At 49.2% G+C, this 118,510-nt stretch overlaps 5 protein-coding genes and 1 long non-coding RNA gene across 11 annotated transcripts; 2 read left to right on the forward strand and 4 right to left on the reverse strand.

Moving 5' to 3' along the window:
- Window positions 1–9,573: 9,573 nt before the first annotated feature.
- LOC149871011 (uncharacterized) lies at window positions 9,574–13,198 on the reverse strand. Its single transcript, XR_016440173.1, has 3 exons — window positions 11,470–13,198; window positions 10,381–10,747; window positions 9,574–10,262 (listed from the first exon to the last, which is right to left on the reverse strand). It is a non-coding gene; the product is annotated as an uncharacterized LOC149871011 (long non-coding RNA).
- Window positions 13,199–13,230: 32 nt separating this feature from the next.
- GSR (glutathione-disulfide reductase) lies at window positions 13,231–60,958 on the forward strand. Of its 5 annotated transcripts, XM_090032001.1 has the most exons (14): window positions 13,239–13,522; window positions 15,130–15,156; window positions 16,462–16,550; window positions 18,022–18,091; window positions 19,226–19,373; window positions 29,814–29,868; window positions 31,587–31,686; window positions 36,527–36,613; window positions 39,252–39,413; window positions 40,756–40,867; window positions 43,731–43,862; window positions 56,533–56,666; window positions 59,338–59,493; window positions 60,482–60,615. In XM_090032001.1, the coding sequence occupies exons 1-13, from the start codon at window positions 13,367–13,369 to the stop codon at window positions 59,443–59,445; spliced, it is 1,380 nt and encodes a 459-aa protein (XP_089888127.1). In that variant the 5' UTR covers window positions 13,239–13,366; the 3' UTR covers window positions 59,446–59,493; window positions 60,482–60,615. The 5 variants fall into 5 exon arrangements, 3 of the variants coding, with proteins under 3 accessions (XP_089888128.1, XP_089888127.1, XP_089888126.1); XR_016440172.1 differs by lacking the exon at window positions 60,482–60,615 and having other exon boundaries at window positions 13,236–13,522; window positions 56,507–56,666; window positions 59,338–59,475; XR_016440171.1 differs by lacking the exon at window positions 59,338–59,493 and having other exon boundaries at window positions 13,238–13,522; window positions 56,507–56,666; window positions 60,482–60,619.
- A 10,349-nt stretch (window positions 60,959–71,307) lies between these two features.
- Window positions 71,308–72,411, reverse strand: LOC149871013 (vitelline membrane outer layer protein 1 homolog). Its single transcript, XM_090034540.1, has 3 exons — window positions 72,226–72,411; window positions 71,857–71,972; window positions 71,308–71,614 (listed from the first exon to the last, which is right to left on the reverse strand). The coding sequence occupies exons 1-3, from the start codon at window positions 72,409–72,411 to the stop codon at window positions 71,308–71,310; spliced, it is 609 nt and encodes a 202-aa protein (XP_089890666.1).
- A 16,556-nt stretch (window positions 72,412–88,967) lies between these two features.
- NUDT8 (nudix hydrolase 8) lies at window positions 88,968–92,317 on the forward strand. Of its 2 annotated transcripts, none has more exons than XM_090032006.1 (5): window positions 88,968–89,077; window positions 89,222–89,511; window positions 89,663–89,795; window positions 90,028–90,105; window positions 91,420–92,317. In XM_090032006.1, exons 2-5 carry the CDS (start codon window positions 89,228–89,230, stop codon window positions 91,639–91,641), a joined length of 717 nt encoding a protein of 238 aa, XP_089888132.1. In that variant the 5' UTR covers window positions 88,968–89,077; window positions 89,222–89,227; the 3' UTR covers window positions 91,642–92,317. The 2 variants fall into 2 exon arrangements, with proteins under 2 accessions (XP_089888132.1, XP_089888131.1); XM_090032005.1 differs by having other exon boundaries at window positions 88,979–89,072.
- A 3,410-nt stretch (window positions 92,318–95,727) lies between these two features.
- NDUFV1 (NADH:ubiquinone oxidoreductase core subunit V1) lies at window positions 95,728–99,038 on the reverse strand. The gene is made up of 10 exons (XM_090032004.1): window positions 98,880–99,038; window positions 98,711–98,793; window positions 98,455–98,625; window positions 97,887–98,070; window positions 97,588–97,777; window positions 96,980–97,192; window positions 96,638–96,804; window positions 96,477–96,558; window positions 96,247–96,392; window positions 95,728–96,067 (listed from the first exon to the last, which is right to left on the reverse strand). The coding sequence occupies exons 1-10, from the start codon at window positions 98,958–98,960 to the stop codon at window positions 95,987–95,989; spliced, it is 1,398 nt and encodes a 465-aa protein (XP_089888130.1). The 5' UTR covers window positions 98,961–99,038; the 3' UTR covers window positions 95,728–95,986.
- A 1,508-nt stretch (window positions 99,039–100,546) lies between these two features.
- On the reverse strand, window positions 100,547–104,376 carry GSTP1 (glutathione S-transferase pi 1). The gene is made up of 7 exons (XM_090034803.1): window positions 104,311–104,376; window positions 104,076–104,114; window positions 102,674–102,780; window positions 102,169–102,256; window positions 101,827–101,930; window positions 101,420–101,527; window positions 100,547–101,280 (listed from the first exon to the last, which is right to left on the reverse strand). Coding segments are annotated over exons 1-7 (636 nt in total). The 5' UTR covers window positions 104,312–104,376; the 3' UTR covers window positions 100,547–101,091.
- Between the last annotated feature and the right edge of the window lie 14,134 nt (window positions 104,377–118,510).

Here is a 118,510-nt window from a genome sequence, read left to right on the forward strand (position 1 = left end):
GCCAGCTCCTGGATCCCCACCCCCCAGCCCTCCTGACTAGGTCTCAAAAGACTGGGAGTGGACACTGGCAGCAGCATCCATTCATTCCTTTAGAGATTAGAAACAAGGAGCTTATTGCCCGGATTGCTCAAAAACCTCGAGAGGAGACAGAACAAGTCTAAAGGTTTTTTGAGTTTCATAGTTTCTAGGGTCGGAAGGGACCTGAGTAGATCATCTAGTCTGACCCACTGCCATGGCAGGAAAGAGTACTGGGGTCAAACGACCTCAGCAAGGTGTACATCTAACCTCCTCTTAAAGACCCCCAGGGTAGGAGCCAGCACCACTTCTCTTGGAAGTTGGTTCCAGATCTTAGCCGCCCTGACAGTGAAGTATTGCCTCCTGATATCTAGCCTAAATCTACCCTCTGCCAGCTTGTGACCATTATTCCTTGTCACTCCTGGCAGTGCTGGGGGGAACAGGGACTTCCCCAGTGCCTGCTGATCTCCCCTGACTAGTTTATGACAGGCCACTAGATCCCCCCTCAGCCTTCTCTTGTGGAGGCTGAACAGGTTCAGATCCCGTAGCCTCTCCTCATAAGGCCTGCCCTGCTGCCTCCTGATCATGCGAGTGGCCCTCCTCTGGACCCTCTCCATGTTGTCCACATCCCTCTTGAAGTGTGGCGCCCAGAACTGGACGCAGTACTCCAGCTGCGGCCTGACCAGTGCCGCATAGAGGGGGAGGATCACCTCCTTGGACCTGCTTGAGATGCATCTGTGGATGCATGACAAGGTGCGGTTGGCCTTCCTGACTGCAATGATGACTCCAAGATCCTTTTCTGCTTCTGTACTGACAAGAAGGGGGTTCCCCAGCCTGTAGGTATGGTGCAGGTTGTTCCTCCCCAGGTTCACCACTTTGCACTTGTCTGTGTTCAGTCCCATCCTATTTTCATCTGCCCACGCTTGTAACCTGTCTATGTCCGACTGTAGCCTATTCCTCCCTTCTAGAATGCCCACATCCCCCAACGTCTTAGTGTCATCAGCAGATTTGAACAGGGTGCTTTTTACCCCCTTGTCCAAGTCACTGCTGAAGATGTTGAACAGTGCGGGCCTGAGGACCGAGCCCTGCGGAACCCCACTGCCCACATCCCTCCAGGCCGAAAATGACCCATCCACCACCACTGTCTGGGTGTGGCCCTCTAGACATTTGGCGACCCATTTGACTGTGCAGGTGTCGACACCACAGTCCCCCGGTTTCTTAATGAGAACAGGGTGAGAGACAGTGTCAAAAGCCTTCCGAAAGTCCAGGAAGACTATGTCCACTGCTACCCCTGCATCTGATGATTTGGTGATCTGATCATAGAAGGCCACCAGGTTGGTCTGACAGGACCTGCCTCTAATGAACCCATATTGGTTGCCCCTAAGCATGACCTCCCCTCCTGGCCCCTCGTGGATATGTGCCAAAATAATTTTCTCAAAAAGCTTGCCCAGGATCAAGGTAAGACTAACTGGCCTATAGTTTCCCGGGTCCTCCTTCTTCCCCTTTTTGAAGACGGGAATCATGTTGGCCCTCTTCCAGTCCTCTGGCACCACACCAGAGCACCACGAGTGCTCATAAAGCCGTGCCAGGGGTCCTGCAATGACCTCAGCCAATTCCTTTAGTACTCTAGGGCGGAGATCGTCTGGACCGGCTGACTTGAATACATCCAGTCCCTCCAGAAGTTCCCTAACTAGTTCCTCACTAATCCTTGGCCTAGGTGTGCCTCCCCTGGGGCCTGAGGGAGGCCCAGCAGGGGGGTGACTGTTCTGGTCCTTGCTTAGGAAAATGGAGGCAAAGAAATCATTAAATATGTTGGCTTTGTCGTCTGGTGTGGTGACCAAATTTCCTAACGTGTCCTGCAGGGGCCCCACGTTACCCGGAACCTTCTTTTTACCTCCTATGTATTTAAAGATGGACTTCTTGTTGTCCTTAATTTGGGAAGCTAGTCCCAGTTCCATCTCTGCCTTGGCCTTCCTGACTGCCCCCTATATCCCCAAGCAACTGCAGTATAGTCATCCCTCGTGATGGCCCCTCCCTTCCATTGGGTGTATGCCTCCCTTTTAGCTAGGAGACATTCCTGGATGCTTTTGGTGAGCCATGGGGGCTTGTGTGCCCTCCTGCTCCCTTTGATCCGCATTGGGATTACCTCCCTTTGGGCTTGGAGGATCGTCTCCTTAAGGAGTGACCACTCTCCTTGGACACCTAGTTCCCCTCCCCTCTGGGACCCCAGTGCTTCCCCGACTATTCTCCTCCTGAGTTGGAAGGAACCTGCCTCCTTCTGGCCCTGTGACCTTGAGATCCACAGAAATACAGAAGCAGCACAGAGAAGCTGAAAGAAAGTATACTTCTTTATTGAAAGATAGGAGTTTAAATTTTCTGAATTCAGTATATTCAACTATATTTTAGCTGCATTAATATATTTTCATAACCTATGTAATTCATAATTGAGTTCCTACTAATCTGATGTTTTGTGACAAATCACCCAAGCTTAGAAGTAAGGTGAGGACTGCAGGGCAGGGAAGTTGTTCACAGTTAACTCTGAGGAGGCCTCTCCTCCATCCATTACTATATTTGTACATGCTGTAGCTTAGTGTTTATATATGCAAGCTAGCCACTAAATTACATTTTTCTTTTTTTTCCCTCAGCAAAATAGTGCAACCAACTTCTAGCACATGGAAGTGCTTCCATACTGCAAGTTATTCTGAGGAAAAAAAATGTGACTTGCAAATACTGTCATATGAAATATGCATTTCCAAATGCTACTAGGATGACTAAATACATCCTTGTATATAAGAAGTGTCCTGCAGATGTTAAAAAATCCTTAATGGGTGTAAGTGAGGAGGAGGTAGAGCATGATGATGGAAGTGCAAGTAGCTCTTTCCAACATTCCGGATCCGTAAGTTCTACTGCTGCTGCTTCTTCCATAACATCAGCATCACAAAGGGTTGCCCAATCAACATCCTCAATTAAGCAAGTATTGCAACCAACTGTATGCAAAAGACTCTTAATAGCTGCAATTGTAGACAAGATGACACCTGAAGATCAGGAAAAAATTGACCAAGATCTTTCAAGAGCAATATATTCTTCTGGGATGCCATTTTCAATAACTGAAAATGCATACTGGCAGGAAGTTTTTTAATTACTAAGACTGTGGCAGGGCACTGTGTGTGCCTACCACTTTAAGGCCCTGGAGCTGGCAGCCACCAGGTGCCTAATGAGGGCAGCTATTTTAGATTCAGGGCTGCCCATATAAACAGCGCAGTTTGGCTGCTAGAGGCCAGGCAACAACACTGCTTGGCCAGAGGGCTGCTGAGTTTCATCCAGAGGTTAGGGAGGAGCTGTAAGGGGATGGTAAGGTGGCTCCTGGTCCTGGGTACGACCTAAAACTACACCCTGCCAAGAGTGGGTGGCCTGGTGGGTCTCCCAGTGGCGTAGGAGCCCCCAGGAAATACCAGGCCAGTTACCACCCCGGTGAAAGGTAGGTCAGGGTGCCTTAACCCCTAGCCCTCACCTTTGGGTGGGTTGCGTTCCATCAGAGGCAGTTGTGGGGGTGCAAGACCCAAGGAGAAGAGTGGAGAGCCAGGCCCACATAAGGCTGAGGCCGCCTGAGCCCTGCGGTGGTTTGAGAACCTGAAAGGAAGAGTTAGAGGCCAGGTCTGACCGAGGCTGCCTGAGCCCTGCAGGTGCAAGACCCCAAGGAGGTAGAGGGGCCAGGCACGGCTATGGCCACCTGAGCCTACCCAAGGAGGGAAGCCCTAAGACTCTGAGTAGAGGGGGCGCTTACGATCAATGAGAAGCCCCAGTGTGAGGGGGAAGTGAAGAGGAGCCCCAGTGAGTAAGAGGCAGAGATCTGGGGGCAGCGCTGAGGTGCCCCAGTGAGAAGGGGCAGTGCTGAGAACCACCGGTGTGAGGAGGCCATGATGTGAAGCCCCAGTGTGAGGGGGCTGTGATGAGAACTGAGGGGGCAGCGTGAGAATCCCCCAGTGTGAGGGGCAGAGATGTGGAGCCCAGTGAGGGAAGAACGGGAGCTTAGCCAGAGAAAGAGAGGGCTGAGTCCTGACCCCAGTAAGTCCTCCATTGTGGGGAGGCTGAGTGTGGGTCAAATGTAACACCAAGCCCCAGTGGGAGGGGGCAGTGTGAGGTGGAACCCAGTGAGGGAAGAACGGAGGCTCAGCCAGAGAGTGAGAGAGCCGAGTCCTGACCCCAGTGAGTCCTCCACTGTGGGAAGGCAGAGTGTGGGTCAGAAATAACATCTGTAGTAGCACCACGACCTGCTGCCCCGGGGGGGAGTGAGAGTCCCCTGTGAGACCCTGAGGCACCAGTTGTGGTGTGAGGTACCCCAGCTCCCCACATTCATGAAGGAGGACCTAGAGAGGGGGACCCCAGAGAAAGAGTGAGGGTCATACATCAAGGCCTGTCAGAAGCTTCCCCTGCCTGGCCCAGGCGGGAGCCCGGACCAGGAGGGTCAGAAGGGCTAGGGGGCCCACCAAGAGGGATGTCCAAGAGCGAGGGGCCTGGGGTCCTGACTGGCCTGTGGGTGGGCCGGGGCCAGAGGAGCCAAAGGTCCCAGTAAGGGGACCACACCTGAAGGGGAACTGGTGGCAGGGAGATATATGACCCGGTATGACAGCGGCAGAGTCCGCCTGTAGGGAAGAACCTAGGTGGGGTCCTACAGTAGGATTCTGGGACCCATTGTGTGTGACTGGGGCATATGAGAACATTGTGGTGTCAACTGGGCCCAGAGGGTGGACCCCTGGAGGCAGTGAGGGGCTAGATACTCTGACCGATCGAGAGAGTACCCTTGACCGGCCCATGCTGGGGCCAGGACCAGACCGGTTGAAAGGGCCAGGGGTCCACCACGTGGGATGCCCAAGAGCCGAGGGTCAGGGGTTCCAACTGGCCTGGAGGTAGGCCAGGGCTGGCAGCCAAAGGTCCCGGGGAGGGGACCATGCCCTAGAGGGAAAAATGGTTTTGGGGAGCTATATAGCCTGTATGAAGGCAGATAAGGCCACCTGATGAAAGGATTCTAGGTTAGGGTTCAATTAGGAGGATTATGGGGCCCAGTGTGGGGCTGGTGATGACGAGAACACCTAGATGCCATCTGCAAGGCTTGGGCTGCGGTGTAGGGGAGGAACGGAGCCACAGATAGCGCCCTCTAGCAGCGGGGCAGAAAATGGGCAGCCTCCCACTTAATAACATCTATTAATTAATTATTAAGATCAAGGCATGATTGGCGAGAAAGTGGATGGTTAGTCCGGAAACAGGTAGGCAGGCCACGTGGAGATCTGCCCTGAGCAGGCCCCCTGTTTCAAAGACCATCATACTGTTTGCCCAGCAGACATTCTTTGAGCAAGTCTCTTTTGGAGTCAGAATATGAACATGTAATGCAATCTGTGCAAGGAAAAATCAGTGAAGAACTGTGTCTTGCAGTACTTATAGATGGATGGAAAAATGTGTGGGGAGAAGGAATTAAACTTTGTGATAACAACACCTCAACCAGTCTGTTACAGAAACATTGAAACAGGAGAGAACAGGCATACTGCAGCGTATATCAGTAGTAAAATATGTAAAGTCCTGCAGAAGATTGGGAGCGGTAAAGTATTTGCTTTGCTGACTGACAATGCAAGTAACATGCAAGCAGCATGGGCGATCATAATGGATAAATATCCACATATTACTGCAATGGATGTACTTTCCATGGTCTAAACTTGCTTCTTAATGACATCATAAAGTTGGACACTCTGCAAAAGATCTATAGAACAGCAAAAGTTATAAAACATGTAAAAGCTACTTATATTGTAGCTGCAGTCTTTAAGAAGCAGCAGGAAGAAAAGAATGCAAAGAATCAAATACTGACACTCAAACTAGTAAAACTAGATGGGGTGGAGTTGTAATCTCATTTGAAAGTTTACTAAAAAACAAAGAAGCTCTTCAAGACATAGCAATAATTGAGGATCTTAAAGTACTCAGAAGTGTAAGGAATGCTGTAGTTGATCTGAATCAGACATACCTTACCAAATGGCCCAGATAAAATCAACTGTTTTTGTGAATCTAAGTGTATCTCAACTTACAAGTACAGAAGAAAGAAAAGTGAAAGACTTTATTAACAGATTGGCAACAAAATTCTTCCCATCAATTTATGCTGCTGCAAATCTCTTAGATCCAAGATTCAAAGGCAGAAACGTTAGCGATGATAGTACTGCTACCACATTTGACTGGATTACAAAACAAGCAACACACATAGGACTTGATGTTGGAAAGGTACCTTCAAATGTGGCAGACTACAGAACATCTTCAGGTATTCAGTCCAGGAATGCAGTCTGGGACTCTGCCAAGCACATCCCTCCTGCAACATGGTGGCAAGGCCTTTGTGTGACACAGCCTCTGACTTCTTTTGCTTCTCACCTGCTTCAGATTCCTCCATCTTCTGCAGCATGTGAAATAAACTGATCTATGTTTGGAATACTCACACCAAATCAAGAAATAAATTAACAAACATGTGAAAGAGTAGGGAAGCCAGTCTCAATCTGGGCAAGCCTCCAGTTTTCAGAAGTCCATGAAGATGATAAAAATGAAGGATCAGAAGAATCAGAAATTGCTGACAGTGATAAGTCAGAAAAGGACATTGCTTAGACAAAGTTTCATGTAGCAAAATTTGTATTCAACGAGTCTTGAGGATTTTTTCTGTTTTTCCTCAGCTCTTTTTCTAAAAATGAGTGCTTTCTGTATCTGCTTGAGATTAAGTCCAGAATACCTAATAACTTTCTTTGTTTTATTATAATGTTGATGGTTTCTTCTATTTTCAACTTAAATGTTTGTCTGCTTCTCATAAACTGGCAAAAACTAAGAGAAGCTAGGTTATTTAGAGTTCAGCAGCTTGTAGCTCCATTTGTAACACAAATTAAAAACATTTTAAAGTAAATTCAATGAGTAAATTTGTAATTCTTGCCTGAATAAACTATATTTTAAAATTTAATATATATACACCAATGATTTTATGAGCAATACAGAATACATTTTATGCTCTTAAAGTAGCAACGTGAATTTAGATCTGTAAAGGGTGCTAAGAAAATTATTACATGTATTTCAATTTTTTCCCAAATTTCCATTTTTTCTCCCAGGAAAAAAAACGTTTTTTTCCCCATGGCTTCAAAATTTCTGGGAAGTTTTACATCTCTAGATAAAGCTAGTAGTGCTGTGCGAGGCTTCAGACCATGCTTCAGATCTGGAGAAGATTCGGACGCTTCGGACGCCGAAGCAGTATGTCCGGATTGAAGTGCTTCTTTAGGCTTTCCAAAGCGGTTCAGAGCTTCTGAGCCACTTCGGAAAAGCTTCGGAGCCACTTTGGAGATCCAGCCATAGGGTATAATGGGGAATCAATTAAATATCTATAACTTTGTTGTTTTTGTCTGATTTGGATGAAACTTGCAGGGGTGGTAGCCTCTGCTGAGAGCATGAAGCCTGCCCAGTTTCAAGAAGATAGGTGCAGGGGTTTGGGGGGAACTGTACCTCAAGCTGCTGACAGGCAAAACTCGTGACATAGATGACTCTGTTTGTGTTAAGGCGCAGTGGGCTGAAAGCTGTCAAGGAGATCGGTGCAGGGGGGTTCTCAGGCCCTGCACCTCTAGCTGCTGACAGGCAAAACTCACGACATGGGTGCTTGTGTAGATTCCTTAAACATTTTGCCAATGAAATGTAGCAAGCTCCCCCAAGCGATGGGATTCAAAGAATGCAGAAGGCATTTCCCGTATTTTTTTAACACACAGGAAAACCAGAATTATGTGGGACCTCTCCTGAAAGCAGAGTACTGTGGGGTTAAAAGTATGATGCCTGGTGAGCAGAGCAATTTTTAGAATGGTATCAGGACAACTGTGATAAGACCTTTGACAGGCAAAAGGAACTGGCCTATTATTGGCAGCTGGATGTAAAAATTTTGAAGGAGGCCTCTTGCCTCTACAGGAAAGTGATTATGAGAATGACATGGCGGGTAGAGGTGGTGTGAAAAGGTAAATTCAAACAGGTAAGTCTCTGCATAGACCCTTTCCGATACATCACACTGGCATCTTTATGGCCATGTACAGATTTGTTTTTGAAACCCCTGACCACAGCACTTCTTCCCCCAGACAACTATCATAGACAAAGAGATTTTTATTCCAATCTATTCAGTGGCTAATATACTCCTCCGAGAAAGAAAAAAATCCAAATCCAGCATGCTTTACAGGATGTGGAATTTCAAGTGGGGGACTATTTTTTAGACGGCTATGCAGAAATTGATGGAAAACGCACAGCCTTTGAATTTAATGGTTGCTTTTTCCATGGCTGTCTCCTGCTGCAATGAAAATGAATGGAACCTGTTGACAGGGACTATGGCTTTTTTAATTGTCAGACAGTACAAGGCATATTATTTTAAGAGACTAGGATTTACTGTTAGGACCATTTTGGAGCATGAGTGGAGGACTTCGTTAGAATCAGTTGGGGAACTCGCAGATTTCTTAAGCAGAACCCAGCTGCCTTCTCCTCTGGTGCCTAGGGACAGACTCTTTGGGGGAAGAACTAATACCATCTCCATCTCTATTACAGAAGTAACCTGGGTGAACAAATTCACTATTATGATTTTACCAGTCTCTACTCCTTCATCAACAAATACTAACAAAACATAAACATTGTACCAGGTCACACAAGAAACCTTTTCTGAGCAGGGGTGGGGGCGCTACTTTTTAAATTCTCAAATAACGTCCCGTACACCCCTGCTCAGGGACCTCCATGGGTTCAACACCTTGCTTGACTGCCATTGTCTTTGGACAAAACAGCTGCAACAGTCTTATTTGAATGCCTCTTGTTAGGACATGAGCAAAAACAGTTCAGGCAAAGACCTTTACTCTCAGTGGGGTGCCAATGTGTAGATTTTGAAAGCTCTCTGTATGGGAAGCACCTACCTGCAAAGGAAGCATAATTAGCACAGACCCGCATGATGACAATAGAAAGTCACCCCCCAAATGATCTACTTACCTCAGCAGTGCCCCTTGGGGCAGGACTTTCCACCAGCTCCATGCTCTTTATGAAGGGCTCTGATACGGGCTGCTGGGGGTTCTGTTATCGTCCTTGGATCAGTTTTAGGTGTCTGGGAATCTGTCTGAGTTACCTGAACCTCTTTCAGTGTTTCGGAGGGAGAGGTGTGTGAATGGTGCCTGGGGTTTCCAATCTAGGTTCCACCCTTCCTTAATCAGATTGGTTCAGAGCTATTCTCAGGGAGGTCCTCATTGTTCTCAGGTGAAAACATCCCACCCTATTGTAGTCAATTGGTCTGATGACTTGATGATGATGGCCCATCCAAATTTTCCACAGCTTTCCTGCTTTCCTCAGGCATGTTCCAACATGTCCTTTTGAGGGGACCCTGCTTACCTTCACTGTGCAGGGAAGGTAGAGTACAATGTCCCAGCCAACCTTTTGTTTGTTTTGTAGGTTAACAGGACCCTCACCCATCCACACCCCTGCCAGTGTTATGCACCCAGGGCCCCAAGAGACTGAACAGCACATTTAAACATTTTAACAGCCTTTATTTCCATCAAATTCTGTACAAAATTTACTGCTTTTTGCTAGTTTTGTACTATATCCTGGCTAAACTTTTCTCCGGAGCACAGTTTTATAAGCTCTTGTCCCAATTACGTGTTCCAACATAGGGTATGAGAGACCTATTTTCTTCCTGGATAATTCCATATGGAGCAGAATTTGGGTCTCTAAACCAATTAGCAGACATTAACAATGGCTATACCAAGCTAAATGCCTCTCAGTTAATTTCAAACAACCCAGGCTGTAAGCTGGGTAATGCTAATGTAATACAATATTTAAAATGGTTTCCATACACATCTCAGTGCAAAGTTCCCGAATTGTCTGGTTTATCACCTCAGCCATCCCGTTCGCACTCTTATGGCTTCCTTATCCTGGTTTGTCTAAAAAACACCCCACATACTCTTCAGCACTTCATTCTCAAACAATATTTAATTATGCCATAAAATGAAGCCTGCATAAGTGCTCTCATCAGCTTTTCATGCTTTTGATGGGAAACAGGACCTACTAGTTCTATTCCTAATTTTCTTCTAAAAGCTGAAGAGTAATCTTCTTCTTTTTCAATACGGAGCCTCTGTTCTTCACAAAAACAGCTTCCATTTTCCGATACCAGAGTTAAAGGACTTCTAGTGTTTTGTCTTTCTGGATTCATTAGAAAGGCTTCATTTAGCTGCGGAGGGCTTTCAAATGAAAAACTCTAGTTAGTCACGGTCCAATCAGCTCATAGATCATTCCCACCCTGGCTACAGGAAACCCAAACTCCTAAGGGTCCCCACACTCATGGTTCCAGCCTCTCACCTATTTCTCTGCTCCCTCGTAGCCATATTCTCTCCACTCACAATCCAACACGAGGCACACCTCTTCTCCCAAATCCTCAGTGCCCGCTTTGGGAGTCTGGTCAGCCAGCTCCCCAGCCTACTGTAGACTTGCACGGGTGTCCTGCTTCAAGCGACTGCTGTGTTAGGAAGGGTGCTCTCCTTAATCTCCCCCTCCTCAGAACTATTGCTATGGTAGCATTTCCTTGGCAGATATCTGGCGAGCCTTGGCGGTACAGCAGGAACAAAGGGTCTTACCGGCATAGTGTAAGGATCCATATTCACTTCTGTCTGCATTAACGTGGTCTCAGAAAACATGCAGTGTGCTTTGGAGGGCTCCCCAAACAGGCCTGGGAAAACAAACAGGCTGAGTCTTCCAGTCTAGGTCCCAACCCTACGTTTGCTTTGATTGGTTTAGTGCTATTCTTGGGGAGATCTGGCACCCCTGAAACCCCCACTGATTGGTCAAGGGCAGTGGGGAAAGATGTTAAAGGGGTCACAACCCCACGCTTTCGTAATAGGTCATGCCTGTGCCTCATGGCCTAGGTGGGGCAGAGGATTCTGGGATCAACATGGTGGTGTGGGGAGGGCAGGAGCTAGGTCAGGGGCTTTTGAAGTCAAAGGCCATGTGATGGGGAACAAGGGATTCTGGGATCAACATGGCAACATGAGGGTGGGCCTTCTGATGTCATAGGCCATGTGACATCCAGGACTTCTGGTTCCAGGGTCAGAACCTGCCCCCTCCCCCCCATGGAGTACTTCCGGGGGAAGGGGACCAGGGTTCTGGTGGCAAAGATCATGGGTTGTGGGGAGGAGAAGGACCGCGGGGGGTCTAATGGGACTTCCAGCTCCAAGATGGTGACCAGGGGGGCAGGGCACCTGTCAAGGAGCAGGGCTTATCAGTTTTACATGAGGTATACCCTATATACTACTTAAGTATTTGCTAAAGTTGTCTGAAGAGGCCTGGGGAGACTGAGAAAGCAACATGAAGTTGCTCCAAAGAAGAGAGAGGATAGCAGTCTTCAAATATCTGAAAGGCTGCAATAAAGAGAAGTGAAAACACTTTTTTTACCTTTGCTGAAGAGGACAGGATGCAAAGCAGTGGCTTCAAGATGTAGGCGTCGATTAAATATCACGAAAAAACTTCTTGATATAACAGTGACATAGACAGCTCAGGGAAGCTGTGGAATCACCTTCACTGAAGGCTTTCAAGAGGTGGGATAAACTGTCAGGGATGATTTAAGTGTAGCAGGAGATGACCCTTGAGGTTCATTCCAACACTATGATTCTATGAAGTCTATCTATAAAATAAGTCTACCATCATGATAGTTGCTTGAGCAACCCTAGTGACATCCATGCTGGCCAGATATATTATGGGGTTGTGCTCTGTGTGGGAAAAACACAGCCCTTCCTGGACACTCAGCAGAGATGCAACAAGTTAGGGAAGTGGAGGCATCAGTATGGGTTAGTGCCTCTGCTAAGTTGAAAGTGGAGTCAGAGAACAAGCTGTGTCTGAGCAAGACACTCTGTTTGGAGACACTGGGCACATCTATATGTGCAATTAATTTGAAGCAATAAATGCTGGTGCAATTGTGCCAGTTTATTGCTCTTGGGTGCGCCATTTGAATATGTGCCTGGGACTGCAGCACACTGAGTTGGGTTGGAGCAGCCCCAGCTAGCAAGGAGCCCTGGGTGGGACACCCTGCCAGCCCAGGGCTGTTCCAACCCAGCTCTATGTGGTGTAGATGGGCTGGATGATGCATGAGGGTGCTCCAGTACAGGGCAGCAAGCAGGTAGCACCCTTGTACCCCTGCCAGCCAGGTCAGTGTTAGATATGATGGCTGCACATGAAAAAAACTCTGTAGCAGGGTAGTACTTGTATTTACTTTATTACTTTCCTGTGGCCTAATAGGGTAGATCAAGAGGTTTACTGCTGAGCTAATTAGGCATCTGGCAGTACAGGTCTCGTGTAGACATGACTAGTGTCTGCTGCGACTGCTTGGTTTCTTGCTCTTTGTGCTGAGAGGAGGCTCACATGGATATAGCAGCTTATTCTGCTCAGCACTCCACCTTGCCAAGAGGCTGAAGTCCTAGGGAAACAATATGATAATTTGTCCTTGTTTTCCCCCCCCTTTACATGATGCTACAACCCCATATAAACCCAAGGGCAGCTCTACAGAGTTTGGAATTTGTGCCAGTCTGTCTTCAGCCAAAGAACTTCTGCCTTTACCCAAGTACCTTAGTTTCCTAAAAGGGCAGTTAGACCCAGATTTGCTTTATGGCTCCAACCCTGAGTCCTTCCCCACCTTCTTTCTCTTGCATCTACTGCAGCAGAAGCACACGCTCTCAACATCAGTCCCTTTTTGTTCCACTTAAGAGCCACAGACTCATCCTGCCCCCTACTCAGAACTAATATCAGTGTCCTGTGGAGCACCTCGTCCCCAGCAGCCTCCTGTCTCCAACCTGGTGAACAGCGCTAAGATCAGCAGAGGCACTGACCCCTACCGATGCCTTAAGGCACTGGTGATGCATAGGGGGCGCATGCGCACCCCCTGAGAGAAGTGCTGGCAATGGTGCCTGCCGGTGGTTGCCTTTCGCCACCCCCTCACCCGCTTACGGGCAGTTGCCAATTGCCAGTTGGCGCTCACTATGTCCCACCCTCCAGCCACCCGCGGGAACTCCCTGCTTGCTGCTCTGCCTGCAGGCGGCCGCTGTGCCCTCCCAGGCTCCGGGGGTGCGCATCCTCATGGGGGACAACTCTTTTGCCAGGCCTGTCACAAATGAGCCCCCGACCCTGCCCACGTGCCACTCGGGGCCCCCTCCCCCCCTCCGAATTGCTGCTCTGCTGTCTGCTCCCTGCCCGCGAAGCTGCTACGGCGCGCGTGCCGCTAGCTCCCCGCGGCCGGGGCAGGAGTGCGGAGAGCCGCCCCGCCCCGCCCCGCGGGTGACTCAGCAGCCCCGCGCCGGTTATGCCTGGGCGCTCCCTGCCGGGCCGCGCCATGGCGGCTGTTTACGACTACGTGGTGCTGGGCGGCGGGTCGGGCGGGCTGGCCAGCGCGCGGCGGGCGGCCGAGCTCGGGGCCCGCGTGGCAGTGGTGGAGACTCACCGCCTGGGTGGCACCTGCGTGAGTGGGCGGCGGGGGCGGGAGCCTCTCAACTTGGAGGTCGCCGGGTGATGCCTGCCCAGTCCCTTCGGGGAGGCGCATTTGGCACCGGGAGCCGGGCCGGGACCGTCCCTCTTCTGCAGGCGGGAAAGGAGTGCAGGGACGGCCAGCAAGTGTCCTTGGAGGGGGAAGTGCAGGTCCATTAGCTTTCCTTTCCGTGTCCTTGCAAAAGTGTGGGAGAATCGAGGACCGGTTAGCTGCGAGCCCTGCCTGGCTTGCTTGCCTGTTACTTAAAAAAAAAAAAAAAAAAGCTATGAGTTTTCGTTGAAAACTTCCCTTCGGGGGATATGAATACTGCAGCGACAACTGGAAGGGAAAAGCCAAACTTCCGTTTTAGACAAACCTGAAGGCTGCAGCTTTGAATTGTACTCCCAGACTATTTTTTGTATTTAGGATGACCCACCTCTGGTGCTATTGGTGACAAGGTAACTAGTACCTCAGAAGCACTATGGCTGAAGCGTGAAGAAGACAGGATGGCTAACTAATAGCCTGGAAGGTAGTGTGGCTGAAGAGTGAAGAAACCAGGATGGCTTAAGCAGGAAGTAAAGGAAGGAAGCGTCTTCATAGCAGCTACAATATTTTCTTGCCTGCTGCATGCACCAGCAAAAGTCAAGCGGCCCTGCTTTAGGGGAAGACAAGCCACTGCAATAAGTACACCTTACACTTTGGGCTTTGCCTAGCACAGCTGTTTTTATCAGGACTACTCTTCTCATCCTTGCTTGCTAGAGCAAAGAGTACAGACAGCTACTGTGCCTGTAGAAGGGAAGAGCATACATAGGGTTTTGATCACTCTTGGGATGCAGACTTCAGCTGCCGTTTAATGCATTTTGTCTTGTATTGTCAGGCTAGGTGCCACTCTTTCATGTTGGCATGGCAGTGTCCGATGATGGATCACTGTCTTCAAACACTTAAACCCAGAGCTCTTTTCCAGTGTATAGCTTCTTAACTGGTGCATGCCTGTTCTGTAAGTTGGTCGTGTGCTTGACAACAGACCTGTTGTCCTTGAAATAGAAATGGACCCAGTAATTTGAAAGGCAACTTTAACAGGTGGAGGAAATGAGGTGTAAAGACATTCCTTGTATAAGTCATTGGCAGCGTTGAGACTAAAATCCAGATTTCCTGTCTCAAGTTCTGTGATTAGAGGCAGCGTGGCTTTCTGCATGATAGTGCTGCAAGATAATTGGGCAACACTGAGCAGAATTCCCTATACAAAGTGCCATCAATCAGTTGTTAAACTATTATTTACACTCTTGAAAGAAAACACCTTTAAAATTGATCAGCATAAGTGGTTTTTAACTACCATCTCATATTGGAACAAGCCTTGAAGAATTTGTATCTTTGGATCTGGCCATTGGAGTTGAACTAGCCAACCTAAGACCTCTCTTCTCAGTTTCAAGAATTAGATACTTCTGCATTGTAAGGACATTTTTCTTTTCTGCTTTGACTGAGAAAGAAACGTGGATTTAACAGAAATACCCCAAAGTTAATTCTGTAATACTTAGCATTTTCTAAACCATTGCTTTTATTATTATAAATACAGACTAAGACTTAATCTTTTTTTCTTATAGGTGAATGTTGGATGTGTACCAAAAAAGGTAATCTTTTTCCCTTTCTTCCTGTTTTTGTCAAATGGAGAGAGATGTTTCTGCTCAGAATTTTCATGAATTTTTCAAGTACAGAAGTTGCAAAATAGCTTTATGATTTCCTGCTCTCTGTACCAGAGGGCAGAGCTGAGGCTATTCAGGGAGAAGTGTATTGTATCCCTTGTTAAAGGGTGCAGTGGTCACCATGTGTATGCAGACAGTGGCTATGTACAGCTGTTCAATTTCTACTGGGAGGATCACTGCACATTGTGCAGTCTTTCTAGCTTTTTCTCCTAGAGCAAAAATTGCTGCTCTGGGAGAAAAATAACCTGAGAACAACCAGGATTAAATAACTCCTAAGAGAGTTTTTCCTGGGAGACTAAAAGTCTATGGTTGCCTATAGATGTGCAGGGACGCTGCTCTGACGTGCTGTAATTAAAGTGCGTTGAAGCGGAGTTGATTAATGGAGTCTGCTGGAACTTGCTAATTAGCATGCTTCAGCAGCCTCCACATCTTGTGTATTCAGCATCCCCAACCTTCAAAAATGGCAGCAGGGGTGCTTTAACTAAAGTTGGTCAATTGAGCTTTAGTTAAAATGCCCCTGCTGTGCATTCAGTATCCCCATGCTTCAAGATTACAACACAGGGTGGGCCCTTTAGTTAGAGCAGCTCTTAGAAAGCACCTCCATCCCCAGAGTACATGTAAAGATGCCTTATATGCTTTTCCCTCAGCTTGATGCCTCCAGGGGACCAGGAGGAGTGGAGCTGTGGGAGAGGCTCTCATGCTTTACTGAGAGTGGGAAGGGCTGCCAGCTGCTCCCTGCTTTCTTCTCACTCTGGAGTTCCCAGTGTGAGACTCCATGCCCCTTCTGCTCCTGGAGACGCCCATGTTTCTTAGAGCTCGATCAGGGGAAGTGCAGAGTTTTTCTCTGCTGCTTCACTTCCCTGAGGGACAGGGAAGAGTGGAGCAGGCACTCTTTGCCTTTCCCAGAATGAGATGACCCTGGTTTTGGGAAGGTGCAGAGCGCAGGGGAAAGGGAGCAGCTACAGACTGAATGTCTATACTGCTTCCCCTCCGATTTCTACTAGCGGAAATAAATGTCTGTTTGTGGCCAGTATTCTATCATCGTTGTGCACAGAGTTATTTGTAGCTTCCTTAAGGTTTTTGGGGCTCTAAGGTACAAGACCAACTGTTAAAATAATGTCCGTTGAAATCATATATTGAATGTAGTTGTTTAATCTTGAATTACTAGGCACAGCATAAGAGAAAGGAACATTAAGTGTACCTAAGTTAATATTCTCCATGTCCTTGCAATAGGTAATGTGGAACACAGCTGTCCACTTTGAATTCATCCATGATCGTGCAGACTATGGGTATGAAATGCCAGATGTGAAATTTAATTGGCGGTAAGTCTGAGGTGTATTATTCCAGGTCATTCTTCTGCATTTATCCTTTTGCATGGAAGATTTATTTTTAAAGTGCACTACATTCAGAGTACCTTATTTTATGTGTAATAGCAATTAGTGCACTATTTGCTGCAACCCCATCTCATTCCAATGTACATGGCACACTGTAGGAGGAACAAGGTTCATCCAGTTGCCTGCAGATTTTTTCCATGTCTCTCATAGGTGGTTTGGAATGCTACATGAAATGGGGGGTAGGCTGCCAGCAGTCCTCCATTCCTTGATTAAGAAAATCTTACTGCTGTTGTCTTTACCAGCTGTATCTTGGCTTGATTCTGGAAAAGAACACTGAGAAAAAGCAGGATTGGAGTAGCCAAAATCCTCTGAAATCTAACTGATCCAACAACAGCTAGTCATACCTCCACCCTCAATTTAGCATGGAGCTTGCCTTAGTTCCTAAACTGGGCAGTCTTCTCAGAGTGATAATTGTGGTGTAGTCCAATAGCGCTGGGCAAGGTCTAGGCCAAAGGTGCAAGGTGTCTTATGTGAAGGTCCTGCGCTCCAGTGTACTTCAGCTAGGAAAGCAAAAAGCTGTTGACATTAGGTTCGAGTTTGAGGTCTATTTTTTTTCTGCTCAACTGTAGAAATGGATGCCCTGTGGTATTTTCAATAGGCACTGTTAAAAATTAAAGTGGCATTGAATACCAGACTCTTTCCTGTACCCAGAGCTATCCAACTGGTGGCCCATGACAGGTTCACATGAAGCCTCAGGGCTCCCACCCAGCAGCCATTTCTACCCCTATTACTCTGATTGTAGCAGCAGCCGAGATCTCAGGGTTTTTCTCCCTCCCCTGCCTTATGCTGCATACTCCTACCGCAGTTGTGGCACAACATAGTACAGTGCAGTCCACAGTGCTTGGGGAGCCAGCAACCCACATCTGCAGTGAAGCACAATACTACAGGGGAGCTTGTAGGTAACTGCAGGTGAGATAAGATGCGAGTATTTCCTCTGGATTCTAATATCAGATTTTTCAATTTTCCTAGAGAATTCCCTTCAAATGGAACACACGACTTTGGTTCACTTGCTCTCTTGACTGTTTTTGTATATTTAGGCTGGAATTTGAAGGCTCAAATCGGCAGTAAAATGTGTGCATCTGTGGGGCCTTTGCAGACCTCGTTATTAATCTTGTATATTCATAATTCAAATCCTGTTCCCAGAAGAATATTATTAAGAGTAATAGCTTTTAAAAGGAAGACATACCAGGTGAAAGATCACTTATTTATTCTTTATGGGGAAAAAACAGGATATTAGCAGTGGGAATGATGGAAAAATAGTTGAGCACTTTCTATTTGTGGTAAAAGGCTAGTATCTCTTTTTTTTATATCTTTTTTGACTCTGTTCCATGACCTGTGCATTGTAGATCTAGTAAAAATGACTTAGTAAGAGAAACTAGTAACTCGCATTTTTTTCCAGAATTATTAAAGAAAAACGTGATGCTTATGTGAGCCGCCTGAATGAGATCTATCAAAATAATTTAAACAAGGTTTGTAAACTTTTGTTACTTGTATGTGAACCATGTTTATGATTACAGCCTTCTGTTATAAGCTGCCTCTTTTTGTAGTACCCAAAGCAAGATTTTTCTAAGATTTTTTTCATTTTGAGCTTGTCTGAAGTTTCCTATTATACTTAGTAACCTTTTTCTTTTTTGTTTCAGAGAAATCTTATGTTTTGTTTATAAAAATGGTTTATACCTTATGACACAGAGAGACCTTTCTTTTCCTATGTTTCAGCATGCCATAAGGCGATGATACTACCACTACTGCTACCACAACTTCCAACTTAGTTGTATTTTATTTGACTGGACTTTGATTTTCTTTAGCTCCCCAAAAGTGTACTATAGCTCTGGAAGCAGAATAAAGGTTTTTATCCTAGTTTATAAACATTTTAGGTTAAAAGGTAAATGTAGGTCTAGGACACCACAAAGAAATCTGACCCTTAGAAGGTGGTTCCTGAGCATTTTCTTTCTGTGACACTCCTTTAAGTTATCCAAAACAGGCACCCAAAATGTCTAGCTGTTTGCAAGAATGCCAGCTGTTGTGTAGTACTTGTCTGACACAAAAGAGCTAGTCTACTAATCTTTTGACCTGATGGGTTTTCTTTTTCTGCCTGTCTTCTGTCCCTGTAATTAGGCAATGCTGCGTAGGCAAGGGAATGTATTTGGTCAGGGATGTTAATTTCATTCGGGTTGGCAGACTAGATCTGGGCTGTGGGGGTTCTAACAAGCCAGATGACCCATTTGCAGTGGTGGGGTGAAGAGCAGTGCTATTAACTGCTGTGTGCTGAATGTTAACCCCCAGCATCTGGTGTTGCTGCTGCTTGCCTCATTGCTGCTGAAAGGCATCCCCAGTGAGCATCTCAACTTGCAAATTCTGCAGTGGTAGTACTGACCCTGTGGATGCTGACCCTGCCAAAATGGTGGCACTGGCAGCCTTGGGTGTTAATGCTGCTGCTGCTTGCCCCACTACAGAATTTGCAGTCCCATGAATCAGGTCTGTAGGTTGGGTCTTCTGTATGTTTGACACCCCTGGACTAGGTGAGCTGATGGATTCTTTCTGTCCCTAGTAGCCAGTTCTATGGTTAACAGAATAAAAGTATAATCTATAATTTATTTTTGTAGGCTCACATAGAAACGATTCGTGGCTATGGAACTTTTACATCTGATCCAGAGCCTACAGTTGAAGTTGGTGGTAAAAAGTACACTGCTCCCCATATTCTTATAGCTACAGGTGGGCGACCGTCAGTTCCCCATGAAAGTGAAATTCCTGGTAAGTCTGCTAGTAATATTAGTGATTTTCCCTTTATACAGATGATGACAGTCAGCAGTTGCTACTTCACCTTTGTCTTTTTGTAATAGTTTTTTAATAGTAGTTATAACCAGTGGTGCTCAATCTTCTGGCCCTGCAGGTCAGATGAGTGGCATGAGGCCAATCTGTGAACTGGATCAGGCCCTTTGCTACCCCCACATGATGGGATCAGGTCCTGAAGCCTTGTGCCACTCCCACACACTAAGATTGGGCCCCACATACTGGGATTGGGACCCCAGTGCCCCGTACCACTTCTGTGCGCCAGGGCTCAATCTAGTATGCAAGACCATGGTATCTGGATTGTAGGGCTCCTCGTGTGTCCGGAAACTTGGCAGCAGGGGAGTGGTGCCACCACTCCCTTGCTGTCAAATCTTCAGACCTGTGGAGAGCCCTGCAGGCTGGATGACCTAGTGCTGTATCTGGCCTGAGGGCTGGAGTTTGAACACCACTGGTCATAACTATGGACAATAGATTGGGAATGGATTTAGAACCACATGTTCCACAATGAGTTTTTGGCTGATTATTAATAGGTAACGTACACCAAGAATAATGGGTTTGATGCCGACTACATATAATAACAAATAGAGTAGTTATTGATTGCTCTTTACTTTCATGTTCAGCATCTCAGATGTAATCTGCTTTCCATTAGTTGGTCAGCCTTTCTGCCCTTTGAATTGTTATTTTCTTTCCACACTATTTTTGCTGGCTTTCTGAGTCTCCTCTCTCCCTGTAGCTGGTGGGAAGATGTCGCTACATCTGAGGGTCTTCACTCCCGATATCTTCCCTGTTCCATCCACTAAAATAACCAGTAATGAGATGGTGTTATAAGAGTGATATCATAGCTATGATAGTCCAGAAAATATATGAGATGCAAGGATTTCTTAGGGTGATATCTTTTGGATTGAGCACTGTGCCCAAACCTGGCACTTAAGAGTGGTGCAGGGTCTGAAGGCCCAATCTTGGCATGTGGGGGTGGTTTGGGGCCTGATCTGGCTCACAGACTGGCCCTGCACCCTCATCTGGTCTGCAGGGCCAGAAGACTGAACACCAATGGTTTATAATTATTATGTGGATCCCTTCACCAAATAAGACCTGATGAAAAATGTCTTGCATTTGAAAGCTTGTCTAACTTTATCCCAGCAGCAATGAGTTGTCATTTTGGGGCTGTAGAGCTAACACTCAAATAAGAACAGCTGAGGAAGGAGAATTCTCATCTCTCAGTTATTATTTCAGGCTCTCTGTAGACTTGAGCAAGAATGACTGACTATGCTGGTTTACATTTTGAATTTTTTCTTCACAGTTGAGATGTTTGAAACTTACACTTTGTTCAGAACCTCACATTTCATTTTCAATATGAGGATTGGTCAGAAAGTAACAATTTTTTTTTTCTTTTCTTAACCAGATATTACTGAAACAATAGTATACTTGCATGGGGGTGTTGGTTATTTGTGCCTGAAAGCTTGTAAAGATCAACTTTTCCAACTATTTAGTTGGTCACGTTTACCCAAAGACCCTTGGCTGCTTATACTTGAATGGAAAACTTGTGCAGTATTGCTAAACATAAAGCTATCTTTCCAACATAGTCACCTTCTCCATCAATCTTGACCTTGTAAAAGTCCTTGTCATTGTTGTGCAGTCAGTTACTCAGCCTCTGTCACTTAGCTGTCATCCCACAAATTTCACTCTCGTAGTGCATCCTCTTACCTGTGAGAAGGCTGGGGCAGTCTATCCAAAACAATGAGTTTGCCTCTGGCATGCAAGCTGGTGTGTTTGGGTGAGCAGTACTTCAGACATGCTTCTGTTGGGTTCTTTGCATGCAATATTTTCAGTTTCTTCAGGGTTTTGACATGGTCTTCTGAGTTTATTGTGGTTCTCTTAGCCAAGAAGTTAACAAAACAAGCATCTTCCATGTCCATGGCTTGCTTGGGAGATTAAAAATTAGGAAGCATTACTTTCTGGCTGACCCTTAGATATCAAGCAAGCAGAATGCCTAATGCTCCTGTCCTTTGGTGACTGGAAAGCTATAATCACAAACACAAGGAAAAGCCCAAAAGCTGAGCAAATAAGGAAAGGGAGTTATTGTTCTTGTTTTACTTATTTAATTAACTCTGTTGACACAAATTTAGAAAAAAGGAAATCTGTTAGCTCTATGGCATTTCCCTCTTCAGTAAAAGTGAGGGAGCAAGCACTATACGGCTGAGATTGCTAAGCATTCTACCAGCCAAGTGAGATGAGCCTTGACGTTTTGAAAGTTCCTAAGGACACAGAAACAAATTGTGAGGTAAGCTCAAATGTGAGTTTACAGCAATCAGCTGTTTTAGAGTGATAGCCTGTAGGCATTACTCTACCCCAGGGGTTTTTAACTTTTTTTAAGGAGTGTACCTCTTCTAGGTATACTTCTGACGGAGAGGGGTGGTGGCAGCTGGATGTGGGGAGGGTGGGTGGCGGCTGGATGTGGAGCACGGGGAGTGGCAGTGGTCGATCGCAGAGCTGGGGGGGACAGAGGGGGCTTGTACACAGCAGTGCAGGGTGGTGGCAGTGGCTGCCGCATACAAGCTCCTTCTACCACATCTGGCCACATGGATGGTGCCTGTGCGGCCCACAGAGGGGAGCCATTACCCTCGTCCTCTCCCCTCCCCCCCCAGCCAGCCCTGGTCCTGGGAAGCAGCAGCGTGGGTTGGTGGGTCACTGTAGTCCGTTCCCTCCTGCCCATGGATACCCCCAGCCCCTTTCCAAGTACACCTGGAGGTATGCATAGCTCTGATTGATAACCCCTGCTCTACGTCATGGTAACTGAAGTAACTTACCCCTCAATGGAAGTGGAGCAAGCAACTTTGCATTTACTTTGGGATAAGAGTATCTAGCAGTTGGTTACCTGACAATAGCTGATAAGTTAACCTTAAGTTAACATCCTGAATTTACCTCATGGTAATTTGTTTACTCGTCTATCCCCCAAGATAAAAAAAAAAAAAAGGCAAGAAACACTTTCAAATATTTGAAATATCCTACAGCAAAACAGATTTAGGTTAAATCTACAGGAACACTTCCTAACCATTAGAACAGTAGGATAGTGGAACAAGCTGCCCCAAGAAGTTGTAGAATCTTCCTTATTGGAGGTTTTCAAGAAAAGGCTGTATACATATCTGTCTGGGATGGTTTAAGAATAGTGTATCGTGTATCTTTGCAGGGAGTTGGATTAGATGACTTATGAGGTCTCTTCCAACCCTATGATCTTAAGAAAATAAACTTAAAAATTGCCCATCTTTACATATCATATGCCCAAATTCAGTGTTGTTGTTTTCCGTGCACTTGAAGAGTGGAGCCATTTGACTGTTGCAGCTAAATACGAGTCAGACAAATCTTTTCATAGACATTGGGGCTGGAAGGGACCTCGCAAGATCATTGGGTCCAGCCCCCCGCCCAAGGGGTAGGAAGTTTGCTGGGAGTCAAATGATTTCAGCAAGATAAGCATCCAAACATGCCTTGAGGTATCCAGAGTGGGTGCTTACATCACTTCTGGGGAGGGTCTGTTCCAGACTTTGGGAACTTGGATGGTAAAGAAGTTTTCCTTATGTCCAGTCTAAAACGGACTTCTTGGAGTTTGTGACCGTTAGACCTTGTCTTCCCTTGGGGTGCCATGGTGAACAGACATTCTCCCAGTTTCTGGTGCATACATGTTATATATTTATAGGCCGCTAGCCTTTGCTTTTCCAGGCTGAAGAGTCCCATGTCTCAGCCTTTCCTCACAAGACTTGTTCTCTTGTCCTCTGATCATGCACGTGGCTCTCTGTCTCAGGATTCTCCATATCCTTTCTAAAGTGCGGAGCCCAGAACTGGATGCAGTACTCCAGCTGCAGCCTCATCAAGGCTGAGTACAGTGGGAAGATGATGTCTTGGGTCTTGCTTGAGATGCACTGATAGATACAAGCCAAGGTTTTGTTTGCTTTGCAGCTGTGGAGTCGCCTTGGTGGCTCATATTTATTTTGTGGTCACTCATGACTCCCCAAGTCCCTTTTGGTCATGGCACTAGCAAGTGTAGCACTGCCAAGCCTATAGGTGTGAAGTGGATTTTTTTCCCCCAGGTGGAGCACCTTGCATTTCTCAGTGTTGAATGCCATCAGGTTTTGGCCTACCCACCTTGCAAGCTTGTCCAGGTCAGCCTGAATTGCCAGCCTATCCTATAGTGTGACCACACTTCCCCATATTTGGTGTCATCGGTGAATTTAGCCAGTCTGCTTCTGATACCTGAGTCCAGATCATTTATAAATATGTTAAAAAGTACTGATCCAAGTACAGAGCCCTGGGGGGCACCACTGGTCACCATGCGCCGTGTTGACAAGATTCCATTAACTACCACTCTCTGGGTCTGACCACTGAGTCAGTTCCCAAACCATTGGACTGTGAGGGTGTCGAGGCCATGGTTCTCCAGTTTAACCGTGAGGACTTCTTGGGACACCAAATCAAAGGCTTTTTTAAAGGCCAAGTAGATGATGTCAACCTCCTCTCCTTTGTTCAGGTAGTGTGTCACCTGGTCATAGAAGGAAATGAGGTTCATCAGGAAAGACCTACCTACAATGAAGCCATGTAGGGCTGTCCTTCAGAATATTACATTCCATTAGCTTGTTGTCAATGGTTTCTTTGATTTTTTTTCTCTCTTACCAATATCTTTCCAGGGATTGAGGTCAAACTGATTGGTCTGTAGTTCCCTGGATCTTCCTTTCTCCCTTTCTTGAAGATGGGCACCACATTGGCCCTCTTCCAATCCTCAGGAACCTCACCTGAGTGCCATGAATTCTCAAATATTCTTGCCAATTGCTGCACTATGATTGCCTGCTAGTTCTTTTACCACTCTTGGGTGCATTCCATCCGGACCAGCTGATTTGTGGGTGTCTAGCCTCTCAAGGTATTCTTTCACAAGGTCTCCACCAATGATAGGGGTGTGTTCACCCATGTCCTGGCAATCATGCATCTTGTTGGGCAGGGTGATCCCCTTGGGCTGATGAAAGACTGACGCAAAGTAGTCATTAAGGACATTAGCTTTTTTACTGGGTGTCAGTTGTCATTTGCCCCATTTGGTTTAGCAAGGGTCCAATGTCCCTATTTTTCTTCCGACTTCCCATGCATCTGAAGAAGGATTTTTTGTTGTCCCTGACTCCCATAGCCAATTTGAGTTCAGTTTTGGCCTTGGCTTTCCTAGTTTGCTCCCTAGAGGTGTGGGCCAGTGCGGATTAGTCTTCCTTAGTGATGTTACCCGACTTGCAACCCTTGTAGGCTTCTCTTTTCAGATACAGGAGGTTCATGAGTCCCCTATTTAGCCACGGGGGTCACCCAACCCTTCTGCCGCCTTTTCTTTGGACTGGGATGGACATACCTTGTGCTTCATGGATTGCATCCTTAAGGAATGACTAGTCTTCATAGACGACTCTTCTCTCTTTTAGATTCTGATTTCTCAGGGCCTTGGCAACCAGCCTCCTGAGCTTATGAAAGTCGGCTTTCCTAAAATCAAAAGGTGGCTAGAAAACTGGGTAAATCATTGGGCTCAGAGGGTAGTAGTCAATGGCATAATGTCTAGTTGGTAGCCAGTATCAAGTGGAGTGCCCCAGGGATCAGGCCTGGGGCCAGTTTTGTTCAATATTTGTGTCAATGACCTGCAAGATGGGATAGAGTGCACCCTCACCAAGTTTGCAGATGATGCCAGGCTGTGGGGAGTACTTTTCTTTTGATCAGGTACTTTCCACTTGGTCACTGGCTAACTGATGGTTAAGGTTTGACTTTAAGGTTGCCCTTAAACCCATACCAAGCTTAAACCCTAATCTTTACCCCTGGCAACAATCCATCCCAAGCCTGGAAGTTCTGTACTTTGGGGTCTAAGGTCAACTCTGTCCCTGTTCACCTCCTGGCTTTGCCCTTTCTACAGTTCGGGAAATTACCCATGGATTCCAGGCTTCAAGCACAGCACAGGTAGTCATAGAATATTAGAGTTGGAAGGGACCTCAGGAGGTCATCTAGTCAAACCCCCTTCTCAAAGCAGGACCAGCCCCAACTAGATCATCCCAGCCAAGGCTTTGTTTAGCCAGATCTTTAAAAACCTCTAAGTATGGAGAGTCCACAACCTTTCTGGGTAGCCTGTTCCAGTGCTTTACTACCCTTTTAGTGAGAGAGTTTTTCCTAATATCTAACCTAAACTTCCTTTGCTGCAACGTGAGACCATTGATCCTTGTTGTATCATCTGTCACCATTGAGAACAGTCTAGATTCATCCTCTTTGGAACTACCCTTCAAGTAGTTGAAGGCTACTATTAAATCCCTCCTCAGTTTTCTCTTCCCCAGACTAAATAAACCTAGTTTCCTCAGCCTCTCATCAGTCATGTGCACCAGCCCCCTAACCATTTTTGTTGCCCCCCCACTAGACTCTCCAGATTGTCCACATCCTTTCTGTACTGGGGTGGGGGAGCAAAACTGGACCCAGTACTCCAGATATGGCCTCACCATAGAATAGAGGGGAAAAATCACTTCCCACAATCTGCTGACAACACTGCTACTAGTGCAGCCCAGTATGCAGTTAACCTTCCTTGCAACAAGGGCACAGTGTTGGCTCATATTCAGCTTGCTGTCTACTGTAACCCCCAGGTCCTCTTCTGCAGAGATGTTGCTTAGCCAGTTGGTCCCCAGCCTGTACTGGTACATGGGATTCTTCCATCCTAAGTGCAGGACTTTGCGCTAGTTTTTATTGAACCTTAGATTTCTTTTGGCTCAATCCTCCAATTTATCAAGGTCTCTCTGAATCCTAGCCCTACCCTTCAGCGTATCCACTACCCCTCACAACTTGGTGTCATCTACAAACTTGGTAAGGGTGCACTCTATCCCATCTTCCAGGTCATTGATGTAAATATTGAACAAAACCAGCCCCAGATCTGATCCTTGGGATACTCCTACTTGACGCTGGCTGCCAACTAGACATTACGCCATTGACTACTACCCTATGAGCCCATTGGTCCAGCGAGTTTTCTGTCCACCTTACAGTCCATTCATTAAACCTATACTTCCTTAGCTTGCTTGCAAAAATGTTGTGGGAGACAGTGTGGTAGTGCACCTTTGGGTGCCTGCCACTTTAAGGGCTTAAGCAAGCTGCAGACCAGCCTGCAGGAGGGAGCAGACCCAATCAGGCCATTGCATGGCAGCAAGGAGGCTACCTGATGGAGGACTGGGCAGCCTGGGTATAAGACCAGGCCCTGAGAGCAGAGCTGACAGCTGCTACAGGGATGCCACTGAAGTAACATCACCCAGCTGGAGATCTGCTGCTCCTGGAGCACATGGAGGTTAGGGTAGGAACTATGGGGTGGAGGAGGTTCCTTCTAGTCCTGGATAAGACCTGAAACTGCACCCTGCTGGGTTTGGATGGTGTGGTGGGGTTGCCTGTGGTGGGACAGAACCCAAGAAATGCCGCACTTCTGCCTCCCCAGTGAAAGGGAAGGATGGGGCTCCATAAAGCCTCATTCCCCACTACCTAGTGGGTAACCCCATAGAGGGAGACAGTCTAGGGCCCAGGTATGTTGGCAGACACCTGAGGCTTGAGTGGGCCATAGGCTGAGTGTGAGATGCCCAAGGCCAGAGAGGGCCAGGGGCTGGAGTCAGGCCAGAATTTGGGGTGGTAGGTCTGATGCTCCGTTGTAGAGGAGGGCCTGAATTGTGTGGCCTGAAGGTCTGTGAGGGGTCAGGGCCAAGTATGAGAGGGGGAAACCTGAAGGGCTGTATGGAGCAGGACACAGTCTGCATGGCCCATGGTAGGGCAAGAATGAGTGTGACCCAGTAAAAGGGGCAGTGTGAGTGGGATCCAGTTATGGGGCTTGAAAGAGGCCCAGCATAGGGGCAGAATTTGGCCTTGGAAAGGGCTAAGTGAGAGTCAACTGTTTGGATGCCATCTGCGAGGCATGGGACATGGTAAAGGGGAGGTTGGAACTGTGTATTACACTCTTGGCATTGGAGCAATAAATGGGAAGCCTCCCACCTATGAACAACTATTCAGTTCCAACAAAGGCGTGGCAGACAAGTCAGGTGGGCGAACTGCCCTAGACAGGTGGATGGGCCAACAATTGGACCGACCTTGGGAAGGCCCCTTGTCACAGATGGTATCAAAAGCCTTGTGAAAGTCAAGGTAGATCGTATCTACTGGTCTCCTCCATCCACAGAGCCAGTCATCTCATCATAGAAGGCAAACAGATTGTGCAGCCATGACTTGCCCTTGGTGAATCCATGCTGACTGTTCCTAATCACCTCCTCCAAGTGCTTAAAAGTGGATTCCTTGAGGATCTGTTCCATCATTTTTCCAGGGACTGAGGTGAGGCTGACTTCCTGAGGCAGGCTGACATATGGACGTCTCCATTCCTCTCAAAAGGAAGTCTCCAATAACTATCACCTGTTACTTGTTCTATGTAGCAGTTATCTTGATCCTTCCAACCTTGGGGAAGCCTGATCTGTCTTCCTTCACCAATCTAATGTGCTCCTCCTCCTTTGTTGCTAGGGCTCCATATCTGTTCTCCAGGCAAACTGCTGCAGGTGGAGATGAAGATCTCTGCTTGCTGCCAGAGGTCACAAGCTTCCAGCTTCCACCTTACTGGGAATCCATGTCCTCTGTCTTTTCTAGTACTGCCTTTGGCAGTCCTTCCTCCACAGTCTTAGAGGTCTCCTCCAGCACTGAACTGATTATGTTCTCATGATGGAGGATGCTTTGGAGCCTTGCCATCTCCTCCTGCATCCCTCTTTCTTGCTTGCTTCCTGAGGGACACCGTGAAGAGGTACCACTCATGCTGCAAGCATTCCCCTACCTAACTGTCACTGAAGGGAACCTGCAAGATGCAGTTTTCACACTGCCAAACAATGTAGAAGCTTCAACAGCGAGCAGTCCTGCCGGGACAGATACCTCAGAGGTGCAGGCAGAGGCAATGGCAGTGGTTCTGGCATTGTGACAACCTGCAGCCATTTCTCTGGGTCTCTGAATCCACCCCTTCTCTTTTGCTGCCCTTTTTCCAAGCAGACCTTTCCTAGCAAGCTTTTCTGTAAGCTAGGCTGTTTACTGCTCCTTGCTCTTGAAAGATTCCTTTTTTCCCTGGTTCCTCTCACCAAGCTTAAAGGCTCCCCTTCAAAGCGGAAGGGAGCAAACTGACTTGCAAACTGCTCTCCCCATTTGCTGCACCTGTTTGCTCAGCTGAAGTCAACTGGAAGGAATCCTATAATTTAATTTTTTTGTCTTCTGTCTTTTCTGCACTCCAGTTCTCCACTTATAGCCCACAAATAGAGACAAGCATGGGAGGTGAGACAAATAATAAGAAATATTTTCTAGGAAGGAACCTGTGATGTTCTAATAATATGGATAGTTGTGGTGTGGGCTACAAGGTATGATACAGACAGAGAAGGCCAGCTCTTGTGATTTAGGTTGGTTGAGGACAACCTCAAGCTCAGCCCTAAATATCAGTATAGACATACCCTAAATTAGCTTTTTCTAGCATTATAATAGGGTCAAAAGTCATTTATTTATATATATTTCCAGTTACAATATTTGTCAAGTTTTTCTACCTATCCTTCCTTTGACTTTTACTTAAAACCTTGAGTTCCAAAGCAAACTCTGTATCTTGCTAGGAGTAAGATTTTGTTTTGGTTGACTGGAGATTGAGAAGATCCCTAGCATGGTATAACAATAATATGCCTTATCCATGCTAAGATGTTAATGTGACTTGCATATTCTGCTTTAAAGTGTATTAACTAATGCATGTTATTAGATAGTTTTCTTAGTGCATAGAGGGATGTAGGGAGTTGGTGGCAGCACTGCCTAGAAGGAAGTAAAGGAGAGTTACTTTTGAGAGAACATCTTTGATTAGGCGAGAGTGGAAGTGGTTTTCTCAAGGGATGGTTATTTGAGGCAGAATTAATTGGATTGGTGGAGCAATGAGTAGAACTGAATAAGGCAAGAACTGATTGCTAGGGAAAGAGTAAATATGTGGCAGTGACAATTAAATATGCATGACTCCTTGAACTCACAGGTGTAGCCTCCTTAAACAAGAAAGTATCTGTGAAATTCTTTAAGCCTTATTATAACATTGTTTTCTTTCACTTTTGAACAACTACAAAACTCAGCTTTGCAAAGCAAATGATGCACTTTGACTTCCATTCTTCTAGTGGGAAAAAGTGCTTTATAACTGGTAAAATACTTGTATGTATTGGAAGTCTTTGTACATAAGACTGATATTCTTTAATTGCAAGAAAGGTAAATTGTAACCCAAACATCACTGAATTGAAATACATTAATTAATATGCATGATTGTTGTAGGGACAGAAGGAAATAATACTAACTTTTACAAGGAGATAAAGTATTATGCTGCATTTGAAATTTTGCTTTGCTTTGCAGGTGCCAGTTTGGGAATCACCAGTGATGGTTTTTTTGACCTTGAAGAGTTGCCCCGGTAACAAATGAAAAATATTCTCATTACCAAATTTAAGTACCTCAGGCTGCTCTTAGCCTAGCTACTCAAGGGTACTCCTTTCATGTTCCTTTAAAATTGGTTACGCCTGGACAATGTGGATGTGAAAACACAGCCAAAGTAGAATGGGAACTAGGGTAGATTATTGCACAAGAATAGGGGGGAGTTGGATTCACACCTTTAAAATGCATCTCTCCTTTATTGAGTAACTACATTCTGGACAGCATGACACTGCATGAATCATTGCTGCTTGTTTTTCATGTTCGTGGGGAAGTGTTACTTATTTACTATATTCACTTAATTCCAAGACGAGGTTTCTTTCACTGCCCTGCAGTGGTGGGGGTGGGGAGGGAGGAGGGGGGCTGATTCACCTCAGCTGTGGTCCCCTGCTCCTTTAGTTGTAACGGGGCCATGCCAGGATAGCTTGATCCCTGCTAGTGGGACAGGGAAGGGAGTGGGGGATTAAACTCCCTCCTCTCTCCTTGCTGCTGCAGCACCAAGGGTGAGGCCAGACACTGTTCAGGCATGGCCCCTTTAAGGTAAGGGGTTAATTTCTCTTTCCTTCCCTTCTGCAACTTGGGACCACAGCTAGAGTCTGGTAGCCCTGGCCCCCGCCTCCTCTGCCACTTTTCTGCACACAGGCAGACCCCATCTGTGTGTGTGTGGGGTGGGAAGAAATGCAGAATTAAACTCCTCCCTGTCCACTTTGCCTTAACGAGACCATGCCCCCTGCCTGCTCAGGCTAGAGAGCAGAGGGGCAGGTCCAGCACTGTTCTCTGGGGTAGAGAGTACAGCCCAGACCAGGGCTGCAGAACATGCTGGAGGACTCTGGTTTAACTTAAACCAGGAAGGGGTCTAGAACAGAAGTTACATAAACTAGTTTGACCCAAATCAGTTAAGTCGATTACTACATTCAGCCAGGCTTATCTTAAACCAGTTTTGGCTATTTTGAAATTGGTGTACATGCACTGAACTTATGTTCTACTAGCTTCTGATCACTTAAACCAGTTTATGTGTAACTTCCGTCTCTTGCCAAAAGGTTACAGTAAAGGTTACAGGAGGAGCGAAGGAGGAGGTGTGGGCTGGTGGGGGAGAGGGGCAGGGGAAATGGCCTTGCCCAAATGGGCTGCCACAGAGGGAAGGGGCATGGTCAGGCCCTGATCTGGCTGTGAGGGCCCAAAATAATTGCCTGCCCCAGGGCTAGATCCATCTCCTCACCTGAGGTCAGTCAGGTAGACAGCAAGTTGATTGCTTACCAATTGGGTTGATAGATACATGAGAGAGAGGGGAAACAGACTGCCCTCAGAGAGAGGGAGGGAGGAGTCTGGAATGGGATTCTTTCATGGAGGGAATGTGGCCCATCTCCAATCTGCTGCATAGAGCTTGGGAATTTGGCAGTGGAGAGGGTTGGCAGCATTAGCTGCCACCAAATTTCTTCACCTGTGGAAAGCCCTGAAAATTGGATGTAAAGGCTCCATGGGCTACATTTATCCCGTGGGCCAGGGTTTGAGCACCACTGCTTTAAGATAATAGGAAAGAACCTACAATAAAGCACTAGTCATGGGGTACAAAGTCACAGCTAAAGTAGCCCTGGAATCAGGGTGATTCTGGCTTAACAGGAGACCCTTCAAGTTTTCATACAGGGTATAGATACACCTATGCTAAAGCTCTGCTGTGCTGGTATTGATTCTTTTTCACAGGCGCAGTGTTATTGTTGGTGCTGGGTACATTGCTGTGGAGATTGCTGGAATCCTTTCTACACTGGGCTCAGAGTCATTCCTACTGATCCGTCATGACAAGGTATGGTATCCAGCCCTATTTCTATCTCCAGTGAACCAAGTGTCAAGTAAGAATAACAACTATGTGCTGCTGCCGTTTGTCCCCCAGGGATATGCTTGTGCATGCTCCTCTGGACGTGCCCCCTGCATCCACTACGATTTCTAAAAGCGTTTGCCTCTGAAATTATAGGGCATCTTGCTGATGAGGCATAAGGAACCAACTTCAGCCTCATTTTTGTTGTCTGTTGTGGTTGGTTCCATTAATTCGTGGAAACCTGTTTTTACGTAATTTTAATATAAATCCAATAATCCTTGCAAAACAGGTGTGTAACATTGAATTTGCAGTTAAAATTGCAGAGAAAACAGACTCAAAAGTTGAATAACTTTATCCCAGAGAAAGCTGGACTATATTGCATTTGTGAAAATAGAATAAACAGTAATATGGGGAGCTATAATAAAGTAAAATGGGAATAATAAATACTGGATGTAACGTGTGGAATATGGATAACTTATTGCTAAGGAGACCTAAAACATCATTTGTAAAATAATAATTCACTTGTGCTCTTTTTGCTTCTCAGTTTCAGGTTTTTTCCTCTCTTGGATTTTACCTTAGACATGACATGCCATTTATTTTTAATCTCCCTGTTTTCCCGAAAGTCTTGTTGGGACTACTGGGAGAGGTACATTGTTTGTGCTTGCACTATATGGAAGGACTTGGGAGCATTACATTTACAGACTTTTCCTAACAAATATTCATTAGGTACTAGAGTTAAATAGATATTAACAAAGTAAAGAGTGCTAACCATCTGACTACAATTTTCCTTCTTTGTCAGTTACTCTGTATTTGTTTCTTTCATTCTTGTGATCTTATTCTATTATATTTAATAAAAATATGCTTTCAACCAACTTAAATAGGTGGGTTTACAAATTGCTAACTTATATTAGCAGTTGCTCCCTGTACAGGCACGCTCCAGTCTGAGTACTTTTTATTTATTTAGCTTACCTATGTAAGCTAAACAGTGCCCACCTATCAAGCCTGTGACATATCAAGCCACATATCAAGTCTATGGGTGAGGGGAAGGAATATGTCTGTCAAATTATGAATTCCATTTTGTTTTGTGGGTTTATAGTTGTAACCATCCTTATCCATTGTCTAGCACAGACTATCTAGTAAAAGAGAGCAATTACAGGCTAACAACACTGAACAAATTCTGATGATTGAAACAATGAAGTTCTACTAGTTGGGCTGTTAAGTTTGAATGGGCTGTTTTCACAGCAGCTGATAGGGAGAAATGTTAGGTTTGGGAAAGGATCAGAAAAATTCCCCAGTGGAAATTCATGGGCATGAGAAGTGACAGAAGGAGGTTTCTCTTTGTGATGGACAAGCTGTTCTATCAGCAGAAGCCAGATAGCTAAGGAGTTGGGCCAAACCCATGACTCTCAGATGTTCAGATCAGCTTGAGGGGGGTTATGTTCAGGTACTTGTTCGAGAGTTAATATTGAACAAATGATAAATTCCTTTCCTGAACTTGTGCTTCCTTCTCATACTGCCAGATGATTCCTGAAGAATTTAACAAAAATGTCAGGGCAGAGTCTGGGAAATCATGTGTTAGCAACTAGGAGCTCAGTTAGGCTATGGCACTGATTATTGTGTCTAAGGGCCTGGCTGGCGGGGGGGAGGGTCTTGGCACTTAAGGGTTCTGAACATGCCCTGAGTCATGCTCTAAATGCAGAACTTCACCAAGAAGGCTGCTTCCAGGCTTGTCCACACTTGTAACAAAACAGTTACAAAACTTGACTTGGCTACAACACTCACCTAATACAGCTACTCCTCCTTTAACATTGTAATTATGGTCTTGAAAAATGTGACTAAGTGAAATGATGTTAAGCAAATCCAATTATGTTGTAATTAGTTACCTATTAGCAGGTGGGGGCCAAACAATGTTATAACTGAACATTGCAAGACTTTAAATGAGTATGTTCTCTAATAGATCAGCAATGTAATAACAAAACAACAACATTAGGTGAGGAGTACCTGTACAATGAAACATTGTCCTGGGGACCCAGTCAGCAGGCAGTCCCTGTGGCCTGCTGTCAGGCCTAGATTCTGATCTGCCCCTGGGGTGAAAAGGGCATCTAGATGACTTATTAAAGGAATTGTTTACAAGTATTATTTATAGTAAAGCCAGCCCACATTGAGCCCCCAAAGTTCACCCCACTGGAACTGTAGGCTAGAACTTAGCCTGCTTAGCTTCATAAAATCATAGAAATTAAGGGCTGGAAGGGACCTCGAAAGATCAGAGTCCAAGCCCCCTGCTCTGGGCAGGAATACTGCTGAGATCAAGTGATCCCAGCAAGGTGTCTGTCCAGTCTCCTCTTGAAGACTTCCAAGGTTGGGGACTGCACCACCTCCTTGGGAAATCTGTTCCAGATTCTGGTCACTCTTACCATAGAAGTTCTTCCTTATGTCCAACCTGAAACCATCCTCTAACAGTTTATGGCCATTGTTCCTTTGTCCTCCCCTGGGGCACCCTAGTGAACAGTTTTTCTCCCAGCTCCCTATTAGTCACCCCTTACATACTTATTGATGGCCAGCAAGTCCTCCTTCAGTCTTCTCTTCCCTAGGCTGAAGAGTCTCAGATCCCTTAGGTTTTCCTCATAAGGTTTGTCCTCCCTACCCTTAATCATTTTTGTGGCCCTTCTATGGACCCTTTTAAGATTCTCCATGTCTTTTTTGAAGTGTGGCACTTGGAACTGGACATAGTACTCTAGCTGGGGTCTTGCCAACAATAGAGAGAAAGTATCACTTCCTTAGCTCTGCTCACAATGCATCGGCTAATGCATCCCACTATGCTATTAGCTCTGTTGCATGTGCATCTATGCATGCAAATACAAGTCGCAAATTTACTTGAGATTAGTAATGGCGCAGTAGCACTTGTGTAGATGCCTGACTAGGAATAAATCTGCTCCTGGTCAGCCATCTGCCAGGGGGTAGGAAATTGCTCCGTACTCCTAGGAGCTACCTGCTGCCAGGGTGGGCTCCACCTCAGGAGTCTGGGTGAGGACTATGTCATGGAACAGGCACTGGGAGCTCCCTGCTGGCAGGGGCTGGGGAGCCTATTCCCTACCCAGCTCCATGAGCATGGAGCTGGGTGGGAAAAAACCTCCTCAGCCTGTTCCCCACCCATTTCCGCACTCACAGAGCTGAGTGGGGAACAAGCTTTCCACCCTGTCCACTGAAATCATGGATCGAGGGCTGGGAACTGTCCTGGTCAGGGGCAGGTTCCAGCCTTGGGCCCCGATTGGGTGATCTAGGTACAGGGCTTGGAAAGAGCTGCAGGGTTGGGATAGGTCCCAGCCCCCTGCCCTGATCTGCCAGTGGGGCAGCTAGCAGTGGCCTTTTGAAAGAAGGGGGATGAACAGAATCACAGGAACATTACCTTAATTGTCTTGTTTTGTCTTGTCTTTAGAGAAAATGGGATCAGAAATTTAGAAAAGGTAGCAATTGTAAAGATACGGAACGGAAGTTTTAAATTTGCTCTAAATGCTTTGGAAGGCCTATGTTCCAGCTTCTGTGATGGCATTATATTCAGTCAGAGCAGACCCAGTACATGTCTACTGCCACTTATGGGATAGAAAGATCAGATTGTGCACAAGGGTCTTGCCCAGTAGGGACTGGAACATTTGGGGGGAAAATTGCATGTGGACTTACCAATAATGTGTACTTTTGAAAAGTCACTTATGCAGTGAAGTATATACCTTCAAGTTGATATTTTCTTTGCTTAATCTCAAAAGAGTAAGCGCATTCTGTTTGATCAAATAACACTTGCCATTACTAGTTGGTAGGTACAAAGTCACAAACATTATAGACCAGCACCATGACTTCTCCTTTGAATGTTTTGTTTGTATGAATGTTTCCACTGTGGTCATACCATGCAATTCAAGCACTAGATCCCAGAGATTTTTGTCTTAGCCAGTACCCTAACTGTGTGCACTACAGATGCAGTCTTACAGTCATAGTTCATTTAGGACTCCAAGATTCCCTTCCGGCTAAACTAGGCACTCTTTTTGAGTCCCCCACAGTGAACATCTGTGTATAGACAAGAACTTTAAAGAAGAAAGAAATTACTAGTGACTGGAGTTCTTTTAAGCTGTGTTGACTATGTGTATATTACATATCTTTTTTTTCCATCTTTGGAATCTTTGATACTTTTGGGCTGCTGACAGACATGACGGGGAGAAACCAGTGCTTTATCAGAAGAAGAACTGCATGAGTTTTACCTGGCTCCCTAATGTCTGTGTAGATCATGCTTCAGTGGGGCTTTTTTGGCACCTTTATCTTATAGCTGACTGAATCAACTATTGGATAAGTGCCAAAAAGCCCTGCTGAAGCACATGATCTGTACAGATGCTGGGTGTGTCAGGTCAAACTAGCACAATGCCTTTTTCTGGGCATGTGCTGCGCTTGGTGTGGGGGTGCACTGAGCTGAAAGTAAAGGGCCATTTTTTTTCCCCCTGAATCTGTCAGTAGCCTTGGATTCTGCAAGTTGGGAGGAAATTGAGGTGTGGGAAGCATGCCCAGCCTTTGTCTTTAGCACTGAACACAAAGACAGGTGCAGGAACACTACATAGGTACTCCTAGGGCAAAAAAATTTTAAGCTTGAATGCCTGAGGTGCATTGTGCTCTCAAAATGATGGGGTGTATGTGGACAGCATATTTCAAAGAATTCTGGTTCTTTTGGTTTTTGGATGCAACAGAACAATATAAAGAGAGAAAGATGAGGTGAGCAGGGATGTACCATTCAGTCAGACCCACTGTTTATGGCATAAGATTTTGATTGATTATACGGCTTTCTGTGCAGGTACTGAGAACTTTTGACTCCATGATCAGTTCAAACTGCACACAAGAACTGGAGAATGTTGGCATAGACATCTGGAAGAATTCACTGGTACAGTATAACCACACATGCACATTTGACTTTGACCCGTGGCTCTGAGGGTCTCTTATGGCACTGTGATCTGATTAGCTTTTTTGATTCACTTTTGCTGAATTCTGTGGCTTTCCTCAAGAGCATTCCTGTGGTATATGATTGTGGGCATAGTCTGTACATTACAGCACTAGTGTCAGAGATTCAGTCTCTCTGAGGATCTGCTTTTCATTCCCTCCTACATAATTCCACAGCGGTTCTTGTAATTGGCTTATTTTAATACAAGATGGGGGAGGAGACACCATTGGACATGCAGTGAAAAAATGCATATTTTGAGTATTTTGTATTTATGCCATATGTACAGTTCATATATACCTCATGTTAGTTATAAGTATGCCCCATGTACAATTCATGCATGTCTCATCAGTTGGTCTGGAGCTTTCTGGCCAACAGCAGATATTGAAGATACAGTGCATAGACTTCCCTTTTGGTCTGACAACCAAGAACATACAGAGTAGTACAGTCTCGGTTCCTCCAGTTCTCTGCTGCCCAAATGGTAGTGAATGTTAACTTAGCAGCATTAATTGTGCCTCTCTGGCAGATCTTCCTGAGGAAAAAGACTATTCATTTGTATTGTATTGCTTGACAGTGTTGCTTATTGTTTGAATGGGAACTTGCAGAGCAAAAAATCATCCACAAATTGGACTTTAAGTATGGTGTAAACAGGGACTATGAATATTTATTTCAGTAACTGGATTAGTTTTTGTGACCCCTTTGTTCCTATGGTTTGCTGCCTATTTGCTTGTCTCTACTAGCACTACCTTCTCTACCCCCATCTCTTTCTCCCTCTCTGTCTCCCCTCCCACCCCCCCACCCCAATCTCTTGACTTTTGTATTCTAATTTTTTTCTTTCTTTTCACATCCTTTCAAAGCATCTGATGAAGTGAGCTTCAGCTCATGAAAGCTTGTCTCTATAGATCTTATTTTATAAAGACTGGAATGATCTAGTTGGGAATGGTCCTGCTTTGAGCATGGGATTAAACTAAATGACCTCCTGAGGTCCCTTCCAACCCTAATTTTCTGTGATTCTAAGGTACCCTGCCTTCTTCATATTGTTTCTGCCATGTTGGCAGTGTGCTGTTCTAAAGCATCCCTTTCCCACCTCAAGCCCAAGCATTTGATCTCTGGCTTCAAGCTCTGCCTGTTTTTTAAAGGCCCTGTATCCATCATGGGCAGCTGTAACACAGCCTAGTTTTAGCTTCTATCCCAGAAAAGGATTTATTCTGTTGGGCCTTATCCACTGGGACCTGCTGTGGTAGATGTAGGGGCCAAGTGTTGCATTTATTAGTGCAATTAATAAGGGTGATTTCTCACCTTTTTACACAAGTACTAAATGAATGCTCAGTAATGGCTGTCCAGTAGTGTCTTGTAAAGACATACCTGATGTGAAGCACTGACGTCAATGCTAGAGTGACTGTAGCCTAGGAAGTTTGTGATGAGTATTAATATATTCCCCACTTTTTATGAATGGGGAAACTGAGACAGACCTGCCCAAAACCATACTGTAACAGGCAAGGACCCCTGGGGTGGCCATGATGCCCCCTGGTGGTCACCCTGCTTCTGTTATGTCCTTGGTCCCTTAAGAACTCTCCACTTCTCCTTTCCTGCCACACCTTGATGGCTGCCCTTGGGATCTGAATGAGATTTCATTCACTCCTGAGATTTGGTCTCATTACTCAGTGCCTTAAGGGCTTATTACATGACTCCAACTGCCCATTACGCCACATTCATGCCTCACAGATCTCACTGCACAATCACTCCCTTGTTGGGGCCTCGGCCTTTTCATCTTCCACCCCCCATTTTCTCTGGCTGCAAGCCTCCAGTCCTGGCCCACTGATTTGGGTCTAGGTCTCCTGGCCTCAGCCCTTAGTCGTAAGTATTTATGGGCCTCCAGCCCCTGTATCTTTTACTATGGGCCCCTGGCTCCAGTCTCAGACCCTCCTGGGCCCCAGGTCCTAATTTCTGCCCTTCTCAGACCTCTGGCCCTGGTCTTTGCTCCTCCTGCTGGGCCCCTGGCCCTGTCTGGCTTTCACCAACTCCAGTCCTCTAGCTAGGCCTGCTCTGTTTCTTGAACCCTCACAGGTCCTGGTGGGGCTGTGCTTGGAAATGCAATGGTGTGGGGTGCAGTCAGGTTAGGATTTTGAGTGGCATGAAGTACCTTGCAGGTGAGCAGGCAGGTGCTTCTGTTTGCCGGGCATGGAGCCCCACCCCCCTGACTTGTGAGAACATGATGGGTGGGGAGCTGGGGGCGATATCTTAGATTTTCCGGATGACGTCCCAGATTTATGGGATTTCTATATGGTCAGCCTATCTATAATGGAAAACGTTCAGCAGTTTCAGTGTTGCTACCAGCTTAAGTTGTTATAAAAAGTTAAGTATTTTCAATAATCTTTGTCAAAGTTCACATATTCTAAAATTTTGGTGCATGAGAACAAACAGGCTTTGAAATTACAGTCTGGCAGTTGGAGTTTGCTCTAGTGACAAAGACCTGTGTTGGATAATCCTTTTCTAAAATAAATTCTAAACCAGTTGTGATTACAGCAATTCTTTGCAAGTCACACTTTTAATCTTTAGTTCTACAATTTGTGGTTATCAATAGGTCAAATCGGTCACAAAATCCCCTTCAGGTTTGCTGGAGGTAACAGTGATGTCCTCAGTTCCTGGTCAAAAACCCACTTTTCGCACGATTAAGGATGTTGACTGTCTTTTATGGGCCATTGGACGAGACCCAAATACTGAAAAGCTTTGTCTAGATGAAATGGTGAGATGAAAACATTTTTATTTCCTGGTACTTATTGGAATGCATGTCGCATCTGTGTTCTGCACATACAATTCCAGTCCTGCCCTGAGCCATGTGGGAGGAGGTCACTGGGATCGCTTGTTCCCTAATGGCAGGACCACAGCTGAAATTACAGTGCATGTTATTGTATTTCACTTACAAATGACATGCTCCCATTCCCACAAAATTAGTTATCTAAAATTGGAGCGCTAGTTTTGAAGCAAGGAAGCTGATTTCCATGCCAGAATGGAAGAACTAAAATGCTGGAATGACTGTTGGGGACTGTACTTCCTTCCTGATTGCATGCAGGAGGGACAGAATCCAGTTTTCTCCTTGTCTCTTCAATGTCACATCTGTTGCTTAATTGAGAGCAACTTTTGGCTAGTCACTGAGTGTGTCTACATGTGCAATCAACGCAACTGAATAAACTCTAGCGCAATTTGATCCAAAGTAAACTAATCTGGATGTCACTATTTATATGTGCACGATAATTTATTCCACCATTGGATATTACTTGCGTCTGACAGGACTATCCGATGGCACAGTAAACTAGTCTACACCAGACTAATTGCCGTGCATGTATAGATGGTGATGCTTTGCCATGCAGTAAATTAGTCTAGTCTACTGTACAGTAAAATACATGTATAGACATGCCCACTGGGAGCTGGACTCCACCCCTCCTATATTTGGCTATGGCATGCAAGTCTCTGGAGAGACTCTGCCTTCCTTAAACAAAGTGCATGTCTTTTTTCTGGGGGTGGGGTATGCAGGAAAATATGACATATAGGAAACTGCATAATTTTGTGAAAGTGAAAAACCCTTGGGTAGAACGAGAGAAGCCTGAAAATATCATATTTCATGCACAAAGATATTTAAGTTCTTACTACTATCTTCAAGCACTAGCTGGAGACTGGGTAGAACCCTAACTCAGTTTACATAGTTTAATTCAGTGCTTCTGATAGCAAAAACATTTCTGAATTAAAAACACCACAGTGTCTACATGTACAGATTTTGTCTTTGAATAAATGTTCCCAAATTGGTGCTAAGAATGTTGCAAGTGAAATAGAAGATGGGACAAAACTAGTTTCTTCACTATTTCACAGGCATGAAAAAGTTGTCTCACTAATTAGGAGTTTTGAGTTAGGGAAAGGATTTACGTTTACCCTGAGGCTTTTGTTTCTAAAGTTCTTAGATCAGTACCCTGACTAAGAATGTGCATGGCACATTAAATGACATACCTGACCACCAAACATTCCTTAAAATTCTCCTGTTTATTCATAATGCTTAGTTCATGTATCAACACAGTTGCTGTTTCCAATATCAGGGTGTTCAAGTAGATGCTAGAGGTCACATTATAGTTGATGAGTTCCAGAACACCAGCAGGAAAGGGATTTACGCCCTCGGGGATGTCTGTGGAAAAGCTCTTCTTACACCAGGTAACGTGCATATATTGTATTTGATTATAGAGCCCCCTGTACATAAGTATGTTCACTTACATTATACTATTTAGCCTGATGTGGTGATGGCAGAGAGAAGAACAAACAGCTTTTATCTGAATGAGAATGAAAAATGGAACCTGACAAACAAGTAGAAATCTCTCCCCTTTCTCCTATTTAAAGTTTGTGTATAAGGGAAAATCCACCTCACCTGTCCCAGTCAGTTCCACTGAGATGGAATGTTATACCTTCTAGCTCTTCTCCTGCCATTGGATCTTTTGACAGCTACCTGGGTTGCCATGCTACAGAAATCAGGACATCTCAAGTCAGGCACATGTTAAAAATCAATGCAATAGGACTTAGTTTTGTATTAAGATATTATACCTGTCCCAGAGCCTCCTTGCACATTTTTGTGGTGTCACCCTTCCCTAGATTTTTTTTAAGGTGTCCTTTCCTGTTGTTATTGTGCAACTAATATTGAAACGAGTATATGTACTGAAACAAGTTAATTACCAAAAACATGCTCTGTTCTTGTTTTGACTGACGTTCCATTTGTCCCTACATAAATTACCTCTACAAAACCACTGCTACTGCTGCCACTTCTGTCCTATAAGAGCCACAGCTGCTATTGGCTTTCTTTCTTCTTCTGCCATTCCAGGCTAACATTTTTTTATGCTGTGCCTCTGGGGAAGGAAACAAAACCAGCTGCAGCTGTAGGTAAGGTAAAGTGAGGAAGTGGAGGGGTAGTGAGAAGAGCTGTTGGAGGAGGAGACTTGTAGTCCATACTAGACGGTGAGAAGAACAGGAGAGGGGCAGAGCATGTATGCAAAGGAGCTGTACAGAATGGGTTATGAGTTATAGGGATTAATAGTTATATTTGGGTACTAATATTTTATTTTATTTATTAGTTGTTTTTTCTCTCTGACAGTCACAGAGCAGCTAACAATGAACAAACAATCCACAGATAGGATTCCTCAAACACCACCAAAAAAAACTGATAACTTTAACTCCCTTCCTTCCCCCAGCCACCACTCCTCCCTGCCCAAACCCCAACACAAGCAAACTCTTATACCAATTCTAAACCACCACTCACATATAGATACAAAATACAATAATCTCTTTCCACTTTCTCCCAACATGCCCTGCAAGCCTGAACCTCCTACGGCACAAAAGGGCTGCTTACTGTCACTTCCATCTTCCACCATCCACCAAAAACGCACCAAATTCCTTCCCCTCCCCTCAACTAACAAAACAAATCCCCAAGAACCCTAACAAAAAAGTAAAAGAAAGAAAGACCCTGTAGTACCCAAGTCCTGCTCAATCTCACTTCAGAAGGAAAAAATATGGGAGAGAGATGTTTGTAGGGCAAATACATTTGCAGAGGAGATGGGGAAGGAATGACTTGCTTCTTGAAAATAGTGGTGAAACCCCATCCTGGTCTTGCGTGTATTTGTACCAAACTAACGCTGTCACCGTGACTCGTAATACAACAAACAACATAATGATTTTTATGCGGATGACTTGCATTCTGAGGTTCAAAGAGCAGGCTTTAAGCAGGAAAACACTTTCTGGAGGCACTGCACACAAACAGTGAACCATCTAGTTTTGGATGTAATTAACTACATTGCAAAGTCTGGAAGGAAAACTTTCCTACTGGAGACATGTCTCAGGTATTTTGAAAGATTTTCAGGTGCAGGTATATCAGCAAAAGTTGCTAGTGTGGGTCAAGTCACACCTATGTAATTTCATTGGCCCTGGACCACTGTAAATTATCCCACATAAACACTGTTATACTGGTATAACTGCCTTTAGAGGAGGTCTTTATAGTGGCATTGTTATGTACATAAAAACAAAAATGTATCGTGTTCCTAACTTATATGGCTCTACTTGTATCACGTAAGCATTGACCACACCAAAGTCCTATTTTCCCCAAGTAGTTGTGCAAGTTAGGCTTCTAAGTCTCATAAAATCAACACAAGTTACTTACTGATGAGGAAAGAATTACTTTCTTATTGAAAATAGTGGTGAAACTCCATCCTGATCTTATCTTTTTAATTGTATTTGTACCAAACTGATGCAGTATAGCTTTCCCCTTAAGTTATAATCTTCCTGTGCTTTTATCTTCCATAGTCCAGCCCAGCATGAACATAATGGCTTTGTTACATGTTAATTTTAGGCAGCTGGATTGTCCACATATTAACATGCGTGACTAGTTTTTAAGCACCTATTTTAGGAGGCCTAAAGTTATACCAACCCAAGTCAGGTTTATCTCTGATCCATTTTACCTAGCTTGTGGTACACTAATGTATGGCTGTCCTAGGCTACATGTTAATGTAAACGCCCCACCTGTCCCTTGCCCTCTGGCTTACTTATGGCTGCTGGTGCAATCCCAGGGGAGTAGACAGGAAAGGGGAACCTGCCTGCACAGCTGCTGTTGCCACTGCCACTCTCTGCACTGGGTTCACCCCAGAGAAGAGCAGCAGCAGCCAGACAGCCAGTCCCATTCCCTGCCTGCTCCCCCCAGGACAGTACTGGCAGCCACAAGCAAGCGGGGGGGCAGGGGAGGAGCTCAGGGTGGGGGGCAAGAGATGGTGGGAAGCCTGGATGGAAATGGGAGGAGGTGCTGTTTATTGCGTTTTAGTCCTCCAGGCCCCTGCATGTGACTGTTCCAAACTTAAGCTAACTGTAACACTGATCAGCATTGAGTAGTTCAAAGTGCACCGTATAACCAGGCCTTAAGGTTGGAGCCTCTTCTGACATTAGATACTGATACTTACAGAGTACATAACTTATTTTATTCTGTACTGCCCTTAGTGGTGTCTGTGATGACTGTTAGCTTGAATTTTTGTTTCCTTACTTACAGTTGCAATAGCAGCTGGAAGAAAATTGGCTCATCGACTTTTTGAAGGCAAGAAGGATTCCAAGCTTGACTACAGCAACATTCCTACTGTGGTTTTCAGTCATCCACCCATTGGAACGGTGGGTCTCACAGAAGGTAGGTCCTAGATGAAGCCACTGCTCCAATTTGTCTTTAATATTCCCTATATTGGTCAGTGATAGCCCTGATAACTGACAAAATAACTTGGTGTTAAATAAGATCTGTTTTAAGGGTTTGGAGAGATAACAAGAGAAGACAACCCTTTACCTCTGTGTCACTGTTCTTTGACACTGTTTGACTTCTCTGGAATGAGTTGATGACCTCAGTTCAGTTAGTGCCATGTTTCAGTCTACTCTTATAATTTGGTGTTAAATGATGTTTTGTCAGTCTTAGCAGAGATGTGACACTTTCTACTCACCCTACCAGGCACACCCTTCATGTAGGGGAGAAGGTATGCCATGACATTGACTTGTCCAGCTGTGTGTCTAAAGGCCAACCCCTACTGTCTTTACTAGGCTTTGGATCACATCTGAATTGTATGCTATCAAGTGTCCTATCTAACAGCAGTGTTCTGTGAAATCGGTTTCTTGCTTCATAGTCATCATTTGTAAGGCCCTTTGACCATGCCTATTTCTGTATGAGGGAGAGGAGTTTTGGTTCCTTCCTTGGGAGGCATTTGTTACTGAGCAGTTGGGTTTCATTTGTACTTTATCTAATATTGTTCAGACTGGCATTTAAATTATATTAAGCTAAAAATATGTTAAAATTTAGTGTATTCTTCAGTAACATGGGGCAAACTACATTACAGGGATTGTGGAGCTATCCCACCCAGGATATTTCATATAAAATGGTACATATAAATTCAACCAAGAAATACTATCTTCACTCTGGGGGCATGCAGGGGAGGAGAAGTGTGGGGGAAGTATTATCTGGAAATCTGTTTCATCAAGATTCAGCTGTCTTTAAAATGCTCGAACCATAACTTTTTTTTATGATGTCACTGTAGGGCACAGTTAAGTGTTCTGTTGAAGGAAAATATTTTAAGTTATGAGGAATTATCAGGAAAATGGCCACTTACCTCTTTAAAAAAAACAAAACAAAATAAAACACCTGTGTGGGTATGCTATTACTAGTTGCATTTAAACATCTGGGAAGACAGTGAGGGCCCAGATGGGTAATAACGTATAACAATTTAAATGCTTTAAGTATCTTTTAAAGCACTCCAAAAGAGAGAGGGTGCAGATGTACTCAGTCAATGAAGCATTTAAAAAATAGCTATTCCACTTCAGAAATAACCCCAAGAAAAAGAGGAATAATTTTGAAGACCTTTGTGTTGCATTTGCACCCTCCAACAAGGTGCAATAGGTAGTTGATTTAATAGATTTCATAGACATTAGGGCTGGAAGGGACCTCGGAAGATCGAGTCCAGCCCCCCGCCCAAAGGGCAGGAAGTCGGCTGGGGTCATAGGATCCCAGCAAGATAAGCATCCAACTTGCTCTTGAAGGTGTTCATGTAGGTGCTTGAACCACCTCCGATGGTAAGCTATTCCAGACCTTGGGGGCTCGGACAGTAAAGAAATTCTCCTTATGTCCAGCCTGAAACAGTCTTGTAGTAGTTTATGACCGTTCAACCTCATCATCCCTTGGGGTGCTCTGGTGAACAAACGTTCCCCCAGATACTGGTGGTCACCTCTGATAAACTTATAGGTGGCCATCAGATCACCCCTGAGCCTGCGCTTTTCCAGGCTAAATAGCCTCATGGCTCTCAGCCTATCATTGTAAGTTCTGTTGTCATGACCTCTGATTATGCACATAGCTCTTCTCTGGTCTCTCTCAAGCTTCTCCACATCCTCTTTGAATTGTGGAACCCAAAACTGGATGCAGTACTCCAACTGCGGCCTCACCAAGGCCTAGTACAGGGGGAGAAGGACATCCTGGGATTTGCTTGAGAAGCATCTATGGATGCAAGCCAGCGTTTTGGTTGCTTTACTAGCTGCAGCATCACACTGCAGGCTCATGTTTATCTTGTGGTCAGTGATGACCCCCAAGTCTCTTTCTTCCGTAGTGCTAGCCAGCGTAGCACTGCCAAGCCTATAAGGATGCTACACCCTTTTTTCCCCAAGGTGGAAAACCTTGCATTTTTTGGTGTTAAACACCATCAGGTTCTTGTCCGACCATTTGCTGAGCCTGTCCAGGTCAGCCTGGATCACCCACCTGTCTTCTGGCATGGATGCTTTGTCCCAAAGTTTGGTGTCATTGGCGAACTTGTCCAGTCTGCTTCTGACTCCAGTGTCCATATCATTAATGAAGATGTTGAACAATATGTGTCCAAGGACAGAGCCTTGGGGGACCCCACTGGTCACAGGACACCATGATGAGTGACTTCCATCAATTACTACCCTCTGGGTCCGACCACGGAGCCAGTTTCCCAGCCAGCAGATCATGGTGGACCCAAGGCCACAGTTGGCCAGTTTCGCCAAGAGGTAATCACAGGACACCAGATTGAAGGCTTTTTTGAAGTCAAGATACATGACATCAATCTCTTCTCCCTTGTCCAGGTGATAGGTCACCTGGTCGTAGAAGGAAATGAGATTGGTCAAGTAAGACCTACCCGCAACAAACCTGTGCTGGCTATCCCTTAGGATGTTGGTGTCGGCCAGTCCCTTAAGGATGGCCTCTTTAATAGACTTTTCTAAGATCTTCCCTGGGATAGAAGTCAGGCTGGGCCTATATTTAGCCGGATCCACTGTCCTCCCTTTCTTGAAGAGAGGCACCACATTGGTCTTCTTCCAGCCTTCGGGCACTACACCAGAGCTCCAGGAGTTTTCAAAGATCTGTGCCAGGGGTTGGGCTATGACTCTCGCCGTTTCCTTGAGTACCCTGGGGTGTAGATTGTCAGGGCCAGCTGATGTGAAGGTATCCAGCTTCTCAAAATGCTCCTTCATGAGGTAGCTGCAGTTGAGCCTGTGTTGCCTGTGACCCTCTGGCATCCTACATTGCTCTGCTTTCCATCCCCTACTGCTCCAAGATAGCACTTCTGGTAATTATTTTAAACCAGGACAGGCAAAATATGGCCTGTGGGCTGAATCCGGCTTGCCAGGCCGTTCTATCTGGCCTGTGGGGCCTTTAAAAAAAATTAGTAAATTAATATTTATTTGCTCCTGGATGCCTGTCAAAGCTGACAGGAGGCAGGGGCAGTAGAACCCAGGGGAAGCCTTCAGCAGAATTAAGCAGCCCAGCCCCATCCCACCCCCAGCCATTTCACTCTTCCTGTCCCCGCCCTACTCCAGCACCATTTGGCTTCTGGTTGCAATGTGGGACGGGAGCATGAAGCCCTGCTAGTATGTGTGTGTGGTATGTGCGTGGGTAGGGGTGGTATGTATATGTTCATAGGGTGAGTCCCATATGCACACCCCACCATATGCATGCACCCATATCTCTCTTTGCACTGCCATCCATGCAGATCCCCATACCCCATATACCCACACACCCACAGCCCCCCACAAACCTATACACAACTCCCACAATATACAAGAATAAGACTTCACTTTAAGCCATTGTTCAGTCACCTCTGTGTACACTACTCAAACACATGTGAATCAGGACAAAAATATTTTTGGAAATCGAATTAATGAATGGTTTGATATTTGCTTTTTAGAATATACTTTGGTATTTTTCTGGTTCTGAGATGGCAAAACCCCTTGCTGAAAGGAGTACCTCTGGGGCAAGGGGAGGGACTTTTGGTGGGAAAGGTCAGGGGTTAGGGGGTGGGACTTCTGGTCACAAGATGGCAACCAGGGGGCAGGGCACCTGTGTAGGGGTGGGGCTACCCATTTGGCCCTCAACAGCTTGCCCAAACTCAGTAAGTGTCCATCTGCCCAAAATAATTGCCCGCCCCTGTGCTAAACTCTACTGCTCTGAGGTCACAGGTTTGGCACACCTCATTTTGTTGAACATCCTCATTTTGGTGGACATCCGCCTTGGGGATTCAGTCTCTGCTGTAATGAACTAGTGTTGAGTATTTTTTTGGAACAGATCACTGGCAGCCTACACCCAGAATGTCTGTGCCACTCTCATCTATTTTGTTTGAGGTGATCTACCAATCGGAAGTGGGCAGAGGTGATGCACCTTCTTGCCATCTGGGTGTGAGAAAGCTGGGCACTCATCCTGGGCGGGCCACCACAACCAAACTAAGTTCATTGCCTCCAAAATAGCTGCTCAGAGGCACAACTGTGATTGGCACCAATACCAGGTTGAGGCCAAAGTTCTGATGGTGAGGTATAAGAAAGTTCAAGATGCCATTTGGATCCCAGGTGCTTGGAAGGTGGCTGGTGCCTACAAGGAGCTGCCATGGATTCTTGTGGGAGATGACTTAACAGAGCTCTGTTACGTTGCTGATTCTGGAGCCAGCCCTGAGGCTACTGAGGAGTTGGAGAGCTCTGACCCGAAAGAGTGGGAAGACCCTGCAGTCCATGCTCCATCACAGCAAAGGAGCAGGCACAGAAGAAATAGAGTTGTTTCTTCTTTTGGGAACACTCACAGGTGGTCTTACCACCCATCTGTATGTGAGACTTCCTATGCCACTTTTGTCAAACAGCACGGCAGATCATCCTTTTGATCTCACACCAGACCAGGACCTCAACATCATGCCCCTCTTTTCCCTCATCATCATAGCCAGCAATTTTCTCAAGATTCCTGCTGACTACACCACCCCTACTCATGCCAACTGTCCTACCGCCACTACTGACAAATCCCCCTACAGCCACCTGCAACCAGCCAGTCCTCTTCCTCCCAGCACCCAGGACCATATCAACTGGCAATGTGGATGTGATGGACAGCCCCCTGACTGCCTGGTAAGTTTCAGAGGTTTAGTATATGACAGTCCTGGTCTCTTTCCATACACACCCTCCCCATGGATCCCTTGCATCATAGGGCTACCTGCAGAATGAGGGGTCCATATTATAACTTACAGTCTCTCCTGCTGTCTCTTGCTGTGTTGTTTGTTTCTCTCACTTCCCAAGTGTTAGACTGCTGCTTTGGCTACTTTATAATTTTTTTACAACCTTTTTTCTATATGATCGACAAGCTTCCACATATGTTTAATTTCCACCAATCACCCCTTCACAGTGGTTATTCCCCCATTACTTTCTTATCCCTGTTCTGTCCTTCAACTTTGTTATTGCTAAGTAGGTCAGCCCTAAGCTGCTACATGCTTGCCTTGCATTCAGCTAATAGTATTTGTTATGCAGAGTACAAAATGGTGTTAGTTAAGGCCTACGCTAGATCTCAGCAGGGTCAGACTTATCTTAACAAGCCTTCCTCTGCCAGAGAGAGTTACTTTTCCAGCTTTAGTGCACAGGTGGGCAAAATACAGACCATAAGCCAGATCTGGCCCACCAGTGGATCTGTGGCATGGCAGGACTGGCACGGTACAGCAGCTGACTTGCTTCCTGGCAGCTCCTGCAGTGGTGGCTCCTTCCACCTCCTGCTGCCACTGTGACCATTGCCACTGGACCGGGCCCTGTTGCCTTGGCACCGCAGCCTGCACCCACCGCTGGGTTTACCTTACAGATTGGGCAGGCAGGATCTCTATGGAGACCAACCCAGGACCCTCACAGGAAGGGCAGCCAGGCAGATGGGATGGTGCTGTGGGCAAGGGGGAAGCAGTGTCCGGGAGCGGGGCAGCTGGGCGGGGCCAGGAGCATGGCCTGATGACAGCGTGGGACCGGGATCCAGGGGAGAGCTGTGATTTGCTGCCCACATGTCCCTTCAATGGGTGCTGGTTCCATGTGCAAGAGCATGTGGGGAGCGGATTGCAGCTCTGCCCCAGGCTGTTACTGCCCCACTGTCATGATTCTCAGACCTGGCCCTGCCTGCCCATCCCACTCCCAGATGCTGCTGCCAACCTGCCTGCAGCCCCATCCTATCCTATCCCATCCCATCCACCCAGCTGAGCGCAGGGGCCACTTAGGAAGTTTTGGTGAGCTGTTGCGTGGGGGTGGCAGGAAGGAAGGGCGGGCTACTGACCTGGCATGGCTGGGGGGCAGGCTTACTCAGCCCACAACAGCTCACTAAAACTCCCCAAGTGGCCCTCCCCTACCTTAGTGGCACAGCCTCCAGTCCATGTGTACCAGCAACAGGCTCAGTTAAACTCCAGGAAGAGATGGGGCTACCAGCAGCTGCCCACAGCACTACAGCCCAACTTAAGGCTGATCCTCAACAGTAGTGTTTATGTCCTGCTCTACCCCACCACCTAAGATTTCTTTATCCAAGTGTTCTTCCCAGCCCCAGACTCCTATTCATCTGCATACATTTGCTCCCTGGAATTCAGCTCACACTGCCACCAGTCCCACTTTCTGGTTGGTCCTCAAGCTCCCATACTTACAGCTTTCCCCTGAGCTTGTGGGAGGCCTGAGACGAGTCCTAGTAGATATAGGCACATAGTTTCATAGTTTCTAGGGTCGGAAGGGACCTGAGCAGATCATCGAGTCCGACCCCCTGCCATGGCAGGAAAGAGTACTGGGGTCAAACGACCCCAGCAAGTTGTACATCTAGCCTCCTCTTAAAGACCCCCGGGGTAGAAGCCAGCACCACTTCTCTTGGAAGTTGGTTCCAGATCCGAGGCGCACTGCCAGTGAAGTAGCGCCTCCTGATATCTAGCCTAAATCTACCCTCTGCCAGCTTGTGACCATTATTCCTTGTCACTCCTGGTAGTGCACAGGGGAACAGGGACTTCCCCAGTGCCTGCTGGTCCCCTCTGACTAGTTTGTAACAGGCCACTAGATCCCCCCTCAGCCTTCTCTTGTGGAGGCTGAGCAGGTTTAGGTCCCATAGCCTCTCCTCATAGGGCCTGCCCTGCTGTCCCCTGATCATGCGAGTGGCCGTCCTCTGGACCCTCTCCATGTTGTCCACATCCCTCTTGAAGTGCGGCGCCCAGAACTGGACACAGTACTCCAGCTGCGGCCTGACCAGTGCCGCATAGAGGGGGAGTATCACCTCCTTGGACCTGCTTGAGATGCATCTGTGGATGCATGACAAGGTACGGTTGGCCTTCCTGACTTCATCCCCATAATGCTGGCCCATGTTCATCTTGGAATCAGTGATGACTCCAAGTTCCTTTTCTGCCTCTGTACTGACAAGAAGGGAGTTCCCCAACCATAACCTGGTCATACTTTTACACAGTTTTACGGGATTCTCCCCACCCCAAACTGATTCTCCTATTCCAGGACCAGCAACCCTTACTTTTGACTCAACTTCCAGTCTTAGAGCTGTGGCCTTTTACAGAGGAGTCAGGGAGCCAGCTTCCTTCTACTTCACAGGTTCTAGGTCAGTTCTTCTCCAGTGAGGGGCCAATGGCCTGGGACTCAAGGCCCTTTGATCCGTCAGGTCAATGTGAAGGCATGCTGCCTTGTCACTCCACACCAGAAGATCCCCTTTTCCCTCTTGGGCACACTTTGAGAAGCTTTGAATCAAGAGACCACAGTTTGGACATGCATCATCCCCATCCCTAGTTTGTAATTTGCTTTTTCGTAGTTCAGTAAAAAAAGCATAGACACTTTTGATTATGTGCACTATTTGAGAGATTTTTTTTTTTTAGTTCACAGAGCAACCACATTGTGTTGCATACCTTTTCACTGCTTTCTTGGTCATGCCCTCCTCCAACTGTGCACCCTGGCACCACTTAAAGTAGTTTGCCAGGGTGGAACACCCTGACAGTTGTGCTGCGGGGACTCAGCTTCTGCTTGGTACATTGCAGCCCTTAGGGTGCTGAGCTTCCTCTGCCCTCCAGAAAGGCTTTCCCCCTTGGCTACATAAATGTTACGAATAATGCATGCCAAGATAACTATCTAGGGCAGCTAGTGCATGGTGACATCTGGGTGGACTCCCAGTACCCTCCAATATACCTAGGTCATGTAGAGGAGTGGGTATACTGCATCTCCAAAAAGCAGGGGATGGGGACAATCATTTCTTCCACTTTTAATTCTGGTAGCTGTGTGCACAAACTCCCACTCTGATCATGGTCACCGGGCTGGAGTTTCTTAAGACCGTAGTATCAGACTGTCTGATCAGCTAGTGTTCATGTGTGTAAACCAGGGGTAGGCAATTATTCCAAGCAAAGGGCTGCTTAATGAGGTTTGGTGAGCTATCAAGGGCCACATGAGTAGCTGTACCCCTTGACAAGTGCCCTGCCGCATGGTTGCCATCTTAGGACAGTAACTCCTGACCTTTACCACCGGAAGTCCCTCCCCTTGCCCCCTGCAAATACTTCTTTTGGGAGGGGAGGGTTGCCATCTAAGAACCAGAAAAAAACAAATTGTACGCTAAAAGTCAATCATCTACTGTAACATTTTAATTTTATTACAAAAAATATTTTTGTCATGATTTGTGTTGTGTAGTGTATATAGAGGTGATAGCATAATAACTCAAAAATAAATTCTTAGTCTTTATATTGTGTGTGGGGGGAGTGGTTGGGTGTGTGTGTATATATAAGGGATATGGGGGAGAATGTGGGGGTGTTTATGGTTAGGTGTGGGTGGTGGGTATGAGTGTGGGGAAACTTGTGAGGGGGTGTGGCTATGTGTAGGGGGCACAGGATATTTTGGGGAGGTTGTGTGGTGTTTGTGGGGTGTGGGTGTGTGGCTCTGAAACACACTGTCCTCTCCTGCAGTCAATGCAGGCAACAGTGGTGTGTGTGTCTGTGTATGTGGTTTGTGGGATATGAGGGAGGGTGTGGGGACCGGTGTTCCCTTTAAACTGTGTGGCACATGTGGCTGCACAGGCTTGTTCATGCCACGCTGCCAGGTGCACCTGTGTGGCCACCAATGCCATGTAGCTTAGAGGGAACATGGATGGGGACCCCTTCCTCCACACTCCCTCTCATGGCACAGTAGCAGGTAGGAGCAGTGCATATTGCAGCAAGGAGCACAGCCCCTGCTGGGCCATTTGTTTCTCAAGCTCTCCCTGCGCTTGCGTGCACAGGAGGGAGGGAAGCCCCAGACATGGGAGCCAGTTGCTTTCCCTGCCCCAGCCTGCTTCAGTGCCTGGGGCTTCCCTCCTGTGACCCAGGAGTGCGGGGAGTGCTGGGGATACAAACAGCCCAGCGGGGCAGGAGCCGGGCACCAGCACCGAGCAGAGCCGCCCACAAGGATGGGAGTGAGGTATAATAGAATATGTTGGGGGCAGGCTTAGGCACCTCGCTCCCATCCTTGTGGGAGGAAGGGCTGGTCAGGGCACAATTTGTTGGGATGTGCTGCAGGCTGGATGAAAGTACCTGGCAGACCAGATGTGGCCTACAGGCCATATTTTGCCCACCCCAAGACCTAACTGTTCCTTTCTGTATGTTGAAGGTAGAGGGCAGTGGTAGCCAGCTATGGGTGTGCTGTAGGGATCAGGGGGAGAGTAGTGTGCATGTGAGACAGAGTCATAGATGCTAGGGTCAGAAGGGACCTCAACAGATCATCGAGTCCAACCCCCTGCCTAGGCAGGAAAGAGTGCTGGGGTGAGATGACCCGAGCCAGATGCCTGTCCAGCCTCTTCTTAGAGACCCCCAAGCTGGGGAGAACACCAGCTCCCTTGGAAACCCATTCCAAATTTTGGCCACCCTTACCTTCACCTCCTGTCTCCTTGGCATGTGGGATCCAAGCTGGATGCCATGCGGGGGGGAGGCACTGGGTGATAATGAGAACTACCAGCATGGTTCATTAGTTCATGAGATGAGGTGAAGGGCCCTGTGCCTATGCTGCTCGAGTAACTGGGCCCCAGCTCCTGCACTGCACAGGCAACCTTGATAGATGCAGTAAGGACTGTGCTTGTGCCTGAGCCCTCCACCCCCACCAGGGGCTTCACATATTTCCAACGTCTTTTGGCGGGCATCCTACGTGCTGGCCCAAGCCCGGAGGCTCGGGGTTTGGATGCCCCCAAGTTTCTCCTGCCCTCAGCAGTATGGCTCCAAGAGCAAGCTAGAGAGAGGCCTCCTATTTCCATCAAGTGGGCTTCCCTCCTAGGGACCTCTTCCCCCCCTTGAGACCCCAAATTCCCCCCTACCTATTGCTTGTTCCTCTCAATATTCCTTCCCTCCCCAGGGCAGGGCACTTCCTGCAGGTTCTGGGTGGGGTAGAGGTGATAGAGGCATTAATGGCTGCAAAGCCTGCTCTGGCCTTCTTTTAGGGGGTGGATTTCTGCATGCATAGCAGGAGTGTACACAGGAAGATGTCAGCATTGTAATAGGAACCGCTACCCTAGGAAAAAGGGGTTTGGGCTTTTTAAAGCTTGCAAGGCATACAGAGATCTCTCCAGGTTCTTAACTACAGAGCTCTGCCACACCATGGCATTGTGATTATTTCCTAGCACTTCAAATTGGAGGGGCCTGTAATTCATTATGACTAAAATGTTCCAAAGTTTAAATATTTTGAAATGGGCTAGGATTTGAAGCACTTCAAAAGAATGTTTGTTCATACTCTGAGTCTTTCACAGGGTAGGGTTAAGGCAAGGGTGGGCAAAATGCAGCCCATGGGCCAGATACAGCCCGCCAGGCCATTCTATCTGGCCCATGGAGCCCCTAAAAATATTAGAAAATTAATATTTATCTGCCCCTGGCTGCCTGTCATGCGGCCCTCAATGACTTGCCAAAACTCAGTAAGCAGCCCTCTGCCCAAAATAATTGCCCACCTCTGGGTTAAGGTTATTGGCCTTAACTTCATTTCTTAACCTTAATACATTTAGTTTTCTTTTGAAGTGACTGCTGTTAATTCACTGTGACTGAGGCTGCGTAAAGACATTTAAAAAAAAAAAAAGTGTTTTACTTTAACCTTGATGTACTCCCACACCAATCCCAGCATGTACCCAGAAAAGGCATTATATTAGTTAGACCCATCTTGCTCAATATCTGTATAGATCAGACACTTCAGTGGTGCTTTTATCTAACAGCTGATTCAGTCAATGGTTGATAAATCAATCAGCTGTTAGATAAAAGTGTCATAAAGTCACATGGAAGCGCCCAATCTATACAGACTTTGAGTCGAGCTAACACACTGCTTCTTCCAGTAAAGTATGGGGGAGGTTTTGGGGGGTGGGGTTTAATGTCTATAAGCAGTCTGAGTTACTAGCTAAGATGTATTTTGTTTTCTTTCTTGAAAATCCATTAAAGTTGTATGACTTAGGAGTTATATTTTAATAATATAAAAGGATTTTTCAAATAGGAGATGGCGGCATCTTTTGAAGCATCATGTTTTTCTAAAGTGTTTCTGGTTGACAGTCCAGATTCACTAGTTACCTTTTAAAATCTTGGGTATGATTCTTTACACTATGTAGTGTTTCAGTCCTTAAAAAATATTCTTGGGCCTTGACTTGTCTTAGTTTCATAGTTTCTAGGGTCGGAAGGGACCTGAGTAGATCATCTAGTCCGACCCACTGCCATGGCAGGAAAGAGTACTGGGGTCAAATGACCCCAGCAAGGTGTTCATCCAACCTCCTCTTAAACACCCCCAGGGTAGGAGCCTGCACCACTTCTCTTGGAAGTTGGATCCAGATCCTAGCTGCCCTGACCGTGAAGTAGTGCCTCCTGATATCTAACCTAAATCTACCCTCTTCCAGCTTGTGACCCGTTATTCCTGGTCACTCCTGGCAGTGCTCGGGGGAACAGGGACTCCCCTAATGCCTGCTGTTCCCCCCCCCCCCCCAAGTTTGTAACAGGCCACTATTTCCCCCCTCAGCCTTCTCTTGTGGAGGCTGAACAGGTTCAGGTCCCATAGCCTCTCCTCATAGGGCCTGCCCTGCTGTCCCCTGATCATGCGAGTGGCCGTCCTCTGGACCCTCTCCATGTTGTCCACATCCCTCTTGAAGTGTGGCGCCCAAAACTGGACACAGTACTCCAGCTGCGGCCTGACCAGTGCCGCATAGAGGGGAAGGATCACCTCCTTGGACCTGCTCGAGATGCATCTGTGGATGCATGACAAGGTACGGTTGGCCTTCCTGACTGCCTCCCCGCACTGCCGGCCCGTGTTCATTTTGGAGTCAATGATGACTCCAAGATCCTTTTCTGCCTCTGTGCTGACAAGAGGGGAGTTCCCTAACCTGTAGGTATGGTGCCGGTTGTTCCTCCCCAGGTGCATCACTTTGCACTTGTCTGTGTTGAATCCCATCCTATTCTCGTCCGCCCACCCTTGTAACCTGTCTAGGTCTGATTGTAGCCTGTTGCTTCCTTCTAGTGTGCCCACGTTCCCCCCACATCTTAGTGTCATCATCAAATTTGAAACGGGTGCTTTTTACCTCCTCGTCCAAGTCACTGATGAAGATATTGAACAGTGCGGGTCTGAGGACCGAGCCCTGCAGAACCCCACTGCCCACGTCCTTCCAGGTTGAGAAGGACCCATCCGCTACCACCCTCTGGGTGCGGCCCTCCAGCCAGTTGGCGACCCATTTGACTGTGTGGGTGCTGACACCACAGTCCCCCAGTTTCTTAATGAGAATGGGGTGAGAGACAGTGTCGAAAGCCTTCCGGAAGTCCAGGAAGACTATGTCCACTGCTACCCCTGCATCTAATGATTTGGTGATCTGATTGTAAAAGGCCACCAGATTGCTCTGACAGGACCTGCCACTGATGAACCCCTGTATAGATGTCTTAGTGATTAACTGTTTTTTATTGTTTACATAAATTTCTTTACAATTAAATGTACAGAAAATTTCCCTGTCTCAGGTTCGTAAAATTCTTGTTGCTCCTTTTTAAGTTCCTGCAGTGCATGTAATATTTCTATTTCTCAAAGACCAGCATCTCTTACGTGTGTTCCAGAGGAAGCCACTTCTGTGTATGGAACAGGGAATGTGAAGATCTACACAACCTCCTTTATTCCCATGTATCATGCAGTAACCAAAAGAAAAACTAAGTGTGTAATGAAACTGGTTTGTGCTGACCGAGAAGAAAAGGTAAGAAACATGTGATAAGAGCTTATAACTAAAATATTAAATGCTTAATGGTGCCTGTGGATAACGCTGTTCTCTACTCTTATTCAATTCTGTTTGGGATAAGGGAGGGATGGAAAATGTCCAGTCCACTGGCAAGATCTGGCCCATGGAGCTACTCTGTCCCACCTGCTGGTCTAACAGCAGGTCACCAGAATTTGAGAGGTGTGGCCAGGGGATGGGTTGCAGAATCCAAGGATGTCTATACACATGCTGGGGGGGTGGTACTTTAATTTCCGCGGGTCCCAGACAGCTACTCTAAATAAAACAGCATGGTGTCATGTGAATTCAGTGCCCCGCCTTTCAAAATGGCCCTGGGGGCGCTTTAACTAGAGCTTGTTCAACAAGTTTTAGTTAAAGCATGCCCGCTGCCATATTGAAATGTGGGATGCTGAACATATGTGACACACTGCAGTATGTCCAGCAGACTTGATTAATCACCCAGATAAATCATTATCTTTTTACAATGTATATTAAATATTACATTTGAAAGATTAATTGAGTCTGCTCTGACACATTCTAATTAGAATGCATTGGAGCACGCATATAGGTTCCCCAAGGTTCTTGGGCTCTAGTGGACATTTCAGTTGGCAGAAGGAGGGTGGGCAATGGCTGATCAGGTCCTGATCACCTTCTAGCCGTTTTGCCCATTGCCACTGCCACAGCCCTACCTCCTCAGCCTCTGGCCCTATGCTGGAGCTAAAGCTTCTTCCACAGGACACACATCTCTGATCCAGGACAGCAACAGCAGCAGCTCCAGTTCTGGCATGGGATACATGGTGGAAGCCAGAGCTGTGTTGCATGCCCCATGCCAGAGCTGTTGCCACCACTTTATGCCCTGGGTCAAAGCTAAAGCTGCTGCCACCATGTGCCGTGGGCTGGAAACACATTGGCTGCTTTACAGATGTGAAAAAAAACCGATGCCTTATTTTAAGCTTGGCACACTACATGTCCAAGAGAGGCATCACATTATTTTGACTTGGTTCGCCCAATGTCTGTATAGATCAGGTGCTTCAATGGTTCTTTTTGGCACTTTTCTCTGATAGCTGATTGAATCAGCTTTAGATAAAAATGCCAATGCCCTGCTGGAGTGCCTGATCTATACAGATGCTGGGGAGCAGGGTTGAACTAATGTGCTGCTGCTTCAGGTAAAATGCTGGGGTTTTGGTTTGGTTTTTCGGGGGTTTTTTTGGTTGGGGTGTGGTTTATATCTGTCAGCTGCCTTTGTGCCCCAGGCTAAATCCAGTCTGCAAGGGAGCCCTATGGCCCAGATCCAGCCTGGGGTGCAAAGTGAGTTTCACACCCTTAGTATAAGGTAAAATGCTGATTTAGAAAGTTTTAATTCCAGCCCTTTCGTTTATTATATTCATATATGTTTGTATGCATACGTTATCTTCTGCTATGAAGGTCTGGTAGCAGTAGGAGCTGAAGCAGTGCAGGGTCCAGTGGTGGAGGGTGTGGCAGAAGCGCACCTTCCAGTGCCTTCTGGTAGCCTGCTTGGCCAGATAAATCAATATCTTTTTATAATGTATATAATGTATTACATTTAAAAGAAGGTTTACAGAAAGTTATTTAGATTGCAAAGTTATGCACAAAATTAGAAAACATAAGCATGCAACATGGATTTGACTCCCTTATTCTTCTAACCTGTACACTGAGATGAAAAAGCACATGCTTATTTTATTCAAACTATCATTAAGCATATGCCTCTGGTCCATATGTTGGGATAGCTCTGGTGCAGATGAAACGGACCTCAGCTGTTGTAAAGTGTTTGACTTAACACCACAGAAGAGTCTGACTGAAAAAAATTAGCACATATTTATATATAATACACATGCTAGTATTCTCTTCTTACAGATGCTACAGAATGCTGTTAGCGATGAGTAATGTAGTAAAATCTAGTATACCTTTTTATTTCTAAGGCAAAGTTGGGTTATCTAATAGCTTAGGTTTAGGACAGCTTACAGGAAGAGAAACAGAACAACGTAAAAGGCACCTAGCATAAAGTAATAAATAAAGTAGAGATCCACTAAACAAAAATAAATAAAGCAGAGATCCACTAAACAACATCTGGGCCTAGCTAGGCTTGCCCAAGTAGAAAGGTTTTGTAGTATTTCCAAAAGATGTCCAGGCTTGGTCTCTGGAGGGCCTCGAGGGGGAGTGTCAGAGCTGAGGAGCAACTGCTGAGGACAGCTTCCCATGTGTTTTCACAAAGTTCACTTGGCATACTGATGGTACTTATAGGAGGTTGTTCTTGGCTAACCTTAAGGATCACAGAGGGGTACAAGGGAAAAGGCAGTCCCTTAGGTATATAGGGCCCAGGCCATTAGGGCCTTAATTGTCAAAACTTGAATTGCTCCTGAAAAGATACTGGGAGCCAGTGCAGATGCTAGAGGGCTGGAGTTGTGTTCCTCAGCTTCCCACCTCATCAGAAGGCAGACAGCCATGTTCTGCACTAGCTGCAGCTTCTGAACGTTTTTTAGGGGCAGCCCTATGTAGATGACAGAGCAGTACTCTAGCCTTGAGGCTATGAAGGCATAGTTAATAATGGCCATCCAAACTGAACACACAAACCATCCCAGGTTCGCTAAATATTTCCTTCCTTTCACTTTGATCCTGAAAATTCCTTCTGAAGCTGTTATTAAGCCCTCAAAACCACTGCCATGTTGACAATCCCTGCGGCAATATCATACTTCTGCCGCCACAAACTGAGCACGGAAATGAGGCATACTTGATTCCTTAGAGTTCGCATGCTCCTCTCTTCAGTCACAACTCTGCCAAGCTGCTTCAGGTCAGTTAATTTGATCACTAATTAATGCTGAAAGTAGTTAGCATGCATGAAGATAAATACTGGATGTCAAATCTACAACAATGGTGTCACATTCTTCACTCTTCTTCACATCTACTTAATGTAGGTCCATGCAGTTCTAAAACCAGAAGGGGGCATTAGATCAAAAAGCCTGGTATGTGTAGAATAAGGTATCATATTTTCTCAGTATTCCTACATAATAATGCAGTCTCCTAATCCGACTAAAGTCTATCTTCCACAAAGGCATTCAGTCTGCATGTGTAGGTTTTGAGAATCTACAAATTCCCTTAGCAGCTATAACCTTTGTGCAACATTTATGGAACAGTTCCAAGGGAGAGTTGCCAGGAAAACAGTTCAAGTTGTGTTTGGAACAAGGGAAGGCACAACATGTGCTTCCAACGATGTATCTTCTGATTTCTGGAGATTTAAATTTAGGCATTTTTTACACTCTAGAAGAGAAGTGTTGTTCAGACATTGTCACGGTTGCTGAAAGTTTTAAACATTTTAATGGCTTGTATGCTTGTTCTGTGAAGACTTTTTGGCTAGAAGGCTCTAAGGAATGCTAATTAGTATAGGTCTGGTGGTGTCAGACTCACTTGGGGCCCCAGGCCAGATCCACACTGCAGGGCTCTTTGTGGACTGGATCCAACCTGGGGCATGAGGGCTGCCTTAGCAAAGGCACAGGGGCCGGGGGGCAGGAACAGAGGCAGTACAGGGTCCAATGGTGGCGGGGACAGGGGCCATACATGGTCCAGTGGTGGCAGAAGCATAGGACCTGGGGAGGGGATGGGGGGCAGAAGCCCAGCTTTCAGTGCCCTCAGGTAGCCGGTGGGCTGGATAGAGGAGCTCCACAGGCCGAATCTGGTTCACAGGTTGTATATTTGACACCTCTGGTATAGGTTTCCCAGCTGTTTCTCTAATGACTGATCTTGCATACTCATGGAAACAAATTTTCTCTTATTCTTGGAAGGTGGTAGGACTGCATATGCAGGGACTAGGATGTGATGAAATGCTGCAAGGCTTTGCAGTAGCGATCAAAATGGGAGCAACAAAGGCTGACTTTGATAACACCATTGCCATTCATCCTACTTCAGCAGAAGAGCTAGTCACACTCCGTTAAATTTTTTTTTTAATTCCTGGTGTTTGAAATCGGATTTGTAATATGGTAACCAAAGCAACAAAATAGCTTGGAAGAATCAACTGTCTTTGTCTTGGTGCTTTTTTTTTTATCTTTCTTTCCTATAATTTTCCATACCTTGTTTAAATTCAGTTAATTTTTTATGTATGAATTTACTTTTCTGGTGGAAGAAAATTCTCAATCAATGTTAGAAACAACTTATAGCAGTACCTGCGGAGTAAAGCATCTGTTCGTTTAGTCTGGACCACATGATTTCTTGCCACTGTGTTAATTTAAAGTGAAAAATAATAAAATGGCCATTTTAAAGTTTCTGGCTCTTTCTTGCTTATCTGAATCTTGATTAACTTAGCCATGCACTTTCCACAGTCCCAAAGTTCAGAAGAGATGTCTCCATTTTTATTAATATAGCCATTGGTTCTCCAAGTTTTGTCCGCATACACATTTTCAATTTTGGATGCATCTCCCACCCTCTGCTTTGACTGGAGACTTTTTGCCTTCTCACTACCTTTAGAGCATGCCTCAGGTTCACCCTTCCTTATACTTCTGTACCAAAAGGATAAAAGGCGGTACATGCTTCCTGGTTTTTAGTTCTTTTGAACTGCCTGGCTAGAGATGGAGCTTCTAACACATTCTTGGTGGTTTTAGCTTTAGGAAGCACTTCAGATCTGTACTACCAATGCCTTTGTCACTCCAGAAAGTGTGTAAAAGACTTCTAATTGGTATATTCATTAATTATTTGCATGCCAGCATCGAGAGCTTCCTTAGCATATTTGCAAACAACACAAAACTGGGAACGTTTGTAAACAGAATGGACATTAGGGTAGAATTCAGAAAGTTCATTATATATTGAAAAGAGACAACAGGGTAAAGGCATTGTCAACAATGGAAAGGTGCTATACAGGCAAAAATGAACAAATGCAGAATGGGTGATAACTGAAGGGCAGTCCTGCTGGAAAAGAGCTTGAGGTCTTAATTGATCACAGGTTCAATATGAGTTGGCCATGTGATGCATTTGCCTTTTTTTTGTAACTGTATTTGTGGTTGCATCATCTGGAGTACTAGATGTAAGACACGGAAGGTGATAATACTTCTTGGTACTAGTTAAGTCTAATCTAGAATAGGGGTATTTAACCTCTAACCCACAAGTCAAATGCAGCACACAGAGCCTTGGGGATCTTATACACATGCAGGGAGCAGACTTGATTAATCAAGTTTGCTGAAGCATGGTTATTGACGTGCTCCAGCCAACTCCAGTGTCACGTGCATCAGCATCCCTGCTCTGAAAAATGGTGGTGGCGCTGTTTAAGGCTCATTAGACAAGCTTTAGTTCAAAGTGCCCTGCTGCCATTTTTCAGTGTGGGGACACTGATACATGTGATACTCTGGGTGCTTTTAATTGGCACGGCTCTTACAGTTGTCCTGTTTAAAGTGCCTCCCTCCCCTCCCACCTCCTGGAGCATGTCTATAAGCGCCCTTGGAGTCCAGCCAACAGGGCTTTCCATGGGTCAGGCAATTTGGCAGTGGGGGAGCAGTGGTAGAACTGCCACCCCTCACTGCTGGCAAACTCCTAAGTCCTGCAAGGCAGGTACGAACCAAGGCACAACCCTCCCCCTATGTGGCCACAATGGGGGTGAGCCATGCCCCCTTCCCTTGCCCAGTCAGCAAACTGGGTAACAATACTGCCCCCTCTGTGCTGTCACTGCTGCCCTGCAGGCTGTTTCCTCTCCCCTTCCTGCCCCCCACTGCTTATTTTCTGTTTCTGGCAGGGCCCTAGCTCTGCTTCAGCCTGGGGCAGAGCAGGTGGTTGCTCTATAGTTTCTAGGGTCGGAAGGGACCTGAGCAGATCATCTAGTCCGACCCCCTGCCATGGCAGGAAAGAATACTGGGGTCAAATGACCTCAGCAAGATGTTCATCTCACCTCCTCTTAAACACCCCCAGGGTAGGAGCCTGCACCACTTCTCCTGGAAGTTGGTTCCAGATCCTAGCCGCCCTGACCGTGAAGTAGCGCCTCCTGATATCTAACCTAAACCTACCCTCTGCCAGCTTGTGACCGTTATTCCTGGTCACTCCTGGCAGTGCTCGGGGGAACAGGGACTCCCCTAATGCCTGCTGATCCCCCCTGACTAATTTATAACAGGCCACAAGATCGCCCATCAGCCTTCTCTTGTGGAGGCTGAACAGGTTCAGGTCCCATAGCCTCTCCTCATAGGGCTTGCCCTGTTGTCCTTTGATCATACGAGTGGCCCTCCTCTGGACCCTCTCCATGCTGTCGACATCCCTCTTGAAGTGTGGTGCCCAGAACTGCATGCAGTACTCCAGCTGTGGCCTGACCAGTGCTGCATAGAGGGGGAGGATCACCTCTTTGGACCTCCTCGAGATGCATCTGTGGATGCATGACAAGGTGCGGTTAGCCTTCCTAACTGCCTCTCCACACTGCTGGCCATGTTCATTTTGGAGTCAATGATGACCCCCAGATCCTTTTCCGCCTCCGTGCTGACAAGAGGGGAGTTCCCCAACCTGTAGGTATGGTGCCGGTTGTTCCTCCCGAGGTGCATCACCTTGCACTTGTCTGTGTTGAAACCCATCCTATTCTCGTCCGCCCACCCTTGTAACCTGTCCACGTCTGATTGTAGCCTGTTGTATCCTTCCAGTGTGCCCACGTCCCCCCACATCTTAGTGTCATCAGCAAATTTAAACAGGGTGCTTTTTACCCCCTCGTCCAAATCACTGATGAAGATGTTAAACAGTGCGGGCCCGAGGACCGAGCCCTGCGGAACCCCACTGCCCATGTCCTTCCAGGTTGAGAAGGACCCATCCACTACCACCCTCTGGGTGCGGCCCTCCAGCCAGTTGGCGACCCAGTTGAATGTGTGGGTGTCTACACCACAGCCCCCCAGTTTCTTAATGAGAATGGGGTGAGAGACAGTGTCAAAAGCCTTCCGGAAGTGCAGGAAGACTATATCCACTGCTACCCCTGCATCTAATGATTTGGTGATCTGATTGTAAAAGGCCACCAGGTTGGTCTGACAGGACCTGCCACTGATGAACCCACGTTGGTTGCCCCTAAGCATGCAGTCCCCTGCTGGCCCCTCCTGGATGTGTGCCAGCATAATTTTCTCAAACAGCATGCCTAGGATTGAGGTAAGACTAACCAGCCTATAGTTTCCTGGGTCCTCCTTCCTGCCTTTTTTGAAGATGGGGACCACATTGGCCCTCTTTCAGTCCTCCAGTACCTCACCAGAGCACCACGAGCGCTCGTAAAGCCGTGCCAGGGGACTTGCAATGACCTTGGCCAGTTCCTTTAGAACTCTAGGGTGGAGATCATCCGGACCGGCTGACTTGAATACATCCAACCCCTCCAGAAGCTCCCTAACTAAATCCTCGCTAACCCGTGTCCCAGGTGTGCCTCTAGCCCTAGCCCTGCCTGACAGCAGCAGTAGCAGTGCCAAAGGTGTGGCCAGAGCAGCTGCTGCTGCTGCATCAGATGCTGCTAGGCTGGGCCAGGCTAAAGCAACCATGTGCTTCATGCCCCAGGCTGGAATGGGGCTGGAGACCTGTTGGGGCTGGGACAGGGGCTGGAGCTGAAGCGTAAGTGGCAGCGGGGATGGGGTAGAGGGGTTCAGGCACAGGGGAGGGCAGGTGTCAGGGGGTGCAGGTATGTGGGGCAAGTAGGTTGGCAGGCACCCTGGGGGTGCTGGGGTATGCAGGCATGAGGAGAGGCAGGCAGCAGGGGGTAGAAGTGGGGAGGACAGGTATCGGGGCAAGGGTCAGGGGTCAGGCTGCTTGATCCACTGTCTTCCCAACTGCTTGCCCCCTTGCCACTGCTTTTTCCGTTGCAATGGGGTGGAGGAGGAAGTGCTATTTTTCAATGCCACCAAAGCCGTCTATGGCCCAAGCCTTCGGGGATGATCCCACTTGAGACCTAAGGATGGAAGAGACCAGATCAAGAAAAGGGGAGCTATATCAGTGCTCATTGGAAGGAGCATTTTGATGACCTTCTCAGTAGAGGCTGTTGTTGACTAGAGTCTTCTCAACTCCATCCCTCAACACCCAGACGTGATCGTGGAATCCCTCCAGCCCCTGATGAGGTGAGGAAAACCATCGAGCAGATGAAGAATGACAAGGCATCTGAAACTGATGGAATCCCCACCAAAATCTTCAAGCAGGAGGGAGAGGAGTCACCATCACAGCTCCATGCCCTCCTCTTAAGGATTGGAATGATAAGGAAATGCCAGATGACCTCAAGGATGCCTTGATTGTGACAGTTTTCAAGAAGGGATACAAGTTGGACTGTGGAAATTACAGAGGGATCACCTTGCTGTCTCACCATTGTGAGAACACTCCTAAACCGTCTACTTCCACTTGCTAAAGAGCTCCTTCTGGAATCTCAGTGTGTGTTTTGAGGCACAACTGGCATGATCTTCACAGCTCACCAGCTGCAGGAGAAATGCCGGTAACAACATAAGCCTTTCTACATGGACTTCTTTGAACTTATGAAAGCTTTGACTCTGTCAGCTGAGAAGTACTGTGTTTGGGCCGATTTTTTTTGAACAAGCCATATTGCCCAATACCAATCTGGCTGCTGATATGCAGCCTGGCAGCTTGGAAAGCAGCATCTGGCTGGTAAATCTGTTGTGGGGGAAGGGAAGGAATGTGGGGTGGGGGCAGATCGAGGCCCATTCGGTGAGGGAGGGAGTGGAGCTGGGGTAGGCGCTGCCCAGCCGGGGCGGAGCAAGAGACAGAGCTGTGAGCTGCTCATCTGATGGGTGGGGGGGTCAGCTCCTGCCACTACACACCCCCTGGGAGGGTATGGGGGGGCATATGCCCCCTGGATTTGTGGCAGGGTGAAGGTGGGCTGCCACTGCAGGTTAGGGCTAGGGCTGTGCTGAGCTCTTCTTGGCAGGGAGGCTGGGCCAGGCTGTGCTCAGGGCAGGTGGTGGTGGTGCTGGGAAGGAGGCCATGGTGAGGGGGGAGCTACACCTATCTCAAAATTTGCTGTAGCCCCCCCTCCCAGAGCCACTGTTGCCTGCCCCAAACCCAGCCCAGCCCAGCCCCCTGCCAGGAAGAGCTCGGCACAGGCCCTGGCCCCAGCCCACAGAGGCAGCCTGCCCTTACCCTGTGTGCAGATCTGGGGGGTACATGTCCCCCCATGCCCTCCTCGGGTGTGCATAGCAGTGGGAGTCTGCCCCCCAAACCCCCTAGACAAGCCACTCTCAGCTCCATCCTGTGCCCTGCCCTGCTGTAACTGGGCAGCACCTGTCTCAGCCGCAGCCCACTCCCTCCTTCACTGCAGGGGCTTCAATCTGTCCCCCCACCCCTTCCCCCATAACAGACTTACCAGCCAGACCTGGCTGCTTTCCATGCCCTGGGCTGCGCTCCTGGCTGCCTGCACGCTACACTGCAGCTGTGCACATGCACAGAGCATTTATCAGCTACATTATCAGCCGCATCAGCCAAAAGAAGACAATTGCTGATACTGTCAGTTTTCCTTATATTGATGCCAATCCGATATGGGACCAATGTATTGGTGCACCGCTAATAATAACTATAGTAACCTATGGGGACAACACTCACCCAGGGCAATGAAATATTAAGCAAGCGGGAACCAGAGAGCAGTCTCCAGGCCCAGCTGCCAGTCCTAGACTGCTATCTGCCCCTGGGGTGAAAAGGGCATATAGATGCCCTATTTAGGGAACTATTTACAAGAATTGTTTACAGTAAATCCTGCCCCCTCTGAGCCCCACAAAGTGCTCCCCACTGGAATTGCAGGCTAGGACTTAACTGATTTATCTTTCTTTGTTACAACTTGCTGCTAACAAACAGGAAGGAAGTAGTTGAGAACGTGACGGTAGAAGGTAGGGGCAGATCTACAGGGATGCAGTCACACCGCTCTTTTATTTCTGCCCTACTTTTGAAGTTTAAAATAGCAGTGCTTAACCTCTGGCCCATGTCATGTGGTACTATTTCTTTCAATCCACGGGGTTCTCCACAGGTCTAGAAATTTTATGGCAGGGGATCAGTAGCCATATTAATAGCCACTTCCCTGCTGCAAGATTTCTAGATTTATGGGGAGTGCTGTGGGCAAGGTGACATGGCCCTGTGCATCAGATGACACCAGTCTGAGGCGGGCTGGTGTGCTGGGTCATTCAAGAGCTGAAACTGATGCACAGATTTGGGCCAGTGCACAAGATTGTACCTGTGCACCAACCTTGCATCAAGAATGCCATCCTGTGGCCTAGCCCTGAAGCCACTCATCCAGCCCATGGGGCTAGAAGGTTGACTACCACTGGTTTTAAACAAGCTGCCTGACAGCAACAGCTGCATTTCTATTCAGGTGGAGTTGAGGGAAGCAACTGACTTAAAGGTTTGTTATCAGAGATCCTGGGTTTCTCTGTTAAAACATCCAAAACTCTCTAATTAAAAAAAAACCCCAATCCATGTTTTTCTGCATTTAAAATTAAATGCCACTAATAAATATATATCAGTTGAACACAATGTTTTACTGACATATTTACCAGTTTAAAGCAGTGTGGAAGCCTACCAGTGCTTCAAAATATATAAAATGAAGTGCATGTCCATATGTATATTCACTTGTAACTCAAGAATGGTCGGTCCTATCTACTCTAAACCTTCCAAAATCAGTGAATACCACCCCCCAAAAAAATGATAGGTGTGGTATTTTTCACTTGACCCTTTTTAGAGCTTCCATGGACTGGGATTACTTTGCTTCTCAGATAACAAACTGGTACCACTCCATTTTGGTGCAGTGAATTCTTTAAGAGAGAGAGAAATTTGGATGTTTGTCTTGCTGTGATCCTATGACCCCTGCTGACTTCCTGCCCCTGGGGCAGGGGGCTGGACTCAAAGATCTTCCGAGGTCCCTCCTAGCCCCAATATCTATGAAATCTATGAAAATCTATGAAATTCAGTTCAATTGTCATCATTGTATTGATGCTTGCCTTTTTTTCAGCTCAGTTGCCATTATTATATTGATGCTTACCTTTTTTATTCACTACACATTAAATATTAAATGTTAAATATGTTGTAGTAAGTTCTAGGAAAATATACAAACACAGCAATTACAAAAATAATAAGAATTTTATTTGGGCAAAGAACAGGTACTTCTGCTCGTCATTATAATAACATTAATTCTAAATACCTATATGGCATTTGATTCTGTTGTTTATTTTATCACGGAAAATCAAAACTCCCCCTGCCCCCTTTGCTCACCAGAATGCCAGTCCGGCTTTGTGGCAGTGAGCTGCCCTGATATGCCAGTGTCCCTTGCTCGCAAGCCACAGCTCCCCCATCCCTGCCAGTGCTCCAAACTCCCAACCCACAGCCCATGCCTTTCCCCACTCACTCCCTCCTATGCAGAGAAAGTCTACTTTTATATGCATGTGGAAAAAATCCAAAATGACGGTGTCATTGTGGTCTTTGGCAAATGTGGAACACTTCAGTGCTGCAGTCATACACAGTGCATTGTTTCTTTACAGCTGTTGATGACCCTACTCTTTCAACATCTTCCCTTCATCTCTTTTCGTTCGGTTTATGCTTAGCACCAGGGGCAGTGTGTAGGGGGTGCATGCGGGTGCACGCGGGTGCACATGCACTTGTTGAGCATGGTGGTGCACCCCCTACAAAAAGGCGCTGCTGACACTGTTGGCGGTGCCTGTGGGTGGTTGCTGCTTGCCACTCTGCCGCCGACACTGCCAGCAGCACCTGCGGGTCATCGACAACCCCTGGTCAGCACTTGCCACCCTCCCCTGCTGCCAACAGCACCAGCGGTGTCTGCAGAAGCTCTGCCCTTACTGCTGCTGTGCTCCCACTGCCACTGTGCCACCCTAGCCGCTGGGGGCACACGCCATTCATGCTTAGCACTTTCCATGTGTTCTACAATCATCTGCTTTCAAATGTGATCTACACTAGCTTTGCTGCACGCAGTACAGAACAGCACAGTACCATCAGTATGAAATTTATCCTTGCCAAACGGAACAATTCATAGCTTCATAGTTGGTCGGGTCGGAAGGGACATGAGCAGATCATCAAGTCCGACCCCCTGCCATGGCAGGAAAGAGTACTGGGGTCAAACAACCCCGGCAAAGTGTCTGTCTAGTCTCCTTTTGAAGACTCCCAGGGCAGGAGTGAGCACCAGTTCGCTTGGAAGTTGGTTCCAGCTCCTAGCTGCCCTGACAGTGAAGTAGTGTCTCCTTATGTCTAGCATGAATCTACTCTCAGTCAACTTATGGCCATTGTTCCTTGTTACTCCCAGTAGTGCTCGGGGGAACAGGGATTCTCCCATAGCCTGCTGATCCCCCTTGGCAAGTTTATAGGCAGCACCAGATCCCCTATCAGCCTTCTCTTTTGGAGGCTGAACAGGTTCAGGTCCTTTAGCCTCTCCTCGTAGGGCCTGCCCTGCTGTCCCCTGACCATGAGAGTGGCCTCCTCTGGACCCTCTCCATGCTGTGCACATCCCTCTTGAAGTGTGGCACCCAGAACTGGACGCAGTACTCCAGCTGCGGCCTGACCAGTGCTGCATAGAGGGGGAGGATCACCTCCTTGGACCTGCTTATGATGCAACTGTGGATACATGACAAAGTGTGGTTAGCCTTCCTGACCACGTCCCCACGTTGGCGGCCCATGTTCATCTTGGCATCAATAATGACTCCAAGATCCTTTTCTGCCTCTGTACTGACAAGAAGGGAGTTCCCCAGCCTGTAGGTATGCTGCTGGTTCTTCCTCCCCAGGTGCAACACCTTGCACTAATCCGTATTGAATCCTATCCTATTCTCATCCACCCACCTCTATAACCTGTCCAGATCTAGTTGTAGCCTGTCCCTCTCTTCTAGTATATTCACTTCTCCCCACATCTTAATGTCATCCGTAAATTTGAACAAGGTGCTTTTCACCCCCTTGTCCAAGTCGCCGATGAAGATGTTGAACAGCGCGGGCCCGAGGACAGCCCTGGGGAACCCCACTGCCCACATCCCTCCAGGTCAAAAATGACCTATCCACCACCGCTCTCTGGGTGCAGCCCTTGAGCCAATGCAGTCAGTAGGGGTGGCTTTTTCATTCTTCGGCATCTTTTCTAGACTTAAATGCAATGTATGGAGGCTGAAGTAAAATTTGAGCTGCATCGGCTGACACTGCCTGCAGGAGTTGCCTCAGTGCAGCCTCTCAGCAGCTGCTCAAAGATCACAGACAGAGGTTATGTCCCTGCTGCAGAGAAAGGCAACTTCCCCTTCTCACCCTGTGTCTGTCCCAATCTGATCAGGGGAAAATTCATTCCTGACCCTAATGCAGCATCGGTCTGATCCTGACCTGCAGAGGCAAGACTAGCCAGGACCCTCCGGAGCTGAATCTCACATTCCCAACCAGCAGCTCATCAAAGGTGTTCAGGAATACTTTGGTGCCTCAAAAATGGTATTTAGGGGTTTATTTTTGGGAATTGGCTTGTAGGTAAAGTAGATATGCATTGGAACAATGGTCCAGGGCAATGGCAAGGGTTAATTGATTTCTAAAAGCCTGTTTCTGAAAGTTTCCTCAAGGCCCACTTTGCCTGACAAGCAAGCAGACACACAGGCTGGGAAATTAAAGACGTGTTCCATTGCAATTGCACTAGAAGTACTTCTGGTCCACTTCTGGTTCTGCTGGGAAGTGCGTAAGGTAATCACCATGCTCCAGCAGACTTGATTATTTACAGCATGTCAAAGCAGCTTCCCTGCACAAGTATAGGAGTCCCATGGGATTCCCTGATTGCAGAAGGCCCACCACCCCAGGAAGACATTACCTTTGTCGCCACACCTTTCCCTTGTCCCAGGTTTCTTCATTCCAAAATGCTCTGGTTTGCCTGATCATCCACTGCTCCCAGTGGATCTTGGAGGGCAGCTACAGTGCATTTTAACAGGATTACGTTTTTCAGGATTCCCAATTCATTCAGGATACCAGAGCTCTGTAAAGGGCATTCTTTACCCAGTCCTTCCCCTCCCCTGGATTTTGCCACTCTAGGTGCTCTCTGTTTTTGGACACTTTATCTTTCCCAACTCTATTCCACAGCTCAGCCACCCCATTTAGCTTGCTGCCCCCTCAAGATTCAAAAACCGTTCCATTCCAGTGCAGTCTGGCATGCAGGAGCTTTATTGGAAGCTCAAACCGGAGAGAAATGAAGCTTCCTCAGGGGTGTTGCTAGTAAAGAAGGATATACATAGTGATCTAACAGGCAGATTTGGGTTAGGAGTTTGGGGATGATTCTGAGAGGTGAGACCAGATTTTGGGGAATAGTCAATGAAGTTCCCAGAGACCCTATCCCATGGTGAATGATCAAGGAATAGCTGGATCCTTGGGTGGGGAGCATTAGGGATATATGTGAGGTGGAATCCATAGGATTAGGGTTCTGGGGACACACTGGACGTCTAGAGGGAGGGTAGGTGCTCTGTGAAAGTAGATCTAGAGATTGGGGGTTCTGTGAGTGAGGGCTTTGGAGGGCCCCCTAGCATCTGGGGGTGAATACTCTGGAGTTCAGGGCTCTCAACATGTGGACCCTGTGGAAAGCTCCATGCTAGCAGTTCTAGAATTAGGGTTGCTTGGGGTGGGGCTCTGGAGACGGACCAGAGCTCTGTAGGACAGATCTGGGTATAGGTTTCTGAGGTTGGGAGCTTCAGTGGTTGCAGCAGAAGAAGTGTACATCATTGAGGGCTGTGTCATCTTTTCCTATTCCCCGGGGGGCCTCCTGCCGTGTTTGGATGCCACATATACCTTTAATGCATGACTGACTCCAGACACCCCACTCCCCCCAGTTTGGCCCTGGTGGCTCTAGGGTCTCCCCACCAGAGCAGGCAAAACGGGCCCTGGTGGCAGCCAAGTTATCATGAAGAAAGCCATGTTGTGGGGGCTGGACCCTCAGTGAAAACTTCACCAGGTAGCCATGATGGGGACACCACATGGGCTGAGACCAGCTACCCCACCTGCAGGAAGAAAAAAAAGAGTGAGTGAGTCATGGAGATCAATGCGCAGGGCCTGTCAAGTGAAGGGGTGGGGGGTGGGCAACGGAGGTCTAGATGCTAGCCAGAAGGGGTAGATGTGCCCTTAAGGGATTCTGTGGTGCCCAGGGAGGATAGAGAAATAAAGTGCAGAATCGTGAAGAAGCAGGGGGCTGGGTCTATCGCCCAGAGAGAATGGGATGGAGGGAGCAGAGTGGGTCACTCACTTGCCACTCTGGGACTCCACTGTGTACATGCTGTCCCGGGCTTTTCCCTGGAAGCAGTGCAGCCGGATCCCATTCAGTGCTGTGTCATCCCTGTGGGCCCCCTGGGGTGGCTCTACCTGGGAAGGGGTAACAGCAAAGCAGAGGGAAGGAAATGAAACCGAATTCCATTTGCACTCCTGGGAAAAGAGACCTCAGCACCCAGGATGGGTACAGATTTCCTCTAGGAAGGGAGGAAAATGTCCCATTCATTCAAAATTCCATCAGAGCAGAAAGCTCTCCTCCGAAGAGGGGAGAACAGGGCTCGAGTGTCCAGGACAGCAGTGCAGGACACTTGCCCATAAGGAATGGAGCCCAGGCATTCAGACTTACCTTAAAGCTGACTCCATTGGCATAAAACCCATCTGGACACATCTCAGGCCAGGTCCAGTCACCCCAGGGTCCCCCATTGGGCACACCAATCAGGGAAATGTAGGGCCTAGCGCCTTCCAGCAGCAGCCCTGCCCCTGCATCCACAGAGAGCAGAACCAGGAGCACTATGCCTAAGTAGTCAGCCATTGCTAACCTTTCTAATGCTGGCCCTGCAGGGCTTTTATACCTTCAAGAAGCCCAAACCCCCTTATCATGAGCATGGAGATCCTGTTTCATAGAGACAGGCACATTGCCAGAGGGGATATGGGAGGTGGTGGCCTGCCAGCCTGGCTCTGGTTACCCTCTCAGAAAATCTATTGGCACCATTCAGCTAGTTGCTTGAGAAAGGATTAGCAGTGTAAAGAGAACGCGGAGAACCTGAGACTAATCTTCTCAACAGGAAGAAGAATGGGAACTGGAAAAACCAGGTGCAGGGAACTCTGTGCACCACTAATCCTTCTTGCCTCTGGCTGAGCAAATCTCTGTGCCACCACCTCACAGTTTATCTGGTCTCGGCCTCTGTTGGAACAGGTCTCCGTGGGCGTGTCTACATGAGATGCTTTACTGTGCAGTAGAGCAAATTACTGTGCAGTAAGCATCAAAGTCTATAATGTGCGGACGCTTACTGCTTAGTAATTTGCTGTGATCACGAGTTAACTGTAAATACAAGTAGCAAATTAACTCCAAAGTAGTTACTGCAGAGTAATGCAAGTGTAGACGCCCCACCACTAGGGAGCCACTTGCAGCCCAGCCTCAGGACTCTTTGCCTGCCCCAGCCCCAGGCCCTTAAAAGCCTGAGGGGTGCCAGAGCCCTGGGCCACCTGCAGTTAGCCTGTGGCCACTGCTTCTTCCAAGCAGAGGCCCTAGGCCAGCCACAGCAGCCTGGCCAGAGCATGCCACTGGTCTTCTGCCATGTGTTGTTGCACAGCTGCTAGGCCCGTACCATTGTGCTGCACAGTGCTGGGTGCTGCAGGCACCTGCCAGGCCCAGCAGCACCCTGTGCTACCTGCAGCCAGTCTCTGGTCACCAGGTCCCATTTCTGCTGGCCACAGGCCACCCGCAGAAGCCTGCCTGGACCCCACTGCTGGTGCCTTACACACCATCACCACGTGCCTACCTATCCTGTGCTGTGCACCTGCCTGGGTGCTGCATGCATTTGCACAGGCGCCCAACAAACCATCAAGGGAGCCATGCTGGCATCTTCCCTGACACCACATGCCACCTCCCAGGGATGCAACTGGCCCTAGGAGGAGACCGCACACTTCATCACACTGTGGGGGTGAGTACTCCAACATGCACATTTGTGAGGGCCTGTCAGGCTGCATGCAGCAGCGCAAGTATGATGGGTCGGTGTGCTGGTGCTGCGTAAAGGTCAAGGCCTTGTAGGCACAGTAGGTCACTGTCACCGACCACAACTGCTGGTTGGGGACTGCCTGCAAGTCCATGCCCTTTATGCAGCAGCTAGCTGACATCCTCACATTCTCAACAGGAAGGCCTGAGCTATGCCATCTACTCAAGCACGGGTGGCCTACCCAAGCTTCCATTGCAGCCTGGTGCCCATGATGATGCATCACTGTTTGAGAGCCCCTCAGGCCACCAGGAGCCCATCCTGCCACAGTCCCTGTCCCTGGCCTCATCGAACAGCTCTGGGAGCCAGGGCCAACATCTGCCCCACTAGCCCCAGGTGTGCAGCCCCACCCAGGAGGTCAAGTTGGCCATGGCACTGCTGGCCCTTAGCAGCTCCAGCTCCTCCATGGAGGTGGCCTCTGCCCAGGTAGCTGGATGCTGTGCTCCAGGACACCACTGGGAGCCACATACCCTTGCCACCAGTAAGGACTGCCTCCAATCTCTGGGCACTCCTGCCACATCCACCTGGTAAGTTCTGTACCAGGTGTGGGGGGGAGCAAGGGTAGGAGGGCCCTCCCCACCTCTGCCCTTGCCCCTGGCCTTGCCCCCACTCCATGACCAGCCCCACCCAGCCATGCTCCCCTGGTCCCAGGTCCCCCCCGCCCCCCAACAGCACGCAGGGAGGTGGAAGAGAGTACAACACTTTATTAAGCAGTCTGTCCCCCTGCAGCTAGGCAGGCACAGGCCTCTCACATGTGGAGGAATGCATTGATGCCAGCAGTGATGTCCTCAGCTGTGGGGGGCAGGGATTTGTAGCGCAGCCACAGGCAGCCCTCCAGGCAGTGACGGAGGTTGTGAGGCAGAGCAAACTTGCCCTCCACACTGTTGAAGCTCAGGGGGCAAATGCAGCACTGCACAGGGGTCTGTATGGGGAAGAGGGTGCTTTATTGGTGGTGGGTGAGGAGGGTTAAGGGGCTCTGTGGGGAAGGGGGGAGGGGGAGACAGGGTCTGGTGTGCATGTGGGGGGGCTTTGTTGGGGGGTGAAGAGGACAAAAATGCTTTTCTGAGAACTGTCCACAGTGAATGTGGTGCTGGGGGAGCACTGTGGGGATGGGATCGTAGAGTCCAGGCAGGCTACAGTGGGTAATGCAGGAGCAGGTGATCAGCCAGCACCTCTCAAAGCTGGTGCCCTGGTCCCCACTAGTGGGTGAGCGGCATGCTTGGGGCCTCAGCCAGGGGCTCACCGTTGTTGCTGCTGCTGCAGCTGGTGCTCCCAGTGCCAGGCGTCCTCTGCCCGCTGTCTCCTTCACCCAGGTTTCAACAAGCAACTCCCTTCAGGCCTTGCAGCTGTTATGTAGCATGCAAGCTGCAACAATGACCCAAGGGATGTTGGCCTTGGTGACCCTGAGCCAGGTGGTGAAGGTGTGCCACTGTCCCTTCAGGCAGCTGAAGGCACACTCCACCAGTGTGTGGGTCCGACCCAGGCACTGAGTGGAGTGTGTCTGGTGGGGGACCAGCTGGCTGCTGTAGGGCCGCATGAGCCAAGAGAGGAGCGACTAGGCAGGGTCCCCAGTGAGGAGGGGCAGGACTGCCACTGCACCCAGCTGGAGGTCTGGCATCCCAGGCATGAAGTGCCCACTCCAGGTCTGGCAGAATAGAGTTGTGGAAAACAGAGGCATCATGTGTGCTGCCCCTCAGCTGGTGCTTGTGGCGGGCCGTTCCTAGCTCGTGAGTTTTGGGGGAGAGAGCCAGTTACAGATGGTAAAGCTCCTGTCTAAGTCTGAGTCCTATGCATGCATGGCTGCTGCCCCCTCCTCCTGGGCAGTCTTAACTTATATAGCCCCCGTGACCTCATTCACCTGGTCCAGTGGAGGCCAGCTCCAGTTGGCTGTTGGCCAACCAATTTGAAATACATCACTAGTTGCCGGGCAGACTCTAGCCCCCCAGGTAGAAACCCCTCACCCAGGTAGCTGATACCAGTCACGTAGTCAGAGGGAGCAGGTTTCCCCCTCCTTCAGCAATGTAGCCAGCTCAGGTTACCTAAAGAGATAGGGTAAGAGTGTGTCTCCTCTCCTGGGCCCATCCTAATCACATTGTCACAGCACAGAGATTTGGGGGAGAAACAAAGGTGGCTTGTTGCCACAGTGCTCAGTTCAGTGAAGGCACTGCAGTGGTTGACAACAGCCTGGAGCATGACAGAGTGGAAGCCCTGCCAGCTGTGGTAGAGGAGGTCACTGTGTGGTGGGCAGGTGACAGAGTTGTGGGTCCCCTCCAGGGCCCCAATGTAATGGGGGAAGCCCAGGGCGCAGAACCCCACCACTCCCTCCAGAGGGTCATGCACCCAGAGCACGGTATGCCTCAACACATCCTGGAGGGTACCACACACCTCCAGGATGGCCTCCCCGATGGTGGCCTTTCCCACACCAAAGAGGTGGTCAACTTAGTAAGGCTGGTAGGCACAGCCAGCTTGAGCAAGGTGATGGTTAGCTGGGTCTCCATGCGGAAGGGCAGCCATATGGTGGGGGTCTGCTGCTTTAGGTGTGGGTGGAGGTGTGGGTGGCCTGGGTCATGCAAAAGGATTCCAGCCACTGCTAATCATGCCAGATGATCTGGACAACGTGCAGCTACCAGTCCTGGCTGGCCCAGGAGCATGTGGATGGAATCGGTAGGTGTCCAGGTGCACATCAGCGTCATTCCTGCTGGGGTCTGGGAAGCAACATCACGGCAGCAGGAGGTCTGGGACACTACAGTGAGCCAGGTCAAGCAGTTGCATTGGTTTACTCCTAAATTGGGTCAGCATGGTCCCCGTGCTGTGCTGGCCTGCACCTTCTGCCATCATTTACACTGGTGAAAAGCAGGATTAATTCTAATGCAGCAGCATTTCATGCTTATGTCTCTTCAATCCCCACAGTGCTGATGTCTAGTTCTACTTTTTAGCCCTGCCTCTTCCCAGTTGTTCCCCACCTTGCCTCCTATCAGTGCCCCCTGTGGTATATGGAACGTATCTGTAAGGGGCTTCAGTGGAACATGCCAGTCTTTCCCTGTGATGTCTGGTGGGTGTGGTTTGTTGGTGGTGGGTTGTGGTTAGGATGGCCTTTTGTCCAGTTTGGTAGAAGACAGTCCAGTTTTCTAGTCCTCTGTCCTTTATTGATATGAAACTGGACACTTTTATGTCCTCTATTTTTCACTGCTCAGCACCCCCTCTTCCCTCGCCGCCAATACTGCTGCGGCTGCCTGCAAGAGCTCCCTGCTTGCCACCACCACACCCCCGCCGCCAACACCACCTGCGGGAGCTCACTGTGCCACCCCAGCCTTGAGAGGCATGCAATATTCATGGTGGTGGGGACAGTTGTACTAAATGCAACTGTCCTCTATTCCTGAGGTACCTCGATGACCACCCTAGTTGTGGTTCTCCCTGCAAGCTGTAAGTGTGTGTGTTGCTGAATCCTGTTCCTAATAAAGATTAAGCTGTTTACCATCCCACCAGTGTCTGCTGAATGCTGACTTGAGGACAAAACCCCAAGGGCATGGAAGTCTGAGTAAGTACCCCATCCCAGGAACACAGTGGCCAAGGGCAAACACTATACTCCCTCCAGCTCTGGTCCCTACTGTTGCCTCTCAGCTCCCATCAGCATCCCAATTCCTGTCTTCCAGCCCAACCTAGTACGCAGGGAAATAAAGCAGCATCTGAGTTGCACGGGCTTCCAGATTTGCTGTTAGTGCAGCTATCATGCAACCACAGCCCCCAGATCAATTGGTCCCCGTCTTGGGCAAGATATGGCTTAGTATCATTTACAGTAGGGGTGTCCACCTGGCAACCTGTAGACCATACACTGCCCCTGAGGGGTTAAGTTGCAGCCCCGGGGCTCTGCCTGGTTGCCACTCCCCTTTGCTCCCCTGGTTTTCAAAACCTGCCCCCACCCTATGAGGGGCAGGGCAGTGCAGCATAGGACAGCTGGGGAAGCTGAAGGTAAGCCTGGGCCAAGTAGGTGCCTGGTGCAGGGAGAAGGCCTGCAAAGGTACATGGCACAGGGGTGATGCAGGGGGCACAGTTGCTTGATGCAGCATGATAGGGGAGCTCCTATACACTGCAGCAAAGGGGGTAGGTGTTCACATGGCTTGTAACTCTCCCTGGTACAGTTTATGGGCATGTAGCCCCACCCTGCCTGCACCAAGACATGTTACTGCCACAATATAGACCAGCCTAGTGTGGCCTCCTATAATATTAGACTATGAAATATCACCCTGTATCCTCTGCTGGAAGTCTGATATCTGGTGTTTGATTATACCATCTTTGAGGAATAAATAAATAAATAAAAGACACCCAGTTTTGGTTTGGCGACATCAAGGTATGGAGAATACATTGTTCCTTTAGAGAGTATTCCCTCCCCCTCCTCCTGTCCCCACTTGTTAATTATCCTCATTGTTAAAATGTATGAGGAATATCTAGCTGGAATTAGTCTGGCTTCAGCATCCAGCTTTAAGTTCTTCCTACAACTCTCCTTACTAGATTCAAAATTCATTTGATATCCAGTATTCCCTTCCATGATAGTAACTCTTAGCTTTGAATTCGCTTTTTGAAAAATGAAACAGAGTTCTTAATGTCTCTCGCTGTAAGCTCACCAGTAGTTCTTGTGACACTTTTCTGCATGTTCTCCCATTTAATTGCCTTAAAGATTCTTATATTTTTTCTGTTAATGTGCTGAATTATTAATACTATATTAATAAATTCTAAGTGGGATGTCTGCACAGTCTCTTAACCATTTAGCAACTGATTATTAAAGGATTGAATTCAGCATGATGGCATTTGGTTAATTAGCCACTAAGTAACCGATAGCCACCCAGCAACACTTGGGTGTGCTAGTTCAGTTTTTCAGTATAGTAGATTCCTGTTTTTTACGTAACCTGTTTCACAACCGTGATGCAAATAAGAGGACAAAGTTCATAAGTGGAAGGAGAAAAAGTACTAAATAAGTATTTAAATAAATAAAAGGGGCTCGAAGTGGGTAGTGTATTTTCTGATGTAATACACTACTCACTGCAGAATTCATGAAAATGATCAGGAGGCCGGTTTAAAAAGAACAAAGAGAAAACCCAAGAGGAAGTACTTTTTACACATTGAATAAGTTTGCTGAACTCAGTGCCATAGAATTTGTACAAGCAGATAGTATACCTTGATTCAACAAGGAATTAGACAAAATCCTGGAGGGACAGTTCCATTGGGAGCTACTAGATAAGATATTCAGGGATGTATCCCCTGATGGTTAATGCCAGGGAAGGCAAGACAAAAAATGACCTTGCTTTTATACTCTCCTAAAGTATCTACCCCTTTTCATTGTCAGATAGGCCTATTCACTGTAGAATGATGATAGGCCTAGGCCAGGGGTGCACAAAATATGGCCTGCAGGCCACATCTGGTGCAGCTGGTCCCGTTGCCCCCAGGCACATGGCAGGGCAGAGATGGCGCATTGACTTGACTCCTCTTCCAGCAGTCCCTGCAGTGGTGGTTCCTTTTTCCTACTTCCACTAGTGTCTCCACTGCTCCTGGACCTGGCCCCACTGTCTGGGCACCCTGGCCCATCTACCCTGCACCCACCACCAGGGGCACCAGATGGAGCAGGTGGGGTCTCCACAGAGACTGTCTTATAGCTCCTGAGTGCAGGCATGCTCAGCTGGGTGCATGGAATGGGGCCACAGAAGGGCAGGGAGCATCATGGGAGTGAGATGGGGCAGGGCGGGGACAACATGGAAAGGGTCCAGAGGAGGGCCGCTTACATGATCAGGGGGCAGCAGGGCAGGCCCTATAAGGAGAGGCTACGGGACCCGAACCTGTTCAGCCTCCAGAAGAGAAGGCTGAGGGGAAGGGCTATGGGGGGGCAGACCAAGGCAGGGGCAGGGGGTGGGGTAAATGGGGTCCCAGGGCAGGTCATGGAAACGTCAGAGCCTGGGTGGCTAATCCAGGGATGTAGGGGGCTCCTGGTGCAGCATGCACCTCAGGGGAGGCCTGGAGGGTATGTGCCCCTTGATCTGTGTGCAGGGTGGAGATGGCTCTGTGCTCCACTGCCACTGCTGCTGCCTCTGCCTCTGGGGTCACACGATGCCATGTGCATCCCACAGCTGGGCAGGCAGGGAACACAGCACAGCCCAGCAGTGGCAGGCACACGGTGTTGCGTGGCTTCAGAGGCAGCGGCAGTGGGGCGCAGAGCCCAGTGCGCAGAGGCAGCCCACCTCTGTCCTGTGCACTGATTGAAGGGGGTACGTGCCCCCCAGGCTTTTCCTGCAGGGCGCACAGCAGCAGGAGCCCCCCCCCCCCGCCCCCCCATGTCCATGGACAAGCTGCTTGGGCTCTGTGTGTCCCACGACCCAGCCTGGCTGGGGCCCAATTCACCCCAGCCCCTGCCTGTGCTCCACTCTCTCCCTCACCATGGGGGCCTCAATCTGGCTCCCCCCCAGCCCCTTCACAGAGTAGACTGATACTTTCCTGCCAGTGCTGGGCAGTGACACACACACACACACACACTCAATGCTATCAGTCCTAGGGCTCCCATCTCCCCCAAGTGGTCAGGAAGGGAGGGCTTTACCAGCAGATCTACCCTAATGAGTTCAGGACTGTAACCTCAGCACCAACAATGTGTGGGCAGGGTAGGGTGAGGAAGGCTCCTTCATGGACATCTGTCTCAAGACAGACTTGCTGTCCTGGGTCCTCCTCCAGGATCTTCTCCAACTGTCTGATTTTTTTTTCCACCCCCAGGGGTGGGTTTTCAGGTCCCTGCTGCCTGGTGGTGTGAGGGAGGCTTTCTCTGAGTCAGAGAAACTGAGCTGCACTTGGGCGTTGCATTTGGCAGGTGTGGTTGCTTGCCACATAAGAAAATATGGAGACTAAATTAAAGTGTCACTGTTTGGGTTGGCTTGGGTCCTCTGTGTTAATGACAGTGTTTCTCTAGTCTGCATACTCTCCAGTGGTGGTCAGCTTATGAGGTGCAGTGGTACTGAGCAGAAAGGGTTTAATCTGATAGCTTGGTACAGCTTTGACTTAATTATAAGGAGAGGTGTTTGTTTACTTTGAAGGATCATATCTACTTTAGTCCAGCACTGATATATGCCTGTTGTATCAGTCTCAGTATGCAAGAGTGGCTTGTCTGGTGATATATGTCAGTAATCACGATGTGAGGAGTAGGTGAAGGTAAATTGTTGGAAGGAAGTCTTAAGGCAAAAGCACCTTTAAGGTGGTACCAATCTGCAAGTCTGGATGGTCTGTGTGGATTAGGCTCTGTGACTGGGCAGAGGTCTATCAGGAGTAGGAAGACCCTGCTTTTGGGCCTGACCTCAACATGAATTTTGCCCTAGCAAAGAGAAGTGTTAGATCGGGGGTGGGCAAAATATGGCCCACAGGCTGGATCTGGCCTGCCAGGTGACTGGATCTGCTCTGCAGCTACCCCCACAGCACTCTGCATGGAGATAAGCCCCACCTGATCATGCCAGGGCAGCCTGTACCAGCCTCCTGCCAGTGCCCACAGCCCAACCTTGACCACCATACACAGCTTCTGGTGTGGCTGTAGCCAGGTGCTGTTCTATGCCCCCCACTTCCAGCAGTGGCTCGTGCTCCTGATCTTGCCCCTGCTGCACTGCGTTGGGCTACACTGTGCCACTCCAGGTGAGCAGCTCCACCTGGGTGTCTCCTGCCCTAGTGTGTGAGGCCCCGGTTCTAGCTCCTGGTAGCCAGAAGCTGAAGCTTGAGCCCTGCATGCCTGTCAGGAGCAGTACAGCATGGAAGAGGCAAGATCAGAAGCTGCCACTGGAGGCAGGGAGTACAGAACAGTACCCAGCTGCAGCTGCACTGGGAAAAGCTGGCTGGAAGCTGCTCCTGTCCCTGCCACGCCACGCCATGCCACGCCACGCCATGCCACATCACTCCAGGCAGGTAGGTGAGCTGCTTCAACTGGGTGGCTCCTGTCTCAGTGCACAGGGCTCCGGCTTTAGCTCCTGGCCACCTTCTCAGGAGCTGGAGCCAGGGTCCTGTGCACTGGGGCAGGACCCACCCACCCGCTCAGCATGGTGTGGTGCAGCACAGAACAGCAGGGGCAAGATCAGGTGCAGAAGCCAGCACTGGGGTGGGGGGAGCAAAGCAGCACCCAGCCAGGCTGCAGGCACCAGTGGGAGCACACATGCACAGGCCTCCTTCTCCACATCCACCCCACACTGCCCTCAGTGGGCTCTGGTAGGGTGCCCAAATTTTTAAAATGTAAAGGCAGGACACATGCCTGTCTGCCCCCCGCCCCCCTACTTCTGCCTGCTGCACAGCTGGAACTGAGCAGGGCAGGGCAGGGGTGAATGTGGGCTGTCTGCTGCAAGCTCGGGGCTCCACACCTTGCTGCCTTTCCCTCAGGAGCCCTGTGCTGGCCGCACGCCCCCTGCCTGCCCAGCAGCACTGGGGGCCAGAATTCCACCATGCCACTGCCCCCGGTGCTGCTGGGTGAACAGGGGGCACCTTGCCGTGGTGGCATTGGCTCTGGAGGGAAAGGCAGCAGGGTGGGGAGCCCTGAGCCCACAGTAGGCAGCCAACATCTGCCTCCTCCCTGCACACAAATCTGGGGGGGCACATACCCCCCATGCACTGTTTGGGTGGTGTATACAGTGGTAGGAAGCTGGCCCTGCCATGCTCCATGCCCCCTGTATGAGCCACTCTGGCTTCATCTCACTCCATGCCCCAGCCCTATACACTGCCCTGATTGGGCAGCACCCCAGCCTTTGCCCCATTCTCCCTCACCTTGGGGGCCTCAATCTGCCCCCTCCCTCCTCCCCATAGACTTGCCTGCAGGGAGCTGCTCTCCATGCTGTCCAGCTGTATTCCCACCCACGTGCCTGTGTGAGGGCATGCATGTGAATGCAGCACCCCCGGCATCCCACTCTCAGAAGTCCCAAGCAGCCCCTTGCAGGCTGGAATGCTGCCTGCCTGCAAAGGGAAACCCGCTGTTTTCTGCAGATCCCTGCACAACACTGCACATTCAGGACAAATGCTGTCTTGAAGTCATGCAGCCTGGGACCAAGACTTGAGGTTCCCATTCTGGGACTGTTTTGACCAATTAGGGAATTGGGGGGGGGGGGGGGTCACCCTAGGCCCTGGGTTCTGGCCCGGAGCTGTCACTGCCCCGTGACCTGGCCCTGTGATCCCAGCCTTGCCTGCCTTCCCACTGCTGAACACTGTTCCTGGCCCACCCACAGCCATAGGGAGTTTTGGTGAGTTGTTGTGATGGTGGAGGCATGGGTTCTGACCTGGCCTTTGGCAGCTCATCAAAACTCCCTACGTGGCCCTCGGGCCCAAATGATTACCCACCCCTGAGTTAGATGTTCTAATACAGTGCACTCTTCTTGGAAGAAGCATGTTTTTCAGCAATTTATTCCTTGGGATTTTTAATTAAAATTAAATTTTCCCACATTGAACAATGTTTTACTTTGAAGAGGATGCCTTCCAACTGGTTTATGAACACACAAACCAGAAGCTGATGCCATGCCAAGGGAACTGTTGCCTAAAGCTTTACTGATTATGAGATATCAAATTTTGCTGCCTTGGAAAAATAACAACCCCAGCCATGACATCTTGTTTAACAGTGGAGGGACCTGACTGTGAAGGAAAGAATCACACACAATACATAGAAAAAAAATAGAAACAAAATCAGTCTAAGCTTGTGGGACTCAAGATCCAGACAGAAGACCTCCATGAAATGCATGAACCTGTCCACTGATTCTGATTTCCTTATTCTTTATTTTCTTTTTTGTTTGTTTTAAAATGTTATATCCTTGAAAATCTGTGTTCTGGGAATATTGTGGTTGATCTGTGGGAACATACTAATCACTTGGTAAGTATCCTGACCTTTTCTGATGTATCTTTGGTATAAAGAGTCATTTATTAGAAGAAAAACAGATTGAAAATTGGTAATAATAATAATAAAAAATTACATTCTGCTTGTTCTCTGCTTTCATTTTCAGGAATATCTCTGGATCAATTCATTCCTAATGTATGCCATTTTCTGGTTGGTGTCCTGACATTGGTATAAAAAATTATTTAATGTGCAAAAAGGTGATTTGGAAAAATGTATCAATTCATGAAAAAACTGACAGGAATATAAAGTGGAAAAATAATGAAGGCATCAGTAGAACCTATAGCCTTTAGAGTTATAGACCAGTGAACTTCAATCCTCAGAAGGCAATACTGGCATGGTTTTTTTTCTGAGAACAAAACCCATTTGATACAGTTTTGCCCATCATAGCTATGCTGTTGCTCTGGAGAGGGTACACTCTCCTGCATACAAATGAATATAGAACATGTTTGCAAGCATGCTTAACCTCTAATGTATTTTTCTCTTGCCTCTGTATTGTGGCTGTATTACCCACTCCTATGAATCTTTCTTAAAAAAAAAAAAGTTGACCAGGATCATTTTTGGTGGGATATGAATGAGACAACCTTCTTGTGAGAGCTAATCTCTTCATCACAAATCCAACCATTTCCTTGTAGACAGAATTATATTGATCCATAATTGCCACATTTCTTTGTTGCTTAAGTAATCATAAAATACATAAAAGAGAGAATTCAAGGTAGTAAAATTACACTAAAAAGCCAGAAGTCTGGGTAGAAGAGATTGCCCAAGTATCCAGATAGGAGCATTTGCATTTCTAGTTCCCACTGTATCCATTTCATGTAGAGATGCACTGATACATCGGTCCAATATCAGATTGGCACCAGTATAAAGAAAATTGTCTATACTGGAAATAGGCCTGATGTAGCCAATAAATGGCATGTGCACGGGTGTAGATATTCAGGCTGGAAGGGACCCCGGAGGATTGAGTCCAGCCCCCTGACCATGGGCAGGAAGTCAGCAGGGATCATAGGATCCCAGCAAGATAAGCACCCAAATGTGTCTTGAAGGAGTTCAAAGTGGGTGCTTGAACTGCCTCTGGCAGCAGTCTATTCCAAACCTTGGGGGCTCGGACACTGAAGAAGTTCTTCCTTATGTCCAGCCTGAATCGGTCATAGAGGAGTTTGTGACCATTTGATCTTGTCATCCCTTGTGGCGCTCTGGTGAATAGACATTCCCCCAGATCCTGATGAGCACCCCTGATAAACTTATAGGTGGCCATCAGATCACCCCTGAGCCTGCGCTTTTCTAGGCTGAAGAGTCCCATGGCTCTCAGCCTCTCATCATAAGGTCTGTTTTCCTGACCTCTGATCATGTGTGTGGCTCTCCTCTGCACCCTCTCACACTTCTCCACGTCCTTTTTGAATTGTGGGGTCCAAAACTGGATGCAGTACTCCAGCTGTGTCACCATGGCCAAGTACAGGGGGAGAATGACGTCCCGGGATTTGTTTGAGAAGCATCTATGGATGCAAGCCAGCATTTTGCTCACTTTACTAGCCACAGTATCACACTGAAGGCTCATGTTCATCTTGTGGTCAGTCATGACCCCCAAGTCCCTTTCATCTGTAGTGCTAACCAGCTTAGCACTGTTGAGCCTATAAGGATGCTGCAGGTTTTTCCTCCCAAGGTGGAGAACCTTGCATTTTTCAGTGTTGAACACCATCAGGTTCTCATCTGCCTACTTCATGAGCCTGTCAAGATCTGCCTGGATTGCCCTCCTGTCCTCAGGTGTAGATGCTTTATCCCAGAGTTTGGTGTCATTGGCAAACTTGGCCAGCCCGCTTCTGACACCAATGTCCACATAATTGATGAAAATGTTAAATGGTATAGGCCCTAGAACAAAGCCTAGAGGGACCCCACTGGTGACCACACACCAAGATGATTGGCTTCCGTCAACCACCACCCTCTGGGTCCTACTGCAGAGCCAATTCCCTGGCCAGTGAATCATGGTGAGGTCAAGGCCACAGTTAGCCAGTTTTGCCAAGAGGTGATCATGGGATACTAGATCAAAGGCTTTTTTGAAGATATATGACATCAGTCTCTTCCCCCTTGTCCAGGTGATAGGTGATAGGTCACCTGGTCGTAAAAGGAAATAAGATTGGTCAAGCAAGACCTACCCACAAAAACCCGTGCTGGGTATCCCTCAGGATATTGCCATCGATATTCTTTGATATTCTTTTCCAAGACCTTCCCCAGGATAGAGGTCAGGCTGATGGGCCCGTAGTTTGCCGGATCCACTTTCCTCCCTTTCTTGAAGATAGGCACCACATTGGCCCTTTTCCAATCTTCGGGCACTTCACCAGAGTGCTAGGAGTTCTCAAATATCCGTGCCAGGGGCTGAGCTATGCTGCTTGCCAGCTCCTTGAGTACCCTGGGGTGTAAACCATCAGGGCCGGCTGACATTAAGGTATCCAGCCTCTCAAGGTGTTCCTTCACAAGGTCAGCACTGATAGAGGGCAAGGAATCTCCCTCACTCGGACTTCCCTGTCCCAGTGGGCAGGGGTGTCCCATGAGACTGGTGAAAAACTGACGCAAAGTACCCATTAAGCAAGTTTGCTTTTTCATGGGCATCAGTTGTCAGTTGTCCCATCTGGTTTAGCAGGGGTCCAGTGTTGCTCTTGATTTTCCTCCTGCTCCCCGCATATCTAAAAAAAGACTTTTTATTGTCCTTGATATTTGTAGCTAGCTGGAGTTCAGTCGCAGCCTTGGCTTTCCTGGTTTGCTCTCTGCAGGTCCGGACCAGAGCAGAGTATTCCTCCTTGGTAGTGGTTCCAGTCCTCCATCCTTTGTAGGTCTTCCTTTTAAGATGCAGGAGGTCCACCAGTTCCCTGGAGAGCCAGGGGGGCTGCTGTGCCTTTTTGCTGCCTTTCCTCCAAGACGGGATGGACTTGGCTTGCGCATCCAGGATTGCTTCCTTGAGGAGCAACCACTCGTCCTGAACTCCTCTCCCCTTTGGGTTGTGGTCCTGTAGGGCCTCACTGACAAGCCTCCTTAGCTTGTCGAAGTAAGCTTTCCTGAAGTCAAGGACTTTTGTATTATTGACTGACTTGCTAGCTTTATGGCTGATGATGAAGTTGATCAGCTCATGGTCACTGTCACCCAGATTCCCATCGATCATTAGGTCACTGATTAGGTTATCCCCAGTAGCCAGTACCAGGTCGAGCAGCATCTTACCTCTCGTCAGCCTGTCGACTTCCTGTGTCAGATAGAGGTCATTCACGCACGAGAGAAAGTTTTGCAACCGTTCAGATTTGGCCAAGCGCTCCTCCCACAAGATGTCTATGTAGTTAAAATTTCCCATGACAATCATGCACCAGGAGCGTGCGGCCTCAGCTAATTCCCTGGCAAACTCCTGGTCAAGGTCTTGACCCTGGGTAGGGGGTCTGTAGTAGACTCCCACCATAGTATCCCCTGTGCCGTGTTCCCCATAGATTTTTACTCAAAGGGTCTCAAGTCACCCACTGTGGGTGCCAAGGTCAGTTTGCAGGGACGTGTAGCTTTCCTTGACATAGCGAGCTACACCCCTGTCCCTTTTGTCCACTCAGTCCCTCCTGTACAGGGTATAGCTGTCTATCCCTGTCATCCAGTCATGGGTGGAGTCCCACCAGGTCTCCATTGTCCCTATGACATTATAATTATTTATTATAATTATTTACGTTTAGCAGGAGGACAGGTTCCTCCTGTTTATTCCCCAAGAGCACAGGCAGTGAAGAGCACAGCTCAGCAGCTTGGAGAGCTATGTGGTAGAAGGGAAGGGATAGGGGAAGTGGGGGGTGTGGGGGGGCAGATCAAGGCTCCCAGGGTGAAGGATGGAGTAGGGCTGGGGCTGGGGCAGGCGCTGCCCAGCCAGGGGGGAAGCGCAGGACAGAGTCATGGCTCACTTGGGGGGCGTGGGGCCGCTTCTACCACAGCGCACCACTCATCCAGGAGCTGCTCATCTGGTGCTTGTCTGCTCATCCGCCAGCTCCTCCCGCTGCTCCTACTGCTCCTTGGTGAGGGCAGGGGGTGGGGCCTGTACCCCTGGATCTGATTGGAGCAGGGCCAGGGCTGGAGCTGGGCAGATGGTGGCGGTGCTGGGAGGGAGGCTATGGGAGGGCTATAACAAATTTTGTGGTGGCTGCAGCACCCGCCCCCACCCCCATAGCCCTCTTCAAGCGCAGCTTGGCCCAGCCCAGCCCCCACCAGTATCACCTGGCCTCAGCCCACAGCTGCAACCTGCCCCACCCTGTGCGGATCTAGGGGCACACCCCCACATATCCTCCGGGTCCCCACCCCGCTCCCCCCCAGACAAGCACCCTGCCGCCCTGGCTGGACAGCACCTGCCCTAGCCCCACTCCCTCCCTCCCCACAGGGACCTTGATCTGTCCCCCCACACCCCTTTCCTCCCCACTTCCATTCCCCCACAGCAGACTTACCAGCTGCACGCAGTTCTCTGTGCTGTATTGGAAATCGGATCAATGTTGGCTGATATGCCTCCTTAAAAACTGGCTGTTGGTATCGGCCCCTAAAATCTGTATTGGTGCACCCCTAATTTCATGCATGGTCACCACTATGTCTTGAAGGAAGCCAACCCCTAGAGCTGGGGTGGCCAGTGTGTAGCATGAGTACAAGCGGCCCAAGAAGCATGTGCCAGATTAGGGAGGGGGCAGGCAGCAGAGTGGCAGATAGAGCAGAAAGCAGAGCAAGAGACTGGGCACGGAGCAGGAAGCAGAACAGCAGATGGACTGGGGGACGGGGACTGGAGTGTCACTGAGGGATGGGTATTGGCCTCCACTGCCTTAGGGGGGCAGCAAAGCTTTGTTGCAAGAGGCAGGGGGAGTTTGCAGACTTACTCAGTATTCAGCAGGATTAAATCCGGCACAAGCCACTGCACTTTAACAGCTAAAATCTGTTTCACCTTCTGGATCAGGGGTTCCCAAACTGTGATGTATGTGATGCATACCCCTGGAGGTATGCAAGACATCCCTGAAGGGTATGGGAGACATTGTATAATGGCTGAATTAATTTTCATAATAATTATGAAATTCTAATAATTGGTACCTAAGGGGTTAATATGCAATAAGAAAAGGTTTGGGAACTTCTGCTCTAGATGAATAAAGGCCAGGTGCTGGTCACCACAGGGCATGATCCTGTTTCCCCTGGCTACCCATGCTGTGCCCCATTTTGGGAACAGGCTGGGATTGGCGCATCTCTGGCGCTGGGACTCGGTTTTGCTCAAACGTGTCCCGTACGCAGCAACGGGTTATATGCACCCCTGTGCTCGGCGGTTAAGGATAGGGACGGATGTCCTATCTGAAGCACTTCTAAGTGGAGCGCTTGAGCATCACCTCAGTCACGTGCCGCATCAGGCAAGTCAGCCGCGGTCGCTGGGCAACCTCTCTACTGCCCCCTTCCCCCGCGGGGGCGGGGCTTCACCTCGGCCCCGCCCTCGTGAGCTGATTGGCTACGTGCCCGTGGAGGTTCCATGCCGCCATGTTGGCGGGCCCGTGAGACGCCGGTAGTGGGAGCCTGTGTTATTTTTGTTGCTGGCCGGGAGGCTGCCGCGCGGTGAGGTTCGGCCCGGCCCCTACCACTGTCCTGCGCAGTTCCCCGGGCCCGGCGGCGATGGGTGGCGGGCAGCCTGCCCGTGGGGGCTTGGCGGGGGCGCCCGGCGGAGCGGGGGCTGAGCGGCGCGGTCCCGGCCTGTGTCTCCGCAGAGCGCGATGCTGCCCGCGCTGCTGCCCGCGCTGCGCCGCTTGCGCCCGCGGCCTGGCCTGCGCCGCCCGCCAGGCGCCCGCATGTGCCGAGCCGCCGCCGCCGCCGCTGCCCTGTCGCGGGCCAACGAGCAACGATGCCGCGCGCTGCTGGAGGCCTCCGCCCGCCGCTACCGCCTGGAGGCGGGGACCGCCGCGGTGCTGGTGCCGCTGTGCCGGGCGGGCGGGCAGCCGGCGCTGCTCTACACGCTGCGGTCCCGCAGCCTGCGCGGCCGGCACAAGGGAGACGTCAGGTACCCGCGGCGCTGGCGCGTGGTGCCCCGACCCGCGCCCCTGCCCCCCTCCCTGGGTGCCCCAGGCCGGCACTGCCCCTGCTGCTCGGCTGCTGTGCTGGGCAGTGGGTCACCGGGAGTTGCCCTTCTGAGTGTCCTTTGGTTGTTGCAGTTTCCCGGGTGGCAAGCGGGACAGCTCAGATCAGGACATGGTGGCCACAGCGCTGAGGGAGACGTTGGAGGAGCTGGGCCTACATCTGGGAAGTGAGAGTGTCTGGGGTGTCATGAGACCTCTGCCTGACAGGGTAATGTGAATTTCCTCTTGGCAGCCTAAGAGGTGGGAGTCACCAGGGCAGGGTTGTCTCATGGTGGGGGGCGTCCCTATCAGCAGGAAAGTGGTGTCCCATGGAGAAGCACTGTAGAAGGAGAGGGGAGCCTCCCTGGGGCAGGGAGGAGGGAGTGGCAAGATGAGGGGATGGTTGTTCATGGGGATGCCTAGACTTGGCTCATATCTTTTTTTCTCTCTCTCTCTTTCAGTGGGGGTTGGTGGTCATTCCTGTTCTGGCAGACCTGGGCCCCTTGGAGTCTCTCTCTCTGAACCCCAACCCCCAGGAGGTGAGCTGTGTGGGCTATGCTGCTACCTAGTTACCCTTTTTTGTCTGTGTTCCTTGCTTGTTTAATCATCTGTAGGGTGGGGAGACAACAGAGCCTGTTCTGCCTTTGGGTCCTTTCTCATCCCTGGAGGCACTACTTAAACACAAGGTGAGCTCAGACCTGGTCTCCAGCTGTGTGTGTATATCCTATAAGGCAGCTGGAGGTGAGCAAGCGAGAGAATGCCATTTGATGATGTGCACAGACTCATGGGTTGCACAGTGTCCTGGCTGAGCTAGAACCTAGACTCAAAAAAGAGTCTAGCACCCATTTCTCTGGGGCTTACTCTTCGTGCCCTGTATTGATCACACCCTGTTCCAATCTGATTCTGACCTCAGTGCCCAGCTACTGGATCTCATGTGTTTGCACTGAGGTGCCCCCTGCCATTGGGAGTATCCTTCGTGGGCAGTTCTGTGGAGGACAGAAGTGAGTCATCTCTCAGCCTGCTTTTGGACAGGTGAAGCATGATGTGAGCCCTTTTGTGTTCACTGAGGCTTCACAGAGGTGGCATTGCCTCATGCTCTTGCTCAGTGTTCCTTCCCTAGCACTACAGTGGGAGGGGGTCCCTTGGGTTACTCTGGATACGAGGGGGGCTTCCAAGAGCTGGCATATGCTGGATCCAAGGAGAACTATTAGAATGGCCCCAGCCATGTTTCAGGGTCCCCCAGACAGTTGACCCATTCCCATTCAAGCCAAACTGTGTTCCCTTCTTATGGTGTCAGCAGTGACCTTTCATTTGCCCAGATGGCTGCTAAAGCTGTTGATCAGCATTACAGCATTACGCTCAACATGGTCCCATTGGACTCTGCAGGTGAGAAACCCCCCAGAACCACAGCCACGATGAGCAGTCTGCAAGAAGACAGTGTTTCTTTGGGAAACAATTCAGCTTGGAGCTCTGTAAATGCCTCCCTATAAATTTCTATCATAGTGGGCTGCACTATGCTAGGGTTCTGCCTTGGCACAACAGCAAGTGTCTTTAGAAACGAAAGGCAACATGGAGCAGGTGGGCACAAGTGCTTACACACAGGACCTTGCCTATGCTTTGTTCTCATAGCTCCCTGACCTCCAGGCATTAGCTGAGGTAGTTACAGTATGCATAGGCCACAGAGGCATGAAGGGGCTCTGCTGTCTGGTCCATTCCCCCACACCCTAGTCCCATTTGTGGGATGGTGCCCAGCTGAGGTCACTTTGTGAGGGTCAGTGTTTCCCCTGCATGGTAGGCTAGGGTAATGCAGTGCCAGTCCATATTCTTTGTGATGGTTTTGTTTTTGTCCCTAGGTTGAAGAGGTCTTCACTCTCCCACTGTCCCACTTGCTGGAGGAGCAGAACCAGGGCTACACCCACTTCCGCCACAAAGGACACTATAGCTATACACTGCCAGTCTTCCTCAATGGCTGCTACAAGGTGTGGGGGTTGACAGCCATCATCACTGATTTGACACTGGAGCTGCTAGTGCCTGATGATTACTGCAGAAGGACACGTGTGTCAGCCATCCACTGAGCACGTGTGCCACTAGTTCTTCCAGGGTTGCAATACCAGGAGTGCTGTGCTCATGTAGAGAGTGCATAAAAGAGAGTTCAGGCATCATCCTCCACCTTGAGGGGAGCAGAGAGCCAGGGAGGCCAAGTAAGGTGATCCCTGCAGCACTTTTTCAGCTACCCTGGGAACGTGAATCAAAGCCAGAGGGCAATAGCCTCTTCCAAAAACACAAATACCCACAACAGGTAGGGCAGTTTGTTCTGCTGGTAATTGCTGTACTTGGTATAGGGCCTACAAAAAGACTTCAGCAAATGCAGGAAGAGTTGGGATTTTTTTAATACCAGACTGGAGCATCCTTTAGTGAGGATGGGGATGGCAAGAAGACACTTTGGAGGGTTGTTTGTAGGGGGTAAAGACATACTGATCGTGGGACAGTACCCTACCTTCCTGTAAGCCCAGTGCCCTGTTGCTAGAAGTTACTACACTGCATGAATGGGAGATCACCCCTCTGTGGTAAAACCTGCCTCTAAGGCAAAGGTGTAAGAACTAGGGCTGCCTACAACTCATCTCATGGGGAGGACAGATGGGGTGCAGCTGTCAGAGGCTTGGGGAACTGCAGTACTGCTTGGAATTGGGCAGCCCTCTGGTTGATGTCTTGAGAATATGCAATTTACTTCATTAAATGATAATCCTGGAACATTTGTGTAATGGTGAAATCCAAGCTTAGGAATACAACTTGAGTTTTGTGCCAGTGCCCCTTAGTGAGCAAAACCATTTGTTCTTCCTCATGATGCCATGCTAATCTGGACAGAACTCCTTAAGGGTCCTGCAGCAGAGCCCAGCACTGCCTTGGGATATCCCAACCCAACCCTTACCCAACAGCAGCTGCACTGATCCTGCTGCGTCTGCCACCTCTCTTACCACAACCTGACTTCTTATGGCAGGTTGGGGTAGGAGAGGACTATGCACCTTGTAACTGTGCAGCAGGGTTGTTTATGGAATTTTAGGAATAGGTTTGACAAACATTTGTATGGGATGGGTTGGGTAGGGATATACCTGCCTTGGAGTGGGGAGTTAGACTACAGAAACTCCTTAAGTCCCCTCCAGCTCTACTTTTCCATGATTCCATGAATAGGGACCAACCAGCCCCAACCAGGAAGGAAGTGTTCCAAAGGCTGAGCAATACTTCAGGACTATCAAATCAAACAAGCCATGGGGAAGGGACTTGATCCCCCTACTCCAGATTGGAATCCAGTCTGGGCACATGGGATGAATCTTCATTCTTCTCTGTTAAAGAATGATAGACAAGTAGGGCTGGAAGGGACTTCTAGAGGTTATCTAATCCAACCCCCTACCTGAGGCAGGATCATCCCTATCTAAACCATCTTGTACAATCCATAAGACTACCATCAACCCTGACACAACACAGTCTAACACACTAAACCTGCCACAGGTAGAGCAGGGGAACCATATGGCATCTAGTGTCCTGCTTCTATGAAATGTTGTCAGTATATGTTCAGGAGGTCCTGGGTAGAGGGCTATGCCCTCTGCTACCAAGGGAGATAAACCCCCCCCAGTTCATACCAATCTGACTAGGGTAAAATTCCTTCCTGGGCAATCAGTCTGGCCCCAACCAGCGAGACAAGACTCTCTAGCAAGGAATCTCTGACTTCAGTTTCCCACTTAAAGTTCCCAGCCTTGGCTGTAGGCAACACCCAGTGCCTCTGAGGGAGGCTTAAAAACACCAATACATGTAGATAGGGAGGGGGGTAACCCAGAAGCATGGAAAATAGGCATACAGTAGAATAGCTATGCCTGGATTAACTAAACTTTGCTGCAACTTCAAGCCATTGGTCCCTGACCTCTTCTGTGCAACAAGAGAGAAAACGTGCCCCCCCCTTCAAGTATCTGACCACTGCTATCATGTTCCCTCATGTTTCCATTCAGCTTGCGGAAAAGGTGTTTAACTCCCTTAGTTTCTCCTCATATGACTTGCCTTCCGAGCCCTTGATCATTGTTGCCCACCTCTGGACCTTCTCTAAACTCCACATTTTTTCTTAAAATGTGGGGCCCAGAACTGCACTATACTCCAGGGAAGCACTGTCATCTTCCATGTCTTGCACCTAATGCTTCTATTGATGCATCCCAAACCTTGCATACTTTTTGTGCAGCTGTTTCATACTGCAGAATCATGTTCAGCCTGTGGTCTGCTAAGACTACCACGTCCTCTGCCACCCAGGCAGGTGTCCCCCATTTTGTATTTGTGTTTCTGATTATTCTGAGGTGTAGCACCTTGTTTTTGTCTGCATTGAACTTCATTCTGTTGGCTCCAGCCAACTCCCCTATTGAGATTTTTCTGAATTGCGCTTGCATCTTCTAATGTATTCACAACCTTTCCAGTTTCATGTCCTCTGCAGACTTGCTCAAGTTTTCTATGCCAGCATCCAAATCATTAAACATGTTGAAAAACACTGGGCCTAGGATAGAGGTGCACCAATAAGAGACTTTGGGGGCTGATTACAATAGCTAATTTTTAAGGAGGCATATCAGCTGATACTGATCCAATTTCCAATACAGCAGTGTGCAACTAGTAAATCTGTTATGGTAGAATGGGAGGGAGGGGGATGTGGGGCAGACCAAGGCCCTTGTAGTGAGAGGGAATGGGGCAGGGGCTGCCCAGCCAGGGCGGGGCAGCAGACAGAGCTGAGGCTCAGCTGGAGGGTGTGGGTAGCCAGCTCCTGCTGCTGTATGCACCCCAGGAGAGCATGGGGGGGTGGAAAAACGCATGCTGGCCCCCCTGTCAGCACCACCACCGCCCCAAGTGCAGCCCTGACCAAAACCACACCAAACACATGCTGGGACATGCCCGGCACAGTCCCCTAGCCCACAAAGATCCAGGGGCACACATTCCCCATGCTGTCCTGGGGTACACACAGGGGCAGGAGCTTCCCCACACCCCCTGGATGAGCTGCAGTTCTGTCTGCTGCCCCAACCCCTTCCCCACTCCCGCCCACACTAGGGGGGCCTTGATCTGCCCCCTGCCCCCAAAATATCCCAGGATTACATATACAGTAAAAGCCGTGTTATCTGGCACTTCATTAACCAGCATGTCGGTTGACATGGCAAAAGCGAAACTGGAAGTCCCACTTCCAGTTTCAGAGTCCCACTTTGGGCCATGGCAAATTTATTGATAAATTAATAAAATTTATATGCAATTCAAGACGACTGGAAGGGATTATTCTCTAGGATGTACAGGGGAGGGGCAGCACAATGCCTGTCCCCCGGCACACTGATGCACTGGCTGCAGTAGGAGGAAGACAAAGACACCTCTTGGGTAACCAGCTTATTTGGTTATCTGGCATCCCTCATTCTATGGGTGCCAGATAACGGAGCTTTTGCTGTACAAGGATTCTAGGAGCTGGATCAGGTACTCAGGCTCTAGTGCCCAACAGACTCTAGCAGGTAAGGTTCGGGACAGCAGCCTGGCTCCAGATGAAAATAACCAAAACAGGGTTAATACAGAGACTGCAGTTCTTACTTCCTTCCCTCCCATAAAACGGGAAAGAGGACTCTGGACTACAGAGATCACGAACCCCAGCTGGGCAGGTGCTCACCATTGAGGGAGAGGCCAGCATCCTCAAATGGGAGAACAAAGGTTACAGTTGAAGGGCTGGTACCAGGGGAATGGCTGGAGGACAGCTCACTCTCCCCAAAGCAAAATGCTAAATCGGAAGTGGGCAGGCTGGTAGCAAGGGTACTGGAGAGGGCAAATGAGATACTGAGAGATGTGCTAGTGAGAGGCAGAAGCACTAGCAAGGCTGGAGCATGGAGTTTATGCCTCAGAACAAATACCGTGGATTAAATCCCAAATGCTCTACCGCCCAAAGCCCAAACAACCAACCAGTCTCACTGCTAAAGCGGGCATGAAGGGAAATAGGGTTTTTTCCCACCTTCTGAGCAGTAATGAGCTGAATAGAGGGTCCCTGACCCTCAGATGAGTGTTAATAAGCCAACAGTGCTGAGGGACAGCAGCTCCTGGCTCTGTCCCAGTTGCTGCCTGTGCCATCTCTGACTCATTAGCCATCAGGGAAAGAAATTACTAGCCCATGAGCACAAACTGTGTTTATTAGGGAGTTCATCCAGCAAGGAGGGCAGAAAGGCAGCAGCCCCTCTCACTCCCAAACACACAAAAAACCACCAAAAAAGTCAGGAAGCAGTCCCCTTCCTAGCTGCCAACCTACTAGCAGAGGTGCCCCCCTCCACCAACCACAAGCTGAAGCGCTTAGTCCTTGCCCTCCTACCACAGAAAAAAGGTGTCCCTGATTACATGCAGAGGGGAATGCCACCTCTTCAGCCTGACTAGCCCTCATGCCAGTGCCTGTTGAGCTGACTCCTCATACTGCCGCATTCGTTCCTCCAGCTCTGGGCGGAAGTGCCGGATGAGACCCTACAGGAAGTGAAGAAGGTGGAGTCAGCTTGGCTGGGATACATACTCTGAATTCTATTACCAGAGTTGCAGCCTTCTCCAAGCCAGCACATGCATTTGATCCCTCACAAACTAGTTCTGATCCCCTCACCTGTCCTACCAACCTTGCCCCACCCTCATGCTCAGCCTTACCCACGTACCTGCACAGGCCAAGCTGCTCCATCGCCCAGGGCACAGATGGTGTGACCCTCAATCTGCTTACTGATCTCCCACAGGGCATCAATCTCTGCTGGCTGGGCTTTGCCCTGCACAAACCGCCACATCACCTTGTTCATCCAATCCACACCTGCAGGGAGAGCACAGTAGTCACTAACCCATACCACCTATTGTAGCTCACTAATCAGCTCAAGCACACCCAGCTCTCACTCACCCTCCCTACAGGGAGTGCACTGCCCACAGCTCTCATGCTTGTAGAATTCAATGAGGCGGGCGATGGCTTTGACAATGTCTGTCTGGAAGAGAAGGAGACAGTAAATGCTGTACTGCATGGCCTTGTATCACCTGCTATAGCAAGGGAGAAGGGAGCCATACCGATTTGTCCATGACAATGACAGCAGCTGTACCAAGCCCAGACTGTGCCTGCACAAGTGCATCAAAGTCCATCAGCACTGTCTCACACACTGACTTGGGGATGAGTGGGGTGGAGGATCCCCCTGGGATCACTGCTAGCAAGTTGTCCCAGCCACCACACACACCTCCTGGGCAGAGAGAAAGTGAAGTCAGGCATAGCACAGAACTGAGCACAGCATGCATTCCCCAGGCCAGGTCTGCTAGAACCATTAGTACCTGGAGGCAGGCTTGCAAGCCAGCCCAGAGGCCCTGTAGCATGGGGTAAGGGCATATGAGTATGGCTTCAAGGCCCAGACATCCCACCTGCATGTTTCTCAATGAGCTCCTTAAGTGGCACTGACATCTCCTCCTCCACTGTGCATGGGTTGTTCACATGCCCCGAGATGTTGAAAAGCTTAGTGCCAGAGTTACGCTCACGCCCAAAACCGGCAAACCAGGCCCCACCACGCCGGCAGATGGTGGGAGCCACGGCCACTGTTTCCACATTGGCTACAGTGGTGGGACAGCCAAACACACCTGGGAAACAGGTAGAGGAGAGAGATGGAGATGAAGGTAAAACATGGGGTGGGCATAGGGGTTCTACCACACTTGCCATAGACATTAGATTTATCTTTAATAAGAGCTGTGCTTCCAGGAATACAGAAAGCAGGTCATGCCTACATGTGCCGGGGGGATGGTAAGAAGGACAGGTCTTGTGGAGGTAGGGTAATACCCATGTCTACTGGGTATCACAGTTTAAGGGGATGGAAAGCATACAGGAATGGTTACACCCATCATCCAAGGAAGGCAATTTGAGAATGGTTCCTTGAGGAAGGAGTGGACAGAGAGAACTGTACCAATACCTTTCTAGAAGGGAAGACTCTGAAGCCCAGCTCTAGAGAAACTGAGCGTGCATCTGGGAAGTGTCATACCTACGTCAGCTGGGAAGGGTGGCTTGAGGCGTGGCTTTCCCTGCTTGCCCTCAATGGATTCAATCAGAGCCGTCTCCTCCCCACAGATGTAGGCCCCAGCACCTCTCACCACAAACACATCAAAGGCATACCCTGAGCCACATGCATCATCACCTAGAAGCCCTGCCTCATAGGCCTCACGGATTGCCACCTGCAAGGGAAGATAAAGTCAGTGCAGCTGATTTCTGGCCCTTCAACAGATACTCACCAGTGACATGTCCACACACCAACCAGTGATGGAGCATGCACATCCTGCTCACCTGAAGGTTGGAGGCCTCATTGTAGAATTCCCCACGGATGTAGATGTAAGCGGCACGGGCCCCCATGGCACGACCTGCTACTAGACAGCCTTCTACCAGCTTGTGTGGGTCATGGCGCATAATCTCACGATCCTTACAAGTGCCTGGTTCACCCTCATCTGCGTTCACCACCAGATATTTGGGTCTAGAACAAACACAGGCCACATAGCACCAGCCAACAGCAGGCACCTGCACTGGGATCTAGGAGCCCCTCTAGGAAGCAGTGGTCTCCACAAACAGCTGAGCTAGCTGCATGCCAACCACTAGCTACTACTCCCAGCAGTGAACTGCTCGTTAGTTCAAGGGCGGGCGGTGAGCGCGCACAGACTCTGTCATCGGCCTCATCACTGACACAGCCCAGACATACCCCCCCATTTCCCATGGGGGAAGGGGGGATTATAAACAAAGAAGGTTTCCACAACCCAGGGACCATCCTGCCCCCTCCTGTCATCCCCCTGCCACAGAAGGCCCAGGCACCACCCTGGCAAAGGGCAGGAAGGCTCCCCCTGCCCTGCCCTGCCTCACCCACCTGCCATCTGAGGGCTTGTTCATGAAACTCCATTTGAGGCCGGTTGGGAATCCAGCACCGCCACGGCCCCGGAGGCCAGAAGTCTTGATCTCATTCAGGATCCAGTCCACGCCTTTCAGCAAGATCTCCTTGGTTTTGTACCAGTCTCCCCGACTCAGAGCCCCCTGCAGCCTGCGGCAGAAGGGAAGCGAGGCGGAAGGTGCTCGGTCTGGCCCGAGCGGGGTGGGGAGCAGGCAGGGCCGGCACTGCTGCTCACCTCCACTCGTGGCGGCCGTAAAGGTTGGTGAAGATCCGGTCCTCGTCTCGCAGCGACCCGAACTGCGTCTTCTTCGGGGCCGCCTGCGGGGACACACGGAGCGGTCGTCGTCATCACCCCCGTCCCGTCCCGTCCCGTCCCCGCGGGGGGCGCCTGCGCCGGGACTTACTGACTGCGGCGCGGCGGCGGCCGAGAGCGGGCGGCAGAGCGGAGCGGCCCCGCGGAGCAGGAGGAGCTGGCGCGCAGCCATCGGGGCAGGGACAGAGGCAGGGGCGCTCGCCCTCCCGTCGCCGTCACCTTCACCAACCGGGGCTGCGCATATATTACGTCACGGGCCCTGCGGCGCGGGCTGATGACGTTGGGAGGGGGCAGGCGAGGCTGCAGGGCGCAGCTGTGGAGGTGTTGCCGGGCGCTCTGCAGCTTGTCTGCGTGGTCGGATCCCCGCGCCGCGGCCTGTCTTGTTGAAGATGTCGGGCTGCAGGGCTTAGCGAGCCCTGCTGACCTCCGTGTCTGGCTCCTGGGCCTGTGGTCTCAGGCTAGAGGTAGAAGCAGGTTCTCGCACTGTCTCTCCTGGGGGCAGGGTTCCCCAGCTGGGGGAGTACTTACCTGGCAGGGGAAACACCACGTGTCTGGGTCCAGGAAGGCAGTTTGCTTTAAGTTCCCGGGGATAACTGCTCTCCCGGCGCGGTTCAGGATCCGCCGAGCTGTTGGGACTTAAAGCCCACTTGATGGAAATAGGAGACCTCTCCCTAGCTTGCTCTTGGAGCCATACCGCTGAGGGCAGGAGAAACTTGGGGGCATCCAAACCCCGAGCCTCCAGACTTGGGCCAGCACGTAGGATGCCCGCCAAAAGACATTGGAAATATGTGAAGCCCCTGGTGGGGGTGGAGGGCTCAGCCACAAGCACAGTCCTTACTGCATCTATCAAGGTTCCCTGTGCAGTGCAGGAGCTGGGGCCCAGTTACTCGAGCAGCATAGGCACAGGGCCCTTCACCTCATCTCATGAACTAATGAACCATGCTGGTGGTTCTCATTATCACCCAGTGCCTCCCCCCCATGGCATCCAGCTTGGATCCCACATGCCAAGGAGACAGGAGGTGAAGGTAAGGGTGGCCAAAATTTGGAATGGGCTTCCAAGGGAGCTGGTGTTCTCCCCAGCTTGGGGGTCTCTAAGAAGAGGCTGGACAGGCATCTGGCTCGGGTCATCTCACCCCAGCACTCTTTCCTGCCTAGGCAGGGGGTTGGACTCAATGATCTGTTGAGGTCCCTTCTGACCCTAGCATCTATGACTCTGTGAAGGTGGAGTAGTCTTTCCTTTAGGGCTGGGCTTGGGATGCAAAACAGATGCATGGGATGTTGCCCCACACTGGGGGTCACATGGGTTCCATCAGCTATGAGCTGGGAGTTGGGTAGAGTGAGGAACAAGGAGCCAGCATCCCAGAGGCCTGCCTTTTCCCCTCATTTAAACGTATGTGGACAGTGATGCTAGTCCCAAGGGGTGATACCTAGCAGGCCAGGGCTGGCTTTGGCTTGGAGAAGCCACTGAGTTGATCCAAGGAATGGGACCTGCCCCCTAGGCAGGTGGTTCAGCAGAGCACAGGCAGCCTGCACAGGGCTCCAGCTGCAGGGGATAGCAGCCAGGTGTGCCTCTTTCCCTAGGTCTACTGACCTACCAGAGCTGGCTTTGCCATACCTCCTGTTTTAGCCATGCCTGGCATAAGTTAGTGTCTGCCTGGGCCAGCTGAGGCCACCTGCATTGCGGGCCGTAATGGCTATTTCCACCTTTCTCAAGTACTGAAGTCCTGGAAAATGTGGGCATGGTGAGCTGCCCCATTAACTGGCTCCACCTGTGCTCCCAGTCATTCCTGAGCCCCCAAACCAGCAGCTTGCTGGGGCAGAAGTAGTATCTCCGGGTAGGGCCTTTGCTTATCAGGAGATACCTCATCCAGCATCACAGCAGCAGCCAAGGCTGCAAGTGACAATATTGTTACCAGCCAGTGACAGCACAGCCAGGCTGAAGACCAGGATTTTTGGGTGTCTTTGCCACTGCAGGAGTTTGGGTATGGATCACCTTGGTTGAGTTGCTACTGAACTACCAAAGTACCCATAGGAGAGACAGTGTCCCTCAGGTCAGGCCAGGAAAAGATGAACCTAACAACAACACTGTCATCAGGGCTCCCTTTCTGAAAAGCACTGAGCAAGCATAGATTCTTTCTGTGAGACAGCTCCAGGCACAGAGCAGCTTGCTAGCCAGAAGCATCCATCCTTGTGGTTCAACCAGTGTGTCCCCAACTACCCTCTGCCCCAGCCCCATAAAAACACAGCAACCCCAGTCTTTCCTGGCAGCAGCTTTATTGTGGATCTGTGGTTTAGGGGGGGCATCATGGCTTGTCCCTGCCATTGATGGACTGGTTGCGATGGGCAGGTGAGTCAAGGAAGGCGCGTAGGCGGGTCTGGGCGCTTACCCGCTCCATGTAGGCAGACAGAAGTGGGAAGGCATTGAGGCAGCCAGGTGCCAGCAACAGGTGAGCATGCAGCAGCTCTACCAGATTGTAGTCTGCAAAGGAAATCTGCAGGGAGGGCAGGGTCAGTACATAGGGCATCTTCTTAGGAGGAGCCAAGAGCAAAGAGACTAATGAACAGATGCCCCAATCTCTCTGATGGCGGTAGTAGGGAAGAACCTTGTCCCCCCCTCTTCCCAGAACTTACTTGGTCCCCCACGATGAAGGTCTGTCCTCCATGATTCTGGGACAGCAGCTTTTCAAAGGGGTGCAGCTGTGTTGGCAGTGCCTCCACATAGGCTGCTTTGCCATCATCCTACAGAATGGGGAGGGAGGAAGGTGTGGGGGAGGAGATGAGTCAGAGTTGGGGCTATCCCCAACCTGGGACCCCAAATCCACACCACAGGACCCCTACACATCTCCAGTGGCAGCATTCCATGATGGAGCCAGTCCCCCTGAACCCCCAGGCTCTGTCCCCTGACCCCTACATTGCACCAGGCCTCCTCTGCTCCCACCAATATAACCATGTGAAGGCTGCCTCCTGGGCCAGCTCACCAATCCACCATCTAGCTTGTCCCCTTCTCTCCACCCAGGGTGTCTACCCCCCCAGCTCACATAGGTTTCGAAGATCAGATGAATATATTTGCGGCGCAGGTCCTCTACACCATCATTTGCCATGTCCAGCAGCGTCGCCTCCTTCAAGTCCTTCCCATACAGCCCTGCACAGGGTACTGATGTCAGCCTTCCCACCTCCAAGCCAATACCCACCCTCCTTGCACTCTGTGCCTTCCAAATTGCCCCCCACTGCCAACTCCATCTCTGCTGCTCCAATGTGTACTCCCCTAAACTGCTTCCACTGTCCCCAGACTCAGTGCCCTCCCAAAACACTGCTCACTCCCTCAGACCCATCCCCCACACTGAGCTCTAACCCTGCCCCAATAGCCCTCCTTGGCCTACCAAATGTCCTGGCCAGGTGCCTCAGGATGGCATTAGACTGGTAGAGGGTCAAGTCTCCATCCTGGAACTTGGGCAACTGCCCAAACAACTATAAGGGAAAGAAGGCAGAGGTGGAAGGAGGTAGCCCCCAATGTAGGGGTGATGTGGGGTTTCTTGACCCACCAAGCACTGAACATCAGGATACATACAGAGCTAGGCACCTTCCCAGAGGCAATCCTAGGGTGAAACAGAGATGGGGGCAAATCAAGGGGGATAAGGTGCCATGGCACAGCATGCTTGTCAGGGCCAAGGGAGGACTTCTGCAGCTCCCCACATCCTGACCACAATGATAGGGGTTCAGGCCATTAGGCACATGAACAGGCTGCTCACATGGGACCACCCCAGGGGAGCAGGCTAGAGGGGGTGTTGTGTTCACCCATGGCTGAGTGGGGGCTCTGCTCTATCCCTTTTTTGACAGCTGTGCTGAGAGGGACACCGGGATTATGCATGTATGGGGGTCACTTACACAGGATTTCTTAAGCTCTCCCTTCTGCCACAGCTCTTGGGTCACCACATCCTCCTTCCACTGCTGTCCCTGGTCAGACAGCAGCATCCGTATGGCCTCAGCACGCCCTAGGGACAGACAGACATCACCTCATTCTGATGCCCCACACAGCCTTCCTAGGCAGAAAACCATACTATGAGCAAGCACAGGCTGCTCCCTCTGTGGGCAGATAAGGTTAGGGGTCAAAAGTGGGGGATGCTGGCAGGGCTGTGCAGGGGGCTGAGGTTGACCCAGGTTTGGGATGGTAGGTACTGGGGATCTGGACTAGGGGGACACCAGCAGGGCTTGGGGGAGCCCAGTGAGGTACAAGATCAGGAGTGGGTAATTATTTAGGCTGAAAGGCCATTTAGAGAGTTTTGTTGAGCTGTTAGATGCCAGGTTAGCACCCTATTCCACCCCTCAGTCTGCAACAGCTCACCGAAACTCCCTAAGTAGTAGATTACTAAACCAGTCCAGGGATCCTGGACAGTGTGGGTGGACAGGGTCTCCATGGAGACTGGCCTGAGACCCCTGCGGGCAAAGTGTGCTTAGCCAGGCAGATGGGATGGGGGCACACGTGGTTGGGGAGTGTCATCCAGGAGCAGGATGGGTGGGCCAGGCTCAGATTCTGGGGTGGTCTCAACATGGGGTTGGGGCCCAGGGCAGAACCGCAGTCTGCTCCCCACATGGCTCTGCATGGTCTCTGCCCCAGGATCCTAGCCCTGGCCCTGCCTGCTCTCAGATGCTGCCACGCCCCATCCACCTGTGGCTCCGTCCCATTTGCCTGCCTGGCATGTCCTGCCCGCAGGGGTCCTGGGCTGGTTTTCATGGAGACCCTGGTTACCTGCCTGTTCTGTCTGGTGCCCCTGGCAGTGGGTGCAGGGCTGACTGGCCTGAGTGCCCGGGAAATGGGGCGGGGTCCAGCAACGATGACCCTGGCAGCAGTAGCTGGAAGGAACTGCTGTTGCTGCTGGGGAGGGGAGTCCAGCTGCTGCACTGCCCCGGCTTTTCTGCATGCCTGGGGGCAGCAGAACCAACTGCACATCCATAGCTGCAGGTATCCCCCATGCCTGGGCTAGGCAGGGCTGAGGGACCTGCTGCATGCCAGATAAAATCCCTTGGAGGACTTGATCTGCCCTACGGGCTGTATTCTGCTCACCCCTGGGATAGCAGGATCTGCAAGTCATTGTTGAAGGATACTGGCAGGGCTATGGGGGAGAGGAGTCCAGGGTTTGGAAATCTATGGCTGTGGGTCAGGAGCAAGGGGCACCAGCAGATCTGAGTCAGGGGAATATATCCTCTTCGTATTTGGCTGTAGCCAGACTGCTCCAACACTTCCAGCATCCCCCAAGGGTCAGCCCCACCCGCCACTCCCCACACTCACCACGCAGAGGAAAGTAGGTGATGGTAAAAGGCCCTGGCACTAGAAAAGAACAGAGCCACATTAAATCAAGGGTCAAGCAACAGCCAGAGGGCCCCAGGGCCCACACCCCAACTGCATAGCTGCAATCCCAGGACCCAGGAATCTAGGCCCCAGCGCAACCGCAGTCTATCCACATCCCTCATCCCACCAGGAAAAGGTCTGTGCTGGCACAGACACCTCGTTTCCCTGCACTCACTTTCTCTGCCTCTTTGCAAAACAGAATCAAAGCAGCTGATGCTGGGATTATATGGAATTGAGAAAGTGCTGAGTCACCCTGGAGTCAGCACCTCCAGCTCCCCACCCCATTCTTAAAGGGGCAGACATTACCTGTTAGGATAGAGGGACCCCTACTTCTCACCTCATTCTTAAAGAAAAGATAGTGCCACTCCCCTAACACCTGGAAGAAATACCAACCCTTCTTCCTTTAAAGAGACCAGCACCATCCTTCAAGAGGTGTAAGCACTGATGGAGGATGTCAATTTCAGTGGTATCAGTAGAAATAAAAATACAGTCAAATGTACAATATCAGGTATCTTCTGTGGAGGACTTCTTGCTCCAGAAAGAAAGTGGAGGATATGACCATCTCTGTTGGACCTTGTTCTGACCAACAGGGAACAATTTGTAGAATGACAGCACCGTAGAAAAGTTGGTCTAGAAGAGGCCTCAGGATGTTATCTAATTCTACGTGCTGCTCAGGATCCCAACCATATCAGCCAGGTGTATGTCTAACCTACTCTTAAAACTGCATGAACAACTTTCTCATACAACTATGAGATATATTTCCCCCAAACACCCTGATTTGCTACAAGTAAAGTAGAAGAATGAAGGCACTGTCAATGTCCTGCTGTTGCAAGGGTAGGAAGTGGTTGTTAAAATACACTTGAGAAATCCAAGGCAGAGGGCCATGCCCCCTGCTACAAAGGAAGGCAGCACCACTTTCCCCTCCCCCATCTATGCTGGTCTGACCATGGGGTAAAATTCCTTCCTAATCCCAAAAGTAGCAATTGGTGCCCTGTGTGTAGGAAGATCAAGCCTGGAACCTCCAGATTTTTAGTCCCAGTAGGAGTATCGGCATACGTCCTTCAAAATTCCCAGTCTTGGCTGTAACAACCACCCAAAGGTTCTGAGGAAAGCAAAAAACAACCCCCCTGCCTGGACACGTAGCAACAGAAAGGGAAACTTTTGTTCCTGGCTCAGTGTAGCAGCGAGCAAAGCTTAAAAGCATGGGAAAAGCCAAACACCCATCCTTGGCTGAGAATGTGGAGGTGATCAGAAACTTGTGAAGAAGCGACTATGTTACAATAGAATTCATGATTGTAAGAAAGGGAGAATATGAGATGAGGAGAATTAAGACAATGGATTTTGAAAGGGCAGATTTAAACAGACTCAGAGAAATAGTATTGCTATAGATAGACAGATGGAAAGATGAGAGTCCAGGAGGTCTGGCAGCTTCTAAAGGACATGGTATTGGAAGTTCAACAAGGAGCTGTTCCAACAAGGTGGTGTGATGAGAAGAACAGCAGGAGACCAATGTGGACACATGAGGTGCTTCTTAACTACCTCAAAATCAAAAGAAAAGCATCCAGTCACTGGAAGGAAAGGTAAGTCATTAAGGATGTATGCCAAGCAGCCGCAGGAATTTGCAGGGACAAAATCAGGAAAGCAAAGGTGAAACATGAGATACAGCTAGCAAGGAATGTTAGAAACACGTTCTGTAAATATGTCAGACAGAACAAAGAAACCAAGGAAACTTTGGGTCCCCTGCTCAGTAGTAAGGATGTTCTATTAGTGGAAGACAAAAAGAAGGTAGAGCTCCTCAGTGACTACTTTGCCTCAGTCTTCACAGGTAAACAGTAACAAGACAGCTACCAAAATTGATTTTGACACAGAAAAGTACTGCAGATCACAACAGGTAAAGAGCATGTCAGAGAGTTTTTAGCAACCATGAATCAATTTAACTCAGCTGGATCTGATGAAATTTATCCCACGGTGCTAAGGGAAAAGATTGAAGACATCCTAGAGCCACTGGCAGTAATATTTGCAGTCACAGATGATAGGCAAGGTCCCAGAGAACTGGAAAAGGGCTAATTTAATGCCCATTTAATATATTTGGACCACATTCCTTTATCATGAATAAAACGGAGAAGTGTGGGCTGGATAGACTTATGGTTAGGGGAATACGTAATTGAATGAATAACCACAAGCAGGGTAACTATAAGTGAATTGTTGTCAGACTGGCAGGAGATTCCACAGGGGTCTGTTCTGGGTCTGGTGCCATTTAACATTTTTATTAATTTGGATGCTGCAATAGAAAGCTTTCTGATCTTACACTTGCAGATGATACAGAACTAGGATAGCCTGAAAGTATTTTGGTGGGCAGAAGTATTCAAAATTATCTGGACAGATTGGAGAATTGGGTACTAGGCAACAGAATGAAATTCAGTCAAGACCTTCAGTAAGGTGTTAGGTTGAGAGAAGAAAAAAAATGTATAAATGCAGATGATTGGTTTAAGCAGTGGTGTTGCTGAGAGGCATTAGAGAGTTTTAGTGGATTACAGAGTCAGCATAAGCCAACAATGTAGAATGACAGATTCATAGAAAAGTAGAGCTGGAAGGGACCTCAGGAGGTTATCTAGCCCAACACATTCCCTGAGGCAGGATCATCCCTATCCAAACCATCCCATATGAATACTTATCTAACTTATTAAAACTACAGAATCATGCCTGCTGCACAACCTAACCTGCCACTGGTAAAGCAGGGGGACACTGGTGATCAGTGTCCTGCTGCTGTGAGAGTTGTTAAAATGCACAAGAGAGATCTAGGGCAGAGGGCCATGCCCCTCACTACAGAGGAAAGCAAAACCCCCACAGGCCACACCAATCTGACCATGGGGTAGAATTCCTTCCTGACCCAAATGTGGTTGGTCAGTCTGATCCTGAGCAGAGAGGCAAGACTGTTTAGCTAGCAACCTCCAGGGTTTAGTCCCAGCAGGCACATTGGCACCCAGTCAATCCCTAGCCCTGGCTGCAGCACTTCTGAGAAAGGCAAAAAACAAAAACAAACAAAAAACCCTTTTGACAGGAAGTGAAAAAATTCCTTTGTGGCCCCTTGTGGCAACCAGTGAAGTCCAGAAAGATGAGAAATATAAAAAGTACAGCATAGACATATGTTTTCATGCTCCTAGATCATCCTGGTCAATGTTTATCCAGCCTCTTCTTGAACACCTCCAATGATGGAGATTTCACAGCTTCCCTACCATAGGCTCACTGTAGTAACGATGAATAAGTTGGAGTGATGTGATGCAGTCATTAAAAAGAAGCAAATGCAATTTGATGTGGAATTCACAGAAATATAGTATGGCAGAAGGCAGGGTAGTGTGGTGTCGTAAAGACTGATCTAAAGACTGACTCTATTCAGTGATGGTTGGGCCTCAACTAGAGTACTGTGTGTGATTCTGGGCTCTGCAATTTAAGAAGGATGGAGAGAAACTGGAGAGGATCCAGAAGGAAGCAACAAAGATGATACAGGGGTTGAAATGCATGCTGTGCAAGGAAAGATTGAGAACTAAATATGTCTGTAGAAAAGGTGAGTAAGAGGGAGAAGTTGTGGAATCTCCATCTTTGAAAGTTTTCAAGAGCAAGTTGGACAGACACTTGGCTGGGATGGTTTAGGCAGGGATGATCCTGCCTTGAGCAGCAGTCTGGACTAGATAACCTTGTGAGGTCCTTTCTAGCCCCACTTTCCTGTGATCCTTTGCAATCCTAGGCCTGGAAGTGGCAGAGGGTCCCATCCATCTTTGGCTGCTTCTGCAGCCACATACAGGGCTGTGTGGGTAGCACTAAATGCTGGGCTGGAGGAGAATCAGCTTTATTGTTAGGAGGGTACAAAACAATAGATTGGGATGTGGGGCTATAGGAGCTGGAAGTGCCATGGCACCAGGCAGCCCCAGAGCACCTGCAATGGGACCAGCTAACCTCTCACAATAATGTGGGGTCAGCAAGGAAAGCCAGCAGGGTGGATGTCCAGGCCATATCCAGATCCAGCCCTGGGCCCTAGTTTGGCTTCCTCAAGAGTATGTCTCAGTTTCAGTACTTCATGTTGGACCCTCATGTCAGCATCTGGGGCTTTCCCAGCAGCTCTGGAAGAGTTCAGATCTGGGAAGAACCTTTCTGCAGGGTGCAGTGCTCCTACAAGCACCTACAAGCCTCAGAGCACTGTCCTCTCTCTCTATATATACATATATATCGGTGTATGTGTAGGAAACAGAACTTGGAGAAGGGTGTCGAGTTAGAGAATAACAAGTGTGGCAGACATCCCCCAGTATCTCACCACCTCTTAGACAACGTCCTCCCTCCACACCATCTGTTGGACTTACACACACATGCATGCAGCTTTCACAGACCCCCACCCCCAATCTCCTTACAGGGTAATGCTGCCAAGGACTGTGGGATATTTCCAGTGGCAGCATGGTGGGGTATGCTTCCTCTGCACCTCATTCCTAGCCTGCTGATGCAGTGGTGTCAGCATGGATCAGCAGCTGCCAGAGCTGGACACTATTTTTTTCTAAACAGAGCAGCAGCGTTTGTCTGCCTGTCGATTCAGCAAGAAGGACAAATGTTGCTGCAGGGTAGGAGAAAAGACAGGGCTCTGTTACTGTTCCAGCCTTCCTGGCTTTTGCCTCCCAGCCTGCTATGCTAACCCAAGTAGGGACATGCCTAGCAGCCTCCTCCCCTACATGGGCTCCACTGCCCTCACTCAGATGCCCCAAATGCCAAGCCTCCCCATTGCTGTGCATAGCTCCTATGGAGTAATGCTCATATAGCTCAGGGGCAGTCTCCCACTTGCCCCAGCAGCAGTCACAAGCATAGCCCTCCTGTCACCCAAACGAGTGCTGGTCTGTTCCACTGGTCAATCTAGCCAAAAGGCCAAAAGCCAGAAATCCTGCAGTTCAGGGCTCCACTGTTGGCTCTCCATCACAGTCCATTGGCGTGCAGACTGGCCTGCATGCTTATTGGTGTTTAGACAAATATTTCTTCAGCAACCCAGGAGGAGGGGCAGTCAAGTGCCACATGGAGCCAAAGATGAGGTGCTTTGTCTGCACAAGTTTCTCCACTCACAGACCTCAGCGCATCCACATCGGCCACAGGACAGGTCTGTGAGAGGCCAACTGCAGGTCCAGCCCAGAGGCTGGGGATGGCCTTCATTCCCATGCTCAACCAGCTGGGTGCCCTGTGCCCAGACTGAATCTTGCAGCTGCAGGGGCAAGAAGTCTTTGCTCCCCTTGCCCAAGCCAATGCCAGCCCTCCTGCTTGTGGCCAACTGGGACCATAAGGATTAGTAAACAGCTCAGCAGAACATGCGTCAGCACCAGCCCTGTACTGGGGCCTGACTCATGATCTGGGACCTAAGGCTGCTCTCAGGAAGGCCTGGGGACTTGGTCTTGGAGCCTTGATCCTATTCTCACAGCACTAAACAAGGTGGTCCCAGGGGACTCAGCCAGAGACATGGAGCAACACGGTTCCCCCAGGGCCTGACTGCTGAGTCACTGCCCAGCCCACTGTGATGCCAGGGTGCTCTGGGCCAGCTGGCGCAGTCTCTCTGAAGCCTACCTTTTTGCAGCAGACCAGAGCAGGGACCCTCTTTCTCTACCAGCAGCTTCAAGGCTCAAGCAGGTTCAGTTGCTCTTCCACACAGGATGGCTGCAGGCTGTCTGAGGCCAGCTCTGCTCTGCAAAGTTCTGTTCGTGAAGGGTGTGACCCAGTTAGCCCCTTGCCCAGACAACTGTGTAGGGCCAGCACCCTACTTCCCTTGAAAGATCCAGCTCTGCTGGCACCAGCCTGCTTTGTTGGACTGAGTTAGGCTGGTGGTGGGGCAGTGTGGCTGTGCTAGTACAGGACTCTGATCACCACTGCATGGTGGCCATAATGCTACAGACGGGGAAGAAGAATCAAAAGCACAAATACCAGTGCAACGTAAGTGTGTTAGACTGACTGGGTGACAGCACTATGGAGAAGGACCTAAGAGCATTGGGACAAAGAGAAGTGCTGTGACACACAGGCCAAGGCTAAAAGATCAAAGGAGCAGAGGACTCTCTTTTGCAGATGAGTAATGTTTGGGTGCCTAGAGAGACTGGAGCAGGTATATACCAACTGCAGCCTGTCTAGACCACACCTGTGAGCATGCTCTAGAAAAGGGGTCAGCAACCCCCAGCACATGTGTCAAGCATGGCATGCAAGGCCATTTTGCTAGGTGTACCACTGCCAGCCTGGGCTCTAAGCAGCTGCTGCTGCCAGCCACAGAGCTCAGACTGCTTCCATCAGGCAGCTGGGAGACTGCAAGCCCTGCTGCAAGCAGATGGGGCTCCATGGGCTGGCTGCAGCTGGGAGGCTGCAAACAGCTGCTCCAGGCTCTGGCAGGTCAGCACTCTGGCACCTTCCAAGGTAGACATTGTGGTTTTTTTGGCAATCCACCCAATTAGTGCTGCCTACCTCTGCTCTAGACCCAGATGCATGCCAACGATGACACCCTAAGCAGCATCACTGGTGCATCCCCAGGATGGAGCCTGCTCACTGGTACAAATGGGTAGGATGTGGGTGGGATGGCCTTGTCCCAGTAGCGTAATGAGGGGTAGATGTGGGGCAGCAGTCCTGATCACCCTCTTAGAGGGGTCACAAGAATGGCAGCTGCTGCTGCCACAGTCAGCCCCAACCCTGCCACCATTGCCACCACAAGGGAAGAACAATTTCTGGCTCCTGTGGCCTTCAACTAGGCTGTGTCCACCAGGTCCTTCCTCTTTCTGAGTCCAACAGCTAGGCCCAGCTCACTAGGGTCTCCTTGTAACATGCTGGCTGATCACATGCAGGAAATCTTTGGTTTTCAGTCCACTAACCACATTTCAAGAATGAGGGGGCCACCTCAGAAATATCTTCTCTCCCCCTCAGGCTGCATTTGCTTCCATCGGCACCATGGCCCCTTGCACAGCAGTGCTTGTTCATCTACGTCTTGGTATATGTCACCACTCCTTTAAGCACACAGAACCAAAGATGTAGTAAGTATCTGAAGGATGCACCTGGGGCAGCCCCCTCTCCCCCTTTCCCTGTCCTTTTGGCTTCAGCATGAGGCAGTGTGGAGGAGCATGTGTTATGGAATGCAAGGGGTTCTGGGAATCCTAGTTTTGTAGTGTGGCAGTGAAGTTTGCTGCTGCCAGAGGGGGGTGTGGCTTTCATTCAACATTTTTGTTGCCAAAGCCCCTGTCAAAAGAACAAAGAAAAAAATGCTGATTTTGGTAGCAAAACATGGTGTCAGTTTTTTCCCCCAGTAGCAGCACACTCCACTGCTCCTTTACAAAACTAGGATTCCCAGAAAATCTTAACTCTACATGACACACACTGCTGTGTCAGCTGCTTCCTGCAGCCCTCTGTACAGGTAGAGTGTGTTGCAGGAGGTGCAGCATCCCCTCCCTGTCTTTCTGGTACTCTTTCCCTTAGGCAGTGCCTGGGGCACATGCTGTGTTTGCCTACCTCACGTTACACTGCTGTTCAGAACTTGCTCCTGTATACTTCAAGGGTCACCCCAGATGAAGTAGAATGGCCTGGCTGGACTGCTCCAAGCTCTCACTGCCAGCTTCATTCAGTTGGCCATGCTCCTTGGGCCCCAGCAGAGGACTGAGACCAGGAGCTGACCAGGAAAGTCAGGTTGAAGCAGAGCCCATTCTCCCTTGGACAGAGGTGGTGCTCAGACCACCTCTCAGTAGTGGTGATCACCATGGATCTGCTTTTTGCAGAGCTGATCTCCCAGGGTACCGCCCACTGACACTGCCTTTCCACGTTCTTGATATTAGGGTTGCTCCTGGCCCCGAGGCACAGATTGCTCAGAGTCCTCTGTCTCTCAGCTACTGTCCCTCCTTCCAAGGCTCCCAGTTTCTGGTTCCCACCCTTGGCTTGGAGAACTGGACCTTGATGGTAAATACCACAGCTCCAGCAGCTAGGCATTGAAACCCAGCTTCTGGGTTGGTCACATCCTGATTCCCCCAACAGTTGCTGCTGATGTGGGCCACTTGGGTAACCTTGCAGGCCAGTGCTCCCTGCTAGGCGAGACCCTCCTCCCCATGCTGACCTCTTAGGGCATGTGTAGATGGCTATGGGCATTAATGTGGTACACCTGAAAATTTTAACGCAGCTTTTATTTAGTGCGGCGCATTTGTGTTTGCACAACACGGCACTTATGTTTGCACGGCACGTTGTTTTTGAGCGAGTTAAGTCTCATGTGTCATTCTCCGCAGATTTCAGTAGGGGGAGTCAAATACCAATTTACCCCCTGTAATGTCTTTCCTAATGTATTACAGCAGGAGGCACATGTAAAGCAACCAGCCTCCCCAGTCCTTGCCTCTGGACTCACTGGACAGTCTGAACTTTCACTGGGAGTCTTCCCTGGGCACAGTCATGGTCACCCCAAAATCCTTGTCACTTGCACCTGCCTATGCTCAGTCAGTCTGGTCTCTTTCCATCAATATGCAATCCCAAAGACCCCATCTCAATCCCAAAGACAAGCCACATGAATTCTCACCTCCCATTCCTTTCCCTTCCCATCCCACCATGTTACAAATATATATTTTTTCTTTTATTTATTATAAGTGCTATGATAACTGCTATTATATCATAAAATGTTCAGGGTTTAGAGTAGCGGGTGGGTGGTGTTTGTTGCTGCCTAGTTGATTGGCGATTGCTGTCAATGGTGGTGGTGGTGGTGAGTTCTTCAGGTTTTTCCCCCTGTTGTTTGGGACTACATTTCCCAGCATTCCCAAGATCATTGATGTTCATACAGTTTCCAGTGGGGGCTCCCATGGGAACCCTCCTGTTCCCTGCCCAAGTTCCATTGTCAATCTGTTTGTGTAGTGCCACATACAGCTTTTGGAAGTGTGTTGTGAATTGATTTTGAAATGTTTATGTAATCTTTTTGAAAATGTGGGTTGCTGTTCGGCTTGGTCCCACACCTGCCTAGCCTGCCAAGAGGTATAGTTAATCTTCTCACCCAGGGTGGGGGAGGAAAGTGGAGGGCGCTGATTCAGATATAGGTGATGGTGTGTAATGCCTCCCTCCCCCAAACCACTGACAGTCTGGAAGCAGCAAATCTCTAGCCCAGTCCAGATTTCCTCCCCCTTCCCCTGACCGTCCTCCCCTCTGCCTCCCGTCCTTAACACCGCACGCCCCTGTGTACAGACACAGAGTTAAAGTGTAAATGAATTTATTTTAACATAGCCAAGAGAAAGAACACAACACTTCAAGGTGTTGTTGTCAGCAATCTATCCTGCCAGACAATCACGCACAAGGGCTGCCTGACCAGCCTCTCCTTGAGGATTTCTCCTTGGTCCCTGTGCTGCTTCCCGGACACATCTCTGTTGTCTGGCCACTGCCTGTCATGCTTCTTCTTCCCACTACTCCTTGCAAATCTCTCCACAGCTCTCACAGATATTGTGCAGCAAGCAGGCTGCCACTACAAAGGCCATGATATTTTCTTGCTCCATCTCGAGCCAGCACATAAGTGCCCTCCATCGTCCTTTCAGTCGGCCAAAGGCACATTCCACGGCTCAGATGGTAGTTAAAAACCAGCTTCTGTGGGTTGGTAATGTTCCCTCCATAAGGCTTCATGAGCCAGGGCTTTAGGGGGTAGGCAGTGTCCACTAATATAACTGGGAGAAACAGTGACACCACAGATCACTGTGTCCTCCATGCTGGGTACGTAGTGTCCTTTCTCCACGAGGCCAGGCAGAGGGGAGTTTCTGAACACGCACATATCATGAGTGCTGCTGGCCCACCTGGTATAAATGTTTGCGAAGCAGCCCTGGTGGTCCACCAGCATATCCTTTCCTATTTGTGAAAGCCATCCCCGTCCGCAGGGCACAGCACTGGGATATGAGTGCTGTCTAAAGCCCCCATGCAGTTTGGGAACCCCTTGGCACTGAAGCCATCTGTGACTTGCTGTGGATTCGCCAGGCAGATAATTCTGTTTGAAGCAATCTCCTTTAGCAGGTGACATACCTCATGAATTGCCAACCCGGCTGTGCAGGCAGCCACACTGAACTGGTTTGCAATGCAGCAGAGGCTGGATGGGCTGGCCAGTTTCATGATGGCCATTGCAATCCTCTTGTCTGGTGGGATGGGCCAGTGCATGTTAGTGTCCTGCCTTGTGATATGGGGCCCCAACATCTAGACAATATGATAGAACATCTCCCTTTTCATTCAGAACATCTCCAGCTACTGCTGGTTGTTCCAAGTTGTCAGTGCAATTTGCTCCCACCAGTCCGAGCTGCTGTCACGGGCCCACACCATGTGGATGCTGATCCTCCTCAGGTTTCTCAACAGTGCCCAGTCATCCTCCACTTCTTCACTTCCCTCTGGGTATTCCATGTCCTTTGGGTATCTGTATCTTCTTCTTTTTATTGTTATTATTCTTGCTGTTAAAGCCGTAACACATCTTGCCATTGAATAGTCTGTCATCATTCTTATCCATATCAAGTGGTGCAGCTGAGATGCCCAGGTAAGCAGCATTTGCAGAAGCAGTACTGCTTCCTCCTGCTCACCCATGTCCTCCATATTCTCCATGTTGGAGGACTCTTCACTGCATTGTTCTTCATTGGCACACATTTCATCTTCAGTCTCCAATTTGCCCCTCTCCATCAGCAGCAGTAGCTTCTCACCCATCTGCACCAAGTGTGGGGCAGGGACCATAGGATGTTGTGTGGCCTGGAGCTGTGCTTCTCCTCTCCACATGCTCTGTGCTTCCTCCTCCCTCCAGGGTGCTGGCTGCTGTCTGTTCCCCTGACACTTTCTCTGACTGACTTGATTTCTATGGTTGCTGCTGCTAGCTGCATAGTCCTGCTGCTGCTAGCTGCACTCTCCTATAGCTGTCACTAACTTCCAGTGTATGCTCTGCCTGTAGATTCTGCTGATGCTATTAAGTCCCTCCACCCCTTGTTGGCCCTGGCCTGTGTTCTCTACCAGGGTGCATCCTTAGATTCCTCAGTACTGGGGCTTTGGGTTGCCCCAAGCCTCCTCATTGGCTCCAGTGGCATGTGGACCCTGGCAGATACTGTACCCACTGTGGGGGATGCTCTTGTGGTGTAGTGGGCCCTGTCCTAAAGCTGGGGAGCCTTTCTTGGCTACTGAGATCCAGCCAGGAGACCTTGAGTCAAGGGCAGCTATGTCTGGCTGGCCTCCCCATGTAGGCCCCAGCCACCCCCAATAAGACCCTCATAGGACAGACAAGGCAGACCGAGACAACTCCAGTCACTTTCCTGCCCTGCCTGTGAACACAGAGAACGCGGTGATGGTAGCTAATTAGCCGAGTGTTTCTTTTTTCCAGCTGGAGCAGCATTGTCATAAGGGAAGCTCTCCATCCTGCTGTGTGCTGAACAGATCCTTGCCTGGACTGCTGGGTCCAGTATAGTGATGCAGTAACTATGCTGCTTATCACTGATGGATAGCATCTGTTGGGGAGGTGATGTGTGTGATGGCAGGATGGCAGGGCCAGCCACTGGCTGCCATACTTAGCTCTGGACACCTGCAAACCTGCATGGTCAGCAGGTATGTCCTGAGAGTACCCTCATGCTGATAGACTGTGAGGGTGTGACCCCTGGATTTCTCCTGGACTTCCAGCAACAGGTTGCAATTCCAGGATTGGCATAGACAAACTGCAGGCAGGACACAGGAACAGCCTCAGACAATGAACGGACAGGGTGTTCTGCCACAGCCATGGCCCTTGCTCTGGGGACAGCTCTGTTTACAGCCTTGGGGAATCAGCAGCCTCTGGCTTGAATAAACCATGAGACTATGTGGGGTGGGCATAGTGCCCAGGCCAAGCAGGAGGGGTACAGAGCCGTGGGGCAGACAACAAGGTTCAGTCTGCTTAGTGGTAAAGTGCATGCTTTGAGTGCCTCCTGCTAACCCAGCAGCGTCTGCCCCAGCATCATTAGACTGGGAAGGAGAGGACCACAGGAGAGAATGAGTGATCATAGCAAAAAGCAGACTGAGGTGGGAAAGGCTGGTGGGGAGAAGGGGGACGGGGCAGGGCTGGACCAGTGCCTACTATCTCATGTTTCTCTGTATTGGATAAGCAGAATTGGGTTACTGATACACAAAAGGCCTGAAATCAGAGCCCCTTTTAGCCACATGCTGGCAGGAACTCCCTCCTTCCTGCTCACCCACACCCTGCCATCACAGGATACCCTTCCCACAGCTAGGGATATCTCCTTGGGGACATCCCACAGTCTACAACTTGCAGCCAGAGACCCTGGACCAGAGCAGAGCAGGAAAATGAGCCTTCTCTCTAGCTAGTGCTCCTGCCTCATTACCTCACATTGCCCCTTTGTGGAAGACTCCAGGGCTGGAGTAGTCAGGAGCTCCTGCACAACCAGCAACACTCCTGCCCTACAGTCCTCCTCCACTTCCTTTGCTGGGGCTAGAATTAGGGGGAGCTCTTCCCACAGCCAGCACTTCTGCCCTGACTCCCACAGGGCCTCCTGCTGGAAGCGGCTGGGGCAGATATGGCTGCAATGCATTTCGTGGCTCATCCTTTAGCCAGGCCACACGCTCTCCAGTTTCGGGCTGTGCAGGGTTGTTTTACCTGATTACATTATCATGGTCTTGTGTCTGACCCCTCAGCTCTAGTTTCCCCCACCCCCTGCAATCACACTCCCAGCAATGAGGGAACCTGATTCGGAGGGAGGGAGGTGGTGCTGCCCTGGAAAAGAGTCATCAGAGAACCGGAGCAGACTGCAGAGAAGCCACTCCAGCCCAGCCGTGCACAGAGATAGGGGAGCACAGCAGTAGAAGACACAAGGGAGCCAAGCTAGAGGAGAAGTGAAGAGGAGCAGCATAGAAAGGAAGGCAACAAGGAGACGTGGCAGGAGGATTGTGGGGAGAGTTAGAGGGCCCAGTGGAAGAAGAAGGAAAAAGAGAAGCAACGGAGGGCTGCAGGGGTTGGAGAGAGCAGAAGGAAGAGGAGGAGGGCAATAGCACTAAGGGGACAAAGGATCTGCAGGAGGTGAAGGTGTGAGGAAGTGTGGTGTGGCTGCAGTGGCAGAAGGAGGTGGACTGCCTCCCAGCTGCCCCACGGCATGTTCATTTTCTTCCGTGAGACGCAGCGACTGAGCAGCGAGACTCCCGAGCTGCCCCCTCATTTGCCTCGCCCAGGCGGCTCCCGCCTGCCATCAGATCACAAGAAGGCCTGGCGCAGGAGGGGCATCCGCAGCCGCAAGGAGGAGCAGTGGTGCCTGGAGCAGTTGAGACCCGTGGGGCCTGAGGCTGGTGTCTGTGCTGCCTCAGCAGGAGAAACCCTGCCTGGTTGGGCCCTGCGTGGAACCGGTAGCCGAAAGAACAAGGCAGAGCCATCGGACAAGGCCGGGGCAGGCTCTGGAGAGAGAGCCCTGGGCACAGAGGACATGGTGCTGCTGCTCAGCTCCGTCTTTGGGCAGGTGACTGGACACACGGGCAAACAGGTGGTGGGGATGGCAAGGTCATGGTACCTGGCCTGATGGGAGGAGCAGGGCAGGGAGCAGCAGATGGTGTCATGGAGGGAGGGAGGGGCACTTCCAGCTGGCAGCAGAGCCTGGCTGCAGTATGACTGGTGAAGGTTTCCAAGGCTGGGCTGAACCAAACCTATCTGGGCTGGATGGGCTGTAGCAATGTCAGCAGGTACACATCTGGGTCTCAGAGAGGGTGAGGTCTTTCCCACCCCTGTAAATGCTACTCATAGGGATTATGCAGGCCCCAGGGGGGCCAGCATAACCCTTATGGCCCATGCAGTGCAGAATCCCAGAGCCACAGAGGCCCCCACAAGCTCCCCCAGAATGAGGAGACTTTGGGATGGACACCAGACCTTGAGCATGCATATAGCAAGGAGGAAAAGCACTGTAGGCCCTACACCTTCTCATGTGCCTGTGGCTGCTCAGCAGGCCCTGGGTACAGAGAAACAGGATGGAGTATTTCCCTGTTGTGCTGGAGGAACTGGAGCTCTTTCCGTGACCAGCACTTCTGGTCCCTTTCCCCACATCCCCTGTTGGGAAAGTCCAGGGCTGGAGTCACCAGGATGTCCATTTATAGTGGCCCACTCTTACAGCCTCCCCACCTTGTCCTGACACTCCCCCCACTCCCCTGCCAGCTTTCTGCAGTGTCTTACCAGCTGCAGTCTCACACTTTCTGGGTAGAGACCAGCCTTGCTTTGGCCCTTCTTCCCCAAGTATGGGATAATCTGCCTGTGCTCAGGACATGGGCAGCATCGGGAGAGATTTGTACATTCCTTGTGATTGTTGCAGGAGATTAGGGATGTGTGGCAGCTGGGCAGGCAGGGGGAGCAGCACCCCAGAGCAGGCGCCTGCCTGGCTCAGGCAAGCTGGTGT

The sequence above is a fragment of the Crocodylus siamensis genome, chromosome 2 (assembly GCF_052110815.1).
Source record: "Crocodylus siamensis isolate JL-2025a chromosome 2, ASM5211081v1, whole genome shotgun sequence".
Taxonomy (NCBI): domain Eukaryota; kingdom Metazoa; phylum Chordata; order Crocodylia; family Crocodylidae; genus Crocodylus; species Crocodylus siamensis.

Excerpts from the sequence above, each read along its gene's own strand:
- LOC149871013 (XM_090034540.1), bottom strand. The coding sequence starts at position 72,411 with ATGGCTGACTACTTAGGCATAGTGCTCCTGGTTCTGCTCTCTGTGGAT. Across the intron at positions 71,973-72,225 it reads CCAATGGAGTCAGCTTTAAG|GTAGAGCCACCCCAGGGGGC; the intron begins GTAAGTCTGAAT and ends ACCCCTTCCCAG. Across the intron at positions 71,615-71,856 it reads GTGGAGTCCCAGAGTGGCAA|GTGGGGTAGCTGGTCTCAGC; the intron begins GTGAGTGACCCA and ends TTCTTCCTGCAG.
- NUDT8 (XM_090032006.1), top strand. The coding sequence starts at position 89,228 with ATGCTGCCCGCGCTGCTGCCCGCGCTGCGCCGCTTGCGCCCGCGGCCT. Across the intron at positions 89,512-89,662 it reads CGGCACAAGGGAGACGTCAG|TTTCCCGGGTGGCAAGCGGG; the intron begins GTACCCGCGGCG and ends TGGTTGTTGCAG. Across the intron at positions 90,106-91,419 it reads TGAACCCCAACCCCCAGGAG|GTTGAAGAGGTCTTCACTCT; the intron begins GTGAGCTGTGTG and ends TTTTGTCCCTAG.
- GSR (XM_090032000.1), top strand. The coding sequence starts at position 13,367 with ATGCCTGGGCGCTCCCTGCCGGGCCGCGCCATGGCGGCTGTTTACGAC. Across the intron at positions 36,614-39,251 it reads ACATCTGGAAGAATTCACTG|GTCAAATCGGTCACAAAATC; the intron begins GTACAGTATAAC and ends GGTTATCAATAG. Across the intron at positions 43,863-56,532 it reads AACGGTGGGTCTCACAGAAG|AGGAAGCCACTTCTGTGTAT; the intron begins GTAGGTCCTAGA and ends CGTGTGTTCCAG.
- NDUFV1 (XM_090032004.1), bottom strand. The coding sequence starts at position 98,960 with ATGGCTGCGCGCCAGCTCCTCCTGCTCCGCGGGGCCGCTCCGCTCTGC. Across the intron at positions 96,805-96,979 it reads GCTCATTGAGAAACATGCAG|GAGGTGTGTGTGGTGGCTGG; the intron begins GTGGGATGTCTG and ends CTCTCTGCCCAG. Across the intron at positions 96,559-96,637 it reads TCATTGTCATGGACAAATCG|ACAGACATTGTCAAAGCCAT; the intron begins GTATGGCTCCCT and ends CTTCTCTTCCAG.
- GSTP1 (XM_090034803.1), bottom strand. Across the intron at positions 102,257-102,673 it reads GAGAGCTTAAGAAATCCTGT|TTGTTTGGGCAGTTGCCCAA; the intron begins GTAAGTGACCCC and ends TTTCCCTTATAG. Across the intron at positions 101,528-101,826 it reads ATCTGATCTTCGAAACCTAT|GATGATGGCAAAGCAGCCTA; the intron begins GTGAGCTGGGGG and ends CCCATTCTGTAG.